This window comes from Triturus cristatus, chromosome 4_2 (assembly GCF_964204655.1).
Source record: "Triturus cristatus chromosome 4_2, aTriCri1.1, whole genome shotgun sequence".
Classification (NCBI taxonomy): domain Eukaryota; kingdom Metazoa; phylum Chordata; class Amphibia; order Caudata; family Salamandridae; genus Triturus; species Triturus cristatus.
This window is the reverse complement of record NC_140586.1, coordinates 842,358,264-842,502,442: the sequence shown is the minus strand read 5'-3', so window position 1 is coordinate 842,502,442 and position 144,179 is coordinate 842,358,264. Positions and strand designations below refer to the sequence as shown.

At 49.4% G+C, this 144,179-nt stretch overlaps 1 protein-coding gene across 1 annotated transcript; it reads right to left on the bottom strand.

Moving 5' to 3' along the window:
* Nucleotides 1-27,202: 27,202 nt before the first annotated feature.
* PTCH2 (patched 2) lies at nt 27,203-125,744 on the bottom strand. Its single transcript, XM_085602821.1, has 24 exons — nt 125,137-125,744; nt 117,866-118,058; nt 90,731-90,920; nt 88,393-88,462; nt 84,169-84,260; nt 77,050-77,245; nt 76,480-76,601; nt 66,333-66,480; nt 64,061-64,192; nt 63,266-63,421; nt 59,212-59,304; nt 58,394-58,519; nt 57,560-57,678; nt 55,835-56,231; nt 55,064-55,376; nt 51,727-51,869; nt 51,157-51,337; nt 50,688-50,968; nt 47,373-47,510; nt 46,486-46,628; nt 40,642-40,741; nt 39,588-39,872; nt 32,000-32,521; nt 27,203-29,851 (listed from the first exon to the last, which is right to left on the bottom strand). The coding sequence occupies exons 1-23, from the start codon at nt 125,290-125,292 to the stop codon at nt 32,000-32,002; spliced, it is 4,296 nt and encodes a 1,431-aa protein (XP_085458947.1). The 5' UTR covers nt 125,293-125,744; the 3' UTR covers nt 27,203-29,851.
* Between the last annotated feature and the right edge of the window lie 18,435 nt (nt 125,745-144,179).

Sequence of the window (144,179 nt, the reverse complement as noted above, 5' to 3'; positions counted from 1 at the left end):
GATCTGAGCTTGCTGTTGTAATACCATTGTAATCTTGAGATACTAAATTGAAAGATCACACAGATATTGTCTAGGTACATATAACATAGTTTATAATACTTAAGTCCTACTGGACTTAGTGGTTGTAGGTTGAAGGGAGTAACACACCCTGACTACAACTACTAGAGAGGTTTAGTAGAAACAACTAGTGTAGGTAGGTGCACACACCACACCCTCACTAGATCATGCCTCTGGGAGGAGATCAAGTAGATGCTCTCTCAGGAGGGGCAGGTCTGCAGAAGACCCCCTCTAGGTATGATACCTTAACATTCCAGGAGATGAGACAGTTGTGTACCTCCAGAGGAATAAAACAGGGTGCAAACCCTACCCTCCTTCAGTTAAAACAACTCCTAGAGGAGTATGATGCTCAGAGGGCATCTCAGGAAGGTGCCCTAGGCACAGAGGAGGGTCTACCCACCACAGAGGAGTCAGATGGGGCTTCAGATGGGGAGGTAGACAGCCAGAGCCAAGTAAGGAGACTTAGCCAGGCTAACTTAAGTTTACATGGGAGTTTGCATGGGGTCCCCCCATACAGACCCACAAGTAGGCATTCACAGAGAAGCAGGAGGGACAGATCCCCTTCAAGGGAATCCATCCACTCCCATGTCTCTAGCATCTCTAATGCTTCCTCTCACAGGGGAATGACTTCACCTGAGAGAAAGGAGCATAAAGCCAGAATGAGGGAAGCTAATCTGAGGATCCAGAGGGAAGAAATTGCCCTTGCCAAGGAGAAGCTTGCTCTGGCTAGAGAGCAAAAATTGTGTGGGTCAGAACCCACTGGTGGCAGCAACATCCCTAGAGATAGGGATAGGTCTTATGACCATAGAAACCTAAGCAAGATAGTCCCCCCATATCAGAATGGGGATGACATCCACAAATGGATGACTGCTTTGGAGAGGGCCTGCAAAGTACAGCAGGTACCCCAAAGTCAGTGGGCAGCTATCTTGTGGCTCTCCTTTTCTGACAAAGGTAGAGACAAGCTCCTCACAGTCAGTGATGAGGATGCAAACAATTACAAAGTCCTGAAGAGTGCTCTGATAGATGGGTTTGGCTTAACCACTGAGCAATATAGGTTGTTGTTCAGAGACACCCAGAAGACACAGACACAGGACTGGTCTGATTTTGTGGATTGTGCCACTAAGGCTTTGGAAGGTTGGTTAAATGGCAGCAAGGTGCAGGACTATACAGGATTGTACAACTTGATTATGAGGGAGCAGATCCTTAATAATTGTCAGAACCAGCTTCTCCATCAACACCTGGTAGACTCAGTTTGACCTCTCCCCAAGAATTGGGAAAGAGGGCAGATAAATGGGTCAGGACCAGGATTAGGCCTAAAAATCAGGGTGGTGACCAAAAGAAAGATACCACCAAGCCTCAAGAGAAGGGTGGGGATAAAGCAAAAGAGAAATCTTCCTCAGGGCCCCAAAACTCCACACAGGGTGGTGGGTCTCAAGCTCCCTCCTCTACCACAGTTAAAAAGCCCTACTGCCATGTGTGTAAAACACCTGGGCATTGGAAAACTGACAGCAGTTGTCCACAGGCTAAAAACAAAACTGTTCCTCCAACTACTCCTGTCACACCACCTATTACTGTCAGCAGTAATCCCCCAGGTGGTGGGAGTGCCCCCAAAAATTTGGTTGGGTTTTCTTGGGGAACACAGGGGGATCCTGGCTTAGCCAATTCCCCTGCAGCAGCTACTCTTGTCTGTGATGGTGGCATGGGGTTTGCCAACTTCACTGCCTGTCCCAACACTTTGGGTAGGTACAGACAGGAACCCTACATCAATGGTAGAAAAGCTGAGGCCTACAGAGACACTGGAGCTAGCATCACTATGGTGGCCCATAGGCTAGTTCCCTCTGAGCAGCTTTTGCCTGGTTTCGCATACCAGGTAACTAACATTGATGGCAAACAGAACAGTCATCCCATGGCAGAGGTATGTCTCAGCTGGGGAGGTGTCACTGGCCCTAAAAGGGTGGCAGTGTCTCCAACCTTGCCTGTGGACTGCTTGCTGGGGAATGACTTAGAACTCTCAGCTTGGGCTGGAGTTGAACAAGACACCCATTCTAAAATGGTAGGCCTTTCCAAAAAGGGTAGTGGGGTTGTGCCAGTCACAACCCCTGTCCAAGTAGCTTTCCTCCCTGAAAAGGTTGGAAGGGCAGTGGTAGCCACAGCCCAGGCACAGACAGACTTCCCTGTAGAAATTGGCAGAGCTGTGACAGTCACAGCTCAAACACAAACTGAGTGCCTTCCTGAAAAGGTTGGCAAGGCTGTAATGGTCTCAGCCCACACTCAGACTGATATAGGTGTAGTGAAGCCTGAAACTATGGATCACTCCACACAAACAGAGAGTAGTGGGGAGGAAGAAAAGTCTCCCTCTCCCCAGACATTAGGAAAAGGTCAGCCTCCTCAGGGATCTGACCTCACCCCTTGTGAAGGAACTGCCCCAGAGGTAGCCAGGCCTGGCCTGGCAGAGCCTCTGATGTCAGTGGCCCCTTCCAAGGTGGGACCCAGTCTGGTGCAGGTAGCCTGCCTCTCTCTACCCTGCCTCAGTCAGCCCAGGGCTGCAGAGGTCAGGGAGGCCAGTGGACCCCAAGAGGGCCCCTGTCCACAAGAACCCCCCAATCAAAAGAATGAGGATTGCCTGGCTAGTAGTCCTAGCCAGGTGATGGGTAAAAACATTCCTGAGGGATCCCCTTTACAGGTAGTTAGGGACCTCCCCCAGAGGGATTCTGTTGGGCACAGGCAAACCTGGGACCTTAGGGCCCCAAACCTGACCTGTCCCTCCAGTAAGCCCACAAAAGGGACCCAGCCTCCAGCTTTAGGTAGCCAGAGGCTGACCCTGAGAGCACAGTGCAACTCAGTTAGAGAAAGAAAGGCATCCATGGTGGAGGGTGATTGGAGGAAGCTGAGGCCTCACTTTGGGGACCCTCACTTCAGTACTCCATCTCAACACCAGCCTTTTACTTTGCAAAGACACACCAAAGGTAGAGATTCCCTATGGTGGAGACCCTATGATATCTTTAGGATGAGGGATTGCTTAGTGGACCATGAGACAGGGGATAACCATGCCAGTGCTGGTTCTTCCTTATATGGCCACTCAGGCAATAGAGGCTTACCTTGTCAAAGCCAGCCTTATCTCCTTTCGTTTGGGGGGGGGGGTTGTGTAGGAAGGTGGATATCTGACTATGGTTACCCCCAACTTTTTTGCCTAGTGTCTAGCTGGTTTTTCGACTTAGTTGGCCTGAGATCCTGCCATTCAGGGTCTCAGGCTGTCTGCTCTCTCTTTAAAATGGACTCCATGTACCCTAAGTACATAACCAATTGGTAAGGATCACCTTATTGGACCCTGTACAGTGTACCCTAGGTACCCAGGGCATAGGTGTACCCTAGGCCTCCCAGGGGCTGCAGCATGTATTATGCCACCCCTGGTCTGGCCTTCCAATCAGACACAACTGGCTGATCACTCAGCTGGGGCAAGGTCGTGTAATCACCCCTTGCTTAGATATAGTATGCCTATATCTACCCTTATATATAGACACATGTGTACCTATCAGTCACTCCTATGGCAGGCCTTAACAATCCTGGAGGCAGAGTGCTTGGTAACATGTGAGATGGTGCTCTAGCATGAGCTGAGCCTGTCTGCAGCTTTCGGAACCATGTCCTTATAGCTGTTCTATGATATAGCCTACCATATACTCTTAAAGTGCCTTATAATCTTAAACGGTTATGGTAACTATGGTTTGGCTTTATCACAACATGTCGTGTAAGGTGTCTAACACTTTGGAATAATACCCCCATACCATTTCTGGTGATGAGGATATTATTCCTCCCTTCTAGAGGGAGAGACATGTTAAAATCCTACTTTGCTGTTTATCTCTAACCAAAGCCTCAGCATCACAAAATGGATGCTGCTGCCACGACACAAGTCTGACCTCCTGCAGCTGGGAGTGATCCCAGCCAGGGAGGCCTGGACAATAGGTTTCCTGCTTGGGGAGGTGCTAGCACCTCCCCAGACAGCCTTTAGTGTATTGGGGCAGGGTGGGCTGAAAGGAATGAGACATGCCTGGGGCACACAAGGTGTTCCTTGCATAGTCCAGTTCAAACCGGCGCTGGGGCACTCCAGCCCCAGCTCTGGCGCGAAACTGGACAAAGGGAAGTGGGTGTAACCACCCCCTCCCAGGTCCCACCCATAAGGCGTGACCTAGCAGGTATCCCAGCCCCCCAGATTAGTATAAGAGTGGGAGTTGGGCCTCAAGACTTTAGATTATCCTGAACCTGCAAAACTGAACAGAAACTCTGGACCTTCGACATTCGACGAAAGAAGAAGACTGAAGAATCTCCCTTGTAGACAAGGAGTGGCTACCCTGTGCAAACAGGCACCATCAAGAGACTACCCTTTGCTTTGCGACCGTTCTACGAGGAACCGACTGCAGAGCCCGACCAGAGCCTTGACTTCCAGACTTCTCCGACCCTCATCCACATCTGCAGCAGAGCTGAGATCCGTGGAGGTGACGAGCGACGTGGGACCGGCTACCTGGGAAAAGTGGCTAGTAACTTACAGCGCAGCTTCTGAGGTACCCTCGAAGTTGTGCACCGGGGATTGAGAAGCCCCAACCCCAAGCACCAACTGCACCGAAGATCAGCCCCCCACACTCCACGAGTCCTGCGTGGGGCCCTTCAGCATTTTCCTGCTTGCCGCGTCTGTCCGGTTGCTTGCCCGCTGGCTAGTGGCCTCTGTGACGACGCTCCCTGAAATCTTCTGCACTGGTTTGGCTCCTCCAGACTGGCTCCCGCTTCTCTGCAAAGAAGAAGCACCCCAGACCTTCCTGGTCTGCACCAGAAGCAAGTCCCTTGTTCTTCGTGGGTTCCGCTTGCCAAGGCTTGGTGAGTCCTAGTCCAACTTCGACGCCGCCGACAGCAAGAGCCTTCGTGGGACAGCTCGCCTCCTGGTCCTGGTCGTCCTCGACGCTTCCTGGTCCTCCTGGCTGCAGCGACAAGCTTCACCTTCACCTGCAACTCTTCACGACATCGCCTGGTTCCTTCCTGGTTCCACGTGGTCACTGGCTAGTGACCTTGACTCTGTCACTTCTGCTTGCAGGTTTCTTCTCTTCTTGATCCCAGCCTTGGGATCCACCGGACACTCTTCACTGACTGCCTGTCAGCATCTTTCTTCAGGCATCCATAGGAGTCGACGACGAAAACGACGCATCTTCACCCCTATGCACCCGCAGCCTGTGGGCTAGGTAACTTGGGTACTCCGGTGCTCATCAGGATAGTGACTATCCTAGTGTCTAGTTTTCATGTCTCAACTTCCTAGCTACTCCGGAAGTGTCCTAAATCTATCTATTTCTAAACTGTAACATTGCTATTGACTTTTACGCATTACGCGTGAGTGTTTCCACTCTGCACACGAATCCCGTGGGCCTCCCACTTCCTAACTAACGCTAGTGTAGTGTAGCCCCAGCGATTCCCTAGGCCTAGGCCTATTCTATTTCCGTGACAGTGGTTCTTATACCACTTACTTAGTATATGGTTTGCGTGGCCCCTAGGGCCTAACTGTATTACTTACCTGTGTGACTTACTGTATGCATTAATAAGACTGTGTTGTACTTACCTCTAATCTCATAAAGAGTGCTGAGGGTTTGCTTAGAATAAATACACTTTATTTTATATATATATCTGTTGTGGTGTCCTTTCATTTGGTATTCAAGGGATTATATATGGTATCACAGCTGGCTTCACATGCCATTCAGAGTTTAGCCTAAGACTGCTCTTGTCCATGCTACCACTAGGATAGCTGGTCTATAAGGTTGACTTTACAACCAATCACCATAAGGGTATTTGGACTGATATAAGGTGTACACTATAACTAGTGACATCATACATCAGGCCAACTTCTCACAATCTGTAGTTACAGATTCCCAATCTTGTAGAAAATGGGTAAGCCGGCCCCCCACAGGACCAGCATGATCCAGAATGGCGGATCTAGGGCTGTTTTGCGGTGGTGGGAGGGGCTGAGGAAGAGGAAGAGGAGGAGGAGAGCTGACGGCCTCGTGTGCGACCCCTGATTCTTCCTCTGTAACCTCTCGATGAGGAAGGTGTAGTTTCTTACCTGTAACTCCAGTTCTGTAGTAGGGGTATCTCTGTTATAGTCATAATCTATGAATATTCCCGCCCATGTGCGGGGACCCCGGAGCAATCAAAATATCTCTTAAGCTGTCCTGCATTTGCAAACCTGCAAAGACACTTAAGAGACAGAAAAAATAATACAGCCTAAGAACAACATGGCTGCACTGGCCAGCACTTCCTCTGAAGTGAACACAAAAGCCAAAATAAAGTTTAAATGTCATTTTTATTCACATCTGACATGTTCCTTTATTGTATCACACTCCCTTCACCAAAATCCCTTTAAACAATAGAGAGGAAGGGGTGGACAGACAAGCCCTATAGGCTGTCATTATGTGTCTGCTAAAGGGATACCGTGCCTTTAAGAAACTCTCCAGAGACCCCCGGTATCCCAGGATGCACAGCCAAAGCAAGTTACTTTCAGTTCTTTTTGAAGGTGTATAACAACAGGCCTGATACTGCCAGAATTACTCCACCGGGGAGGAGGGAGGGTCGCTTATGACTATAACAGAGATACCCCTACTACAGAACTGGAGTTACAGGTAAGAAACTACTCCTTCTGTAGTAGGGGATCTCTGTGTATAGTCATAATCTATGAATAGAATGGCAAGCCCATCCCAACCAACAAACAGCGGTGGAGTAAGAACCAAACACCAACAAATCACTGTGCAAACAAATTCCTCAGCGAAGCCTGTCCAACCTGCGCATCTGCCCTAGCATCAGAGTCCAGGCAGTAATGCTTTGTAAACGTATGGACCGACTTCCAGGTGGCAGCCTTACAAATGTCAGCAATTGGAACATTCCTAAGCAAAGCTGTAGTAGCTGCTTTGCCCCTAGTTGAATGCGCTGTAGGCTTACCCCCTAACGTCTTATTAGCTTTCTGATAACAAAGCTGAATACAGGACACAATCCATCTAGAGATGGACTGTTTTGAGGTAGCTAGACCAGTTCTTACTGAACCATAATTTACAAATAGTTGATCCAACCTGCGGATGTCTTTTGTCATATCTAGATAGAATTTCAACACCCTACGCACATCTAGTGAATGCAGAGACCTCTCCGCCGGAGAGGAGGGATGCTGAAAAAATGTAGGCAAAGTTATCATTTGATTTACATGGAAATCAGATATCACTTTAGGCAAAAATTTAGGATGAGTACGCATCACTACTTTAGACGCATGGAATACAGTATATGGCTCTTGACAACACAGAGCCTGAATCTCACTTACCCTCCTGGCCGATGTAATGGCCACAAGAAAGGCAGCCTTCCAGGACAAATGCTGCAAAGAAGCCTTATGAATAGGCTCAAAAGGCTCCCTCATCAATCTGGACAACACCACGTTCAGTTCCCATGGTGGAGAAGGTCGTCTAACAGGGGAAACACCTTACGCAAACCCTCCAAAAAATCTTTAATCACAGGGATTTGGAAAAATGAGGTTTGGGAAGGGCCCTTTCTATACGCAGTCAAAGCTGCGAGATGAACTTTAATAGACTGAAAATTAAGCCCAGATTGAGCTAACTGCAGCAGATAAGGCAAAATAACATCTTCTTTACAGGATGTAGGGTCAATGTCCTTTGCCTTGCACCATAAGCAGAATCTCTTCCACTTATAGGCGTAAGAAGTCCCCGTAGACGGTCTCTTCGCCTCTTTCAAGATCTCCATACAGTCCTGAGGTAGGTTCAAGTGTCCATACTGTACTAGCTCAGGAGCCATGCTGCCAAACTCAAGGACGAGAGATTGGGGTGAACCATCTGTCCTCCGAACTTCGTGAGAAGGTCCGGCCGACACGGCAGGCGCCGGTGTGGCAGAACAGACCGGTGAAGAAGGTCGGTGAACCACCATTGCCTCGGCCACTCCGGAGCAATCAGGATCATCCTGGCTCTGGATTGCGACAGCTTGATCAGCACCGCCGGAATCAGGGGAATGGGTGGAAAGGCGTAGAGAAAGCTGTTGGACCAGCTGATCCATAGGGCATTCCCCAGTGTCCCTGGTTGGTAGTACCTGGACGCGAAGTCGCGGCATTTGCTGTTTTCTGCCGTAGCGAACAGATCGATATCCGGAGTGCCCCACTCTGCGAAGACGTCTCTGAGCACGTCGTCGTTTAGCACCCACTCGTGATTTTCTTGAACGAGCCTGCTGAGCGCATCGGCTTGGGCATTCTGCACTCCCGGCAGATGGGTTGCCGTGATCGTCAGGTTCCTGGCCACCAGCCAATTCCAGATCGTCTGTGCCTCCCGAGACAGCGTGCGTGAACGGGAGCCCCCCTGCTTGTTGAGGTAGTACATGGTAGTAGTATTGTCCGTCTGAACAAGCAGGGAGTTTGTCGTGAAGGAGGGATGGAACGCCTTCAGGGCCAAGTGTACTGCTCTGAGTTCCAAAAAGTTGATGTGGTAAGTCATCTCCGTCTGCGACCATATCCCCTGAATCTGAAGAGGGCCCGAATGCGCTCCCCAGCCCTGGAGAGACGCATCGGTCACTATGGTCTGGACCGGAATATCCTTGTGGAAAGGAGTCCCCTTGCAAACATTCTCTGAGGAGCACCACCATTTCAGAGATTGGAGAGCGTGTTGGGACAGATGAATCTTGTCCTCCCAAAGCCCCCGCCTCTGGTCCCATTGATCCTCCAGACATTCCTGCAGAGGCCTCATATGCAGACGTGCATTGGGGGTGAGAAAGATGCAGGAAGCCATCGACCCCAGTAAGGAGGACACCGTCCTCACTGTAGGAGAGTGGGGTGAGAGGAGGTGCAGGGCCTTCCCACGGATCGATAAGCGTCTCTCCTCCGAAGGACACACGCTTGCGTTCAAGGTATTGACTGAGGCCCCCAAGTACTGGAGACACTGCACAGGAATCGGCACTGATTTTGACATGTTGATGTGCAGCCCCAGGCGATGAAGCAAGGCAGCTGTCCTGTTGAAGTGACACTGTGCTTCCCAGAACGTGGAAGCCTTGATCAGCCAATCGTCCAGGTATGGATACACAAACACTTTGGTCTTCCGCAAGTGTGCTGCCACCACTGCCATGCACTTGGAGAACGTCCGTGGGGCAGACTTCAGACCAAACGTGAGTACTGTATACTGGTAATGGTTGTTGCCTACCAGAAACCTCAGGAACTTGCGATGCTTTGGTGCGATCGGCACATGAAAGTAAGCGTCCTGCAGATCTATGGCGCACAGCCAGTTTCCTCGATGCAACTGAGGGTAAATCTGATGCAGGGACAACATACGGAACTTTTCTCTGCGGATCCACTTGTTTGCTTGACGCAGATCTAGAATAGGCCTGAACTCGTTTTTGTCCTTTTTTCTGACGAGAAAGAACCTGGAGTAAAGGCCTGTTCCTCTTTGCCTCAAAGGAACAGCTTCTATCGCCTTCTTCCTTAACAGGACGTCCGCCTCCCCCTGGAGCTCCCGTACCATGAAGGGAGAGCGCACTGGTGGAATCTGAGGAGGCGGGCTGGTGAAACGAAGACTGTATCCATTGCAAACAATATTCAGCACCCACTTGTCCTGAGTTATTGTCCTCCACTCTGCCAGGTAGAACTGAATAGTTCCCCCCACCGGAGCGGGTAACGGACGAGGGGGAAGTGACCTTTCAGGGCTTCGACCCGGCCGGGCCTTTGTTCCCCGACGAGGATTGATGCTGGCCTCTGCCCCTCTGGCGCTTCTGAAAGGACTGCCTCGGGAACTGCTGTTGTTGCTGGTGCTGCTGTTGGTGACCAGACTGGCGCCCTTGACCGCGTTGCTTAGAATAACGCCTGCCATAGGAACGGAATGACTTCTTCTGCTCCTTGGGTCGCTCCAACCCCACGGCCTTCAGGGTTTCTGCTTCGGCCTTCATGCGTGCCATCTCGTCGTCCGCATGAGACCCGAACAGCGTCGAGCCAGAGAAAGGCAAGTTTGCGATCTTCTGCTGCGCTTCAGGCTTGAGAGAGGTAAGCCTCAGCCAGGAATGTCTCCTCATGTGCACTCCATGACAGTACCCATGGGCCGCCAGCAACGAGACATCCCCCGCCGCACTGATGATCTGGTTGGAGACCATCATGCCTTCGTTCAGCACCTCCTGGAAGTCCTCTCTTTTGTCCCTAGGCAGGAAGGCAGCAAACTGTTGCAGAGAGTCCCAAAGCGATCGGTCATAGCGACCCAGCAGGGCAGAGGCGCTAGCTGCCTTCATAGTCGTGGTCGACGTAGAGCACATTCTCCTCCCCAAGGAGTCCATCTTGCGGCTCTCCTTATCCGGAGGAGCCGTGGAAGAGGGCGTCGTGGAGTGTTGTTTACGAGCCGCCACCACAATGACAGAGTCCGGGGGAGGGTCCACCCTGAGGAAGGCCGGGTCCGAATCAGGGGCCCTGTACTTCTTCTGCAACCGTGAGGGAGCAGACTTCACCACCGCAGGAGTCAAGAAAACCTCCATGGCTGGTTCCTCCAAACCTGGAACCAAAGGAAGGAGGGGGCGTGAGAGGTGAGCTTTGTGCAATGTCTCAAAGATCACCGAAGTAGTGGGAACCGGGACTGCTACGGAGATCCCCAATTTCGCCGACCCCCTCATCAGCACATCCTGGAACGTGGCAATATCATCCACCGGCGAGATTCTAGTAGGCGGAGTCTCCGACAGTGAGGGGGAGAGCTGTCCATTGCCAGAAGAGTCCGTATACCACGTGCCTCTGGAACGAGATCTATACCTCCGTCGCCCATGTCTCGTGTGGGTGGACGACCTGCGTCTACTCCGTGACCTCCGGCGAGATCGAGAACGCGACCTCTGTCTGCGAGGAGCCTTAGGAGCCGCCGGTAGCCGAGGAGACTGTGGAAGCTGCGGCACTGGCGGTGGTGGAGGTGGAGTAGGCCGCTTAGGAGGAGGAGGAGGAGGAGGAGGAGGAGGAGGAGGAGGAGGCGGAGGAGGCGTTGGAGGCTTCCGAGGCAGCGGCTGGGGGAGAGGCTGCGGAGCCCCATCACTCCTTGCAAGGGAACCAGGACCAGCACTGTCCGGACTCCCGTCCACCCTTCTCTTCTTGGCGGGCCTATCCCGTGTTGAAGTAAACGAGGGGAAGCGCCGTCGCCTCCTAGATCCACGACTGGAGATTGTAATCACCGAAGACGTGTTCCCCGATGTCACCGACGTCGAACTGATCGTCGACCTCGACCGTCGTCTCCTCGTCGACCGGTGGCCCCTCGACGTCGACGGTAAACGACGTCTCCTCGACGCCGATCGTCTTCTTCTCGACGTCGATCTCCTTCGCCTCGACGTCGATCTCCTTCGCCTCGACGGCGAGCTGTGCCTCGACTGCGAGCTGTGCCTCGACGGCGATCTGTGCCTCGACGGCGATCTGTGCCTCGACGGCGATCTGTGCCTCGACGGCGATCTGTGCCTCGACGGCGATCTGTGCCTCGGCGTCGATGTCGTCGGCGTCGATCTATCACGGGGCTCGGTACGACGTCGATGGTGTGTCGACGACGACCGTGGAATCCTCAACGGCGACCTAGTCCTAGGTCGCTTTACCTCTCGCCGTCGTCGTCGTCGAACGCGATCTACCAGCCGGTAGGCGCCGTTTCTGCTGCTGTTTCTGCCCGGAGGTCCCTCCAGTGGCTGAAGCATGGGCAGAAGAAGGGGAATGGGATCCTCCATGCCCCGAAGTCCCACCTGTCCTCTGCTTCTCCTGTCCCTGGAGGCGAATCTTCTCCCTGTCCCTCAGGGTCCTCTTGGAGAAGGTCTTGCAGATGGCACACGTAGCAGGGACATGCGAGGAAGACAAGCAGAGGATACAGACATCATGTGGGTCCGTCTTGCCCTTCTTCCTCCCACACTCGGGGCATTTATCAAATAAAGCCATGCTAAGAGTGAGCAAACTGCACCAAAACTCAGGATGCAGTACAGAAAGGCTCTAGACGTCGAATGAACACACTATATAACCAAAAATCTAAGATTTAGTCCAAATAACCACCCAAAAGGGTAGAGCTCAAGCTCCAGGGTCCTGCTAGCAGGAGCCGGAAAAAAGAACTGAAAGTAACTTGCTTTGGCTGTGCATCCTGGGATACCGGGGGTCTCTGGAGAGTTTCTTAAAGGCACGGTGTCCCTTTAGCAGTCACATAATGACAGCCTATAGGGCTTGTCTGTCCACCCCTTCCTCTCTATTGTTTAAAGGGATTTTGGTGAAGGGAGTGTGATACAATAAAGGAACATGTCAGATGTGAATAAAAATGACATTTAAACTTTATTTTGGCTTTTCAGAGGAAGTGCTGGCCAGTGCAGCCATGTTGTTCTTAGGCTGTATTATTTTTGTATGTCTCTTAAGTGTCTTTGCAGGTTTGCAAATGCAGGACAGCTTAAGAGATATTTTGATTGCTCCGGGGTCCCCGCACATGGGCGGGACTATTCATAGATTATGACTATACACAGAGATCCCCTACTACAGAACCTTGCTGCTGCTGCTGTTGCTGCTGCTGAGTCTGCCTATAGGTTCGAAAAGATGTCCTTCCAAAACCTATGTACCTCTTAAAAGACCCTCTCGACTGAGACTGGAGTCCCAAAGATTTAGCAGTTGCCTTGCTCTCCTTGAATCTTTCCAGAGCAGCGTCTGCCTTTTTCCCAAACAGGCCAGACCCATCAAACGGTAGATCCAATAGGGTTGCTTGCACATCTTGAGAGAACTCCGAAGTTCTCAACCAAGCACTTCTTCTAGTTGCAACAGACGACCCCATGATCCTTGCAACAGAATCTGCAGTGTCCAGCCCACTTTGGATCACTTGCCGCGCAGCCGCCTGAGCATCAGCCAAGATGTCGTTAAAACCAGATCTATCCTCATCAGGCAGCTTTGGCACCAGTTTCTTAGCCGAATCCATCAGCGCATGTACATAGCGTCCCAAAAGACATGTGGCGTTAGTCGATTTCAAAGCCATGCTGGCTGATGAACACACCTTCTTTGCCGACTGGTCCAGCCTTTTTGCCTCTCTGTCCCCAGGGACCTGTGGAAAAGCTCCTTTAGACTTCCCCGAACAAGCCGCCTGAATTACCAAGCTCTCAGGCGATGGATGAGACGACAAAAATTCTGGATCCCCTGGGGCCGCTCTGTATCTCCTAGCGATAGTCTTAGACACCGCGTGAGCAGAAAAAGGTTTGCGCCACACCTCCAGCACAGGTTCTGCAATGGCCTCATTAAATGGAAGCAAAGGCTCTGATACCGCTGTGGGAGAATGCAAGACTTCAGTCAAGATGTTCGACCTAAACTCCGTTGTTGGAAGTTGGAGATCAAGTAACTCCGCAGCTCTCCTTATGACTGCATGGTAGGGTGCACCGTCCTTGGATGGCTCATCTGACGGCGGAGTAATCTCCCACTCAGGAGACAGGTCCAAGCCACTAGCTTCCTTAAGCTCGTCAAAAACCTCATCCGACTCCACCAATTCTCCATCTTCCGCTTCCTCCTGAAGGTATCTCTGCTCCTCAATAATCCTTTGAGTCTCCCTTCTGGAGCAAATTCGAATCCTCGGCGTCGGCGGCGCCGTAATCGACTCCGACGGCGCCGGTGCCGGCGTCGACCGTGGATCCGGCGGAGCCATCGGCGTCGAACGAGGTCGAGCCGGAGCCGGTGAGGATGGAAGCGGCGTCGACGTTCTCGGAGCCGGAGGATTCCAAGACGGCGTCGCTGGATAAAATGGATAGAAAGGGGCCTGAGGATACACTTGCGGCACCCCTAAGTTAAATGCCAAAGGACCCGTCGGACCCGCAGGTGCACCAGGGACATACATGGCACAAGCAAAAACCCCATACATCGCATTTAAGTAATGCGAGAGGTCCTGACCTGGCCCAGGGAAAGCAGGATACTGGCCAGGCCCCACCGGACTCGGGCCAACCGGCGCCGACGGTGGAATCAACGGCGTCGCAGGCTCACCCGGGGCTTGAAGATCTTCCGGGGCCGGAGATGGAGCCAGAGACGGAACCGGAGCCGGAGATGGAACCGGCATCGGAGTCCGGGCTGGAACTGGCGAAGCCGGAGACAAAGAGACCACCGGAGATGAAGGACCAGCAGGCAAACCCGGCACAGGAGAAGGAGAAACAGAGTCCCTTCGACACCGAGCAGGTGACTTCGGCTTCGGCGCCATGCTCTTATCTGAATGGTGCCGAGAGGAGTGTCTTCTCTTTTTCTTGTGCTTCTTAGCTCGAGAAGCATGCCCCGAAGTCGACTTCGACGCCGACCTCGACTTCGATCGAGACCTCAATCTCGATCTCGATCTCCTTCTCCCTCTCTTGTCCTTCTTCATTCTGGCAATAAAGAGCTTTGCCTCCCGTTCCTTAAGAGCCTTCGTGCTCATTTTTCGGCAGCTGGTACAGCCATCCACATCGTGGTCCGAGGATAAACACCACACACAGTCCTCATGTGGGTCAGTGATGGACATATGCTTGCCACACTCCCGGCAAGGCTTAAACCCAGACTTCTTTGTCGACATCTTCATAGAAGACAGGAAAAACAACGAAAATACACAAAGTATCAACGACGCTAACAACAGCGATTCCCGAAATCCGTTGGCTTCGACGGCGCGGAAAAAAGTGAACTGACGTCATCACGCCGACGAGGTCTTCTTATGGAGCCGGTGACGTCAGCGGAGTCGCGAGCGGAGCCGTGTCTCTGTGACGTCGTCGTCGACCTCATCGCCGTGGACTGCTACAAAAGTTTCCGAATGTTGCTGGCGCAGGGGATATTTACAAGGTGAGGAATCCACTGGCAGATGTATCCATCAGAAGATTACGTTATTGAAGAAAGGTTTAGGATTTTGTCCTAACTACAAAGGGAACGTTTGTGATACTATGATTGACTTGTTTTGATTTGTTAGACGTTTAAAATTGAAAAAATATTTTGCTAAGAATCAAAAACCTAATAAAGAGGCTGTATCACAAATATGCAATTCAGTGTCAAATGCATTGACAATCAGGGATATTCAGGACACTGTGACATTGCTTTCAATTACGGAATTGGAAGATCCAGTGATAGGGAGGGTATTGGAAGATTTGGATATTAGACCAGATCTTTCTATATCAAGTGGACTGAAAGAAAAATCTCGATGGTCTCCAAATCAAGCGAGTGGTAACAACATAGAAATCTTTCATACCTTGGTTACCAATGATTTGGATAACATCATAAGTAAAACAGGACCCTCTTTTAATAATTCAAGGGATAATTTAACGGTACACGAACGACAGGCACTAAGAACCTTAGCTGATGACCCTGATTTGATTATCAGAAAGGCTGATAAAGGGGGTAACCTTGTTGTGATGATTAAGATTGATTATGAGCAAGAAATATACTCTCAACTGAATAATGTACAATGTTATGAAAGAATTGCATATAATCCTATGTTCTCTCTTGTAACAAAGATTAATGGACTCCTGAGAAAATGGCATGACAATTGTCTCATAGATGATGATGAACTTTTATGTTTAAAAGTGAACCGCCCACGATACCCTTGTTTGTATACCTTACCAAAAATCCACAAAGACCTCCCGTTTCCACCAAGGAGGCCAATTGTGTCGGGGATTGGGGGACCTACGGAGCGTTTGTCCCAATTTGTAGACCTATTTTTACAGCCAATAGTGGTTAACCTACCTTCATATATTAAGGACACAAGGCACATCTTAAATATATTAGGAGATATTTCCAGGGAGACAGGTATGATGTTAGTAACACTCGATGTGGTATCATTATATACCAGTATACGTAATAAACTTGGTTTGAAAGCGGTTAACCATTTTCTATCTAAGAGACCGGCAAGTCAATGGGAACATACTCAAATGTTGTTGGCTATGATAGAACTGATATTATGTAATAACTTCTTTTTTTTTAAAGAGGAATGGTTTAAGCAAACTCAAGGAGTGGCTATGGGCTCCAGATTTTCACCGGCCTATGCCAATCTGTTCATGGGCTGGCTGGAGGAGATGGTGATATGGGGCCCATCAGGCAGCCGTTGGAATGATCATATCCTTTACTGGGGGCGTTATATAGACGACTGTCTTATGATCTGGACAGGTACAGAGGAAGTATTACAATATTTTATTAGTTATCTCAATAACAATGACATGAACATAAGATTTACATCATTTGCAAGCCCCACAAAAGTGGTATTTTTGGGTGTAGAATTGTATGTAAAAGATAACAAGATTCACAGTAATATGTATCGTAAACCTACGTCATGCAACGCCATTTTGCGTGCACATAGCGCACATCCCCGACACCAGATAAAAGCGATTCCATTTGGAGAAATGATGAGGGCGCGACGTAATTATAGTGAAGAGAGGCAATTTAAGGTATGCGTTGAGGATATGGAAAGAAGGTTCATCCAAAGGGTTTATTCAAAACAAGATATCTTTACAGCCAAACAAAGGGCTTTTAAGATAAAGCGTTTATCCACCTTGAAGCCGAGCCAAAATGTGACATTGAGTACACCACCCATCAGATTGATTACTGATTACACTCCTATTAGTAGGATTTTACACAAGAGCTTAAATAAGCATTGGCACAATTTGAAAGCAGATAGGACACTGCAAGAATTTTTAACTGATAAACCTCAGATCACATTTCGCAGAGGTAAGACAATGAGCACAATACTAAGTCCCAGTTACCCTTTAAATAAATAACAAGAGCCATGGTTGACGCAATTCAGTAAAGGCTTTTTCAAATGTGGTCATTGCGGCATGTGCAAGTATGCGAAAGACATAAACAATTTAAGGGCATTAAAGATCAAACGTACAACATCTTAACCAACATTAATTGCAGTACCAAATATGTTGTATCTGTTATCATGTGTAAATGTGAAAGAATCTACGTGAGTAGCACAATAAGGGCCTTAAAAGATCGTGTCAGTGAACATATCAGAGCAATAAAACATAATGACACGAGATACCCTATTGCAGAACATGTTTACAACTGTAAAGCACAAGGTCCAACCGAGTCATTCCGATTTTTAGGCATAGAACACGTTAAATTAGATCCACGGGGTGGAAATAGGGAGCTCAATATTTCCTAGGAGATTAAGCATTGAGGAGTTGCGAATCAAGCCTTCTAGTGCGATTATCAGTATGGCATCTTATGAAAAGACTACTCAATAGGTATTTGTATAGGGTAGCAAGTCAACATTAGATTTATGAACAATCTGACATTGTATAGGTGGCACATGTGGGCATATTAACTACAGATAACTTAATTGACCTTTTAGGTTATCAACTATACTGAAAATTGCGACATGGTTGATTCATAAACTCTATAACGAACACGTGTTTGAATGGACTTTTCAATCATGTAAAGTGGGTTACCTAATGCGATAAAAATAGCGCATTGACGCTATCGATTTTGATGGTTTTTTAACGGCATTTATAATTTTGTCTATAAGACCCTAACTCAGGCTGGCAATCTTAATAGATATATAGACTAGCCGAATGGAATAATTTTCTATTCTAGCTGGATTAATTTTATTATTTGCAATTCATCATATTTGTAATGATATACGAATTATCTGGACAGATATAATATCATCCGATTAAGGTGCGATTGTATACACTTCAATACCTTTCAAAGATGGCGCTCATTGACGTAAACTTAGGGTTAGTCACCTCTTCGATTTCTATGTCAATATTACATGGAGGCTGAACGACGGGTACCGCCTACGCGTACCTGTATCCGGGTGGTGGGAACGGTGAGAGGTAAGCTTAGTTATATACAGTGTTGATAGTTTAGTGGCCGAAAAACTTTGGCGGTTTAGTTTGAACAACTTTTTACTTTACTCATAGGTCCCCGTACTTCAGTGATCTTTGGAGGAATTAACTTTCTTTCCGTTGGAACGCTACTATAATACTGCTCGTGAGGAGCTCACTGAGGGGTAAGAGTTGTATCTAAACAGGTTTTTTGTCAATGACGGTGGATTATTGTTAGCCCAGTTTATTTTAACTTTTCTAGGTCGTCGAGACTGCAGGCCTGATAATTTCACGTTAATATTTGAATCTACTTATAAACGGATAACGTGGAAGTTTGAGGTGCTGGTTCACACATTGATATTTAACAAAGGTAAGAAGCGGTATATAATGGAACGAGTTGCATCAGATTAGTAACTGACTGCTGAGATGGCATATTTACTTTGTTAGGGTCTTACATCAGTATTTGTATCTGTTTGCGGATATTATGAACTTTGAGGGAATTTTGAACTGAAATAGAAGACATTAGGAGGTAAGATTTAGGAGGACTCGGGCTGTTTGACTAAATATCGAACAAATCGATAATACTATGCCTCATGTGCTTCGCAGTTACTAATACTATCATTACGATTTGAATTATTTTAGGCAATTTGAACCAAGGAGAAAAGGTACAGATTCATTAATTCTGGGTAGATTTACCGAGCATGCCTTTCACTAGGGCTGGTGAAAACGATAATGTTAGGTATATGGCAACTTGGCACTATATTGAGTCGGATTTACTTGGTAATGAGGATGTTTGGAATATGTACAATATAAATAGTTCTCAGTTATCACTGTATTTGGAGAAAGTTATTTCAGCAAAATGAAATGTTAATACATGCACAATCACTGAGCACATGTATAATGACTGCCTGATTTGTTAGGCACAAAGGTTTCCTCTGCACGAGGTTGTAATCTGGGCTTATTTATGTTATTGTGTGTACAAATATTATGTATTCCAATTTCGTTATTTGTGTTACTTCCAGCCCTGAGGAAGTCGTCTGGGTCAATCCCTATAGCGACGAAACGCGTTGGGAGTGGAAGACTTTATTGAGAATTAAAGAAGAATAGAAGCCCGAATGATTATTGTTCTTTTCTGATTCGTTGTCATACTGTGTTTCTAATAATTAGCATGTGCGTCAACATGAGTAAGTAGTTTAACTCAATCTTTTATTGAGCTTTTGGGGATTTGGGTGATATTCCCCGAGTTTGAAAGCACCGCAGGGTACGGCCAGTATTAGTAATATACGGTGTGGAATTTTGTTGGAGCGCTAGGTTTTTCCCTTACACCCAATCTGTATATTACTTTCTATATAGTGCATCACCGCCCTTCTGGCGTCCAGTGCGTGCAGCGCCCTTTCTGTGCTAGTGGTTGGTTTTTGGGAAAAACTAGGTATTTGGATTGTTTGGTTGTTGTGGAACCGTGACACCACCTTTGGCATGAAGTGTGTGTCCGTTCTCATTATAATCCTATCACTGTGAATCTGCAGGTAGGGCTCTTGAAGTGTTAGCGCCTGCAACTCACTTACTCTTCGTAGTGATGTGATAGCTACTAAGAAAGCCATCTTTAGCGTGAGCATGTGAAGTGTAGCCTTGTGAATTGGCTCAAATGGTGCCTTCATCAGTTGAGTTAGCACTACGTTGAGGTTCCATGCCGGTGCTGCCATTCTGTTTGGAGGTGTGATTCTCTTTGATCCTTCTAGAAATCTTTTTACTACTTGGGAGGTGAAGAAACTTTTCCCCATTTCTCCTCTTGTGTAAGCCACTAACACTGCTATGTGCACCCTTAGGGATGTGTAGCTTAGTTTACTTTGCAGTAGACGTGTTAAGTATTTTAGTACTGTTGACTCCTTTGTAATTTTCCTTTGAAGGTTCTCCCTAATGCACCATTCGGAGAACATTTTCCATTTTGTTACGTAGCATTTCCTTGTGGTAGGTCTTCTCGCTTCTCTGAGCACTGCCATTGTGCTCGCTGGTAGTTTGAGGTGTGCAATCTCTAGGCCCTCAGGAGCCATGCCGCTAGGCTGAGGCTCTCTGGCTCTGGGTGTAGCACCCTTCCGTTTTGCATTGTTAACAGGTCCCTTCTTTTTTGGAATCTGTGTGCTGGTGCATGCGCCACCTCTACTATTTGTGAGAACCATGACTTTCTGGCCCACTGAGGTGCTATTAGTATTAGCGACATGTTGCTGATTCTGCATTTGTTGAGTAGCGCATTCCCTTGTGACCGATGGTCTGGTTGCCTGGATGGGAAGTGTTGGCATTTTACATTTTGGTGTGTTGCAAATAGGTCTATTTGCGGTGTACCTCACTTCCGGAATACTCTCTGTATTTCCTGTTGGTTGATCTCCCATTCGAGGGATGCTGACGTCTGCCTGCTGAGTCTGTCTGCTTCCACATTGTCCTTCCCCGGGAGATGGATTGCTAGTAGGTCTATTTTTAGTGGAATGGCCCATGTCCATATTTCCTGTGCTAGCCCTGATAGTGCTAGTCATTGTGTTCCTCCTTGTTTGTTGAAGTAGAACATGGTCGTGGTGTTGTCTGTTTGAATCAACACCCTGTTTCTGTACAGCTCCTTCTGGAAGGCTTTTAAGGCTAGGAACACTGGGGCAGATTTATGAGGCCCGTTGCGCCATCGGAACGTCACTTTTTGTGACGTTCCGTGGCGCAGAAGCCTGCGTGATATTTATCAGGCAGCACTGAGCCACTTTTTGTGGCTTAATGCTGCCTCATAAATATCAGTCCCTTTAACGCAGTGTTCTGCGTTAAAGGGGCGTGCAATGGGTGTTGCTGGGGGCGTTCCCAGCAACACCCATGGCCTTTTGACACTGCCCCAGATTTACGAGAAATCGTAAATCTGAGGCAGCGCCAAAAGCTTCCGCCTCCCCAGGGGAGGCGTAAGGGAGGCGCAACGGGGAGAAATATCTTTATTTCTCCTCGTTTTTCCTTTTTCTATGTGTACTGCATTCTGCAGCACCCATACAGAGAGGAAAAACCTCTTGTGATTATTTTTGTACAGAAAGGTTTACCTTCCTGTACAAAAATATTCATCTCCGCAACGCAGGCACCCTTGCACCATGGTGCAGAGGTGCCTGCGTTGGCGCAGGCAGCCCATTGTGCGCCGGCGCAGGGGAAAAGGACAGGAATGCGCCGCATTTTATAGATACGGCGCATCCCTGCCCTTTTCTTTTGCCGTAGGGAAGCGCAGCAGGAAGGCCTGCTGCACTTCCCTACGTCAAAACCTCATAAATCTGCCCCACTGTCTTTAGTTCCAGGTAGTTGATGTGCTTGACCGCATCCTGCTGTGACCATAGCCCCCTCAACTTCAGCTTGTTCATGTACGCGCCCCACCCCATCTGGGAGGCGTCCGTTGTGATGGTCACTGTTGGAGTTGGTTGTGTGAATGGTTTCCCCTGTGATATGTTTTCTTTGTTCAACCACGCTATCTCTTGATGCACTGCGTGTGTGACAACCACTAGATCTCACCAACTCCCCGTTGCCTGTGACCATTGCTGCTGTATCCATTCCTGGAATGGTCTAATGTGTAGTCGAATATTTTGCACCAGGTGAATGCATGACGCTATCATTCCCATCAGCTTGCTCACCGTCCTCACTGTCAGAACTTGCCCCTTGCGGTAATGACGTGTTTCCTTCAGTATTGCCAATGTTCTCTTCCTGCTGGGGAACACTTTGGCCTGTATGGTGTTGATTTCCACCCCTAAGAATATTTTGATCTGCTCAGTTGACGATTTTTCCCAATGGATTGAGAAACCCAGTTGCGTCAGTGTTAGTATGACCTGCTGGATGTGTTGGTTGCATTGTCTGTACGAGCTTGCCTTTACGAGCCAGTCGTCGAGGTAGGGGTATACGTGTATTCCTTGCCTTCGTAGGTGCGCTGCGACAGCTGCTCGGCATTTTGTAAACACCCTTGGTGCGGATTTGAGTCCGAATGCCAGTACTGTGAACTGGTAGTGACTTTGGTTGATCACAAACCTTAGTAGATGTTTGTGTTTGTGGTTGATGGGGATGTGTAAGTAAGCGTCCTTTAAATCTATAGTTGCCATGTAATCTCCTCGTTGTATTTGTGGTATTACTTCTTGTAGGGAAGTCACTTTGAATCTTTGAGTTTTTATGAATTTGATCAAGAACCTCAGATCTAGGATAGGTCTTGGTGTTTCGTCTACCTTTGACACGATGAAATAGTTGAGTAGACTTCTTTGTTCCTCTGGCTGTCCGGCACTATCTCTATCGTCTCCTTGCTGAGTAGTTCTTGTGCCTCTAGTCTCAAGAGCGAGAGTTCCTTTGCTGAGAGTGCCTTGCTTCTTGGTTTTCTGTTTGGAGGTTGTTTCTCTAGCTCTATACAGTATCCGTATTGTATGATGTTCAGTATCCATTTGTCTGTTGCGACCTTCCTCCACTCCTAGATGAAGTTTCTTATTCTGCCCCCTACTGGTGTTGCATGTTCGAGGTACTGTTTGTCGTGGAACGTCCATTTGTTGATTTTTCTTATGTCTTTGTGCCCACCCCATGGTGTTGCTAGTGTGGGGGTTGGATTCATAGCGAAGTCACTTGGAGGGGGGCTGTTGGCCTCCTCTTTGTGTCTGCCCTCGTCTGTTTCCGCACCCTCGACAGGACTGGTCCCAGGGCTGGTACTGCCAGTTTTGCTGTCTCTGCTGCTGCTGGCCTTGGTTGTTTCCTTGGTAGCCCATTAGAAACGTTTGGTGCGATGTGGAAGGCACGTTGCCCCCCCTACCACCTGGTCTTCTTGTGGGTGTACCCCTCCTCATCCCCCTGAACTGCAGCGCTCCCATGGACCTTGCTGTCTCGTTGTCCTTCTTTAGCTGTGTTAACTTGTCGTCAACTGGTGCGCCAAACAGTTGCTCTCCGTTAAAAGGCGTGTTCAGGATGTTGCTTTGCACCTCTGGCTTGAATCCAGAAATTCTGAGCCATGCTTGTCTTCTCTCGGTCACTCCTATCATCATGAGTCTGCTGGACGTCTCTGCAGCATCCAAGGCCCATTTTAAGCATGTGTTTGCCATGCTTTTGCCCTCTTCTACCAGGTGAGCCGCTCTCTGTTGGTACTGGTCTGGTAGATGCTTTAGGAGTTGCCCCACTTCCTCCCAGTGCTGGTATGCGTGAGTGTTGATCAGGGCGTTGGAGTTTGCGATACGCCAATAGATTGCTGCATTTCTCTCCACCTTTCTCCCTGTGAGATTCATCCTCCTACTCTCCTTGTCCGGAGGTGGTCCGGCATCAGTGGGCACATTGACCCTCTTCCTAGCCTTTGCCGCAATTATGGAGTCGGCTGGTACTGACCCTTGGATGTATGCAGGGTCCTTAGATGAATGTTTATACTTTTTCTCCGTTCTTGGAGTCACAGCCTTGCATACTGCTGATTCCTTGAAGGCCTCTCTTCCTTGGTCCAGCACACTAGGGAGCATGGGCAGGAACTGGCTCCTAGTTTGTTGAGGCAGTAGAGTTTCCAGGAGAAAACATGCCTTGGGCTTCTCCTCTTCCATTTTCACTCCGTACGTCTGTGCAGCCTTTTGGACGACCATGTTGTAGATCCCTATGTTGTCTGGCGGCGAGGGCCTCGAAGGGTAAGTGTCTACCCCTTCTTCCGGCGATTCGGTATCGAGATACTGCCAGTCAAACTCTTGTGACCCCGAGGACGTCGAGTAGGGTTGCTGATCCTCGTCGCCTTCGCCCTCGAAATAATAGAGTTCGTTCTCCTGTTCCTTGACCGGTTCGGGAGTTTTTGGCGGTTCTGCGTCCTCTACGTCTCTTTCGACTTCGAACGCGGGTTTCGGCGGGATGGTGTATTGGCTCATCTTCTCGTCAAAGTCCCTTTTTCGTTGCAGGATGCTCGCCATTTCGGCCTTGAGCCTCCTCTTCTTCCTCTCCATCTCGGCGGCATGTTCGGCATCGAGGGTTGGAGCCCCTCGCTTCGAGGGCGTCGACGTCGATGCAGGCCCTTCTTTTCTCGGCGTCGAGGTGTCCTTTTCGGGGGCAACCTTCGACGACCTAGGGTTTTCAAGGGCTTTCGCTGATTGGGAGTCCTTTTCGAAGGATCCGCTCGGCTGACTGTCCTTGGTTGCAGTTGCCTTCATCGAATGTTTCGGCGGCAATGCTCCCTTCGAGGACTTGGCTTCACTCCTACGAGTGTCGCTCGGGGCTTTAGCTTCACCCTTTCAAGTGTCGCTCGAGTGTCTAGGGGTCGGCGACTCCCTTACCTCCTTCGACGGTTTCTTATGGACCTCGACGACCGTGCAGTCCTCTGGTCCTTCGACGATGTTGTCTTACTCTCCACAGGAGAGGCCCAAGTCCCGGAGCGATGGAAGGGGCCCTTGCCCCTGCATGGTGTGGTTCGCCATTCTCTGCCTCTCTCTTACTCTGAGTGTCTTGGGTGTAAACGCCGAGCACACGTTGCAGTCCTCGCTGTTGTGGTCGAGCGGCATGCAGAGGTTGCAGACTGGATGCTGGTCCTTCTGGATGTATTTGTGGTGGCAATTGGTGCAAAACTTGAAAGGTATCTTGTCCATTCCAGTGCTCAGGGAGCCCCCTGCGAACGCATTCTCCGTTGAACGTCGAGATCTTGGTCGAAACCTTCTCCCTCGTCATCCCGGTTACCTGACCTGAAGTGTGGTGTAGCTGAAAACTTTGATCTTCGTCAATTTTCTTCTCTTTTCCTTGATTTCTCTTCCAAAACTCTGGAACTCTTCCGTAACAATCCAGACCCAACGGCGGAAAAAAGAATCTGAAGATGGCGGCCAAAGGTGGGAGGTTCCGGAGGAAGCATGTCAATGTCATGAAGGACACCAAATTGTGGTATATCGACGCCCACCTGGGCCAAGAAAAAAAAAAAAGAAAAGAGAAAAAAAGACTACAATTCTGGACCCAACCACTAGATGGCAGAATAATGCACAGCATAGTGAATCCAGAAAGATTCATGCTGCAAAACTGCACATTTCCTCTTCTGGGCTCTCGTGTTGAGGTCGTTCCACGTATCCTCGAAGGTTTTGGAGTTTTTCCTCATCTTCAGGTATGTGTCCGTATTTCTCTGATTCTTCGCCTCAAGGTTCAGGTGTTGGAGGAGAGTCAAAAATACCTTCTTCTTCTCCCTCGACGTCTTCTGCCTCTTCAGCGTCGATGTTCTTTAGGTCGGTAGCTGGTGTCTTTGGGATTCGAAAATCCTTCAGTGTGGCGTTGAAGTCCTTTTGCCTTTGTAGGAGAGTTGCCATTTCCTACTCGGGTCTTTTCCTTTTTCTTTCGACCTCGAGGGCCCTCTCGGAGTCGGAGGCCGGAGATTTTCGTTTCTTCCCCATGTCGACGATAGTCTTATGCGGTGTTGTGCCCTTTTTTGCGGGTTCGTTGTCGACCCTTGGCTTCGGCGTTTTCTGCGATTTTCCCTCCTCTGTAACGTTCGGTTGGGTTCCGTGGGGTTCCTTTAATCGCGGCTGACCCACAATCGCCTTCTTGCTCGGCGTCAGGGCTGCCTTGTGCGCCTTATGTTTGTGGCCTTCGGTTCCGACGGATCTATATGATGTCTTACCTTCTCCGTCTTCTTTTTCGGATCCCTCCCCTTCTTCTCAGCGTAGATTTTTCAGTCTCCTTGTAGGATCTCGACATCCGATCCCTCGTGCGTCGACTCCGCTGGTGCTCCATGTTCTTCCTCGTCGCTAGAGAAACCCAGGTCTCTCAGGGAAGTTCTCTTTGTTGTCTGGGACATTGTGGCGTAGTGGGCCTGTCTTTGATTTCGGCGTATCCTCAGCGTCTTCGGCAAGAACGCTGCGCAGGCCTCACAGTCCTTGTCCTGATGATCTTCTGGCAGGCAAACGTTGCAAACGGCGTGTGGGTCGCGTTGAGTGTACTTGTGGTGGCACTTGGGGCAGAACCTGAAGGGGATATTCTCCATGACCCCTACATCGCCATTTGTGGACCGAAGTGGTCCTCTGGTGTTAAACTAAAGTGTTGCTCCTGCCTCTAGTTACGACGTCGATGATATTTCTTGGCAATCTTCTTCTTTCTCAAAGTTTTTGGGGAAAAAACCGAAAACTTTCTTTGGAGCTTCCCGTCTTGCTTCCAGACCCAACAGCAGGAAAAAAAATGTGAGATGGCCACCACGCACGTCGACCTCCAGGATACCGTCTGACGTCACACAGGGGACGTACTTGGCACCAAAGGGTGGTCGACAGTGACCAAAACAAGAAAAAACAAAAAACAAAGGCAATTACGGAATCCCAACCACTAGATGGCGGTATACTGCACAGCATGTGAATCCAGAAAAGGATTCACACTGCAAAACCTCACTTCGGTGGTCTACCGGTAGGCAGAGGTTGCAGACTGGATGTTGGTCCTTCTGGGCAAACTTATGCTGGTAGTTCTGGCAGAACTTGAACAGTGTTTTTTCCATTACTGCGTCCAGGGAGCCCTCTGCACGCGGATTGTTCTCCGGACATCTATGAGGTTGTTCCTTCCCCTCTCGGCGTTCTCCAGTACCTTGATCCGAAGTCCTGTTGATTTTTCTTGATTCTTTCCCGATTTTTCATCAATTCTTCTCTTCAAAATTTGGAGCTTCTTCCTTATCGATCAAGACTCAACAGAGGAAAAAGAGAATCTAAAGACAGCGACCAAAGGTGGGAGCTTCCAGAGGAAGCACAGCAACGTCACAAGGTGACACCAAATGGTGGTACATCGGATGCCCACCAACAGGGGGGAAAAAGGGGACACATACAACAATTCCGGACCCAACCACTAAATGGCGGAATAGTGCACAGCATGTGAATCCAGAAAAGATTCACGCTGCAAAACTCTGGGTTCCTGTGTTCTGGTATGAATTAACACTTGCACCAAAACACAACTCACACTAACACGTAACTTTCCTATTCGCAATCACCTGTGTACATGTATTAACACATACATTCTCAGCTCTTTCTCTACCTCTCAGCTGGTCAGATGCCTACAGTCAATTGCCTACAACACACAATCATGCTGTAATTTGAACTACAAGTGTTCAGAGTAAGACTATTGCATCCATATGGGCCCACCAACTTCTGCTTTGACTCCCCCGTTTCCTATTTCCCGTCCCTTTTTTCCCTTTGCCAACCTCCCCTCCAGCCCTTTGAAGAGAGATTGGACAGCATGGATTCTACAACTAACCAATGTTCTATCACTAAAACATTCCACACATGAGACCTGTGCATGCCACAAACCAAATCATGCACCAGAGTAAGAACCAGAAAAAATCTTGTAGGAACACACACACACACACGTATTGACACAAGACAGCCGCTTGATAAAATAAAGAAAAGAACAACAGCCAATGGTTGTAGGTATATATATAATATATATTTACTCTTTGAAAATAAACTCCAGTCAAATAGCTAGCATCTGTACAACTACAAAAATAAAACTTTGTTCTTTTAATATAAATAATTTATATGCCATTACAACAATTTGTATTAAGCTATAACCACTAAACAAACAAACAGACAAATGAAAACAAGCTGTATCATGGAAATTCACTTTTGTACTCATGGAAATATTTATATTTATATATATATTTATATATTTCTCTATACATAGAAAACATATAGATCTCATGTATCACCCCTATTTTTTTTATTTTAGTAGTAGCTACGATGTACAAGTTGGATTATTTTCCCTTTTCAACACAGATTTCTGGAACAGCGTTAAGGGTCTCTGCACATTTGTCTTTTATGCCATATTCTGCCTTAAAATTACGTCAGACATTGACATCCAGCTGCCATTTTCATAAGCAAAAGACACAAAAGACAATCTAATAAAACCTTTTGTATAAAACCAATAGCTCAGACTTATGACATTCCTATGCTTTTGCCCGTGTGGCAGTGATCTGACCTGCGCTGAAGGACTGTCACCGAGGGACTCGAAAAGGAAAGGCGCCAGGAACCACCCCTGAGACTGCAGCCCCCTCTGCTGAAGGAGAGGGAAGTGGCAGATTCCTGGTACCCAAAACAAAGAGACAAAGGGAAAGACAGCCAACACTACCATAGACACTGCTCCATCCCCAATGCTACAATTATTGTGTTTTTGTGTATTTATGCAGCTATTGGATGCTGTGAGCAATTTTAGGATTTTGTCCGGGTAAGGGGAGATGGCCCTGCTGCCTCAGCCGTAGGCTGGTGTTGCGTCACCCTGAAGAAGACTGCCCTCAACTCTTTTCCTCTCCCTCTGCCCTTTTAAGCCCGGGTAGGACTCCAAGCAGCAGGTAGTGCCAGGACTAGTGAAATTACCCCCACCCAAAGGAGAGTGAGAAAGGACTTTAGCTTATCTCTGATCTAGTCCTACACATTTCATGTGGGGTAGGAGGCAGGTCCAGGGCCTGGCGATTCCTGAATGGTCTTTTAAGTATTAGGGTCTGTTCCCCTTGGATACCCTCCTTGGCATCCTCCTGTAAACGTCTCTGAAGAAGGAATCATCTAATAGTGCTACAATGTCTGGCGCTAACAAAGATATGGCCCTGGGGGATGGGGAGAAGTGAGCGAGAAATGTGCACCCTGCACTAGAAACGCTTTCTGTAGAAACACAATAAAAAAATCAGACATGTTTCCTAACCAGAGCACGTTTTGCATAGATATGAAGGAATGTGGCATCTTTTTTAGTCACAAAAACAACAGGCAAAATCGATGTTACTTTGAGTCAACAACATGGTGGCAGACTACTGTGAGACCATTCACCTGCATTGCAGCAAGACTCAAGCCCTGTGTCAGGAGACTTGTCTGGGGTGCTGCAAGTCATGGACTTCCTTTGTGGAAGCCGACTATTCTTCTTGCAGCTAGGAAGAACCAGTTCCCCTCCAATGGCTGGGACTATTTAAAGTTGTCAATCTTAGAAAAATGCCCTCCTTGTCAACCACCTCATCTTACAGGTAGTCAACTTTCCCTTTCAGGCTGTGAAAATGATTAGCATGGTGGACTAGGCGTGGAGTAGAGAGCCAGTGAGTAACTGATGTGGTTGCCTTTGAAAGGAAGAGCTTTGGCCGTTCTGTGATGCTGGGAAGTGCATGTTCCGGCTCTCTCCAGAGATACAGAAGGCTGTGATTTGGAGGACAGAGGATATGCTGGAGCACTTCTGTTGTAGAAGCACAACTTTTTCATTTTTCTAGAGAAATTAGGATTCACTTGGCAACTGATCAGCTCCTCAGTGGGTGCATTCTGGTGGACAAACGTCTTCATTATCCAATCCCGTGGCTTTCACACACCAGGTGCAGAAGACCCGACAGCTCAAAGCCAAAGGCTGAACCACATTCTCACGCATGCCTAAGCCCAGTGGTTCCTGTTCTGTGCCAAGAGGCATCTGTTCCTGCTGCGGTCAGGTGGCATTACCCAGGGAAAAACTCAAGTACACTGCCTAATGTCGAATTCAACGAACCTTCAGAGAATAAAAGCTGAGAAGAAGGAAGCTGTCCAAATTTGGATCACATCGCCTGCCACTGGTTTTGTAATAAAAAGAGGCCACACCTTTATATAAATCTTTCAAAAATGTATCAAATTGTCAATGTCATACAGTCTGTTTTTGTAATGAAAGTATAGCAGCACAATATTTCAGAATATTGTCTTTCATTCTAAAAGATGTCCTGACGAGAGATCGCTCTCTTTTTTCTGTCCATGTCCAGCAGTCGGACTTATGCAGGAAGGTCCGGCAAGTCCATCACCGCACTCCCGGACATTAGCCAGGCACCTTCACATGAAAGCACACACCGAGTTATACAGTACACTTTTAAATAAATTTTAGTATTAAAATATATCTTAAAAGAGGTTCTCTAATACTTTATCTTGATTTATTTATAACTAATAATATTAATAATATTTAATGCTCTCTGGCAGTGATGAGGCTTTCTGTACAAAAGATGGGAGGGAGCTGCTTCTTGTAAGGCCTGTCTGGAGCTCAGCTCAAGCGTGGAGGGAGCTCTGGTGCTGTGTTACTGTTCTTTCACAGAAACCTGCAAGGAAAAAGAACAGATTAGAGTGCTTCCCACACAAAACATTGATTTCTTCCCTTTGCTATTTACAAGTTGACGTACAGACTGCATGATAAATTGAAATGTGATGCATATGAGGAACAGAGGCTCAAATAATTTACTTCCTAAACGTTTATTTCTTTTGGAAATATTTGCTTCCATCCTATATATCTATTTCCTTTCACACTGTCCATCCATTTCCTATATAAAAGTCAATGTAGTTGCTGGATGCTATTTACTTTTCATTTTCTAAGGTTAAAATTCCTTTTAAAATTGTAAATTTCCTTTATGACCTTAATCCCTTTCTAGCACCTCCATTTCCTTTCTAGGGACAAGTTTCTACCATAGGCAACTCTTCCCTTTTTGTCCTGTTTGAATATCTATTTTATTTCTGCATGGTCATTTAAATGCATATTTGCTTTAAATATGTTCATCCCTCTGCCACTTCATTTCTAATCTCTACCATTATCCTTTTCCCTAAAAGCCATTTCTTTTCAATGCCTATTTCCTTTCTGGGTGGCTATTTTCTTTAGTGATACCTTGTTATATATATCTGCCGTATGTATATTACCATGAGAGAAAATGCACAGTACTTAAAGAATGTGCGTGATGTGTTTTCTACTATTATGCCCCACAAATATAATTGTAAAATCTTGCTCTATTCTCTTTGATCAATATTTTCAATGTAATACTCCAGAAATGAAAGATGGCCTTTAGAAATACTATACATGGTAGTTTTTTTAAGATTTGGAAGGGTTCTGATTTCTACTAATAGCTGGAATGTATAAGGAGGAATTGATCAAGATTGTTACAGACCGTTTGCTGCAAGCACTGTGCTGCTAATTCTATCGGCTCTGGAAGACAGCGGGCTGTCATTCCCTCATTGTCTAGCAGTCTAATGCAGCAGGTGCACTAACACACTCATCTATCATATCTTACTGACTCGCATCCATAGACCCTCAACGGAAAGATCTCTTGAATACCAACCCAAGGCATTCTGAGAGTAGCTATGGCTGACCTCAATTCAACCTAAGTTCTAGAGTACAACAATTGTTAGATTGTGGTATGGTGCCTCTGCTCACATGGAGTCATCTGGTAGCATTTAAATACTTTAGAAATAATGGCACTCATGTTGTAATTGGAATTACATTTATATACCGCTTACTACCCCTGATGAGGCATCACGGGGCTTTTCGGCAAAGTAGCACGCTACTCCGGAGCCCAAAGATGATTAGGGGTGAATTAGTATAGGGAGATATGAAATTAATTTGAGTAGTGGACATGTAAGTTTGTTATTTGGATTGAAAAAGGATAGCGGAGGGATAGAACAGGGAAGGGTTTGCATTTATATAGCACTTGCTACCCCTGATGAAAGCGCTTTTCAGCGGGTAGCACACTATTCCGGAACCCAAACAGGATTAGTGGGGAATCAGTATAGGGGAATATGAAATTAATTTTAAAGGTGGACATATCAGTCTCTTAGTTGGATTGAAAAGGTTAGTGGAGGGATAGAAGAGGGCAGGGTCTAGAAAGTGCTTTTTGGAGATCATAGCAGTAGGAGGAGGTTTGGATTGAGTAGAGGGTGGAGAGTCAGAGGAAGGGTTTAGAAAGGCTTGTCTGGGAGATCTGAAGAGTAAAGGAGGTTTGAGATGATGCAAGGAGGGGTAGACGAGGGGATAATCTGGAAAGGGTTATTTTGGGAATTAAGGTAGTAAAATTGGGTTTGGGATGAATCAGAGTGTGGATGTAGAGGATATATTGAGAGAGGAGAGGGTGAGAAATAGGTTATGGCATTGGTGAGAGTAGTAGAATGAGGTTTGGGATGAGTCAGAGAGTAGAGGTAGAGGATATATTGACAGAGGTATAGGGTGAGATATAGGGTAGTGCATTGGAGATGCTGAATTAGAAGCAAACTAAAAAGACACGTAAGTACATGGAAGGTATATATGTATAAGGAAGGTAATATATTTAGGATGCTCAGTGTGTGAATATTTGAAGCATGTGCCTAGAGTGCCAACACAGCAGCGGCTGACTTGACTGAATCTACAAATGAATTTCAATGGAATACTGTCAAACTCAGAGAACAGCATGCAAAGGTTCAAGGCAGCACAGTCTGGAATAAATACTGACCTAGTGCCTCACAGAAGTGTCTTCCAGTCTTCTGTCATGGTCCAGGTCCTGTAACTCCAGTTCTTCGAGCTGCTGCTTCCCGTTCCTCCTGTTCTTGCGAATCATGTCAGGTGGGGGAGAAGAGTCTCTACAACAGTCTGGCTCAATGTCCACAAAGCCCTCATGGGCGTACCCTTGGACCGCCCCAGGCAGTCTAGGGTGCACAGCCACCGTCACCGAGGCAGTGGCAGTCACTGTGGTGCTGTAGGCTGGCAGTGCAGTCCGGGGGTGGTTGTGAGCAGTGTGGTTGGGCAGGGCCCGCGGTTGAGTCCTAGAACTCCCAATGTTAGGCCTGCCAGGCCTGTGCAGTCTGTGGCTGGGGGGCTGCGGCCTCCTCTCGCCGAGCTCCAGCTGCTGAAAATGTTTTAGATCCTGGCACACGATCTGCGATGCAAACGTGTTCACCTTGGGCTGAGGTTGCTGCTGTGCCAAAGGGTCCTTCTTGGGTGGCAGGTCCTCGTTTTCATTGCAAGACTTCACAACCTGGTGGACAAGAAGGACAGAGGCGTCATCCACTGAGCAACAAGCAAAAGGCACTTTATTTCAACCAAGAATTTTAGAGTCATCCACGCAGAATACCAGGAGCAGGGCATCTGCAGCAAAAGGTCAGTTTTTCATTCATGATCTGCATTTTTAAATCATGGATGCAGGGTACCTCAGAATATGTTTTTGGGAATTATTCAAAACAGCCACATTCCACCTGATGCACAGGGTTAGGAAGAAATAAAACATTGAATAGGCATGGAATGATAATCGAAAGCCGATTCATACTACAGAATCTGTTTAGGGCGATTCAGCAACTTAATATCAGAACAAATACGAGAACCAAGTGAAACACGCTAAGCCGCAGAGCATCTTCATCGTGCCACTTTCTTCATCCAAATTCTAACCTCAAGGAAAGCAAAATGAAGTCCTCACAAGAAGCAGTAACTGCAGAAACATGAGCACACTTGAAAGGCTGGGCAGCTACTGCCTGCCACCACCTTCAATGTGATAGTGACCTAGTTCAGCATGAAGAAGGAGTGGTATGGGCACAGACAAACATATTGAATATGCTACTTACCAGTATGCATCTGTTCTTGGCATGTAGGGCTGCTGACATTCATATCTGTGCATAGATCGCCGCCTAGTGTTGGGTCCGGATGTTTGCACGTTGTTGTCCTGGAAGAGTCTTCGAAGTATCCTTGGATAGGTGACTCCTCCCCTGGACTACAGTGCGCATGGGCATCCCCTCCATCCTCAGATTGTTTTTCGCCATTGTGGCAGTGATGGAGTAGATACAGAAAGTGATGACCATGCTTTACAGTAATTCTGAGAGCTGCAGCTGCGACAGGCGCCGGGGAGGAGGGAGGGCGATATGAATGTCAGCAGCCCTACATGCCAAGAACAGATGCATACTGGTAAGTAGCATATTCAGTTCGAGGCATGTGGGCTGCTGAATTCATATCTGTGCATAGAATGTATAGCAGTGCCCTCTATTAGCGGCGGCTACCCGTGCCAGCTGCAGCGGTCTGAAAAAGAGTTTTTAGAACAGCCTGTCCTACAGCTGCCTGCTGTTTTGACTGCACATCTACACAATAGTGTTTAGTAAAAGTGTGTGTAGTGGACCATGTGGCTGCTCTGCATAGATCATGCAGGGGAATATTTCCTAGAAAAGCCATGGAAGCCCCTAACTTACGTGTTGAGTGGGCTCGTGGTGGAATAGTTAATGTGCGTTTTGCCTTTTGATAACAGATTTGAATACACTTAACTATCCATCTGGCTATCCCCGCTTTGGAGATGGCGTTACCTTTGTGGTGCGGGGCAAAGGCAACGAACAGTTGTTTTGTCTTTCTGAAGGGTTTAGTCCTGTCGATGTAGTACATGAGGGCCCTTCGTACATCTAGTGTATGGAGTGCCCTTTCTGCGACAGTTTGCGGGTTTTGGAAGAAAACGGGCAGTTCGATAGTCTGATTCATGTGGAACTGCGATATTACTTTGGGCATGAATTTTGGGTTGGTACGTAGTACGACCCTGTTGGCATGAACTTGTATAAATGGCTCTTGAACGGTTAGTGCCTGGAGTTCACTAACTCTTCTTAAGGAAGTGATCGCTACCAGGAAAGCTACTTTCCAGGTGAGGAACTGAATCTCGCATGAGTGTAGAGGTTCAAAGGGTGGACCCATTAGGCGTGTGAGGACCAGGTTGAGGTTCCACATCGGAGCCGGTGGGTGACTAGGTGGAATGACTCGTTTGAGTCCTTCCAAGAATGCTTTGATGGCAGGCACTCTGAATAGAGAGAGGTGCTGCCTGGTTTGCAGATAGGCTGATATTGCGGTCAAATGGACACGTATAGAGGTGTACGCCAGATTGCATCGGTATAGGTGTAATAGGTAGCAGATGATGTTTTGGATGGATGCGTCCAGCGGGTTAATGTCATTATTACTGCAATAAATGACGAACCTTTTCCATTTGGCTGCATAGCAAGCTCTTGTAGTGGGTCTTCTGGCCTCCTTGATGATGTCCATACAGTCAGGTGGCAGGTTGAGATAGCCAAACTCTAGGACTTCAGGAGCCAGATTGCCAGGTTCAGCTGTTGCGGATCTGGGTGCTGAATCTCTCCATGGTTCTGCGTCAAATGAGCGGGTTTGATCCGCAGCCTTTGATGCGGCACCACGGAAAGTTCGAGGAAGGTGGTGTACCATGGCTGGCGTGCCCACGTAGGAGCAACTAGGACGAGTGTCAGGGAGTGTTGTCTGAGTTTGCGAGCCACCAGCGGTATCAATGGCGCTGGGGGAAAAGCGTACGCAAATCTGCCGGACCAGTTCATCCATATCGCATTGCCCTGCGACTGCGGATGTGGGAACCTGGCGGCAAAGCTTTGGCATTTTGCGTTTTCGCTTGTGGCGAACAGGTCTATCTCCGGATGACCCCACTGCTGGAAGTACGGCTGGAGTACTGATGGGTGTAACTCCCACTCGTGCATCTGGTGGCTGTGTCTGCTGAGCAGATCCGCCATCTGGTTGTCCTTGCCGGGGAGGTGTTCCGCCATGAGGAACATGTTCCTCTGAATGGCCCACTTCCACATGCTCTGAGCCAGATGAGACAACTGTGGAGAGTGCGTCCCTCCCTGCTTCTGTATGTAGTACATTGCGGTCATGTTGTCCGTCCGGATCAACACGACCTTGTTGCACAGATGTACTTTGAATGCCTTCATGGCTAGGAAGATTGCCATCAGTTCCAGAAGGTTGATGTGCATCTTCTTCTGTTGTGTCGTCCATAGTCCCTGCACTGTGTAGTGGAGTACATGAGCTCCCCATCCCTGGAGAGACGCGTCCGCTGTCAGTACTATTTGTGGAACAGGCTCTTGGAACGGTCGGCCCTTGCAAAGGTTTTGTGGAGTCCACCAATGCAGAGAGTTGTTTGCCCGACCGCTCACCAATACTAGGTCTTTTAGCTGTCCTTGAGCCTGGTTCCACTGACGTGCTAGGCACTCCTGAAGCGGGCGCATATGTAATCTCGCGTGTGGGACTATGAAGATGCAGGAGGCCATCATGCCTATCAACTGCATGAACACTCGCGCTTGAAGTGAGTGTTTGGGTTTGAACTTGGAGATCAGCAGTTGCATGCTGTTGATCCTCACTAAATTTGGCTGAGCTGTGGCCGCCAGAGTGTCTATAGTCGCACCTAGGTACTGTTGTACGTGTGCGGGCTGGAGATGTGACTTTGGGTAATTTAGTGAGAATCCCAGACTGTGAAGAAGGTGAATGGTGCGGGACATGTGGCTGGCACATTGCTGGGCTGACTTCGCTTGAACGAGCCAGTCGTCCAGGTAGGGGTAGACGTGTATGTGCTGCCTTCGTAGATGTGCTGCCACCGTAGCTAGGCACTTCGTGAAAACCCTGGGCGCTGTTGTCACGCCGAAGGGAAGGACTTTGAACTGGTAATGCTGACCCTGAACAGTAAACCTGAGGTATTTTTTGTGTGAGGGGTGAATGGGGATGTGGAAATACGCATCCTTGAGGTCCAGCGTGGCTAGGAAGTCTCCCTGCTTGAGAAGCGGAAGGACTTGCTGGAGAGTGAGCATGTGAAAGTGCTCTGAAAGAATGTACCGGTTCAGGGGTCTTAGGTCTAATATAGGTCTGAGTGACCCGTCCTTTTTTGGTATCAAGAAGTAGAGGGAGTACACTCCCGTGCCCTGCTCGTGGACGGGTACGACCTCTATAGCGCCTTTTAGAAGCATACTTTGCACCTCCTGCTGTAAGAGCGTTAAGTGCTCTGAGGACATAGGACGGTTTCTTGGCGGTATTATGGGTGGAGTGGAGGTTAACTCTAGACAGTAACCGTATTTGACAATATCTTTGACCCACCTGTCCGTGGTGATGGAGTTCCACGTGGACAGGAACCTTTGTAGCCTTCCCCCGACAGGTGTTATGTGGTCGGGAGGAAGGGAGAGGGCGTCACTGCTTGTTTTGGGGGGAGGACCTGGTGTTGCCGTAGCCGCGTCCTCTGCCCTTTGTACTGGAGCCACGATATCCACCTCGGGTGTTTTTATCGTAGGTGGTCTGTGTATTGCCTTTGTTATACGTTTGTTGTGACCCCTGTCCTCTACCTGCTCCCTTGTTTCCGGGGCGACGAAAGGAGCCGCTCCGAAAGGACTGAGTTTGGAGGGCGCCCATGGACTTTGCAGTGTCCGTGTCCTTTTTGATCTTTTCAAGGGTGGTGTCAACCTCCGGCCCAAATAAATAGTCGGGGTTGACAGGCTGGTTGAGTATATTATTTTGTACCTCAGGCTTGAATCCAGAGATTCGTAACCAGGCATGGCGTCGCAGCATGACGCTTGTGTTTATGGCCCTGGCAGCTGTGTCAGCGGCATCTAGTGCACACTTGAAGGAAGCATTTGTGAGTAGCTGTCCTTCTCTGATGAGAATTTCTGCGCCTTCCTTGAACTGGTCAGGGAGATGTTGGAATAGTTGCTCCAGTGTGTCATAGTGCGCTCTATCATAGCGAGCAAGGAGCGCTTGAGTGTTGGCTATGCGCCATATGTTGGCAGCTTGGGCGGCAACTCGCTTGCCAGAGGTCTCTAACACCTTGGACTCTTTGTCCGGGGGAGGAGCGTCACCTGTCGTTTGCGAGTGTGCCCCTTTGCGAGCATTCGCTACGACAATGGAGTCTAGTGGTAATTGGCCTCTGATGTAAGTAGGGTCCCCAGGTGCTGATCGGTATTTCTTATCAATCCTGGGGTTTATCACTCGTGCCCTGGTGGGTTCCTTGAAAATGTCCTTGGCTGGTTTGAGGACTCCTTTCAACATGGGCAGAGTCTTTACATGCCGTTCTGAGGATGCGAAAGTGTCCATAAGAAAGTCATCTTCGATGGTGTCAGAGTGAAGCTGCACCCCATGGTTATTGGCAGCACGTTCAATAAGAGCGTTGAAGGCTGCAGTATCCTCTGTGGGAGATGTTTTTGCCCCATAGAGTTGTGGGTCCTGTGCATCGAGAGGTGCACCTGGGTCCACTAGGTCGCCCCAAGTGTGATCAGGGTCCTGCTGGTCATCAGGGTCCATGTCTCCACGGTAGGGGATTTGGTCCTCCATGTAGTCCTCCAACGCATCCGTGTCGGAGTGTGTGGGAGAGAATAACTGTGGTTCCTGGTAGGATGAGTGGAAAGGTTCATAAAGGGCAGGTTCTGATTCTACAGGCAGCTTCCTTTTTAGTGGGATCCTGAAAGGGTCCAACGGTGGTTCCGAAGTTATTCTCCGCTCGTGGAGAATCATTCTGCCAGTGTTGGCGTCGATGACACGTGCCGGAGACGTCTCGGTAGGTGTACTCGTGGACTGGGTGACCCGTGTCCTGAGTTGGAATATTTTCGGGATAGTGGACGGAGGCAAGCCAAAGGTAATGTTGGCTGGCACCGAAGAGGCTGCCGGAGCGTCGATCGGTCCGGAACCCGACGGGTCCTGGAGGGCAGTCTTGGTTTTGCTGCTTTGTGCCGCAAAGGGTCGCGTTTGGAGCGCCTTTGAGGCTTTTGCACCGACCAGGTTCGTAGAGGCAGCCGTGGACTTTTTCTGCGCCGGTGGTTCATCGAGTCGAGGTGTGGAAATGACCGTCGACGTTTTCGATGCGTGAGGCTTTGGTGTTGTCGAGGGAGCGATGCGAGACGTAGCAGGCAGTGCGGTCCTCGGTGTCGGTGGCGTCGGCGCCGGGAGTTGAGCAGGTTTGTTGGCGCCGAAGGCCTTTTTCCGTACGTCGACTCCGACGTCGCCCGCTTCAAGTTCGGCACCGAAGTCTCTCTTGGGGCGCTCGGTGCCGACGCGTCTCACTGGCGTCGAAGGCGTGGGAGGCCTCGATCCGACTAGCGCCACTTTCGGTTTCGGTTGAACCGGTGCCGCTTTCGGTTTTGTAGAAGTGAAACCAGCCGGTTTAGGCAGTAATGGCTGCCGCTTAATGTCCGAGGCCGGGCCCGAGGGCGGGGCCGAAGAACTGCGGGATGGGTCTCGGGTAAGGCCCGAAGGCGATCCCTCGACCGGAGCCATAGACTGTGGCACTGGGCTTTCTTCGGTCTGAACAGGTAGGCCTTGTTCATCATTGGAGCTACTCTCTTCGGCCCCTAAGGCCTCCTCGTCGTCTCCTACCTCGGTGTCGTCTTCACCTCTGTGGAAGAGTGATTCGTCGACTTCGTCCGATCCGGAGTCGTGCTCGGAAACGGGACTGGAGGGTAGGACTTCCAATTCTTCGACATCTTCGGCCTCGTTGAAGATATCCGCTGGTGCCGGTGCCGCGTGCTGCGCTTCGAGTCTCGCCGCTCGTCGATTCCGTAGAGTCTTTTTGGAACGGAACCGGGCACAGGCCATGCATGTCGATTCGTCGTGGTCCGGCGAAAGGCATTTGTTGCACACCGGATGGACGTCGATGTGGGGGTACTTCGCATTGCACACCGGACACCTCTTGAATGGCGTCCTCGATTCCATCGTCGAAGTAGTCGATGGACAGGTAAATGCGAAAAAAGTCGGTCCTGAAAGTTAGTAAACTAACAAGGTGGTATCGAAAACCGATCGATAAACAGTACCGACGCGAACTAAAGGCCTTTTGGCCTCGACAAAATTTTTTCCTAACTTGAGCTAAGATAGCACATCCGAACCCAATGGCGGAAAAAAACAATCTGAGGATGGAGGGGATGCCCATGCGCACTGTAGTCCAGGGGAGGAGTCACCTATCCAAGGATACTTCGAAGACTCTTCCAGGACAACAACGTGCAAACATCCGGACCCAACACTAGGTGGCGATCTATGCACAGATATGAATTCAGCAGCCCACATGCCTCGAACACATGTTTACAGACAAAAGCAAGTTCACAGGGCTGCAAACATGGAGAACCACAGAATCATAATGCAAACATTGAAAACCATAGAATGATAAACTCGCAAACGTAGACATAGAGACATGCACACAAGCACAGGTGCCTAAGGACACATACAAGCACATTTACAAACATATTAATGCCCACGTACTTAATAACACACATACGCAAATAAATGCATTCCCTCTCTTTGTCTCTCCAATAGATACTTACAGTGATTTTGGGAAAGCTGGGGTCCTTGCTGTTCTCCAGCAGGATGTGCGAAGGGGGTGGTGGGATGATGTAGGGGCTGCGCTGCTCATACAAGTGCAGATCCTCGTCACCAGCCCCAGATGTGGCCGTGGTGGTGGTTTCCGAGTAGTACTCAGAGTCCGAGTCCATGAAAGAGCTGTGTCTGGCAGGAGGTGGCTGCATATACAAGCCGTGGTGATTGAGAGGTGGCGGGATGGGCTCTGGCGAAGGTGGTGGTAAGTGGTTGCGACTGTCTGCTGGAACCATCTGATGTTGTGGAAAGAGAAAGACCAATCCATACCTTAGTACAACACCATGCATGCTAACTAGCAAGCCACCCCTAGGGAGCAACTGGTGAAAACCTTAGGGCGTGACTCGTGCAAACCTTAGGTAGGGACAAACTTAGACCTTAAGGAGCCCCTTATATTGTAGGAAGCTACAAAAACATACATTAGTGACCTTCTAATGTTCATATAGGCAACAACTAAAACACCCTACCGAGAGCAGAAGCAAGAGACCCTCTAGAGCCTAGCATTACAAACACTAGTGTTCTTGAAGAGCGGCCTACCTTACCTGCACCGGCTGCTCCTGGTGGTCCTACAAAATCATAGCGAGCTTTCATCATAAAACCTAGTTGCCTTCTACAACAAACAATATGGAGCAACTAACACTGCTAAACAACCTCCTAGCAACAAACCCTACGTATTAGAAGAAACAATAGAGAACTAGGAGAACTGACAAACATTTTGCAGTTCCAAATATCTATCCACGAAAAAAATATACACAACCTTCAGAAATAAACATTTTAATAGCTATAAAATCAATCTTTAGGGGGGGGTTCACATTTTAACAAAGCTGTTGCAGATACTGGGCATGTTCTGATATGTTCAGATGAGAGAACTAGACTGCTGCGAGATGGTGGCTCTGCACTGAGCCATGGGCAGCCATCTTTAACAGAACCCAACCTGACTGGACTAATGAGCTATCTGAAAATCTTGTGAGGTACATGAAATGAAATGATGGCATCGTGCCTTACCTCTGCGGGGGGTCCGATTACAGACAGCAGGACAGGGAGCAGCACCAGTCCGTTCAGAAGGCCCAGAATGGTCAGAATTGTCAGGACTGCGAAGAAGTACCTGGAAAGAAAGAGTAGAGAGAATGAGATCCTTTCCCGCAGACTCCAGGTCCAACTGTCCACTGGACCTCAGGTGCAACCTGGCAATTTCCACAGGTTCCAAGGTGCAACCTGGCACTGTCCACTTGACCCAGGGCGCACCCTGGCACTGCTGGAAAATGAATCAAAGTGCAACCTGGCAATGTCCATCTGATCCACAGTTAAAACCAATCACTGCAGCACTACACCATACACAGGACCCAAGGAACAGCGCCCTACTTTCCAGTGAATCAAAGGACATGCTCCTTGACCTCAGCAGTAAACCTATTCATAACCTAGTTTTGTCAACAGGACCCATGAAATAGCCCCCACCCTCATGAGCGCCATGACACTTCCATAAGTCTCCAGAAAAAGGTACTCAAGAGTCAGCAGCCAGTTGGCATTTACCACAGGATCCATGAGACAGCCCCCGTCCTTAAGAGCGCCCCGATCCTTTCACAAGTCTCCAGAAAAAGGTCCTTAACACTCAGCAGCCGACTGCCATTTACTAAAGAATCCATGAGACAGCCCCCGCCCTCAAGAGCCCCCAGAACCTTCCAAAAGTCTCCAGAAAAGGTCATCAACCCTCAGCAGCCAGCTGGCATGTACCACAGGATCCCTGAGATAGCTCCCGCCCTCAAGAACCCCCAGAACCTTCCAAAAGTTTCTAGAAAAAGGTCCTCAATCCTCAGCATGCCGGCTGGCATTTTCCACAGGACCCATGAGCCCCTGCCCCCAAAGAGCCCAATGATCCTTCCATAAGCCTCCTGAAAAAGAACCTCAACACTCAGCAGCCGGCAGGCATTTACCACAGGATCCATGAGATAGCACCCGCCCTTAATAGCGCCCCGAACCTTCCATAAGTCTCCAGGAAAAGATCCTCACCCCTCAGCAGCTGGCTGGCATTTTCCACATGACCCTCTAGACAGCAGCAAAGCATGGATAAAAAGCCCAGTTCATTTGAATGGCATTAGGTGCAGGATTTTGCACAACTTTGACTGTCACCCTTCCAGAGAAGGCCTGAACATTTGTCCCAGCCACATTTTGAAGAGAAAACTGTCCATGTCTTCATATATTTAAAATGTGACAGGGCCACGGGCATGGCAAAGTGCCTGCCTGCTTCACTGCACATTTTGCAATATTCTCATGTACTTTTATACTTCCTGTTTTCGGTGCTAATTTCAAATGGAAAAGACCGGCTTTAATTGATTTCCCTCATTTTTTTACAGGCTTTCACATAAAAATGCCGATCACGTCAATAAAATCCTGCCAGAGGGAACCGAAACTCAAACTTTTCCACATGTTCTTCATAACACCCCAAGCAATGGGTGGGCCTTCCTTACCCAGCACAGGGCCTTTCCCTCTCGCCACTCACTGAGTGAGAGCGTGATGGAGCTGCAGGGGGCCGGAATGGGAGGGAGGATCTCCCCGGCACTCTCTCATCGCCCCTAATCCCAGGTTTTCTCTTAAACTGCAGAGACTTTGAGTAAAAGTTCAGGAAACTTCTCCCTTGAGATGCAACCCTCTAACCCCTGTCCCCCCTCCGATCTACCAGTGCGGCCCTGCCGCTTCCTGAAATGGCTGTTTATATTAGGGGCTGCATTCCCTGTCCTCCGAAAAAGAATTCAGAAGGTTTTCAGCTGCTCGGGGACTGGAGGGGGAGGGGTGAGAAGAGAAACACGCGAAGAGATGAGGAGAGGCTTGAGGTGAGTGGGAACAAACTAAAAGAAAAGGACAGATGAAGCAGGGCGGCACGGGGACAAAGGAAAATAACTAAAAGCCTCAATTTGGGAGGCCAAGCTTCATTTTCTGATTTTTAATGTACAGCGGGTGTTAGTTATGTGACTGCTGAGGTATGAAGGTTGTCAAAAGTCTTGCAAGGGAACTTTAGGGTGTGATCCTCATCTCAGCAGGAATCGAGGCTCATAATGGCAGCTCTGCAGAGGTGGGAGCGAACCGCAGCGACCCTGAGGGGGTAAAGGAAAGGTACTGATGGCAAAACGAGAGCTGGCACAGAATCACCGGAGGCCTGCTGGCAGAAGACAGACGGGGCATAGCGGGGATTGGGGCGGCAGGGAGAGAGTCAGGGACACCAAAGACCTTGGGAGACAGACGGTTGGGAGAGGACACCTTGGTGGGGGCAGAATACGTGAAGTAGCAGATCCCGGGCAAGAAGAGTCCGAGAGAAGACTGCAGGACTTGGAGTTATAAGAAGGGAGTCAGGGCAATCAGAGGCCATCGGACAGGAGACCTTGGGAGACAGATGCTTGGAAAGGAGACCTGGGGGCAGAATACGTGAAGTAGCAGGTCCCGGGCAAGAAGAGTCCGAGAGAAGACTGCAGGACTTGGAGTTATAAGAAGGGAGTCAGGGCAATCAGAGGCCATCGAACAGGAGACCTTGGGAGAAAGATGCTTGGAAAGCAGACCTAGGCGGGGAGAATACGTGAAGTAGCAGGTCCCGGGCAAGAAGAGTCCGAGAGAAGACTGCAGGACTTGGAGTTATAAGAAGGGAGTCAGGGCAATCAGAGGCCATCGAACAGGAGACCTTGGGAGAAAGATGCTTGGAAAGCAGACCTAGGCGGGGAGAATACGTGAAGTAGCAGGTCCCGGGCAAGAAGAGTCCGAGAGAAGACTGCAGGACTTGGAGTTATAAGAAGGGAGTCAGGGCAATCAGAGGCCATCGAACAGGAGACCTTGGGAGACAGACGGTTGGGAGAGGAGACCTTGGTGGGGGCAGAATACGTGAAGTAGCAGGTCCCGAGCAAGAAGAGTCCGAGAGAAGACTGCAGGACTTGGAGTTATAAGAAGGGAGTCAGGGCAATCAGAGGCCATCGAACAGGAGACCTTGGGAGACAGACGGTTGGGAGAGGAGACCTTGGTGGGGGCAGAATACGTGAAGTAGCAGGTCCCGAGCAAGAAGAGTCCGAGAGAAGACTGCAGGACTTGGAGTTATAAGAAGGGAGTCAGGGCAATCAGAGGCCATCGGACAGGAGACCTTGGGAGACAGATGCTTGGAAAGGAGACCTGGGGGCAGAATACGTGAAGTAGCAGGTCCCGGGCAAGAAGAGTCCGAGAGAAGACTGCAGGACTTGGAGTTATAAGAAGGGAGTCAGGGCAATCAGAGGCCATCGAACAGGAGACCTTGGGAGACAGATGCTTGGAAAGCAGACCTAGGCGGGGGAGAATACGTGAAGTAGCAGGTGGTGGGCCAAGAAGAGTCCGAGAGAAGACTGCAGGACTTGGAGTTATAAGAAGGGAGTCAGGGCAATCAGAGGCCATCGAACAGGAGACCTTGGGAGACAGATGCTTGGAAAGGAGACCTGGGGGCAGAATACGTGAAGTAGCAGGTCCCGGGCAAGAAGAGTCCGAGAGAAGACTGCAGGACTTGGAGTTATAAGAAGGGAGTCAGGGCAATCAGAGGCCATCGAACAGGAGACCTTGGGAGACAGATGCTTGGAAAGGAGACCTGGGGGCAGAATACGTGAAGTAGCAGGTCCCGGGCAAGAAGAGTCCGAGAGAAGACTGCAGGACTTGGAGTTATAAGAAGGGAGTCAGGGCAATCAGAGGCCATCGAAGAGGAGACCTTGGGAGACAGATGCTTGGAAAGGAGACCTAGATGGGGCAGCATGTGGCACCCTCACGTATGTGTTTGATGGTGGCTTGTTTCCTCTGAGGAAGCTAGCATTACCATGAGGGCCTGTGGAATGAGTATCTAACCGTAGGAAGGCGTAACGGTGAAGTGGTTGCCCTCAGTAAAGAATGTGACATCATCCTGCAGGTGACGACTAGATGGGCGATGGTACCTCTGGGCGCCAACGTTATGGAGTGGATGTCTCCTCCAGGACTGAGATGCTCCTGCACTGAACAGCCATGATCTCTGTCACAAGGTCAGCTGCGCACTAGCATGTAGGTTTGTGTCTCTTTCTTTCTTCTCACCGTGCACACCACGGATCTGGGCTGCCGCAGAGCTTCCTGCTCGGATCAGCGCAGGAGATCGAGTGGCCTGCAGGAATGCTGCGTGTTTATATACCAGAGGCCTTGTCATCTTTTCCACTCAGTGTTTAGTTTTGGGGGTGGGAAAGGAAGGGAGCCGGGAGAGCATGGAAGGAGGGGGAGGATCTCAAATGGCCGAGCTGCTTCAGCTGTTTATTCTACGCTTCGCTGAAGAGAAACATTGACATGAGCGATATTTATGCTGCTCCAGAGCCAGCCGGGCTCCCCCCTCCCCTGGCTAAACAAGACCTCCCAGGTTGAAGACGGCCTGGGGTTGGAGCCGGTTCAGCCCAGGCCTCTCCCCCAGCCCCGGCGCCATCTTTGTTTACCTCAGCCAGGCCAGAGCGCAGCAGCCTCCAGGGCAAGGCCGGGGACGGGCCCCCACCCTGGGAGGGAAGACAGGACGCTTCACTTTTCGTGTAATCACAGAGTTCTTCACTCCATAAATATTTATGCGCCGCTGTCTCCCGGGTCCGCGGCGCGGGTGGGATCCTGGTGGCGAGCTCTGCCCCGCAGGCTCGTCCCAGGCTTGGTGCCCGCAAGCAGCCTGGATGCAGCCAGGTCAATCAGCCAGGTCGGGCGAGCTGTGGGGTAAAATGATCTCAAAGGGGCCAGCACGTAGAGGAAGCGGTTTCCCTCTGAAAGTCAGCCCGACAAAAGGGCAGCCTCGCTCCCAAGGGGGAAAAAACTAACAAGCATTGGCAAAGCCACTACGGCTGGGTGTAATTTGCTACGGTATGCAGCATTGGCACATCCTCCATGGGAAGGAGCCAGCAGGAGCAGACAGTACTTGTAAAGCAGCCCCTCCAGCAGTTCAATGTAAGTACCGAGTGGAGACGGAAAGCTACAGCCAATAGCATGAGGTGAGAGATAAATACCAAGGCATGATTGACAAACTCTCAAGCCAATGGTTGAAAAAGGCTGGTTAAAAATAACCAATTGCGGCGAGGAGCAGATCCACAGTCCACTCTATGTAAAATGTAAGCAATAGGTCTGCTCGAGAGCAGCGCTGGCAATACCAAACCCTAAAAAGGATCTTTCCACGATTCCTGCGACCATCACTACACCAGCAAGCAATCCACGCACCAGGACGCCAATCTGGCTGCAGGGGTGCTCACCGAGGTGGGTCCAAGCCAAGAATGTGCATTTAATCCACAGGGCACATCTGGAGGCCATCCATGTGGGTAGCAGCGAGTCCAGTGCAGCCAAGATGCAATGCGGCCTGGATCATGCAGATGCTTTGCATCGCTCCATGCCACCCTCACCGTAGCAGGGCGCAGAACCTTTCTTATTTCATTCAGGTCTCGCTATCTTCTCCACAACTCTCCCAACACCCCCAGTTTCTGAAGATCTCACAGTGGGGGTCGCCATTTCTGTTCATCTCCTCGTGAAGGCACACACACCTCTCCACCCATCTCTATGGCCCCACAACCAAAAAACCATGACTGGCGCTTCCATCTTGGGCAATGTTTATTGCGCAAGACAGCCGCTTCCTAAGGAGATCTATGGTCTCCGTAAGATACATGCCAGAGGAACTATTTGGAACAAAAAAGGTGCAGCAGAGGATAAAGGAACACCCACAAAAAGACAGCATACAGGACCTAAAGAACCCTGGAGATGAGACTGAAGAAACAGCAGTTGAGAATGAGAGGCAAAGGAAAGAAGAGAGGGGAGTGGAGAAATGTCTGCGGAATAGAGAGAGAAGAATATTCCAAAAGTAGCACATGCTCGTACCTCAAGATGAAGTCAAATTCAGAGCCGGCCAGCATAAGCACTCCCAGGAGGGTGGAAATGGCACCATCCATCACTGGCGCAAACATGTGCTCGAGCGCCAGGGCAGATCGCAGGTTCCTGTTGCCAATAGCCGTAAGAAAGCCCTAAATCAGTAAAAAAAAACCAGCATGAACAACAAAAAAATCAATATTTTTACATTCCCTGTTCTATTCAACCTGTCGGAATATTACTGAACATATGTTTTTCTTTAAAACCTAGAAAGACTGGGATGGTTTTATATTTTTATTTCTAGTAAATGTCAAGAAAACACTTGACAGAACGTCAGCTAATGTCATACATTAACTGGCCACTGGGGGGAGACACCATCGCACCCACTATCTTCCAGCTTCCTTTCGTACCATAAACAAGCTCTCAACTCTGATCCACCACTGGGAGTCGCTATTAGGGGGTCACCTATCAAGCTCCTCCAGGACCTCAAGATAATGCCAAACCCAGACTGGCCACAAGGCGTCACTGCTGCATCACCCTTTCTTAACTCTAGGACATACAACATGCTAAGAGCAGTCAAGCTACTAGGTATCACTTCTTTGAGCACAAAGTGACTGGCTGCTAAGTAGGTGCTCCCTGCTCGGACTTCAGCCACCGCCCTGCTTTGCCTGCGCACAAGGCAGAACTGCAGCACAGGCACCTGCATGCTCCAAACCCCAAAGAGATTAGGAAGGTTTAAGCAACTCTGGGTTCAGAAAACTCAGAACCAGCAGGAAACAGCTATCGTCTAGCATTCATAGAGAGATATGGAAAACCAAAACCGTTTATGGAATCTACTCTGACTTTTTTCCATTTATTATATCCCAGTGTGTAATGGAGCCTGGCCGCAGGATACTTACCAGAGCCACATGGACAGTGAACTCTACTCCGATGCCCACAGAGGCGATGAGGATCACCACAGGGATGGCGCTGAGCTTGATGCCCATCAGTCCCATGATTCCAAAGAGCTCCACGGTCATCATGGCCAAGATAAAGACCTGGAGGGAAAGAGACCTCCGCGTTAAGCACCATTGTTCAAAACACAGCTTTAAGGACTTCACTGTCAGTTGCTGGCCTCCTGGACTTCTAGGGGACTGCTCTTATTTCCCACTCATGACCTCGCATACACCAGTGGAGTCTTGCTGAATGTGCCTCACTGGCCTCGACACTTCAACGGAGGATCCATTGTTCCACCTCTAAGGCCATGTACACTTCAACAGAGGTTCCCTCATTCCACCTCTAAGGCCATGTACACCTCAACAGAGGTTCCCTCATTCCACCTCTAAGGCCATGTACACCTCAACAGAGGTTCCCTCATTCCACCTCTAAGGCCATGTACACTTTAATGGAATCTCCCTCATTCCACCTCTAAGGCCACGTACACTTCAATGGAATCTCCCTCATTCCATCTCTAAGGCCATGTACACTTCAACGGAGGCTCCCTCATTCCACCTCTAAGGCCATGTACACTTCAACGAAGGCTCCCTCATTCCACCTCTAAGGCCACGTACACTTCAACAGAGGTTCCCTCATTCCACCTCTAAGGCCATGTACACCTCAACAGAGGTTCCCTCATTCCACCTCTAAGGCCATGTACACTTCAATGGAGGCTCCCTCAATCCACCTCTAAGGCCATGTACACTTCAACGGATGCTCCCTCATTCCACCTCTAAGGCCAAGTACACTTCAACGGAGGCTCCCTCATTCCAGCTCCTAAACCATGTACACTTCAACAGAGGCTCCCTCATTCCACCTCTAAGGCCATGTACACTTCAACGGAGGCTTCCTCATTCCATCTCTAAGGCCATGTACACTTCAATGGAAGCTCCCTCATTCCAGCTCCTAGGCCATGTACACTTCAACAGAGGTTCCTTCATTCCACCTCTAAGGCCATGTACACTTCAATGGAAGCTCCCTCATTCCATCTCTAAGGCCACGTACACTTCAACGGAGGCTCCCTCATTCCACCTGTAAGGCCATGTACACTTCAACAGAGGCTCCCTCATTCCACCTCTAAGGCCATGTACACTTCAATGGAAGCTCCCTCATTCCAGCTCCTAGGCCATGTACACTTCAACAGAGGTTCCTTCATTCCACCTCTAAGGCCATGTACACTTCAATGGAAGCTCTCTCATTCCACCTCTAAGGCCATGTACACTTCAATGGAAGCTTCCTCATTCCACCTCCAAGGCCATGTACACTTCAACAGAGGTTCCTTCATTCCACCTCTAAGGCCATGTACACTTCAATGGAAGCTCCCTCATTCCATCTCTAAGGCCATGTACACTTCAATGGAAGCTTCCTCATTCCACCTCCAAGGCCATGTACACTTCAACAGAGGTTCCTTCATTCCACCTCTAAGGCCATGTACACTTCAATGGAAGCTCCCTCATTCCATCTCTAAGGCCATGTACACTTCAATGGAAGCTCCCACATTCCAGCTCCTAGGCCATGTACACTTTAACAGAGACTCCCTCAATCCACTTCTAAGGCCATGTACTCTTCAACGGAGGCTCCCTCATTCCACCTTTAAGGCCACGTACACTTCAATGGAAGCTTCCTCATTCCACCTCTAAGGCCACGTACACTTCAATGGAAGCTTCCTCATTCCACCTCTAAGGCCACGTACACTTCAATGGAAGCTCCCACATTCTACCTCTAAGGCCACGTACACTTCAACTGAGGCTTCCTCATTCCACCTCTAAGGCCACGTACACTTCAATGGAAGCTCCCTCATTCCACCTCTAAGGCCATGTACACTTCAACAGAGGCTCCCTCATTCCACCTCCAAGGCCATGTACACTTCAACTGAGGCTCCCTCATTCCACCTCTAAGGCCATGTACACTTCAACAGAGGCTCCCTCATTCCACCTCCAAGGCCATGTACACTTCAAGGGAAGCTCCCTCATTCCACATCCATGGGCATGTACACTTCAATGGAGGCTCCCTCATTCCACCTCTAAACCCATGTACACTTCAACGCAGGGTTTCTCATTCCATCTCTAAGGCTACGTACACTTCAACGGAGGCTCCCTCGTTCCACCTCTAAGGCCATGTACACTTCAATGGAAGCTCCCTCATTCCAGCTCCAAGGCCATATACACTTCAACGGAGGCTCCCTCATTCTACCTCTAAAGCCATGTACACTTTAACGGAGGCTCCCTCATTCCACCTCTAAGGCCACGTATACTTCAACGGAGTCTCCCTCATTCCACCTGTAAGGCCATGTACACTTCAATGGAAGCTCTCTCATTCCACCTCTAAGGCCATGTACACTTCAATGGTTGCTCTCTCATTCCACCTCTAAGGCCATGTACACTTCAATGAAGGCTCTCTCATTCCACCTCTAAGGCCACGTACACTTCAATGGAAGCTCCCTCATTCCACCTTTAAAGCCATGTACCCTTCAATGGAGGCTCCCTCATTCCACCTTTAAGGCCACGTACACTTCAATGGATTCTCCCTCATTTAACCTCTAAGGCCACGCACACTTTAACGAAGGCTCCCTCATTCTACCTCTAACGCCATGTACACTTCAACGGAGGCTCCCTCATTCCACCTCTAAGGCCATGTACACTTCAATGGAGGCTCCCTCATTCCACCTCTAAGGCCATGTACACTTCAATGGAGGTTCCCTCATTCCACCTCTAAGGCCACGTACACTTCAACAGAGGCTCCCTCATTTCACCTCTAAGGCCATGTAGACTTCAAGGGAGGCTCCCTCATTCCACCTCTAAGGCCATGTACACTTCAATGGAGGTTCCCTCATTCCACCTCCTAGGCCACGTACACTTCAACAGAGGCTCCCTCATTTCACCTCTAAGGCCATGTAGACTTCAAGGGAGGCTCCCTCATTCCACCTCTAAGGCCATGGACACTTTAACGGAGGCTCCCTAATTCCACCTCTAAGGCCATGGACACTTCAACGGAGGCTCCCTCTTTCCACCTCTAAGACTATGTACACTTCAACTGAGCTCCCTCATTCCATCTCTAAGGCCATATACACTTCAACGGAGGCTCCCTCATTCCACCTCTAAGGCCATGTACACTTCAATGGACCCTCGCCTAGTCAACCATCACTGGCCCCACACAACTGTAGACTACCACACCCAAACACATACACCTTTCTGCATAGGCATCTGCACAAAATAGAGACCAGCCTGCTCTGTACTCACAATGATGCCTGCCGTCCAGGGATTGAGCAGCAAGATTGCACAGACCAGGAAGGTGCAAGCCAGAACAATGCTGATGGCCAAGAGGAACCAATGGCGCAGACCGATATACTGCTCCCAAAACAGGAAGGGGTAGCCGTTAGGGTAACTTAGAACGCCCCGGGCAGCAAACTCCTCGCAGATAGCACGAACACTCTCAATGGCTTCAATGAAGTCGGAAGTCTGGCGCAGGCCATTGAGGTAGAACGGAAACTGGGCAAACTCCAGAGGCTCTGCGGAGGGAACTGTAGAAACAAGCAGAGCGAGTGGTTAGTGGGGCTAGCCCTCCGTGTGCCACTCACCCATGTGCACTGTACACCCGGATGTTCCTGGGTTAGTTATATGTGCATGCCTTAAGCTCTGCGGAGAGCTGTAACACAAGAGGACCAGGCAGCAGCTGTTAGCAACGGGTGACATGCTGAAGGACACTTACTTCTTAAGTTCTCGCCCGTAGTGTCATACTTGTCATGGATCCACTCCGGAGGCTGAGGATAGAAGTTGGCCTGAGAGGCAGCGTACCCCAAGGGATCGTTGCTCACCCACACTGTCAGGAAGATGTAGAACGTGTCTGGATGAATGAGACCATTCTCGTCCAATAGGCGACGTGTGGTAAGCTGTTGAGGAGCACAATTGGGAGAGCAGATGTCAGCAAAGCCAATAAGATTTCAAAAGGAAGCCACAGGGCTTTCTTCCATTGCTAATGCAGCACCCCTGGAGTTTGTGTTTCTTCCATTCAGAGTGCTTAGGTGCCAACACACAGGGGGCCCTGCTCATTCCTTTCTTGGCATAATAGTGCCAGCCCCTAGGGATCCTCACTTCCTCCCTATATGGTGCTGCTGTGCCAGCTGATCTGGATCCCAACTTTTTTGCTACTTGGCCACAAATGTGGGTCTCTACTTATATTCTACTTAATGCCATGGTAGTAGACGGGAGGCATGTGTTGCAGGTGTGTGGACCCTCAGAGGTTCTTTTGTCTCTGGGGTACCTGTCCAAGGAAACTCACCTGGTTGTAGTCGAAGGGGACCTTCTTGTCTCCGGTCTGGATCAGCAGCTTGTAGGCAAGGACCCCGTTTTCTGTGCCATTGCGGTAGCTGTCACGAGTGATGCGTCCCGCCTCCCAGTCCTGATCAAACTTGGCTTGCAGATCTGGAGGAGAGGAAGACAGACAGGCAAGGCAGCATGGTGAGTCTCAGCTGGAATTAAAAGTCCTATCCCCACCCCCATTGCAACCATCCTCAAAGATGCCCCAGCAGAGATGGTACCAATATAGTCCCTGCATTACTGCCGCCATTCAAGTGTTTCTGTTGTGATCTCATTCCACCAGTCGGCCAACACTGCTGGTCTACATCAGCCTTTTTGCTACCAACAAATCTGAATGCCCCTGGCCCCAACAAGCGACGACGAGCCTTCATCTTACACTGGCAGCACCTTCACATTGGGTGTCTGCCTAGCTATCCCAGGCATGGCAGACATTCTTTGCCATCCAGTCTCAGTCCTGTTCCCAGGGTGAAGGTGCCCACTTCAGTAAAAAGGCAAGCTTGGAATGGCACAGAGGAGGGCTGATGGGCATGGGCTAGATGACCTTCATTTATTAATGCTCTCCTGCGGTGCGTCACCAGCATAGAATGATGCAGCGTCGGACCCTCCCCTGGACAACAGACTCTGCAAGTGGAACACCTGGGCATCAGAAGTCAGGAAGCATCTGTCAGCAGAGGATATCCACGCTGGAGGACCTTTGGTAACATCAGATCCTGCTAATGAGGCCTCTTACGTGAGCACAGGAGGCAGCCCTTGCTATGATCTAGAAGGGGACCCTCCCGTGGTAGCAGGACGTGTCAGTAAAACATCTGTTGGGGGGAACCCTTTGTCAGCAGAGGGCCCTCCGTAACTATTCTTCAGATGGGTACCCTCCAGGGGAAGTGGGGGCTGCCAGCAGATCAGGAGTGATGATCCTCTGGTGGGCAGCGGAGGCTGCCAGGGAAGACTTGAGGCAGACCAGAAAAGGATGATGGATGGCAGGCAGTAACCTAAGCCGGGAAGTGAGCTGCGCTGGCAGTGGTGCAGAGAGCTGGGCGGTGTGCTTTCCACTCGGGCAGGCTGTGTGTGGGCTGTGGGGAAGCTGAGCTTCCTGCCGGGGCCAACCAGGAGAAAGCTCCTATGTCCTCCCAACTAATCACAGCTTCCTGCAAGAGTTGCCTCCTCTGCTACACCTAACTTACTTGGAAGATAAGAGTGGCAACTTTTGTGGTACAGACCTAGACAGAGAGGCGCACAACCATGCAGAAAATTGTGGCAGAGTTCCTTCTCCCTCAGTTCATGGAGGACACATGTAACTTCAAGCTCTACGGAAAGTTCCCTCTCACCTCCTGTGTATGTATGACTTGGGGTACTGTAAGAGAGCGCCCTCTCACCTCCTGTGTATGTATGACTTGGGGTACTGTAAAAGAGCGCCCTTTCACCTCCTGTGTATGTATGACTTGGGGTACTGTAAGAAAGCGCCCTCTCACCTCCTGTGTATGTATGACTTTGGGTACTGTAAGAGAGCGCCCTCTCAACTCCTGTGTATGTATAACTTGGGGTACTGTAAGAGAGCGCCCTCTCAACTCCTGTGTATGTATGACTTGGGGTACTGTAAGTACGACACATGTAACTGCAAGCTGTGCATCGAGCTCCCCCTCCCCTCCTATGTATGTATGACGCTTGCAACTGTAAGCTCTGCAGAGCTGTACCTTTGTGATGTTGTGTTAACGTGAACTGTGCAGGGTGAGTCTTTGCATCTCCTGAATCTCCATGACTCTAGTTACTGTAAGCTCTGCGGAGAGCTCCCACGTACCTCCTGTACCGTTGTGATGTGTTGATGTGAGTTTTGCAGGGAGAGTCTTTGCACCTCCTGTGTCTCTATGACTCCTGTTACTGTAAGCTCTGCAGAGATCTCCCTCGTACCTCCTGTACCGTTGTGACTTGTGTAACTGTGAGCATTGCAGGGAGAGTCTCTGCACCTCCTGTATCTCTATGACTCTTGTTACTGTAAGCTCTGCAGAGAGCTCCCGCGTACCTCCTGTACCGTTGTGATGTGTTGATGTGAGTTTTGCAGGGAGAGCCTTTGCACCTCCTGTGTCTCTATGACTCCTGTTACTGTAAGCTCTGCAGAGATCTCCCTCGTACCTCCTGTACCGTTGTGACTTGTGTAACTGTGAGCATTGCAGGGAGAGTCTCTGCACCTCCTGTATCTCTATGACTCTTGGTACTGTAAGCTCTGGAGAGAGCTCCCTCGTACCTCCTGTACTGTTGTGACTTGTGTTACCTTGAGCTTTGTAGGGAGAGTCTCTGCATCTCCTGTATCTTAATGACTCCTGTTACTGTAAGCTCTGCGGAGTGCTCCCTCGTACCTCCTGAGTCTTGCGGTGCTTTAAGCTCTGGAGTCAACTCCATAACACCACCCTCACCCCAAGTGCCTCTAAAATGGGGATCCCCCATTCACTCAGTGTTTTTATGATATTACTGTACGATCTGTGGAGCAGGGATCTCCCTCGCTCTGTGTCTGTGTTGTACTGCTGTAATATCTGTGGAGCAAGGAGCTCCCTCACCCTATGTCTGTTTGGTATTATTACAAGATCTGTAGAGCTGGGAGTTCCGTTTTGCCTTTTGTCTGAATTGTACTATGGAAGATCTGCGGAGCAGGGAGTCCCCTTGTCCTGTGTCTGTGATGTATTACTCTAAGGTACGTGGAGCGGGGAGCTCTCTTGCTCACCCTTTGTCTGTATAGTACTCTGGAAGATCTGTGGAGCAGGGAGCTCCCTCGCCATGAGTCTGTGTTGTACTACTCTACGATCCGTGGAGAGGGGAGCTTTCTCTAAACCTTTGTGTGTATGGTACTCTTGTAAGATCCGTGGAGGCAGGAGCACTCTCTCACATTGTGTTTGTATAGTACTAATACAAGATCCGCGGAGCGGGGATTCATTTCTTACAACGTGTCAGTATGATGCTACTGTAAGATCTGTGGAGTAGGGAGAGCAGTAAACTCTGCAGGGCAGGCAGCCTACTCTCTGTCTCTAGAATGTAGGGTACTAAAACCTATATGGAGTACAGAGCTTACCCAACCCACACAAATCAGATACATACGTGTATATGTAAACAAACGTGTGTTTTTGAGAACAGTGCAGTGTATTAACTCACCACACACAGATAACAACAACATGCTTGTCTAACACCAGATGGTGATCTATGCTAACGCACATGATCTACAGCTCATATGCCTCGAACATATTGTTAACAAAAAGAGACCTTCCTCTGCGGGCAACTACAGAAACGATTAAGGGGCATGCTTCAACAAACCTCACCTCTGAGCCAGTCCTGGAAGTAGTGCAGCCACATCTTCGGCAAGGCCTTATCCTCGCCTCGCACCACAAATTTGATGGAGTTGAAGCTCTGGTGCAGTTCGTGCAGGGGCCTCTGTGCCCGGGGGTAATCAAAGCCACCCTTGGTGACAATGAACATGTTGTAGAAAGAGAAGTACTTGAACTGGGCCGAGATGAAGCCATATTCCTTGGTGTCACGGGGTACTATGTCGGTCAGGTAGAGCCCGTCGTGGACCTTGGTGGTGCCGTACAGGCTGAGGCCCAATAGAGCCATGAAGAGTACAACCACGATACCCTGAAACAAAGTGGTGGGATTAAAAACAATATAAGAAGTGTACCAACAATCGCACAGTGCCGCATCTCCCTCCCCTGTATCTATCTCATCCTGGACGATATTCTGATCTCCTCAGGTACCACAAATCCAACGTTTACCCAGAATTCCTACCATGTGATTACTATGAATCCAGATCTATATCATTCCAGGGCCCATTACACTGGTCCCTGTTCATGGACTGAGATAAAGTTACGTGCATTGAACTTTACATTAAACTTTGTATGCAGACACTGTTCAGAGTACTCATCTGCCTGAAAAACCCCAGAACCTGTCTCCAAAGCACAACGCCATTCTACAGTTTTGAGCTATACTCAAGTGTTTACCTACTGATTGTACAGATACACCAACAACCTATGTAAGGCAAGAGCTCCGCCAACCCGTCATACACAACACGCGGCAGGTAGTAGGCCGTTACGTACTTTGGTCTGTGTCTTCAGCAGCAGAGGGGCGTACTTCTCACGGGCAAAATCCGACAAGTTCCACTTGACAAAGGGCAGTGGTACACACTCTCGCCCCGCCTTCGTCTCGTCCACCTGTGCGAGAAGGTCCCGTGTGGAGCTGGAAGGGGTGAACACTTGAGATCCCAGGGGGTCCACAATGACAGAGGGTGAGGTACGGATCTGTGAGGTGGGCGGCAGGATGGTAACAATGTGCTGGCCAGAGGAGTCGCATTGCGTGAAGGCCTGCACCGTGGTGGTGATGTGGGTACTGGTGGTGATGGTGGGGCCACCATAGGAAGACGGGTGGTATGTGCAGTTGTCATTGGCGTCTGCATACTCCTGTGGCTGGATCTGAATAACACGATTTGAGCAAGGGCTGAAACGAGACCAAGGTAAAGGGATAATGTCACACACAATGGATGTAAGCACTTGTTTGTGGAACATGTGCGCAATGCAGACAAATACACACTCCAGAATTACAATGCATGGTGCTGAGTGTAGGTGGGTACACAGATGCAAACTGAAAACACTGCACTATCGCCATTATGTCAACAGAGCAGCAGTAAGCTAAGAAAGAGTAAATACTGCACTATACACTTCATGCAGGAAAAGGGATGGAACACTACAAGAGTTTTAACGCATGCTTAGGGGAAGCAAACACACATACACGAAGGAAGAAATGGTAAATCAAATCACTTCATGTTGTACTCAGCACTTCATGTTTTGTGAATTAGTACCCTAGTTTCATGGAGAAGACACTGCTTTAGGAATTAAAAGAAGGGACACTTTAATTCAAATATGCTATAGTGTGTTCAGGTTGTGAAGCCATGACACTGCTCTCTATCAAACAAGTTAAACCTTAACCAATGCTTTTACATACACCACAGTCTGGCCAGTGAGCATCAAATATTCAAATATTCACCTGGCAAAGAATGTAAAGGCGTGCTTACTCATCGACAGACTCGCGGGGTAATGTCGAGCGGGTTCGAGGGGGGGGGGGTTTGGGGAGACAGGTTGATGTAATTTCTTTTTAAACTTATCTTCCCGTGTCCCGCGCCGCCTCAACTCCTGGACGGATCCCGTTTTCCTGCTGCTTCCCTGAACAGGAAGCAGCCACAGGCAGCCTCCCTCCCCTTCCCTAAGCCAATCACAACGCTGCATTTGTAGCGTTGTGATTAGTGGGGACGGCACCCGGCCGGGCGCCTATGGGGAGGCCATTGCACATGACTGGTATGGTTGACCCCAGAAGGCCGACCAAACAGTCAGGGCCCACAGCTTTGGGCAAGCCATTCCTCCCTGACCCGCCCGCCCCCAACCAGGCATACTCTTCTGCTTTCTCGCAGTGCGAGAAGCAGAAACATAAAATGGTATTTAAAATACCATTTCATGTTTCTGCTTCTCGCACTGCGAGAAAGCAGTGGGGCGATGCTCCTCCGCCCTAATGGAGGAGCCGCCCCTGCATAGCGCTCACTAAATCTCTTCCAGTGGGAGGGCTGCCAAAGAACTGAAGTGCTTCAGAAGAAGGTATTTTGCCCTAACTTAAAGTTCAATACTTAAATTTCCTTGCCAGATGTGGAATTTTGCTTCCGGCCTGAACATATGGAGGCAGACGGCCCTGCTGAGGTGTTTGTGGCAGTCATACATTCCACGGAATGGTCTGCCTGCAGCACCATACACACACACAAAGCGCAGGCCGGCACTCACCTGTAGAAGCAGCAAAGGATGTCCAGCCTCTTGTCCTCACGCCGCTGAAGGTCCAGGCTCAGGATGGCAGGGAAGATGAGCAGCACCATTGCAAAATTAAACACCACTACGATGGCTGCCTGCCATGGTGAGAAAAAGAGAACAAAAGGGAAAAGACACATGTCACTTCAATCTCCAATTCCACAAAGAGAAGCCCAGCACAGGGAGAGCCCTTGGCAGCAGCAGTTCAGAGTGGGCTGCTCCAGGTGGTGGCAATGAGTTAGCAAGATTTTGGCTGCAGAACAGATGCAGGTAATGTACTCCCATGAGTAGTTTTCACCTTTTCAGGAACCCTCCTATCTAGAGGCAGTGCTTCCAGAGAACACATAGCAGTGCAGGTACTTACTGTTTAGAGTACCTGTTTGCTCCTGAGAAGGGCGGTACTCTCCCATTAAATGTATTGCAGCAGCGCTCAGCAGTGTAGGCACTCTGTTTCAAACTAAAGAAGTGCCGGTACTGAGTACCAGACAGTACCTACCCATCTAAAACACTGCCTAGATGGGAATTTCACATGGGCATAGCTAAAAGCACTTTGTGAATGATTACTCAAAGTCCCCTACTGAAGGCAGCATAACTACGGTACATTTATCGACGACATCGCCAAGCCCATCACCAGTGCCTTGCCCAGGGTGAGCTCCACCATCACTACAGTGCCTTGACCAGGGTCACCAGCACCACCAGTGCCTTGGCAAGGGTGATCCCCACCGACACCGCAGTGCCTTGACCAGGGTGACTCCCACCAGCAGCAGCTCTGCCTTGGTCGTGGCACCCACAACATTCACAGCACTTACTTACCTGGAGTGAGAACGCTCTTAGAGCAGGGATGGGCACCAGCGCTGCCATGAAGAATGCAATCATATTGTTGACGGAGGTCAGAGTGACACTGGTACCCGTGCGGCGAAGACACTCGCCCGTCCTTTCCTGGGGAAAGAAACACAGCAGGGAAGTTACAGAGGTAGTCCCGTTGCCCTTCTATCACATACCTTTCTATTTCCTTTCCTCCTTCTAGAGCTCTCTATCCCGTGTCCAGTTGACACTACAACCTACCATGGTGTTATCATCTTTTTAAAAAGGCCAGTTGACAGTGATGCTATTAGCATCACCAGCACCTGAAGGGTTGCGTACAAAACAACTCCCTGTAGTCAGGCCCCACGGGAGGCTTAAGTACTTTGCGTGAACTGTATAAGTCATTGTGGGACTTTAAGAAAAGGCACATTCCCGTAAGTCCAAATAAGGCCATCAATCTCTTTTCACTTCTTCCACAGACTGTGTCCTATTTTCCTTCATAGAGCAGTGTACGAATCTCGTTTCTGGAGTCCTGCATACATCTTTACTCTCCAAGTCCTGTGCCATCTTCTACTTCACAATACCTGCCATGTTTCTCCTACTTTGTTTCCTCTCTCACAGCATGGTGTACATTCCTCACTCCCTCCTCTTATGTCTCGTGTTCACCCAATTAGAGCCTAGTATTTGCGCCCTTCTCTCTTTAGGAGCGTAGGGTGTCACTCTTTACCCATTAATGGATATGGTATGTGTCTGATTTTCCATTTATCCTACTGGAGACCCGAAGAACTAGTTTAATCTCAACAGCTCATTACAAGCTGTATCCTCACCTTGAAAGGGGTGCTCAGTCCTGTTTCTGTGAAGGCGTGTGCCAGAAGAAACATGTCATCCACCCCAATTCCAAGTGCCAGAAAGGGCAACACCTGCCAGTGTACGGAAGACAGAATAAGAGAAGGACAAAATATATCAAAACAGTGAACACCCAAAGACAACATTCAATTGAAAACAGGAAAATAAATCTGCAAGAGCGATTGTCTACAGCTTGTCCTCTGAGGAGGTATGGTGTTTACTGCATGTTCAGCGCTGAGGTGTGCTGCTCACTGCATGTTCGGCACTGAGATGTGCTGCTCACTGCATGTTCGGTGCTGAGGTGTGGTGTTTACTGCATGTTAGGTGCTGACGTGTGGTGCTTACTGCATGTTCAGCGCTGAGGTGTGGTGTTTACTGCATGTTCAACGCTGAGGTGTGCTCCTCACTGCATGTACGGCGCTGAGATGTGCTGCTCACTGCATCTTCGGCGCTAAGGTGTGGTGTTTACTGCATGTTCAGCGCTGAGGTGTGCTCCTCACTGCATGTACGGCGCTGAGATGTGCTGCTCACTGCATGTTCGGCGCTGAGGTGTGGTGTTTACTGCATGTTCGGAGCTGAGGAGTGGTGCTCACTGCATGTTCGGCGCTAAGGTGTGGTGCTTACTGCATGTTCCGTGCTGAGGTGTGGTGCTTACTGCATGTTCGGCACTGAAGTGTGGTGCTTATTGCATGTCCGGCTCTGAGGTGTGGCGCTTACTGCATGTCCGCGCTGAGCTGTGGCGCTTACTGCATGTTCAGCACTGAGGTGTGCTGCTCACTGCATGTTTGGCGCTGAGGTGTGGTGTGTACTGCATATTCGGCGCTGACGTGTGGTGCTTACTGCATGTTCGGCGCTGAGGTGTGCTGCTCACTCCATTTTCGGCGCTGAGGTGTGGTGCTTACTGCATGTTTGGCGCTGACGTGTGGTGCTTACTGCATGTTAGGCGGTGACGTGTGTGCTTACTGCATGTTCGGCGCTGAGGTGTGCAGCTTACTGTATTTTTGGCGCTGAGGTGTGGTGCTTACTGCATGTTTTCGGCGCTGAGGTGGGGTGCTTTCTGCATGTTCGGCACTGACGTGTGCTTCTTACTGCATGTTCGGCGCTGAGGTGTGGTGCTTACTGCTTACTGCATGTTCAGCGCTGAAGTGTGGTGCTTATGGCATGTTCGGCACTGAGGTGTGGTGCTTACTGCATGTTCGTGCTGAGCTGTGGTGCGCTGAGGTGTGGTGCTTACTGTATGCCCAGCGCTGAAGCTTGGTGCTTACTGCATGTTCGGCGCTGAGGTGTGGTGCTTACTGCATGTTCGCGCTGTGCTGCTCACTGCATGTTTTCAGAGCTGAGGTGTGGTGCTTTCTGCATGTTCGGCGCTGACGTGGGGTGCTTACTGCATGTTCAGCGCTGAGGTGTGGTGCTTACTGCATGTTCAGCGCTGAAGTGTGGTGCTTACTGCATGTTCGGCGCTGAGGTGTGGTGCTAACTGCATGTTCGCGCTGAGCTATGCTGCTCACTGCATGTTCGGCGCTGAGGTGTGGTGTTTACTGCATGGTCGGCGCTGACATGTGGTGCTTACTGCATGTTCGGCGCTGAGGTGTGCTGCTTACTGCATGTTCAGCACTGAAATGTGGTGCTTACTGCATGTTCAGCGCTGAGGTGTGGTGCTTACTGTATGTTAGGCGCTGACGTGTGGTGCTTACTGCATGTTCGGCGCTGAGGTGTGCTGCTTACTGCATTTTTGGCGCTGAGGTGTGGTGCTTCCTGAATGTTCGGCGAAAAAGTGTGGTGCTTACTGCATGTTCGGCGCTGACGTGTGGTGCTTACTGTATGTTCGGCGCTGAGGTGTGCTGCTTACTGCATGTTCGCGCTGAGCTGTGCTGCTCACTGCATGTTGGGCGCTGACATGTGGTGCTTACTGCATGTTCAGCGCTGAGGTGTGGTGCTTACTGCATGTTCGCGCTGTGCTGCTCACTGCATGTTCGGCACTGACGTGTGGTGCTTACTGCATGTTCGGCGCTGAGGTGTGCTGCTCACTGCATTTTCGGCGCTGAGGTGTGGTGCTTACTGCATGTTAGGCGCTGACGTGTGGTGCTTACTGCATGTTCGGCACTGAGGTGTGCTGCTTACTGCATGTTTGGCGCTGAGGTGTGGAGCTTAATGCATGTTCGGCGCTGAGCTGTGCTGCTCACTGCATGTTCGGCGCTGAGGTTTGGTGTTTACTGCATGTTCGGCGCTGACGTGTGGTGCTTACTTCATGTACGGCGCTGAGGTGTGGTGCTTACTGCATGTTCGCGCTGAGCTGTGCTGCTCACTGCATTTTCGGCGCTGAAGTGTGGTGCTTACTGCATGTTCGTGCTGAGCTGTTCAATATCTACATGGCCCCCCTCGCCCACGTCGCACGACAACACAACCTCAACATCATCTCCTACGCCGATGACACCCAGCTGATCATATCCCTCATCGAAGATCCCCACACCGCCAAAGCTAACCTCCACAGAGGAATGAAGGCCGTAGCCGACTGGATGAAGGACAGCAGACTGTAGCTGAACTCAGACAAGACAGAGGTCCTCATTCTCGGACCCACCCCATCAGCCTGGGACGACTCTTGGTGGCCCACGTCACTAGGCACAGCCCCGGAACCCACGGACCACGCACGCAACCTGGGGGTCATCCCCGACTCCACTCACTCCATGACCAGGCAAGTCAACGCCGTCTCCGCGTCCTGCTTCAACACCCTCCGTATGCTCCGCAGGATCTTCAAATGGATCCCCCTCGACACGAGAAAAACCGTTACCCAGGCCCTCATCACCAACAGACTCGACTACGGGAAAGCCCTCTACTCAGGAACTACAAACAAGCTCCTGAGACGACTCCAACGCATCCAGAACGCCTCGGCCAGACTCATCCTCAACGTCCCCCGCCGCAGCCACATCACACTCCACCTGAGAGGCCTGCACTGGCTCCCCGTCAACAAAAGGATCACCTTCAAGCTCCTGATCCACGCACACAAAGCACTGCACAACACCGGACCCACCTACCTCAACAACCGACTCAGCTTCCACACCCCCACCCGAAGCCTCCGCTCAGCCAACCTCGCCCTTGCCACAGTCCCTCGCATCCGAAAAACCACCGCCGGCGGCAGATCCTTCTCCTACCTCACCGCCAAGACCTGGAACACTCTCCCCACCATCCTACGACAGACCCAGGACCTGCTGGCCTTCAGAAGACTCCTCAAGACCTGGCTCTTCGACCAGTAGCACCCCCCTCCATAGCGCCTTGAGACCCTCTTGGGTATGTAGCGCGCTTTACAAATGCAGTGATTGATTGATTGATTGAGCTGTGCTGCTCACTGCATGTTCGGCGCTGAAGTGTGGTGCTTACTGCATGTTCGGCGCTGAGCTGTGCTGCTTAGTGCATGTTCGGCGCTGAGGTGTGGTGCTTACTGCATGTTCGGCGCTGAAGTGTGGTGCTTACTGCATGTTTGCCGCTGAGTTGTGGGGTCTACGGCATGTGCTGTGCCAAAGAGTGGAGTCGTCTCCACGTCCTGTGCTGAGAAGTGTGGTCTACAGCACATTCCTTATGGAAGGGCAGAATTTACACATGTAAGATGAGAGAATCTACATGCATGTTCTGTCATGTTGTAGACATGTGGTCTACAACATGCTCTGTGTGTGGAGAAGAGTAGGCTTCTACAGCATACTCGGCCTTAAGAGGTGTGAGAGTATAATATGTTATGTGATGGATGGAATCCACAAACGTTCTGAAGTGCAGTAATTATCAAAGGTTCTGATACAGAGAAATATTACATGCATGTTCTGTGAGCGCGGAAATGTACAGACTTGTTGTGAGATGCAGGGAATCTATACTCGTGCTCTGAGAAAACAAACTGATCTCCCTGCATGTGAAGTGATACGGGGTTCTACCAATAAGGTCTGATATGGAAGCATGTTCTATGATACAGGGAGATCTATACGCATTTTATGCACTGGCTGTCATGTGTGCAGACCCAGGCAGTCTCAATCATGTTGCTCTTCAGCCTACCTGGGTGGTGGCCGCGTTAAAAGAGATGCCCAGCAAGGAGCACAGTCCGAGGCCAGATGCCACTGATAGGGCAACGAGCAGCACACCGGCCAGCCCCACAGCCCCTTGTGACTTGGAGCAATCCCAGCGCAGCATGGTCACGCAGGCGTAGGCAAGCTGCAAAAAGAGGTGAAGACAGCGTCAGACATCTTCCTCAAAAAGGGCCAATGAATACAGTTCTACACATGGAGACTTGGGTAAAGTTAAGCGAGTGATGAAGGAATGTGCAGTGTGAATCACAAGGCATCACGTGTGACAGACATTGCAAACTGAAGCCAGAGGCAGCAGGGTTAGGCATCACAGTCATGAAAGGGTCCAGGATAGCGGGATTATTTTTCAAGCCGCAGCATATTTTGTGCAGTGGCGAGGGTTTGACAGGATGCTCCATGATAGGTATCCATGTTTCATGGTGGACAGGGTGTACATGCATAGGCACATTTATGTGCACACGTGGGTGGAAGTAAGCGAGGCCCCAAACAAATCTGGTTTGGATGTGAGATGATGGTACATGGGCTGTCTGACAGACTGAAACAGCTCCTCACACACAGACCCTACAGAAGGGGAACTGGACTTGTGACTGGACTCATAGTACCCCTCTGAAAGAAGCCCACACCCAGGCCCAGGTGTCCACAGCTCTTTATAGGACTACAGACCCAACCTAACAGAGTGACTCATAGTACCCGGCCATGAAACGGAATGCTGCTAAAGCAAACACATGATATCAGCGGTGCACATGCAGAAAGGGGACATACGCACCATCAGGAGGTACCCGCCAGCTACACGGATCACGCTGACGTCGGAGAAAGACTTCATGATGTCATTGAGGGTGGTGGTGGAGAAGGCGTGGATGATCTGAGAGGAGTTTTCCGGAGCAGACTGTTGAGCCAGCTGCAAGGGTGGGAGACAGCACCATTTGTTAATAGTCATCATTGTTATTTACTTACTGATTGTTGCTGAGCCACGATGTACTACAGAAATAACACACTAGCAAAGATTAGAAGTAAGGCAGTAGAGGCTTGTTCGTACAATACTGCAACACACAAGCCCAAGAAGCAAATTAACAACATGGTCTTTCAGGCGGTGTCCTTGGGCCTGCGAAATACACAAACCCCGGACACCGTCCCTTAAGAGCTCCTCTTATAGAAAAAGAACATAAATGAACTCTAGGACACACATGACATTTGCAAAAACACCCAGAGGATAACAGATACTTTCCACTTCCCATATTGCCTTGTTGCCTTTCGAAAGGAGCGACCTGGTGGCTTTCTGAATCCAATCGTAGTGGCGAGGCCCAGCGCAATACTCTATAAGGGCCCAATCATGCACCTTTGACGTGCTCTCTAGCTAGGTGACCTCCAAAGACCATGTAGCATCGCAGAGTTACATGACCACACTTATGAAGCCTACATGTCCAAGGCCATCGCAAATCCAGTCTCAGGGACGGCCCAGAGGAACAGGAATACCATGGTCGATGAAGAACCAGCAGAGTCGACACTGCACAGGAGTGTCTGCATCGGCTAGAGCATGCTCTAGAAAGACCATCCATTCAATGGACGCCCTCCTCCGACTGTCGCTAACTCAGGCCATGCTGGAGAAGTTTAAGGAGCGTGAGGCTGGCCTCGGAAGGTTCTGGACAGACGGATGGACACACACACCAAACAAGCAGAGTGCTGCCATAGGAGTTCTCCGGCCAACTGCTTCCTCTTCTCGCCCCAGTAAAATGCCCAGGAGGCCGAAAGGAGGCAAGCTGCTTCTGCCGTTTCTTACAGAAAAAAATCTTTGCAAGTTTGACAACTGAGAATAATGCTTGCAGATGCTGAAGGGCAGAGGTCAGCTCAGGTCACCATATCCCTAGTGCCAGGACCAGTGAAGCCTATGCTTTTCCTAAAAAGAGCAGGGAGGGGTCAGGTGACAGGATGGTTCCTCTTCTAAATCTGCCTGCACTTCGCCCTGTGGAGTCTTACATGTATGGATACGTGACACCCGTCTGAGGAGACGTCCCGGTGGGCCCAGAGGTGTGGAACCAAAAATACTTCCATTTCCCTCACGGAAGGGCTGCTGGAACACAAATACACGACTTCTCCTCAGCAAAAGGCACGTGTCTTCAAAGCTAAGGGGCCTGGCTCCGGAGGGGCACAGGGGTCACATTTATTTAACAGAACAAAGGTGAAAGTCCATTGTGGTGGGTGATGAATGTAAGGGCCGGATTCGACTCTTAACTCCAAGGTATTTGTGCGCGTGGAAGAACCTGACTGGGCCTGCCTGCAGGCCTCTCCCACTCAGACTGCCGCTATCTCAGAAGCAGCCTGTTCCCTTCCCTCGCCATGTGCCAGCGATGCGAAGGCTGACCTTGTTTATATCCCACACCGAGGACAGATGGAACCCAGGAGACCTGGCGGCTACAAGCCGCTTCACAAAACAAAACAAATCTATCCAAAGAACGGCAAATTGAACGCTCAGCAAAGAAAATAATCCTTGCAGAGGCTGGGCTCGGACAGTAGTGAGAAACATCCCCATAAAAGTTAGGAAATATTCTTGCAGACAAGAACCGTCCACTTTTCCTTACTATGGGTGAATGCGGTGTTCTTTTCTGGAGATGTGGGATTTATAAAACAAAACCTCCCAAACGTTGCAATGCGTCCATGTAACTGTACCCGTACCAGGTGAGCATGTCCTTCTACTTTCTGTTTGTCTTTAGAACAAGAGAGCGTGCCAGTGTGGTTCATCTCTCAGCCAGTCTTGGGTGGTGTTACTGCTCTTCGAACATTCTCTCTCTCTCTCCTTCTGACAATCTTTCCAACTCTCTATTTTCCCCTCTGTGTCTCTTCCTGTCTGTCTTCCTGTGAGATGGCGAGTCATCTATGCCCATGGAAACCTTGGTCAATGGCACACGAGACATGCACGCTGAGGTCCCCGACTGCCAAGCGCCAATCACTCACTCAGCTTGGTGGCCATGGAGGGCTTCAATGCAGGACCCAGGATGACACAAAGTTAAAGTGTTCCGTCATTTATACCTATACCGAATTACCTCGACAAACTTCCTCTGCCACGTTTCCAAGATGGCCGCCGCCTTCTCCTCGGTCCAGTTGATGTCATGGATCTCGTAGTTATCCCTGAAATGCTCATAGAGCTGTCGGGCGCTCATGAGCAGGAACATCGTCTGGAGAGCTTCGGCGCTGCAAGGAGAGAGGGCAAAGTTCAGATCAAGAAGGTATAAACAGCTTACAGTACGCTGTACTGTGCAATATGCAAGGATGCATGCACAAAATGAGGTTTCCAACAGAGTACAAGTTCAGCTTGGAGCCTGTTGGATTTGAAGTCTCCTGCTAAGACAGTTAATAAAGCTTCAATAGAATTAACATTATTTCTCAGTCCAAAACCTTCATTCTTTCCAGAAATGCATAGAGGCTCCAGGGAAGGTCTAGTGAATTTGAAAGAATATGGAGAATGAAAAATAAATGAAAAATCATGTATATGGGGGCACCACAGACCGTTCATCCCACAGGGCAAACCCAATTCTGCATTTACAATCCATCTGCTTTCATAGTCGATCTGTGTGAGAAACATCCCCAGGCTGTACGCGGGCAGCATGTGACATCACCTAAGGACACCGTGGCTGTGAGGGAGAGGTTGGAATTAAAAAGGAGGGGGGCAAGACATACTTCATACCCTGCCTCAAGATTACTATGAGTGAAAAGGGACATAAGTGGATTCATCATTGATTTCCCTTTGAGTGAGGGTGACTTTAAGCCTATCCTGGTTATTATGCAACAGCTTACAGTGCTGAAACCACTAGGGTCGCTTCTGCATTATACGTACAACCCTACAAGTTCCAACTGTTCGCTGAAAGAACACAGCTGTAATGGCATGGCATCCGTTGTCTAACTTTCCCTGGTGCGAGGGGGATCTGAAAGTAGGTTACAGGACAGAGAGTGCCTTAGGGCCCAGCTAAGAGTAGGGTTCTGAACAGACAGTAGGCTTGGGTTGACAGCAGGCAACTGGGCTCGCAGTAGGTATTAGGACTGGCAGAAAACTGCAGTGTCGGTCATAGGCCTTTAGGCTGGTAGCAAGAATTAGGACTGGTGTACGGATTTAGGGGCTGGTCACAGGCCTCCTGGTTGGTAGTAAACGTCAGAGCTGGTAGCCAAAATGAGTTCATGTCACAGGCCTCCTGGTTTGCATTAGTCCTCACAGATGGGGAGCAGATATTAGAGGTGATCACAGGCCTTATGGTTGGTAGTAAACCTCAGAGCTGGTAGCCAAGATTACTTCTGGTCACAGGCCTCCTGGTTTGCATTAGGCCTCACAGATGGGGAGCAGGCATTAGAGCTGGTCCCGGGCCTCATGGTTGGTAGTGAGCCTCAGGCATGGTAACAGACACTGGCGTTGGGTAAGGTCCTCGTGTTTGGTAGCAGACCACTAGTTTGTGGCAGAAATAAAAGATGGTCAGAGGCCTCAGGGCTGGTAGAACACATTTTAACTGGTTGAAGGCCTTGTGGCTGGTAGAAGGCCTCAGGGTTGTTCGTAGAAATGAAAGCTGGTCACCACAGGCCTCATGGCTGGTAGTAGACCTCACTATTGTAGGAGATATTAGAGCTGGTCACAGGCCTCATGGTTGGTGGTAGGTCTCAGAGTTCGTAGCAGACACTGGAACTGTTTAAGGGCTGATGGTTGCTAAAAGGCCTCTGGACAGGTAGCAGAAATAAAAGCTGGGTCACCGGTCTCATGGCTGGTAAAAGGCCTTGGGTGAGTAGCAGATATTGGCGAAGGTTAAAGGTCTCATGGCTGGTAGTAGGCCTCGGGGTGAGTAGCAGATATTGGAGAAGGTTAAAGGTCTCATGGCTGGTACTAGGCCTCGGGGTGAGTAGCAGATATTGGAGAAGGTTAAAGGTCTCATGGCTGGTAGTAGGCCTCGGGGTGAGTAGCAGATATTGGCGAAGGCTAAAGGTCTCATGGCTGGTAGTAGGCCTCGGGGTGAGTAGCAGATATTGGAGAAGGTTAAAGGTCTCATGGCTGGTACTAGGCCTCGGGGTGAGTAGCAGATATTGGAGAAGGTTAAAGGTCTCATGGCTGGTAGTAGGCCTCCGGGTGAGTAGCAGATATTGGAGAAGGTTAAAGGTCTCATGGCTGGTACTAGGCCTCGGGGTGAGTAGCAGACATTGGCAAAGGTTAAAGGTCTCATGGCTGGTACTAGGCCTCCGGGTGAGTAGCAGACATTGGCGAAGGTTAAAGGTCTTGCGGCTAGTTGTAGGCCTCGGGGTGAGTAGCAGGCATTGGCGAAGGCTAAAGGTCTCATGGCTGGTACTAGGCCTCGGGGTGAGTAGCAGACATTGGCAAAGGTTAAAGGTCTCATGGCTGGTACTAGGCCTCCGGGTGAGTAGCAGACATTGGCGAAGGTTAAAGGTCTTGCGGCTAGTTGTAGGCCTCGGGGTGAGTAGCAGGCATTGGCGAAGGCTAAAGGTCTCATGGCTGGTACTAGGCATCGGGGTGAGTAGCAGACATTGGCGAAGGTTAAAGGTCTCATGGCTGGTACTAGGCATCGGGGTGAGTAGCAGACATTGGCGAAGGTTAAAGGTCTCATGGCTGGTACTAGGCCTCGGGTGAGTAGCAGACATTGGCGAAGGTTAAAGGTCTCGTGGCTAGTAGTAAGCCTCGGGGTGAGCAGCAGACATTGGCGAAGGTTAAAGGTCTCATGGCTGGGGTAGGCCTCGGGAGGGACGAGTAAAAGGCATTAGAGCTGGTCACAGGCCTCTGGGATAGTGGTGGGCCTCAGCGATGGTAGGTTAAAGGCCTCGTGGTCGGTAGTATACCTCTGGGCTGTGAGCAGAAATGAAAGCTGGTCATCACAGACCTGTGGGCCACTAGCAGTAACACTGGAGTTGGTTGTAGGCCTCATGGTTGGAAGAAGGTCCCAGGGCTTGTAGCAGAAGTTGAAGCTGGTCATTGCGGGCGTCATAGCGGATCGAAGGCCTCAGGGCTGGTAGCAGACACAGCAACTGTTTTAAGGCGTTGGTACTGGTAAAAGTCATTAATGCAAGTCACAGGCCTCCTGGAGGGATTGGGTCGGCAGCTCTTTGTACATACATTCGTTTGCGGGTCTAACTACACAGCCCGATGAAAGGGAAAGGAGGAAAGTTGGATAGGAGCAGGCGTGGGCGGCAACGACAAAAAGTAAATACTTCCAGGGATCACAATAAATTATATTGCAAAGCAATGCTCAGGGGATTTTTCTCTCCAGTTTAATGACTTGCTGGGAGGGGACTGGATCCTGCCATCCAAGGGTCAGGTTCTGGGCAGGGGACCAACTTCCTCACTCTGCTGCAGGTTCACAGTAGTTTCAGATTCAACCAGCGAATTCGGAATATTCGGAATGAAAGTCTAAGGGTGTCAGATTACCAGCTCCAGTTTTAGAAATCGCTGACTTTTTAAGGAAAGGTCAGAAGCGGCAAACTGGGGTCACAGCGCCCCCACATAACACCTTTCTGTTCACCTTAACAAACCCAGGGAAGCCCTCGAGAAGCACGTGCACCAAAGGGTGAAGTGTTCCCAGACATGACGGCCCTCGAGCATGAGGTAAAGGCGCGATGCTGCAACAGCACTGGAGTAGGAGGATGTAAGTGCTGCTGCGGGGGGAGTACTTGTATGAGGATAAATCAGCTGAGGGAGCGACACTAGAGGTAGGAGAATATAAAAGCTGCAGTAGGGGACGGAGGAAATAACACTCCTGCAGTAGAAGTGGTATAAGGATACACTGGCCGAGGTAGGGCAAGGGTACGAGGCTATAACCGCTGTGGTAGGACGAGTAAGGGTACGAAGATATAACAGCTGTGGTAGGACGAGTAAGGGTACAAAGATATAACAGTTTCACTCTCCCCTTTTCTCTCAGACGTCCTATGACCCAGGGGCCCGGGGAAGAGCCCTCCTCACTCTCCTCTGTTTCCTCAGATGCCCTGTGCCAAAGGGGCCTGGTACGAACCCTCTTCACTCTCCTCTGCTCCCTGTGATGCAGGGTCCAGGGGAAGGGCCCTCCTCTCTCCCCTGTTCCCTCAGATGCCCTGTGTCCCAGGGGCCGGGGAAGAGACCTCTTCACTCTCCCCTGCTCCCTCAGATGCCCTGTGACGCAGAGGCCGGGGAAGAGCCCTCTTCACTTTCCTCTGCTCCCTTAGATTCCTTGTGACGCAGGGGCCCGGGGAAAAGCACTCCTCACTCTCCCCTGCTCCCTCAGATACCATGACGCAGGGGCCCCGGGAAGAGCCCTCCTCTCTCTCCTCTGCTCCCTCAGATGCCTGTGACGCAGGGGCCCTGGGAAGAGCCCTCCTCTCTGTCCCCTGCTCCCTCAGATGCCCTGTGACGCAGGGGCCCTGGTACGAGCCCTCTTCACTCTCCTCTGCTCCCTGTGATGCAGGGTCCAGGGGAAGGGCCCTCCTCTCTCCCCTGTTCCCTCAGATGCCCTGTGATGCAGGGGCCCTGGGAAGAGCCCTCCTCTCTGTCCCCTGTTCCCTCAGATGCCATGTGATGCAGGGGCCCTGGGAAGAGCCCTCCTCTCTCTCCCCTGTTCCCTCAGATGCCTGTGACGCAGGGGCCCTGGGAAGATCCCTCCTCTCTGTCCCCTGTTCCCTCAGATGCCATGTGATGCAGGGGCCCTGGGAAGAGCCCTCCTCACTCTCCTCTGCTCCCTCAGATGCCCTGTGACGCAGGGGCCCGGGGAAGAACTCTCCTCTCTCTTCCCTGTTCCCTCAGATGCCATGTGATGCAGGGGCCCGGGGAAAAGCACTCCTCACTCTCCCCTGCTCCCTCAGATGCCATGTGATGCAGGGGCCCGGGGAAAAGCACTCCTCACTCTCCTCTGCTCCCTCAGATGCCCTGTGACGCAGGGGCTCGGGGAAGAGCCCACCTCACTCTCCTCTGTTCCCTCAGATGCCATGTGATGCAGGGGCCCGGGGAAAAGCACTCCTCACTCTCCTCTGCTCCCTCAGCCCTGTGACGCAGGGGCCCGGCGAAGAGCCCTCCTCACTCTCCCCTGCTCCCTCAGATGCCCTGTGACGCAGGGGCCCGGGGAAGAGCCCACCTCACTCTCCCCTGCTCCCTCAGATGCCATGTGATGCAGGGGCCCGGGGAAAAGCCCTCCTCACTCTCCCCTGCTCCCTCAGATGCCCTGTGACGCAGGGGCCCCGGGAAGAGCCCTCCTCTCTCTCCCCTGTTCCCTCAGATGCCCTGTGCCAAAGGGCCCTGGTACGAGCCCTCTTCACTCTCCTCTGCTCCCTGTGATGCAGGGTCCAGGGGGAGGGCCCTCCTCTCTCCCCTGTTCCTTCAGATGCCCTGTGTCCCAGGGGCCGGGGAAGAGACCTCTTCACTCTCCCCTGCTCCCTCAGATGCCCTGTGACGCAGGGGCCCTGGGAAGAGCCCTCCTCTCTGTCCCCTGTTCCCTCAGATGCCTGTGACGCAGGGGCCCTGGGAAGAGCCCTCCTCTCTGTCCCCTGTTCCCTCAGATGCCATGTGATGCAGGGGCCCTGGGAAGAGCCCTCCTCACTCTCCTCTGCTCCCTCAGATGCCCTGTGACGCAGGGGCCCGGGGAAGAACTCTCCTCTCTCTTCCCTGTTCCCTCAGATGCCATGTGATGCAGGGGCCCGGGGAAAAGCACTCCTCACTCTCCCCTGCTCCCTCAGATGCCATGTGATGCAGGGGCCCGGGGAAAAGCACTCCTCACTCTCCTCTGCTCCCTCAGATGCCCTGTGAGGCAGAGGCCGGGGAAGAGCCCTCTTCACTCTCCCCTGCTCCCTAGACGCCCTGTGACGCAGGGGCTCGGGGAAGAGCCCACCTCACTCTCCTCTGTTCCCTCAGATGCCATGTGATGCAGGGGCCCGGGAAAGAGCCGACCTCGCTCTCCTCTGCTCCCTCAGATGCCCTGTGAGGCAGAGGCCGGGGAAGAGCCCTCCTCACTCTCCCCTGTTCCCTCAGATGCCCTGTGCCAAAGGGGCCTGGTACGAACCCTCTTCACTCTCCTCTGCTCCCTGTGATGCAGGGTCCAGGGGAAGGGCCCTCCTCTCTCCCCTGTTCCCTCAGATGCCCTGTGTCCCAGGGGCCGGGGAAGAGACCTCTTCACTCTCCCCTGCTCCCTAGACGCCCTGTGACGCAGGGGCCCCGGGAAGAGCCCACCTCACTCTCCTCTGTTCCCTCAGATGCCATGTGATGCAGGGGCCCGGGGAAAAGCACTCCTCACTCTCCTCTGCTCCCTCAGATGCCCTGTGACGCAGGGGCCCGGGGAAAAGCACTCCTCACTCTCCTCTGCTCCCTCAGATGCCCTGTGAGGCAGAGGCCGGGGAAGAGCCCTCTTCACTCTCCCCTGCTCCCTAGACGCCCTGTGACGCAGGGGCCCCGGGAAGAGCCCACCCCACTCTCCTCTGCTCCCTCAGATGCCATGTGATGCAGGGGCCCGGGGAAAAGCACTCCTCACTCTCCTCTGCTCCCTCAGATGCCCTGTGAGGCAGAGGCCGGGGAAGAGCCCTCTTCACTTTCCTCTGCTCCCTTAGATGCCTTGTGACGCAGGGGCCCGGGGAAAAGCACTCCTCACTCTCCTCTGCTCCCTCAGCCCTGTGACGCAGGGGCCCGGCGAAGAGCCCTCTTCACTCTCCTCTGCTCCCTCAGATGCCCTGTGAGGCAGAGGCCGGGGAAGAGCCCTCTTCACTTTCCTCTGCTCCCTTAGATGCCTTGTGACGCAGGGGCCCGGGAAAAGCCCACCTCACTCTCCTCTGCTCCCTCAGATGCCATGTGATGCAGGGGCCCGGGGAAAAGCACTCCTCACTCTCCTCTGCTCCCTCAGATGCCCTGTGACGCAGGGGCCCCGGGAAGAGCCCTCCTCTCTCTCCCCTGTTCCCTCAGATGCCCTGTGAGGCAGAGGCCGGGGAAGAGCCCTCTTCACTTTCCTCTGCTCCCTTAGATGCCTTGTGACGCAGGGGCCCGGGAAAAGCACTCCTCACTCTCCCCTGCTCCCTCAGATGCCCTGTGACGCAGGGGCCGGGGAAGAGCCCTCTTCACTCTCCTCTGCTCCCTGTGATGCAGGGTCCAGGGGAAGGGCCCTCCTCTCTCCCCTGTTCCCTCAGATGCCATGTGATGCAGGGGCCCTGGGAAGAGCCCTCCTCTCTCTTCCCTGTTCCCTCACATGCCATGTGATGCAGGGGCCATGGACGCAGCCCTGGTTTGTTGTACTCTACCGCGGAGAAGCCAGGCAGCTCTAAGCGCTCTGATGCCCTCCGACAATGTTATTCGCGCTCAGCGCCGCCTTGGATTGATTTTGGCTCCATCAGGCCTTTGGCTCCAGGCCTAAAAAATAAAATAAAAAAAAGGCAGCTGCTCCTCTTGTGTGGGCCCAGGGTTGTTAACAGTCAGGGGATAACCATCTGCAGCAGTGACAGAGAGGGGCAGGAGCCCATTACAGATCTCCATCAGTGGGGCAATAAAGAGATCAGGCCTCCTGCTGCATCACACCCAGCCCGGGAACACAGGCCTCTGTCTGGATCGCCCGGCCAGGTCTCAGCACGGGAAGGCTGGGCAGCTCGAACACCAGGCCTCTAACCCTCCCAGGCCTCAGACCTCTCCACCAGGCTCTAGACCCCGTCCCGGTCAATCAGGCCTAGACGATCACCTCACACTGGGGGCCAGGTCTCAAACTGTAACTCCAAGCCCCTCGAACCTTCCAGGCACAGACCACACCCCCTCTCCACCAAGGTCGATCAGACCTAGACTCTTCCAGGCAGCCAGACCCCCCCCCCCCCCCCACCATCCCCCAAGGTCGATCAGGCCTAGCCTATCACCTCAGACTGGTAGCCAGGTCTTAAACTGTTACTCCAAGCCCCTCGAACCTTCCAGGCAGACAGGCCCACTCCCGCTCCATGATGGTTGATCAGGCCTAGACTATCACCTCACACTGGGGGCCAGGTCTTAAACTGTTACTCCAAGCCCCTCGGACCTTCCAGGCACAGACCACACACCGTCTCCACCAAGGTCGATCAGACCTAGACTCTTCCAGGCAGCCAGACCCACCCCCTACCCCCCAAGGTCGATCAGGCCTGGACTCTTCCAGGCAGCCAGACCACCCCCCCTCCACCAAGGTCGATCAGACCTAGATGATCACCTCACACTGGTAGCAAGGTCTCAAACTGTAACTCCAAGCCCCTCGAACCTTCCAGGCACCGACCACACCCCTGCTCCACCAAGGTCGATCAGACCTAGACTCTTTCAGGCAGCTATCAGGCAGCCAGACCACCGCTCTCCTCCACCAAGGTCGAACAGGCCTAGACTCTTCTTTCCTGGGAGCCAGACCACAACCCCACCTCCCGCTCCACCAAGGTTGATCAGGCCTAGACTATCACCTCACACTGAGGGCAAAGTCTTAAACTGTTACTCCAAGCCCCTCGAACCTTCCAGGCAGCCAGACCAAAGCACCGCTCCACCAAGGTCGATCAGGCCTAGACTATTACCTCACACTGGGGGCCAGGTCTCAAACTGTTACTTCAAGCCCCTCGAACCTTCCAGGCAGCCAGACCACACCCCTGCTCCACCAAGGTCGATCGGACCTAGACTCTTCCAGGCAGCCAGACCACACCCACCCCCCCTCCACCAAGGTCGATCAGGCCTAGACTATCACCTCAGACTGGTAGCCAGGTCTTAAACTGTTACTCCAAGCCCCTCGAACCTTCCAGGCAGACAGGCCCACTCCCGCTCCATGATGGTTGATCAGGCCTAGACTATCACCTCACACTGGGGGCCAGGTCTCAAACTGTAACTCCAAGCTCCTAAATCCTTCTGAGCAGTTAGGCCCCACTCAAGTGAGGCATAGCCTATCACCACACCCTGGGCATTAACCCCCCCCCCCGTTTTGTCCTAGACAGCTAAGCACAGGCACTACTCCTACCTCAACACAAACAATTTTTTGGGTCTATAATTGCTAAGTGAACATTTTGCAATTGTAGACCCAAGGAATTGTTTGTGTTGATTCTGTACTTTCTGGGGTTAGTTTCCTTGCAGGTCTTTAAATATTTTCCCTTGGATTCCCCTCCCAAAATGTGTGTTATACACTACTACCTCACCCAGGACAGGCTGGCCCAACATCCTACCCCCAAGCATCAAAGTCTACATTCCCCAGCTTAACCACCCGAGATGGCTAAACACCACCCTCATCTCTACTACTAAGTTTCGCGTCCTACCCCGGGCAGCAAGGCCTACCTCACAGTAAGTGCAATCTTTACCAGTTCAACTAGAAAAACCTACTTACATCTCACAAGGTAACGCAGCACTAAAGGGCTAAGGCTGTCTCAGCCCAAAAACAAGACAATACTTTACAATCACCATCACATGGGCATTAAAGAGATATGAACAAGCTTGTTTCTTACCCACTCTGCCCCCGCCAAGGAAGGGGGAGGGGCAGAGCTTGTGCCAGTTCAGAGCTATCTGTGACTGTGGAGACCCATGGAGAGCAGTGCTTGCAGAGATGGTGACTCCTCACACTCATGGTTAGATCTGCTGAGCCCCTTATAAGTGGACTCACAGACTGCAGAGGGACTTTGCATGCATACTAGAATAGATGTGTGCTTAACTAAAGATTAACATCCATTGTAGCTATCAAAGATCGGTGTCAATTGCTATAGTAGGCACGCAGCTCTACTTCAACAGCCCCTGGCCCAGCAAAAAGTCCTTCATCGGACCTGTTTCCCCATCATCTCTCCTCGCGCCCCACTCTGACCACTCCACCCGCCCTCCTTCCTTATCTGGGCGTCGTCCTTTTTCAGCCTTCCTAGATTTCCCCTCAGAAGCTCACACTCACTGCAGCTGTACAAGCCTTTCAAGAAACCCGACTCTCTGCAACTTTGCAACTCCTTTTGCTTGCAACATTTCTGATTGGTTCTTAGCCTCTCTGACGATCCTGCCACATTTAGTGGTCTAGTAATGATTTTCTCAATAAATTCACTCGAAGTACCTAATATGACTTAGGGGCATCCCAAACCCCTACCCCACTGAAAATGGAGGCCCATCTATCCTCCTTCATATGGTGGAGGTCATGTGTATACTCCCCAGCATCCTTCCCCATCTGATAAGTGATATGCCCCCTCCCACACCAAATTCCTAAGCTCTCCAGGTTTATTAGAAGGCAAAGGCCACCCTCCCCCTCTCAGCCTTACCTCAGCAGTCTGTCCTGGGAGTCCCTCAGGGTGCCACCAAGGATCAGCTCCTCCTGCCAGTGCATGAACCTCTTGGAGAAGCCGTAGCAGCCCCCAGCCAGCTCCTGGGGGATGTTGGGAACCTGGGGAAGGGAATAATGAAGCAGGTCATGAGGGTCGGCGGCCTGCCCTGGGGCAGTGGGACATCCCTGTACATATCATACAGGCCAGTTAGACTTTAACATATTTGTAAATAGATACAATTTATTTCACCAAACCCTGTAGGCTTTCTGTAGAAGATAAAGGGATTCTGAGGGAAAATAAAGACTGCAAAACTGTGCTAAAAATTGCTTCGCCACACACAGGCAGACAATGCTGTGCAAAACGGCCCCGCTACTACCTTTGCCCTCAACACCCAAAATGAACTCATACAACAAGCGTGTCTGGTAAAATCAGTCCTCAAAATAAGCACTTTAGACAAGTAGTACAATTAGCCCCCAGAATGAGCACATGCAGAGTGCGATAAAAGCCGTCCTAGAAATGTCCAAAAGGTAGTACAATCAGTCCTCTATCAACCTCTGGTAAACTCACCCGTCTCTTGTGCTTGTTGGGTGCGCTCTCTGGGCACTGGGGGTCCATGGGATCGAGGCACGGCCGCTCCATGTATGCCTGGCCCACGTCCGCCTTGTCCAGCATCTCCTTAAAGCCATCCACGGAGGTGAACTGCCCAAGCTCTTCCATCAGCTGCATAGGGTTTAGGTTTTTCCACTGGATTTCGGGCCTCCCACTGCCAAAAAAATACAAAAGCTTTGTTACAAATAGAAAACATGAAGTATTGCTGCGAGCCCCTCCTGCCCCCGTGTGAAGCCGATGTGACTTCCAGTGACGTCCAACATCATGGACACTCCACCTGGCAGAGTGAACCTGGCTTCAATGAACAGCTCATCCAGACTCGAGAGCAGACTCAGGAAAGGGAGGATGCGTATCCTTGGGGTGCACTGTGAGTAAGTTATTTCATGGGGGAAAAAGTGGAAACGAGGACAGAGACGCCAGGCTGCGAGAGATCGGCTAGGCCAGAAGACTTGGGCAAGGGTGCAGTGTGGGACTTCTGGTGTGGAATGTGCTAACAGAGTCATGAACAGGTAAGCTGTGCAGGTGGGGAAGACTGTCTCAGTGAGAAGGCAAAATGACCCAGGGGAGGCCTCGGAGCAGTCAGGACCTGCAGCAACAGGAGATCTCGAGCAGGGAAAGACTTGCAAGACTCAGTAAGGAGCCAAACAACGGAGGTGCAAGCACGCCAAAGGGGTAGTAGGCCACAATTAAGCATGCCCTGGAACAAGCAGACTTGGGAAGGGATAGTGAGCTCGACAGGTACAAAGTAGGCTTGGAAGTGGTTCACGAGGCTGGCTCAGAATAAACCTGTCTGTTTTTGCTATTGATCCGCGTGGTGACTCCGAGGAGAGAGCTGGCTAGGGTGCACGTAGAGACACTTCCGTACAGCTACGTTGCACGCAGTGACCCGTCCTCTCTGTTCGGGTCTCTCGAGCACCCCCTCAGAGCAGCGTTCCAGGACAGATGCACGGTAACCTGGCGTGCATGATCCTGTTACAGAGGCAAACAAAGCGGGAGAAGAAGCCCTAGGACGCCTCGGCGGCTTCCACCCCCCGACGCCGTGCAGCGCGTCAGGACAATTAATGGCAGCTCGGTTACATCTTGATACACTGAAGGCAGGGGAACCAGAGTCCCGGGGAGCCAGAGGGGCACAGCCAGGACACGAATAAGGCGAGGGCAGAGGAGCAGCAGGCATAGGAGCAGCAGGCAGGTGGAGGACAGGCAGAGGAGCGACAAGCAGGTGGAGGACAGGCAGAGGAGCGACAAGCAGGTGGAGGACAGGCAGAGGAGCGGCAGGCAGGTGGAGGACAGGCAGAGGAGCGACAAGCAGGTGGAGGACAGGCAGAGGAGCGGCAGGCAGGTGGAGGACAGGCAGAGGAGCGGCAGGCAGGTGGAGGACAGGCAGAGGAGCGGCAGGCAGGTGGAGGACAGGCAGAGGAGCGACAAGCAGGTGGAGGACAGGCAGAGGAGCGGCAGGCAGGTGGAGGACAGGCAGAGGAGCGACAAGCAGGTGGAGGACAGGCAGAGGAGCGGCAGGCAGGTGGAGGACAGGCAGAGGAGCGACAAGCAGGTGGAGGACGGCAGGACGTCAGAGGAGTGGCAGGCAGGTGGAGGACAGGCAGAGGAGCAGGAGGCCGGTGGAGGACGAGCAGAGGAGCGGCAGGTAGGTGGAGGACAGGCAGAGGAGCAGCAGGCAGGCGGAGGACAGGTTGAGGATCAGCAGGTAGGTACATTTCTTTTACATAAAACAAAAAAGTGATTGTTTACATTGTATGAGTATTTTTATTCGTGCTATTTGGGGTGTTTCAGAACTGTTAAACTATCATGATGGATTAATTGATTGGTTAAAACCTTACTCCAGCATCACACACTAAGCAATTGTTTGACCCAACAGCATCTGCTGTGGATTATTTATAGTGGCCGGCGAGTCAGCACACAGGCACAAGGCAGGATGCGGGGCTACTGCCAGCCTAATAGCAGGCAGAGGGGCAGAAGCCAAACATATAGTGGATGGAGGGGCAGCACAAAGTCACAAGGCAAGCAATAGGGATACAGCTAGCCTTATAGAGGGCAGAAGCCAGACACAGACACAGGGCAGGCAGACAGGCTTTGGGTAGAGGGGAAGAGCACAGTGCAAAAAGCGGGGCTACGGCCACCCTTATAGTGAGCAGAGGCTGCAGCTAGACATAAGGCAGATGAAGAGGCAGCGCACAGACACATGGCGAGCACATTGGCTACTGTCAAGCCTCATAGGCAGAAGTCAGGGAGTGCTTCGTCATCTCTATCAGTGGGCACAACTTTATTACAATTTAAAGCATTTGACACAGAATCCACCTAGAAGGCCATTGTCTTTGAAGGTGTGAAAAGTCAGTCAAATAGAAATCTGTTCTCTGGAATCTTAAGTTACGAGGGACAACCACAAAGGACTATGATGCTTGTTTAGCCGTAGCCAAGCTTTTCACACCACCGTCATCCCAAAGAACAAAAGAAAATGGTTGGGACAGGAGAATGAGGGAGGCGCATCACTTATTTTATTTCTTTTTGCTGGTGGGTGGAAATGACAGGAGGTTCTGGGCAGTAAGATTCAGCCATATACTACCAGCTCCACTGGCCAGATCACCATAGCACGGAACAGTAATCCAAGGAGCAAATATCTACCAATACCACCCCTGCTACAAGCCCACCCAAAAGAGCACCACTGCGGCGACCCACATACAACCTTCCAAATAAGCCTCCATTGAAACAGGACAGTGCAGGCTGCACACTGGTTCGAGACAGTCTTGAGCACAACTGCTCCACTGTCTCTCTACCAGGCCTCTTTGTTTGCTGCTTTTGGTACCACTTCAGCTTGGAGCATTATGTGACCACTGTATTTTCAGATGCTGCTTTAAGCCACCTTCACACCCAGCCTTTGCCCCTGCCAGCACTCCTGATTTCAACAAGTCTCCCACTTTTGAAGGTCATTATCTGAAGTGTGATGATTTGGTGGAAGCGACAAGTCTCTTGCTGTTCAGTTGTGCAGCCGGTGAAAGCTGGCAGCGCTTTACGCCGAGTGCCCGCGGCATACATTCACACTGCAAAGATTCGAGCTCCCCACGAGCCACCGAGAGGAAGTGGAGCCTAGAAAGCGAGGCGGGTCCCTCAGCGTCTCGGGGCTGTGGCACTGGGTGATCCTGAGTGCATGAGTCTTGTTCTGTGCCTGGAGGGAAAGCAGTGCCTCTGCCTTCCAAGAGCACCAGTGATTCATGGGGGCAGCTTCACACATACCAAGCGTCCCCCTTTAGCGCTCTTTTCTTGCTTCACTGCGCCAAGTCTGCTGCCTTTTGTTTTTCAAGCAGATTGCAGCCTTTTGTTGTCCACGTTGTCTCTACTGTTCTCTGGCTCCCGTTCTTTCACTCTCTCTCCCTCACAGACACACTCTTTCTCCCTCTAGTCCCATGTCAAAGAGGAGCCGCAAACCTTCCGCTAAGGTGACCAGGCAGTGCTTAGAAGCTGCTATCCCTGAGACTCGGCTTGTAAGCGCTGGGGCTACCCCCACTGCACGTGCAGCGTGCCAGCACTGCCTTTTTAAAGGGAGTACAGAGCCTCCGCCACAACGTGCACTTTTAGAAACTGCATGAGTGCCTCGTGAAACATGTCATTATCTCTCGCTGCTTCATAGTCTCTTCGCAGCCCTCCCTCCGATGCTGTCCCTTCTGCCTCAGTCTCATTTCCATCGGTATCTTTGTCCCGACCTCTTTGTCTCCCTCTCTGGTGCCTTCTCTTCCGTTTTGTGAGTCTCTTTCTGGTTCCATACCTCCCTCCCTCCCTCCCTCTCTCTCTCTCCCGCTGCCCCTCACTCGCCCCACTCGGGCCTGGCCGGCTTTAGAAGTACAAGGCCCCTCAGCTCGACTGCCATCATTAGCATGAGAATGAGGGCAGTTACCCATTGCTGACAGAGCACAGCCCCCCGGGCCCCTCAGGGACAAACACACTTGTAAACAGAGAGGCTACTGCCTATTGTGGAGCCGCTTCCAAAGCTGCAGCCTGCCCTCCCTCTGCTGCAGGCGCACTCCCCTCCCTCCAGACACCCACCCGGCCGGCGCCCCCTACACATCCTGATAGAAATATAATGAGAGGATGAGGGCTGCAGGGACAGGCCGGTGCTCGCCGCCCCCACCATGCCCCCTCCACCGCCTCCAAGGACCTGCAGCTCAAGCCACCATGGTGTACTGTACCTCCCGTGGAGGCCGCTGCCCGCAGGTGCCCACAGTACCACCTGTGGAGGCCGCTCACCGCACGTGCCCACAGTACCACCTGTGGAGGCCGCTCACAACAGATGCCCACAGTACCACCTGTGGAGGCTGCTCCCCACAGGTGCCCACAGTACCACCTGTGGAGGCCGCTCACCGCAGGTGCCCACAGTACCACCTTTGGAGGCCGCTCACAACAGATGCCCACAGTACCACCTGTGGAGGCTGCTCCCCACAGGTGCCCACGGTACCACCTGTGGAGGCCGCTCACCGCACGTGCCCACAGTACCACCTGGGGAGGCCGCTCACCACAGGTGCCCACAGTACCACTTGTGGGAGCCGCTCACCACAGATGCCCACAGTACAACCTGTGCCCACAGTACCACCTGTGGAGGCCGTTCACGACAGGTGCCCACAGTACCACCTATGGGGACCGCTCACCACAGATCCCACAGTACCACCTGTGCCCACAGTACCACATGTGGAGGCCGCTCACCGTGGCCTCCATAGATGGTAATCTATGGAGGCCGCTCCCGACAGGTGCCCACAGTACCACCTGTGGAGGTCGCTCACCGCAGGTGCCCACAGTGCTACCTGTGCAGCCGCTCACTAAAGGTGCCCCCAGTACCACCTGTGGGGGCCGCTCACAACAGATGCCCACAGTACCACCTGTGGAGGCTGCCCCCCACAGATGCCCACGGTACCACCTGTGGAGGCCGCTCACCACAGGTGTCCAGAGTACCACTTGTGGAGGCCTCTCACCACAGGTGCCCACAGTGCCATTTGTGGAGGCTGCTCCTCACAGGTGCCCACAGTACCACCTGTGGAGGCCGCTCACTGCAGGTGCCCACAGTACCATCTGTGGAGGCCGCTCACCGCAGGTGGCCACAGTACCACCTGTGGAGGCCACTCCTCACAGGTGCCCACAGTACCACTTGTGCAGCCGCTCACTGCAGGCGCCCACAGTGCTACCTGTGCAGCCGCTCACTACAGGTGCCCACAGTGCTACATGTGCAGCCTCTCACTACAGGTGCCCACAGTGCTACTTGTGCAGCCGCTCACTAAAAGTGTCCACAGTGCTACATGTGAAGCCGCTCACTACAGGTGCCCACAGTGCTACTTGTGCAGCCGCTCACTAAAAGTGTCCACAGTGCTACATGTGAAGCCGCTCACTACAGGGGCCCACAGGGCTACATGTGCAGCCGCTCACTACAGGTTCCCACAGTGCTACATGTGCAGCCGCTCACTAAAGGTGTCGACAGTGCTACATGTGCAGCCGCTCACTAAAGGTGTCGACAGTGTTACATGTGCAGCCGATCACTACAGGTGCCCACAGTGCTACCTTTGCAGCCACTTACTGAGAGGTGTCCACAGTGCTACCTGTGCAGCCGCTCACTACAGGTGCCCACAGTGTTACTTGTGCAGCCGCTCACTAAAGGTGTCCACAGTGCTACATGTGAAGCCGCTCACTACAGGTGCCCACAGTGCTACTTGTGCAGCCACTCACTAAAGGTGTCCACAGTGTTACATGTGCAGCCGATCACTACAGGTGCCCACAGTGCTACTTGTGCAGCCGCTCACTAAAGGTGTCCACAGTGCTACATGTGAAGCCGCTCACTACAGGTGCCCACAGTGCTACATGTGCAACCGCTCACTACAGGTGCCCACAGTGCTACTTGTGCAGCCGCTCACTAAAGGTGTCCACAGTGCTACATGTGCAACCGCTCACTACAGGTGCTCGCAGTACTATCTGCGCAGCCGCTCCCCACATTTGCTCACCGTGCTACCTGTGCAGGCCGTTTACTGCAGCAGTGCCACCTGTGCAGGTCACTCCCTTTTAGAATAGACAGCCCCACCTGTGCAGGTCACTCAACTCTAGAATAGACAGCGCCACCTGTGCAGGTCACTCAACTCTAGAATAGACAGCGCCACCTGTGCAGGTCACTCAACTCTAGAATAGACAGCGCCACCTGTGCAGGCCGCTTACCACAGGTGCCTAGACTGCTATGTGTGGAGGCCGCTCACCACCAATGCTGACAGTGCCACCTAAGCAGATACCAGTGCCAAACAGCCTCACCTGGGCAGCCTGCTCCTAAAAGGTGCCTAAAGACCCTCCTATAAATGCCACTCTTCACAGTGTCACTTCACTAGCTCCATCACTTTATACAGCGGCATGCGGTGATGCAGGAGCTGCGAGTCGCCACGCAGCACTTGGACCCGCCTGAATTATGGCTAGGTCTGGCTGCAGTATCTGCTAGCAACCATGCCATGGACTCCGCGCCCAGGGCATCCCTGTAACACCATCCTCTCTCTGGCCAATAAAGGTCCCAGAATCAAACTAGCCTCCTGGACAGTCTACAGAAACTGAACTGCTTCATTGCCATGAACGCTACGGACAATCTCAAAGTGTACAGACTTTGACTTTTGTTTATTATTTTGAGTTCTCAGACTTACAAGTTACAGAGGTTTTTGAGGGAGTTTTAAAGGTTGCTTGTTTAACATCATATTTGGAGTTCAGTAGTTAAGAGTTATTTGGTGTCCCTATAAGAAGGCTTTGGAAAGCTACAGTTTTACCTGACCAAGACTCGGAGTGGCTCAATCGATCTCCACAATAACACACAACAACATTTTAGGAACAATTATGCATCACTATAACACTGAGGCTCCATCACACGTCTTACTGGATCCCAAATAAATAATGTCATGGGCGAAAGGAGGAGTGGTACTGAAATTGGGTTGTTTCTTCACTGCCGAGACTGCCATTGGTCACTGACTGTGGCATGACTACAGGAAGACTCTCAATAGGCAGAACACTCATCCCGTTACCTGGCATTGAGAGGTGAAAACTGAGGCTGGTGGTACTCACGGAAGGTAGGCAGAGCCGCCCTGCAGCAGGGAGCCTTCCCAGAAACAGTCCAAGGGAGTGACGATGAGGCACGGAAAGAGCTTCTCAATCATCTGTAGAGACAACAAAGATGCGGGTTAGAAGCTGGCTCAAACGTCCATCATAGAGTTCTCCCAGACCACCTCCATCCCTCCTTCCCTCTCCAAAAACACACAGCCATTGCTAAGAGAGTAATTGGCCCCATTGTACTCCTCAGCCAGTGCACTCCACTAATGTTCTCCAGGACCCTCTACTGGTCTAGCTGTGGACTCAATCACCTTGCTTGGTCAGCGCATCTCAACCCTGCCATAATTCCACCACTGGGCTCCATCGCTCCACTGTCAGTCACTCTCATCCCAGCCCTCCAGGATCCTTTGCTATTCCACCTCTGGGCTCCATCGCTCCACTGTCAGTGACTCTCATCCCTGACCTCCAGAATCCTTTGCTATTCCACCTCTGGGCTCCATCGCTCCACTGTCGGTGACTCTCATCCCTGACCTCCAGAATCCTTTGCTATTCCACCTCTGGGCTCCATCGCTCCACTGTCGGTGACTCTCATCCCTGCCCTCCAGAATCCTTTGCTATTCCACCTCTGGGCTTCATCGCTCCACTGTCAGTCACTCTCATCCCTGCCCTCCAGGATCCTTTGCTATTCCACCTCTGTGCTCCATCGCTCCACTGTCAGTGACTCTCATCCCTGCCCTCCAGGATCCTTTGCTATTCCACCTCTGGGCTTCATCGCTCCACTGTCAGTCACTCTCATCCCTGCCCTCCAGGATCCTTTGCTATTCCACCTCTGGGCTTCATCGCTCCACTGTCAGTCACTCTCATCCATGCCCTCCAGGATCCTTTGCTATTCCACCTCTGGGCTCCATCGCTCCACTGTCGGTCACTGTCATCCCTGACCTCCAGGATCCTTTGCTATTCCACCTCTGGGCTCCATCGCTCCACTGTCAGTGACTCTCATCCCTGCCCTCCAGGATCCTTTGCTATTCCACCTCTGGGCTTCATCGCTCCACTGTCAGTCACTCTCATTCCCTGCCCTCCAGGATCCTTTGCTATTCCACCTCTGGGACTCCCTGCTCCACTGTCAGTGACTCTCATCCCTGCCCTTCAGGATCCTTTGCTATTCCACCTCTGGGCTCCATCGCTCCACTGTCGGTGACTCTCATCTCTGACCTCCAGGATCCTTTGCTATTCCACCTCTGGGCTCCATCGCTCCACTGTCAGTCACTCTCATCCCTGACCGCCAGGATCCTTTGCTATTCCACCTCTGGGCTCCATCGCTCCACTGTCAGTGACTCTCATCCCTGGCCTCCAGGATCCTTTGCTATTCCACCTCTGGGACTCACTGCTCCACTGTCATTGACTCTCATCCCTGACCTCCAGGCTCCTTTGCTATTCCACCTCTGGGCTCCATCGCTCCACTGTCGGTGACTCTCATCCCTGACCTCCAGGATCCTTTGCTATTCCACCTCTGGGCTCCATCGCTCCACTGTCAGTGACTCTCATCCCTGACCGCCAGAATCCTTTGCTATTCCACCTCTGGGCTCCATCGCTCCACTGTCAGTGACTCTCATCCCTGACCGCCAGGATCCTTTGCTATTCCACCTCTGGGCTCCATCGCTCCACTGTCAGTGACTCTCATCCCTGCCCTTCAGGATCCTTTGCTATTCCACCTCTGGGCTCCATCGCTCCACTGTCGGTGACTCTCATCCCTGACCTCCAGGATCCTTTGCTATTCCACCTCTGGGCTCCACCACTCCACTGTCAGTGACTCTCATCCCTGACCTCCAGGATCCTTTGCTATTCCAGCTCTGGGCTCCATCGCTCCACTGTCAGTGACTCTCATCCCTGACCTCCAGGATCCTTTGCTATTCCACCTCTGGGCTCCATTGCTCCACTCTGTCAGTGACTCTCATCCCTGACCTCCAGGATCCTTTGCTATTCCACCTCTGGGCTCCATCGCTCCACTCTGTCAGTGACTCTCATCCCTGACCTCCAGGATCCTTTGCTATTCCGCCTCTGGGCTCCATCGCTCCACTGTCAGTGACTCTCATCCCTGCACTCCAGGATCCTTTGCTATTCCACCTCTGGGCTCCATCGCTCCACTGTCGGTGATTGTCATCCCTGCCCTTCAGGATCCTTTGCTATTCCACCTCTGGGCTCCATCGCTCCACTGTCAGTGACTCCCATCCCTGCCCTTCAGGATCCTTTGCTATTCCACCTCTGGGCTCCATCGCTCCACTGTCGGTGACTCTCATCCCTGACCTCCAGAATCCTTTGCTATTCCACCTCTGGGCTCCATCGCTTCACTGTCAGTGACTCTCATCCCTGACCGCCAGGATCCTTTGCTATTCCACCTCTGGGCTCCATCGCTCCACTGTCAGTGACTCTCATCCCTGCCCTTCAGGATCCTTTGCTATTCCACCTCTGGGCTCCATCGCTCCACTGTCGGTGACTCTCATCCCTGACCTCCAGGATCCTTTGCTATTCCACCTCTGGGCTCCACCACTCCACTGTCAGTGATTCTCATCCCTGCCCTTCAGGATCCTTTGCTATTCCACCTCTGGGCTCCACCACTCCACTGTCAGTGATTCTCATCCCTGCCCTTCAGGATCCTTTGCTATTCCACCTCTGGGCTCCATCGCTCCACTGTCAGTGACTCTCATCCCTGACCGCCAGGATCCTTTGCTATTCCACCTCTGGGCTCCATCGCTCCACTGTCAGTGACTCTCATCCCTGACCGCCAGGATCCTTTGCTATTCCACCTCTGGGCTCCATCGCTCCACTGTCAGTGATTCTCATCCCTGCTCTTCAGGATCCTTTGCTATTCCACCTCTGGGCTCCATCGCTCCACTGTCAGTGACTCTCATCCCTGCCCTCCAGGATCCTTTGCTATTCCACCTCTGGGCTCCACCACTCCACTGTCAGTGACTCTCATCCCTGCCCTTCAGGATCCTTTGCTATTCCACCTCTGGGCTCCATCGCTCCACTGTCGGTGACTCTCATCCCTGACCTCCAGGATCCTTTGCTATTCCACCTCTGGGCTCCACCACTCCACTGTCAGTGATTCTCATCCCTGCCCTTCAGGATCCTTTGCTATTCCACCTCTGGGCTCCACCACTCCACTGTCAGTGATTCTCATCCCTGCCCTTCAGGATCCTTTGCTATTCCACCACTGGGCTCCATCGCTCCACTGTCAGTGACTCTCACCCCTGACCGCCAGGATCCTTTGCTATTCCACCTCTGGGCTCCATCGCTCCACTGTCAGTGATTCTCATCCCTTCCCTTCAGGATCCTTTGCTATTCCACCTCTGGGCTCCATCGCTCCACTGTCAGTCACTCTCATCCCTGCCCTCCAGGATCCTTTGCTATTCCACCTCTGGGCTCCATCGCTCCACTGTCAGTGACTCTCATCCCTGACCGCCAGGATCCTTTGCTATTCCACCTCTGGGCTCCATCGCTCCACTGTCAGTGACTCTCATCCCTGCCCTCCAGGATCCTTTGCTATTCCACCTCTGGGCTCCATTGCTCCACTCTGTCAGTGACTCTCATCCCTGACCTCCAGGATCCTTTGCTATTCCACCTCTGGGCCCCATCGCTCCACTGTCAGTGACTCTCATCCCTGCACTCCAGGATCCTTTGCTATTCCACCTCTGGGCTCCATCGCTCCACTGTCGGTGATTGTCATCCCTGCCCTTCAGGATCCTTTGCTATTCCACCTCTGGGCTCCATCGCTCCACTGTCAGTGACTCTCATCCCTGCCCTTCAGGATCCTTTGCTATTCCACCTCTGGGCTCCATCGCTCCACTGTCAGTGACTCTCATCCCTGACCTCCAGGATCCTTTGCTATTCCACCTCTGGGCTCCATTGCTCCACTCTGTCAGTGAATATCAATCCTGAGCTATGGGATATTTTGTTGTTCCAACCCTAGGCTCCATCACACAGCCTTTACTCAGATGCGCCCAAATAATGTCTGGCGGCTTGAAGATTTCACACAAGGTCTGTCCACCCTGGACGCACAGGCACACATAAGAGTACAGAATCCAGGGCTGAGTTGTAAATCTCCGCTGTACATAAGAATGTTGTTTGCAAGGGCTAGAATGACCAGTTATGTGTCATCCCCATGCACAGATTAATGCCGAGCTGCTCAAGTAATAACTTATCAGTTGGTCTAAACTGACCTGTAGCAAAGACACTCACCCGTTCTACCATTGCGTTCTCGATGATGGGAACTCCAGACTTATAGCAGAGCTTGTTCAAATCCCAAGACCTTTGGAGAGAAAGGAAAGCATGTGTGACAAGCTGTGCAGGTGTGCCGTGAGAGGGAAGTGAAGTCATAAGCATTTAATGAACAGGTGTATTGTGGTTTCCACGCATCTGTTTATGAACGAGCACTTACACTAACACACAAACATTCAAAGATTTCATTTGAAGGCAGCATGGGTGCAAGAATTCTCTCACTCAGAAGGGCGAGTGCAGCAAAGCAAGATCCCTCAACAGAGACATAGATCAGATCACTTCTCACCCCGATGGAGCAAAGCACTTCCTTCCACTCACACACACATGGATAACGAAGCATCTCCTCTGACACAGATGGACAGCAGAGCCTCTTCTCTCACAAGCAGATGAACAGCAGAGCACTTCCCCTCGCACACAGATTTACAGTAGAGCACCTCTTCTCACTGACACCCCCATACAGAGGTACAGCAGAGCATTTCCTCACACACAGATGGGCAGTAAAGTACAACCTTTCACACACACGTACAGCACAGAGATGTACAGCAGAGCCTCCTCTCAGACAGACAACAGAGCTCCACCTCTTATACTGACAGTGGTCTAGCGGGGCCCTTCCGGTCACACACGGTTTAGAGCAGAGCCCTTCTTCTCACACCGATGGACAGGAGAGCACTTCCTCTCACACAGAGATGAACAGCAGAGCCCTTCCGTTCACAATCTGGTGGGCAGCAGAACACCTCCTCTCACACACGGATGTACCGCAGAGACCCTCTTGTCATACACAGATGAACAGCAGAATACTTATCATACACAGATGTGCAGCAGAGTTCCCCCTCTTACACAGATGGACTGCAGAGCCCCATCTCTCACACACATGTACAGCAGAGCCCCCTCATACAGATGTACAGCAGAGCAACTCCTCTCACACATGCATGTACAGCAGAGACGTTCTTGTCACACAGAGGTACACCGGATCACCTCTCACACACAGATGTGCAGCAGAGTCCACACACAGATGCACAGTACAGCCCCTCCTGTCACAGAGATGTACAGCAGTGTCCCTCCTCTCACACACGGATGTGCAGCAGAGCCCCTCCTCTCACACACATATGTGCAGCAGAGCCCTCCTTACACACGGATGTACAGCAGAGCCCCTCCTCTCACACACGGATGTGCAGCAGATCCCTCCTCACACACAGATGTACGGCAGAGCCCCTCTTCTGACACAGATGTGCAGCAGATCCCCACCTCTTACACTCAGATGTAACAGCAGAGCCCTTCCTCACAGATGTGCAGCAGAGCCCCATGTCTAACACACAGATGTTCAGCAGAGCCCCTCCTCTCACACAGATGTGCAGCAGAGCCCCATCTCTCACAAAGATGTACAGCAGAGCCCTTCCTCACAGATGTGCAGCAGAGCCCCTCCTCTCACACATATGTGCAGCAGAGCCCCTCCTCTCACACATATGTGCAGCAGAACCCTCCTCACACCCAGATCTGCAGCAGAGCCCTCCTCACACACGGATGTACAGCAGAGCCCCTTCTCTCCCACAAATGTGCAGTTGAGCCCCATCTCTCGCATACAGATGTACAGCAGAGCCCCCTCATACAGCTGCACAGCAGAGCACCTCCTCTCACACAGATGTGCAGCAGAGCCCCTCCACTCACATATATGTGCAGCAGAACCCTCCTCACACCCAGATCTGCAGCAGAGCCCTCCTCACACACAGATGAACAGCAAAGCCCTCCTCACACACAGATGTGCAGCAGAGCCCCCTCTCACACACAGATGTTCAGCAGAGCCCATCTCGCACACGGATGTGCAGCAGAGCCCCATCTCACACACACACACACAGATGTGCAGCAGAGCCCCATCTCTTAAACAGATGTGCAGCAGAGCCCCTCCTCACACACAGATGTACAGCAGAGCCCCATCTCACACACACAGAGCAGAGCCCCATCTCACACAGGTGTACAGCAGAGCCCTCCTTTCACACAGATGTGCAGCAGAGCCCCTCCTCTCACAGACGAGGGTAAAGTAGAGCCTCTCCTGACACAGATGGAGCACTGCAAGGCCTCCACAGGGGGATGATACACATGAAAGAAAACACATCACTCGCTAAAAAAGGACAGAAGAACATACCTCGCTCGTGCACACAAAGCTACAGAGAGCAGGCCCTACTCACATCCAAGGCCTCTAGACACCCAGGAGCAGCAGCGAGGACAGCACCACATGCTGCACTGCTCCACTCACACATCCTCCCTGGCCGCATCAGCCTCTCTTTGCATGTCTCTGACTTACTTTCCATAGAGTGACACCTGCACCTTGCTGGCGGCCAGGGCTGCCTTGAGGTGGAGCAGGAGGGCGCTTTGGCTCAGGACATTCTCGCCCGTCACACGGGGGGTCTGGATCATCATCTGCGATGTGTACACCGCCTCCTCGCCCAGCTTTTCCTTCGTGTAGCGCAGTTCATGGCTAACGCGGCTGCCCGCTGCAGGGAGACAGAAGAGAAGGGCAGGTGAGAAGGGCTCATGAACTGCATGCCGGGACTTGCTGTGAAGTTCCTAAGGCTACTTCATACACAATCTAAACAATAATATAATAATAAACGTAGTGACGCTGGAGATAGAAAAATACAAAATTATTCATTACAATGTATGTTTTTTTTTATATATAGGCATTTTTATAAAAACATATAAATGACAAAACATGAGCTGTAATACATTCTAACTATGATCATTCAGCCAAATAATCGTACTTCATACTCTAATTCTTGTGATATGTATGAAAGAATGTCAGCATCCTAAATTCATTAGATGTCTGACAACCATAGACAAAGGGGATGATTACAGCACTAAATCTCATGGATTTATATATCTGAAGGGTGGTTTCCAAGATGTCTCAATGCGCGTTTCCGCAGATAAACTGCCTTCCTCAGGAGAGCCACCTCCAAAATACTTCTTCAAGATCCAAGATGATCAAAGGTCTAGCCAGGTTTGGGTGCCAGACTCCCTGGATGGCATGTATAAGAATTGCAGTCCTATTGAGTGGATGCAAAGAGCGTATCAGTGCAGGGATTGCTGACTCCAACAACCGCAGGACTTAAGGGGAAATTAAGAAGCAGGATAAATCAGCAATAATCTCTTCCTCACCAGCCACTGCGGTCTTCTAGATGCCCTCAAGCGTGGGCCCTGGCTGACACGGACATACGAGATCACTTGGCCGTGTTCACGCAGGTCTCCCCCAAAGCACATTCAACCACTAGTATAGAGTCAGCATCTCTGCACCCCTTTCGCTGGGGCCGGCACACTGACGGAAGGTGGGGAAGAGCAGCAGCTAACTGCTGTGCCGAGGGCACGTGCAGGCTCTGAGGCCCGAAAGCCAATGAATAAATGACAACCGTTACCCCAGCCAACTAAACGTTGCAGTTGGGACTGACATACCAGGCAGCCTCATCCCAGTCACGACACAGCCATAAGCGCTGTCCGAAAGAAGCAGCCATGGGGCAATGTCGGACCCAGGTCTTTGGCGGCAGAAACTTTCCAATCTGAGGTTCCACGCAGACAGTGCAAATACTGTGCTGATAAAATATAGACTTTTTGTACAGAGAGAGAAGAGAATTGTGGCAGGAAAAAACAGAGGTGTAAGAAGAATAAAAGGAGATCTAGGAAATATAGAGGGGGGAATACATACACAGGATGGAGGACTAGAAACAGGGGGAGGCAGGGGGAAGGAATAGCACTGCTGGATCTTCAAGACTGAAAGAGACAGTTAGAGATAAATAGTGGAAATAAATGGACAAAAGGAGTAGCAGCAAGTAAGAGATTGAGAGAGGAAAATGTAGATAAGTGAGATAAGACAGAGCTAAGATGATGGGATAGATGAGCGGAAAGGCGAGGGGAGCGAGATGGGCCCAGGGGAACCACACAGAAAAGATTTGGAGGACCATACAGAGGAGGAAAGAATCCTTAGACGAAGAGAACAGCATAGGCCTACTAAGACTTCAAATCGTATTGAGGAAGAGCTCATTCCTGAACCCTAATTAAAATGCAATGATGGTGAACCAATCTCAGCTGGGGAGGCCCAACTCCACCTCAAAGTGGGCCTCCCTTCCCAAGCCCTGCATTGCAAAGGCACGCCGTAGAGTGAGTGAGTAGGTGCATTGATGGCGCACTCTGGTACAGAGGGGACTGCCTACTGACTCCTAGACATCGTGGCGGGAGAAGACCTCAGCACCTATAGACATGCAGGCCAGAACCACACGGTGCTGCCTTTAAATAAGGATTCTTCCTGACATCACTGCCGCATGGGTTTCGGCAGAGAGGAGGCATAATCCACACTAGGAGTTCATTTTTATGAAATAGGGAAGATTTCCTAATATGCCAGGGCCTTGAAAAGGCTGAGAAGGCCTGTGGCACAGTCAGTCACATCTGTGTACACGTATCTCTGAGAAAAATCCTCAGCAACCAAGAAAGCACAAGCTAAACTGGCCCAGCCGTCCCTTGAGCCCCTTAGATTTATCACTGAAAAAGGTTTTTGAGACAGTTTTGCCAACAGAGGCCCCATCCCTGCTCCTTCTGGCAATCCACTGGTCAACTCCGTTTCAAGCACAAACTTCATTTCCCTGGACCCTATATTCCTGTTTATGTGTTTATGACTGTACTTCATGCTTATGACCGTTGATGGCTTCTCTGAAATCAAGCACACCGTATACATGAATCTCTCTCTCACATAAGCTAATTTTCTCAAGCTGGGCCTTAATTCTTGTGAGACAATATTGCGGTAGATCCCACAACGCTGATTTAAATACCGTCGTTCATAGGTGTTTTCCAGGAACTAAGACATGCGCATTTATGACAGATCATCGTCCCAAGCGCACATATAGTGATTCTCTCAAGAGTGTATACGTGTGATGAGCTCAAGTAAACATAAGAAACACTGAAGTCCGCTTATCGATGATAGCCTGTTTGGCTCAACCACACAAACGAGTAATCAATTTACATCCAACTACAAGTGATCATCTAAATCACACATAAGCCTAATAACATTCAAATCAACATGCGAGTGACTGACTGAAGTATACATGAATAGTCAGTTCAGGCACACACATGAATAGTGTTCTCACACAACACAAGTGATCTGCTCAAAAGCACGCGAGTGATCGGCTCATGCGCCTATGATTTCACTGCAAGCATTTAATATGAATTATTTTACCATCCATGTTTCTCATGGGGTAACTTCATCTAAAAGTGAACTTAAAGTTACTCGATTAGGTTAATAGATTCCTTTTCATCCACTTCAAAATCACCTAAGATGCTGCATCCTCTTTCTATTTGTTTTAAATGCCACTACTCAAGTTTTGCCAAAAGACCTGCTGGCATTCAGAACTGAGAACCGGTTCTTTTAAGGGAAATAAACACGTTCTTAGTTACTATTCAGGTGTTCAATCGATGGTTCCATTCAACAGCTTTCATTTTAAACTATGTCAAACATTTTCAATCCCTTTATTTACCTAACACAATTCCCACACCATTTTCTATGCAGCTTTTCACCTACTGGTGCACGTATTTGTCAAATACACTGCACTGATTGTGTGAACATTGTTTTCTATATTTTTTAAATAGCTTTAAGTTTTTAAAAGTTTTTTTTGGCAAAACGTTATCATTCTCTAAAAGGGAGATACCCCTACACCCTGAAACCTGGTCCCAATGTTTATACAGCTTCACCACTAAAACAGGCTTTATTTGTGCCAAACACTACATTGGTTCTACAATGTTTTTTTCATTCTTAGAGACTTTTTTAGGTGATTTAGTTTTTAGACACACAGTAATTTCTAATTCGATAAATGTAAGCATTACATTTCTTGCAGCGCTCTGGCACCGTATGAGAATGGGCTGCACCGGCTCAGTACATGGGCCCCGGAGGCTTCCAGTTATGTTTCCTGCCTCCCTCCAACTCAACAGAATCAGTGGCATGACTGCAACATTTCAGTTTTGGGTGCACACAGGTCACGACATTCTCTCACAAAGTGTAACACCACAAACAACAGTGTGATAAATAATTCCACGTACATAACAGTATCAGTTAACTGTTCAATCCACCTAAGATACAGCCTAATTATTTATATCTATTTAACAATTTATGGTTGCATTATGTGTTCAGGTGTTCGGGTCCACTCGGAATTCCAATCTACCCAGACTACACAGGTGAAATCTCCTGTACCCCTAAGTGGTGGTCCCCGACCTCTGCCCAATCAAACACCTGCTGTGGACCCACTCCTTCTCACCACCAGGTAACAAGAGGGATGCCTCAAGAGTTGAGTCTACACCCCCAAGCCGGTGTGAAATGTTCTTGTGGAACACGGCCTGTCTGACCACCTTGGGCGGTTCGAAAGGGAATTTTAAAGAAGTGACCTATCCTTAAAACGTAGTTATTACTGCGGCCTGCTACAGTGCCACCTACTCAGGGTATGGGTATTTGAGCGGGAACCGCCTGTCCTAGTTGCATCGGGTTCTGTGGTCGCTGTAGCAAATAGGGCATGCGCAAGACAGCACCAAGTAACACAGCGACTCCTGCGACAGAAGGATCAACAGTGATGGGAATATTGACACACCTCTTTCGTTCCACCCAAATCACGCATGAGGCGGGTGCCAGGAAAGGTTTCACTGCCCACATCTGTGAGCTCTCTGTAGACCATGCCCTGGGCCTGAGTTGTGAGAACAGGGGAGGGGTAAAGACCCACAGGTGCGTTCAGAGCCAAGCACCTGTTTTTATGCACCCGCAGTGTCTTAAGTGATTCAACTCATCATTTCTCCAAGTGAGGCCTTAATTTTCAACATCACAACTTGGAAACAGTGAGCAGAGTTTGCCTCTTTTTATTTCTGAGCTGTGTTGTCTAAAATAGTGCAATAAACTGCAGTAGGGTTAAATTAATTCACTTTGTACACGCCAGGTGCATAAAAACAAGCACTCGGCTTACTACTGAGGCAGCGCTGCCCCTCATGATAGAGCACTGTGGGCTAATGAGTGACCACACCCTAGCACAAGCAAGACTGCATAAGCATCATGATATGGCTGGCTGCCCTGACTCAAAGCGAAGTGACCGTTTTGTATTCACCTGCAATCAAAGTTAGGATTTATTTTCAGACAGTACAGCTCTGAAACAGTGAGAGGGTTTTCCCTCTTTCCGTTTCTGAGCTATATATCTAAAATAATGCACTGACTCAGAGAAATATCGGGTTCAATGAATTCACTTTAGCCACTGCTGGTGCATAAAAACAGGTGCTCAGCTCAGTGCCGAGCCAGCGTACTGGCGCACAGGCCTCAAATACATGAATGGCTTGAGAAACACCCTGGGGGAGTCGTGCTAATCTGTAAGGAGGATGGGGGGGCGGGTATTCATATGGATTCACACAATTCTCTTAAACATGTCAGTAGCACTATGACAGTAAAGGCACATGAGCACAGATATGCCATAGCAGCATGGGCACAATGTCTATTGGTTTTATGATGTCTATTTCAAATGTCAATAAAGATGTATGAAAAAAAAGAAAAAAGCACTGCACTCTTATCAGCACAGACTGACATGACCACCAGTGCAGCCCACACTTCAGCTGCTTGTCACTGTCTCCCTCCCACGAGCCATATGATTCTCTCGCTTCCCAGCCATGTAAACGTGCACAAGCTTCAAACATGCACAAGCTTGGGCTTCCATAAACAGCCCTCAGCATCCACGTTCTGCACAAGAATGGATCTTCCACAAACAATGCTCAGCAGCCAATATCTGGGCTCTGCACAATCTGGAGCTTCTACAGTCATGGGCATACAAGAGCCACGTTCTACACAATTTGGAGCTTCTACAGTCCGGGGCAGCCATGTTCTTCACAATCTGGAGCTTCCACAGTCCTCAGAATCCAAGAGTCACGGTCTGCACAATCTGGAGCTTCTACAGTCTGGGACATCCAAGCAGCCACGTAATTCACAATCTGGAGCATCAACAGTTCTCAGCATCCAAGAGCCACATTCTGCACAATCTGGAGATTCCACAGTCCTAGGCATTCAAGAGCCACATTCTACACAATCCGGAGCTTCCACAGTCAGGGGCGTCCAAATAGCCATGTCCGGTAAAATTGGAGCTTCTACAGTCTTCAGCACCAAAGAGCCACATTCTTCATAATCTGGAGCTGCCACAGTCGGAGTCCTCCAAGCAGCCATGTTCTTCAAAAGCTGGAGCTTCCACAGTCCTGTGAATCCAAGAGCCACGCTCTGCACAATCTGGAGCTTCGACAGTCCTGGGCATCCAAGAAGCCAAACTTTGCATAAATTAAAGCTTGCTCAGAGGCTGCTCAGCATCCATGCGGCCATGTTCTGGACAAGATAGAACTCCCACCAACACTACTCAGCATCCAAAGCATCCTAGCAGTTACCTTCTGCCAAAGCTATCCAATAGGTGCGCTCTGGACAAACTGGAGCTTCCACAAACACTGCTAAGCATCTAAACACCACATCAGTGGAGCATCCAGAGACAGCCTTAGCATCCAAGCTGCCACTTTCTTCACAAGCTGGAGCACCCACAGACAATCCTCAGCATCTAAGCCGCCATATTCTGCACAACTTGGAGCCCTCTCTGATTGTCCTCAGCATCTAAGCAGCCATGTTCTGCACAAGCTGGAGCACTCACAGATAGTCCTCAGCATCTAAGCAGCCATGTTCTGCACAAGCTGGAGCACCCACAGACAGTCCTCAGCATCTAAGCAGCCATGTTCTGCACAAGCTGGAGCACCCACAGACAATCCTCCGCTTCTACGCTGCTATATTCTGCACAATCTGGAGCTATCACGGATTGTCCTTAACATCTAAGCAGCCATGTTCTGAAAAACTGTAGCATCCTCAGCATCTAAGCCGCTATATTCTGCACAAGCTGGAGCCCTCTTGGATAGTCCTCAGCATCTAAGCCGCCATATTCTGCACAAGTTGGAGCCCTCTCGGATAGTCCTCAGCATTTAAGCAGCCACGTTCTGCACAAGTTGGAGCACTCTCTGATAGTCCTCAGCATCTACGCCGCCATATTCTGCACAAACTGGAGCACTCTCGGATAGATCTCAGCATCTATGCAGCCACGTTCTGCACAAACTGGAGAACTCTCTGACAGTCCTCAGCATCTAAGCCACCATATTCTGTACAAGCTGGAGCCCTGTGGGATAGTTCTCAGCATCTACACAGCCACAGTCTGCACAAGCTGGAGCACCCACAGACAATCCTCATCATGTAAGAAGCCATGTTCTGCACAAGCTGGAGCATATACAATCTTCAGCTTTTAAGCTGCCATATTCTGCACAAGCTGGGGACCCACAGACAATCCTCAGAATCTAAGCAGCCATGTTCTGTACAAGTTGGAGCACCCACAGACAATCTTCAGCTTCTAAACCGCCATATTCTGCACAGGCTGGAGCCCTCTCAGATAGTCCTTAACATCTAAGCAGCCGTGTTCTGAACAAGCTGGAGCACCCACAGGCAGTCCACAGCACCTAAGCAGCCATGTTCTGCACAAGTTGGAGCACCCACAGACAATCCTCAGCATCTAAGATGCCATTTTCTGCACAAGCTGGGGACCCACAGACAATCCTCAGAATCTAAGCAGCCATGTTCTGTACAAGTTGGAGCACCCACAGACAATCTTCAGCTTCTAAACCGCCATATTCTGCACAGGCTGGAGCCCTCACAGATAGTCCTGAACATCTAAGCAGCTACGCTCTGCACAAGCTGGAGCACCCACAGGCAGACCTCAGCACCTAAGCAGCCACGCTCTGCACAAACTAGAGCACCTACAGACAATCCTCAGCATCTAAGCCGGCCTAAGCCGCCGTATTCTGTCCCAATCCACGCAGCCACGCTGTGCGCAAACTGGAGCACCAATAGACAATCCTCAGCATCTAAGCCGCGTATTCTGCACAAACTGGAGCCCTCTCGGATAGTTCTCAGCATCTAAACCACCATATTCTGCACAAGCTGGAGCACTCTTGGATAGTCCTCAGCATCTACGCAGCCACTTTCTGCACAAGCTGGGGTGTGAAAAGTTGCATCTCAGAATTTAAGGAGCCACTTTTGTTAACAATATGACACTTACATTGTCCCAGTACTTTTGAAACTCCAGCAGCCAAAAGCTATTAAATATGCAGTTGGAATACAACAAACCGCAAATACTCCTCAGAAGAGTGTCAAAACTGAAGAACAGGAAAAACTCCCAAAAAATGCCGATTAAAACAACTATCCAGTCTTCCCCGGCCTTTGTTATGGCATCTTCAGAAAACAAGTTATTGAGAGTTTCTTACTTGGTATCCCCTATCTTCCACTGTTCCTACTTCGTATATGTCAAAGTAACACAACTTTGAGTATATATATTTGAGAACCTATTTGAAACTGTTTCTTTATTATTTACTAGTGTTTCAGCATGCTAACTGGTAGCATACCTAATATGCGTGGTTATGTGAGGGGAAGAAGGGGTTTCTTGTGCGTTTATTAAATTGTAATACAATTTATTATAAAAATAAGAAAAAGGTCAACTTTCTACAAGACATTATTTATGCATAATAATGTCTTCTGAACATATACTTATTTATAATATGAATAACAATAGATACATATATATATATCTATAGTGTGTGTAATTATCATTGCAGCTTCCTCTACATATTGATGGCCACACTATCAAAAGGTGGGAAGTAGGGCCTTTGCCAGGAGGACGGAGCAGAAAAGCGATAGAGGCATTCGGAAGGAGGGGGGAAAAATGAAAAGTGACAGTGAAATTTCCTCGCCCGTCCTCCGGCGGACAGCCCCTGTGCCCGAAGCAGCCCCCTGCGCCGAGGGGCCACCTTACAGATTGTTGTGACCTCGGATTAGCTGGATTAGGGAACCCATCAAAGGACTCCTGCTGCTTCGGAGGAAGTCGGACCCTGCACAATCTAAAAAAAGAGCCGCTTTTTACCTGTTCCCGGATATTGGCTGTAAGCCCGGGTGGCAGAATTTCATGCTCTTTATTTAGGCTTTTTGCCGAAGCATCTAAAAAGAGTGGCTAAATGGCCAGAAATGTCTGGAAGGCACTACATTTTTGGGGAAAACAAGGGTCACTTTGTTATGGTATTTTAAGACACAACCAAGCTCTGCCTACAACCCTGGTTGCTATACCCTACTGCCGATCTGAATGCTAAAGACATTTTGAGAGATATTTGCGGGAAAAGTGGGCTTAATATAAATCATGACGTGAAGTTACAAAACATAAAACACTAATAATTTAGGGCCTAGTTGACTGGAATCGGTATCATTGTTCACTCTCATTACCCAGTCCACATCTGTTCTTACATTACACCTGTTGAGTATTTACTAAATCTCCTTTCCTATAATGTGAAATATATGACTCTTGAAGAAAAATACATTACACCACAAAGTGGTCCTTAAAACAGCACAAGTCTAATATGTTTCCGTATGTCTGACTTAAGAAGTGATTTTGCTCATTAGAAAACGATTAAGCATTGGTAAGAATACGGAGGTGGCCACTGCAAAATCGATGTTATGTAATTTATATCGTCTTCTATGCTCACTTCAATTTTAGTCGAAGCTTATGTACCATAAAAATGCCCATTATGATACAAGATCATCCCTGGGGCTTCTGAAACCTGGACTGCCAGTAGGGGCAGAAATACACCCCTTTCATGTAGTCGAGGGTTTTGAGGCCATCTGCCCTGGGTACGAGGCCGTGGCATTTTGAGGTGCACATCTTGAGTGAAGGGTCCTCAGATTTTCGAGTCTTGTCATTTTTAGGGTGCATATCTTGGGTGGAGGGTCTCAGATTTTGGCTGGGCATAACATGCCTCCTGGAAGGTTTGCATGGTGTCATTCTTTTGGGGTTCAGAGGGATGTACTCTGATGTGGGAAGACCAAATGGGGCGCTTGGTGGACTCTTTAGTGGGGCCCTTGGAGGAAGCTCACTGCCTAAGGTGGCCATTGCACTAGTTAGGTGGATTATGTATTGGTGGGACCCAATGTATTTGGTAGGCGACCTTAAATTGCGGGCGGAGGGGGGGGCAGATAGAAGACCACAGTAGATGCTGCGACCAATGTGGATGAAAACATGCAATTAAAATGTCTTTCAGTCCCACTCCCCCTCCTCACACCACACCCCTAGCTGTGCAGCAGATGGGTGTCCCCATGATACGGAAGGCAGTCCAACACTGGCCAAATACAGCTCTTTTGTCCTGCCTCGAAGAATGCCTGCGAGTGTGTGTTCCCCAACAAACACCCTTAAGAGGAGGGGTAGAAAAAAAACGCTTCACAAAAGCAGAGCTCCTACCCCTGACATAAACAAGGCAGACAGAGCGGGCTCTCTTTTTTCTGTTACAGAAATAAAGGAGCGAGAGCCTGAGAGAATGAGTGAGAAAGAGAGGACTGGACCAGGGCCTAGCCCTTCCATACTCCTCAACCCTACCCAAGCCTTGTATACCCCACTTTGTTCCGGCCCCCATAACACATCTCTATTGCGCGGAATCGACCCTCTTGCCTAAAAAGCTCACTCTCAGAGCCGCCACCTGTCTGCTCGATTCTTTGGCAACAGGATTCCCTGTTTTTCCTGCGGCTGCATGGATCACTTGCGCATCAGTGGTGTTTTTAAGACCCACTGCTTCAAAATGTCTGCCTCAGGCCTGGTAAGGGCCCTCAAAATAAAAAGATGCCAACATCGCAAAAACATACTAACATGCGGGAAAAGCTCCACACGCTTGGGGATAGGTTAGAAGCACCCACCCGTCCGTTCCACAACCACCCCCCAAAAAGGGGGGGTGTTGAAAAATTCCGTTAGGAGCGCCCATTCACGGCCAAGACTCCTTCCTGACAGCACTGACATAAATTTGCACTGGTGTTGACATTTAAGCACTTGCTATTTCCATATGTATGGCCCAGCCCGGCCTAATTATGGTAATCATCCTCTCTGTTGGCTGCTCTGGGAAATGGACACATTAGTCAGTCCACTGCCCGCTAATGTGTCTTAATATGTGAGTGAAACATGCATTCAGGCGGCCCTGAATGCACGAATCTTTCCACATTGCTGCTTTCATTCAGGCACGAAATGATTTTTTTGGCGGCTCGGGAAACACTGTTCCTCGCCAAAAAAAGTAAAACTCTTTTTTTCTTTTAAAGTAAATGGAGATTCTGTATCTCGCCTCTCGTTTTTTCTATACATATTTTTATTTTTTTATTGCTATGATGCGTTCTTTCATCGGCTGAGCCCCCTGCCCCCTCCCTTGCCCCTACGTTCTCGCAATACCTAGCAGAATACCCGACTGGTTTACAAATGCTGCACTGGGCACCACACAGTGAGCTCTGCCCTTGCAAAGACCAGTGCTAGCATTTTGCAGGATTCACACTCAGAAAAGTACCAATATAAAATACCACTACGTTCATCGAAGGTGGTGTGGAAGTGACAGCAGCAAGAGCAAAAACGCTGGTAGTTTAATAGATTTAAAAAATCATCCTAAGAAAGTGAAAATGTATTTGCAATAGAGAGATAATAGGGAAAGTAGTTAGGGAAAGAAAGGGTCAAGCGGAAAAAAAAATAGCTGCAATGCACAAATGACTTAGGTCTTACAGTGTTTCTTCAAGCTGTCAATCACGGTTGAAAACATTTGCTGTGCATACCGATATTACGGGGAGTCAAAAAAAGAGCATACAGAAGCTTAACTACCCACAGCTGAACAGAAGTGATAATACTACAAACACAGCACCAATGTTTCAGGTGGTTATGTTATTGTATTGTCTACGGCTATAACCCAAGGCGGGGCTTCAATGTGTGATTGTGCATGTCTCAGTTAAATATATGTGGAAATATAACAGCTCTAACTTCATTTTTCATCCACCAAATATAAATAAGGACAAATATCGGTACGCTAAGAATAAAAGTACATGTAAAGATTAAGGTGGACAGGTAAAAAAAATCCATGAAACTAGGATATCTAAAAATAAGCCAAGATAGGAGGATCACAATTAGAGGTGGATGTGGCAGCAGTGATAGAGCTACAATCCTCTAAGGATCATTGCAGACACAGGAGAAATTCAAGCAGAAACTCCCAAGGTGTGCATACGTGGATTCATGAGAGACACAAGGTTATACATTTGCATACTTTGGGTGAAACTAGAAGGGGGATATGACAAAAACATTGAAATACCCCTTTGTCAGTAGGAGAACACAGGTGAAAGGGAAGTATGAAGTTGTGACGTTTGTTTTCCTCCACAAACTTGGTGAAGTTTCCTAATTGCTTTGCAGGCTTTGCAAGCTACCTAAAGATTGAGAAGATTAGATTGCAAGAAAGAAGATGTCCTCGAGTCAAAGCTAATTTTTTAAGGAACAAAATCTCACCAAAAATGTGTTTTTGGTGACAGTATTTTCTTGCACAAAAAGTGTCTTTGAAAGAAAAGTCATAGCATAACTATTTTGGGAAGAATGTTTGTTCATAAATAAAGATTTGGAGAGTTACCTAACTGTGCAACCATTGTTAAGTTTGTAATGTTTGCAAAACTATGCAAGCAAAATGCAAAATTCGGGTGAAGTTTTTGCTGGTAGCTGTGGACCTGGCAGTCCCTACCGGTAACGGGATTATCCAGAAGTAATCACTTGACACAACGTTTCTTGAAGCCAAGTTAATGCCACTGAGGTCAGGCATGTCAGAAAGTGATTGAAAAGCTGGCTGGCAGTTGTATACATCTACTGATGGAGAAAAGAGAGAAGGTAACGTAAGGTTTGTGACTCCAGGTATGAGGAAACTGAAAGAAAATAAACAATATTTGAAATGGTAATGTGTCATAGTTTGAAGAGCCACGTAAATTGTGATAATGTATGGTTGGCATTAAATTATCAATATGTCTGACTTTTCTGCGAGTGTTTTATTAATTACTATACTGTAAAGTGTATAGAACATACGGAGAAAGGGTGTCATGGATGTCATGAAACGGACAGAAAGAGAAGAAAGGGGTGAAGGAAACTAGAAAGAAGGGGCTGTGATCTTAGGGAAGAAAAATCTAACTTGTCTTCCCCGCGCACCAAAATCTGGATGCCAGCAAACATCCCCAAATCCCAGTAATGATGATAAGCCAAATTTCACTGTACCAAGATTAATCTCGGTCACAACATTTGGCTTTGAATGTTTTACAAGCAGTGCCTTTTCAGTCGGTCATATCATAAGCAATGCATACAAACCAGGGTAGATCCGACTCATACTGGTGGCAACACTGTTGTCTATCAAAAATGGCTGCTCAGGAGTCTTGGTGAGACTGGAAGCCCACAAGACCAGAAACAAGTCTAAATCCATGACTCTGAATATGGTTTTTAACTCTACAGATAAGCACTGGAGGAAGAATTAAGAACGGATAGCAGGTTCGGCAAGGATCCTCCCTGAGGCCGACCCTCTTCAACGCATACATGTTCCCTCTCGCCAGCATCATCTGCTCTCACAACTTCAACATCTCCTCTTCTATGCGACGACACACAACTTATTCTCTCCCCAATAGACAAGGTACCTCGTACCCAGATTAAGTTCAATGCCTGCATGACTGAAATTGCCACTGGATCAAGACAAACTGTCTAAAGCTGAACAGAGACAAACACAAATTAATGATCTTTAGGAAAAGCACGAGGTACTCCACCAGGTGGCCAACAAAGCTAGGACAGACACAAACGCCCACCACCCACGCCAAAAACCCTTGGGTCGTCACTGACCACAAACTTGACATCACCATTCAAGTCAACGCATTCCTCAACTCATGGTTCCATATCCTGAAGATGTCAAGAAAGATTTTCAAATGACTTCCGAGCAGCACCTGGAAAACTGTCATGCACACTCTGGTCACAAGCAAGCTGGACTACAGGAACAGCCTCAATGGGGGATCAACAAAAAACTCACCGGAAGGCAAACATAATTTAGAACTCGGCAGCCAGAATCACTCTCAACCTCCCATGCCGCACTTACATCATGCCACACCTGAAGGAGCTCCACTGGCTTCCTGTACACAAAAGAACACAATTTAAACTCCTAACCCACACTTTCAAATGGACTACATAACAGTGTCCCTGCATACCTCAACAATTGCATCTGCTTTCTCAAACCTTCCAGACACCTCTGCTTGTCCAGACTCCTACTTGCACAAAACCCATGTATATGGAAAAACAGATTCAGCGGTCAAGCCATCTCAAACATCGCTCCTAAAGCGTGAAATTACCCGGCCCTACACATAAGAACCTCCTCCTCATTTCTTGAATTATGCAAGAAGCTGAAGACCTGGCTTTCTAAGCAGTTCCACCACTACATGAATTTGGGCAGGCTCACACCAGCTCAGCACCAGACTACCCTCCCAGATGATAGTGCGCCCTACAAATTTACATAACATAACCAGCACGGTCCCTATAATTCCATTTATCATATCATGCTCAATTCCACTTTACAGCTGTTTGCAAGAAAAGTGTTGGATATTCGTGTGAGCATGATTACAGAAGCTCAGGCTTTCTTTCTTAAATACCTCTACAAAAAACTTTCAGTGGGGTGAAAAATAATTTTTTGATAGAATTTGACCTCTGGGCTACTGCGCACTATGCTGATTCTCAAACAAATCCTCAATTCCATACACTATTTAATTTAGTGCATTTACAGTCAACACGCTCTGGGCAGAGCATGGGGGCACACATTATATGCAATACTCCCTGTATGCTCTCAGCAGCAGTAGCTCACAAAGGCTATCTATGATATGCTGAGGAGTGCAGGCAATTATCGAAGGACTGTCTACAATGCCTGCTTTTTTGTCTGTACCAAAAATCTTGCTGTGTTATGCATTGTCTAAGAACAGTTCTATTCATAACATTCAGACTAGCCCTGGCATGAGATATCCAGGTCAGACAGCTTTCTTAAAATCTTGCCATCTATTTGGTTCAACAGGGCATCTGGCCACAACGTAACATTTGCTAAACATGGATAGTGCATCACAAGTACGACCCTAACAGGAAGGCAACTTTCACAAAACTGGATAACATCAATAGGGAAGATGTGATGGAAATTTAAGAAGCTATTGAAGCTGGGCCTCGCTATGCCTTCACTAGTGATTATTCATTGTATTCCAGGATCTTTGGCTGCAATGAGTCCTAGAGTGTATGGCACACTCTATAAAAGTCGCACAATATGAAGCATCATACGTGTAAACAATCCACATAGATTTTTAAAATAATCTTCTGCAGGCTCTATACATTGAGGATCACTTTCCAGATTAGAGCTGCTGCCTGTGTAAGTTCATACTCTTGAAGTTGTTCTATGAAAAACTTTCACAAAGCTTCTGTAGATTTTTCACAGTAGAGAAAAATGAGTAGGAATTGCTCCTTGCAGCCATTTTCATAAATAATTTATGGCAGCTGCTGTAATGCTACAGAGAACACCTGGAATTCATGACGTGTGCTGTATAAACGACTCATGGTCACAGAGGTCCAACTGGAAATACCCACCGACAACAGTGCTTTGAGGCTCAGATGTACCCAGCAACCAGACAACAATGTTCTTTCAATTCAGTTTACATCACTATAGTGCCTAGACACCCCAGGGTAGTAGAGCGCTCTATACATTTAATTTTCATTTAATTTACTAATTAAGGTCTCATTTGGGGTATTGTGCCCAGTTCCACAACTGAAAATGCACAAACAGGCCCAGGTCTGTAGCATACATAAAGCAGGAACCTAAAGAGACAACACCTAAGTTTTGTGTCATTTCCTAATACCTGGCCTTAAGTATTGTGTCGATTTTGAGACACCTCATTCATCAGGACTGATGTGCCCAGTTCTGGAGACCACACATGTAACCACTTCTGAGGCCTCACCTGCTGTTTTGTGCAATTCTTGTACGCCCTGCGTGGGGTACGGAGCCAAGTTCTCTAAACTTAAACTGAAACACGGAGTCCAGTCTGCAATCCAAATTCCCATGCACAGAGCCATCCATATATTTACACCAAATAAAGGTGTGCAAATGCCCTATGACACGTTTTCCAATGTAAACAGATGTACGCTGAAGAAAACCGGGCCTGTGTGAGGCACAAGAAAGATATTCTCATTCTTAATAAAATAAAAACCAAAAGAAGGCTCTTTCAGCCGTTTGACGCTAAAAAGTGGTGTGGCGACAATTACAATTACATACGTTCTCACAAGGAGAGTGAAAACACCTCTCAGCCGGAACGATGGAGACAAATAGTAAATTAATTAAAAAAAAAAGCCTCGGCTAGAGAGGATCAACAGTACGATGTGCGGCTGGGTAAAGATGGACGCCACGTACGTACAGTATCCGTGTCGAGAAATGACATGAATTTAGGCTCTAATCTATGGGCCTGCCACTGGCTTAAGATAAGAACCAGTGGTTCCTATGCACCGTCCGTAGATCACGGTGCAGCCCCGAGTGTGAAATTCCGCACAGAACTGCACCCGCGCCGGTTCCGTCTGGGCACACCCGGGGCGTGCGGCCAAGCGCTTTAGCACACGCCCTGTCTTGTCTCGCTGCTTGCACAGCAGATGTGAATTTCACACAGCACCTCCAGCTCTGTCATCAGGGCTTCCAAACTGCGATTGCCTTCTTCTGAAACTTCCTCCCCCCAGAACCGGGACCCCAACGCCAACCACACTCACAAACACAGCTGCTTTCCATCTCGCCCCTCCACCTAAACACTTTGTTGCGTGCCAGTATTCGTAAGACCACCCACAAATCCAGGCATGGCCACCCAGTAGGTCTTCACCACCACTTTAGCACCACCTCCTGGCCTCCCCTCCCCAGCCACAGCTGCCCTGCCCATCTAAAATACGTGTCTGCTCTGGCTGGGGTACACGTTCCCCTTGCCCACACACCCCGCCTCACACAGCTAGTTTGTTTATATAGTCGAGTACACTGCTCTCTGTATATTTATACTTCTCCTTCCCCTCCCGGGAAGGGCTCTCCGCCCACAGCCTGTATATTTATACAGCTCCTTTCTCTGCCTGTGTGTGCTGTGCTGAGAGAAGCTCAGTGTATTTGTACAGCTCGCCTCCCTATATGCGTGCAGAACCTCCGGAGTATGTCCATGTGTAAATCTCCTTTCCGTGAAGCGCTCTTGCTAAATGAGAACCCTAAAACAGCCACACTAAAGACAACGGGCTATGGGGCATATTATCAAGGGCCGGCGATAAATATCGCAAAGCGCGCTTACCGCTTGCATATTTATCGCCGGCTATCTCTGGAATTTATCGCCCGGTTAGCGCGTTATCAACAACGCGCATCGCCGAGGCGATAAAAAGTCCAGAGTTAGCTGTCGAATGTGCAATTATAGCTGAAAATCCAGCGATAATCGCATAACGATTGGCGATATGTTGTTGATAGGGCAGGACAGACATAGCCATTATATCCACCTTCCATTGGATACAATGGCTAAGTCAACCTGAAAGCAGGCGTAAGGAAAGTAGCGATAACCGCGGGTAGCGCTACTTTTCTTATCGCTCTGCAGGTTAGCGTTCACATTGTTGATAGGAGAAATGTCGGTTAGCGACATTTCTCACATCATTAGAGATGCAAAGCTGGGCGTTAAGGGAAAGGGAGCTGCGGCAAGGATTCGCTTGATAGCGTGACCTTGCTAATAGTGCGATAAAATTATCGCCACTTTTGGCACGAAAACGGACACTAAAGTGGCGATAATTTTATCTTGGGACCTTGATGATATGCCCCCATAGTATCAAGCCCAATATCGCCGAAAGCGTCCGAAAAGCGGCAATTAAAATATCTCACTATTATCAAGGATAAGCTAATGCGTGTTTCCTTGAGTTGGCAGCCGTTTTTACTCCACTTTGCATGTCAGCGATTATTATCGCTAAAAACATGCAAAGTGGGCGTTCCTTGCAATGTCTGCATGATAGACAATGCAAACACAACATGGCACTATTTACAATGCGGCCCCAGCGATAAGAAAAGCCGTGCTAACCGCGGTTATCGCCGGATTGTAAAGCCTGCTTTCAACTTTACTTAGCTATCTTCCCAATGGGAGGTGAATTGACAGCTTGAATGCACACTCCCCTATTAGCAACCTTCTCCGGCATTATCGCTAGATTTCCCTCGGTAATCTGATTATCGCCGTCTGTCCCTGTGTTTTACTTCGCCTAAGTGCTAAGCGTTACTGATATGCCGCTAACACGGCGAAGTAAAACAGCAATAGGCGGCGATATTTAAAAACGCGCTATGTGCGTTTAGCGATAATTATCGCTTGTCCTTGTTAATATGCCCCAACATATATAAACATCTCCTGGCCTAGGACCATCTGAGCAGTGTGTGTTGGGATCCCGGGCACTTGAACGCTGGTTATGCTTGATAACTCCACAGAAATGTATTGAATCCAGTTTAAAAGGTTTGCCCGTTGGGCAACTGATTTATTCATAGAAAATTAAAGTAAAAAGGGATTTAGGCCTTTAAAATGGGGACGACTTGAGAAAGTCCCAGTGTACAAAGCTGCCGAGTTATCTAATGCCACAAGTAGCAAATTGTAACCAGCCCAGGCCCTATGGACAACATAAGTGTGATTACCATTCTGTGACTTGTGTTTCGGCTGCCATCATACAAATCGGCTTATATCTCATGGAACTCAAAGTATTAGTGGCATGGTTCCACCTGACTTTTTGCTGTTCTTTTATTTAAAGCCCCCTCCCCACTCCTAGTATTCACAATTATCCACCCAGGCCCTGCACATGAATCTCTTTGCGGCGGGCAATCTCCCCAGATGCAGCGCCCATTCCCTCCAAGGCCAGTGCCCTCACAGCACCCTTCGCACAAGAGTAGATGGCCTCAAAACACCCTCTACTGGGCAGTGTCAACACCGTCACACCATTAACAATCTGCCCAGGGGCAATCAGTGGCTCACAGCACCATCCTTAAACAGTGTACGTGGCTGGCTTCAGCAAACCTTTTGGGTGACCCGATCCCTTTACCTGCCCTCACTTCATCTCACACCATTGCCCTTAACAGTACACTTCATCCATCTCCCAGAGTGCCATTTCCTGAAAACTAGAATGCAACAGCCCGCACAAAAAAGACAACATTCCACCACCAGGCGTGAACGCGTAGTTATCTCAAGGCTCCCTACATCCTCAGACTCCTGCCCTCTACTTTCACTACACCTGCCGCCAAACAAAGCTTTACTTGCCCTACCCCTCACTAACTGTGTCCCTCCCATTATTTTTAGCCCCGCTTTTCACACTCTAGTCGTTCTCTTGTTTACTCTTCTCACTCTTGCTTTTAATTTTCATATTGTAATTTCCATTGTCAGTTTTTTTACGGTGACTCCCTCAGTGTCACACTATCGTTTCAATTATTTTTTTCTACCGTTTACTTCACCAAGGGCCCTTCTCTCACCGCCTCTTGCACTTTGACTCCTCGTCTACCTCTTTAGTTTTCCAATACCTGACCCACTTCCCTCGGCGTTTAATACCCTGTCCCCCACATCGTGTTCTCTTCCCCATACCCTACACCCCCCCCCCCCCCCCCCCAACGTGAACCCCGGCGTCTCCTTCTTATCCCACCCCCTCTCATTTCTAGGTCACCTCAGGCGTTTCCCGGGTCCCTGCAAGGCGTTTTTACGAGACCCGGGTCTGAAAGCGGCCCTCAGAAAAGGGAGCTCTTTATAGAGGAAAGAATGTCCCTCTCTCCGGAGCCTGGCGGCTCACCTCTGAAAGGCCCAGCAGCCTCGATTGTTTGTGTTAAAAATTAAACCAGCCTCCCTACTATAAATCCGTCAACTGGCCTGCCCGGAATAGCTTTTACTTTCATACAAACTCTGGCTGGATTCCTTAGCCCCCCTCAGGTCATGCAAGGCCTGGTCAGGTGGTTGAAGCACGGCGGAAGGGCCCTGCCCGAGTCTGGCCACATGCAAACCTGCTGCGGGCAAATGTTTCTGCTCTGAAATTCAGGCTGGAGCAGGCCGGAGTGGCACAGGGGCCGAAAGCGGCACCCCAGGTCTCTGGGACGGCGGGTACCAGCGGCGGAAGTCGTTGATACAGGCCGTTAGCTGCTAACACAGAGGGCGAATCCCAAACAGGCGAAGACCACGCGGCCGTGACGCACGAGGCCCGGCGAGAGCGTGACGTAATGACGCAAAAGAGGCTTGCACACAGCGGCTGACAAGTCTATTTTGTCTGACGCAGATTCGCAGCGGGTTCAAAGGGTGACCGGATAGGCATTCAAATGAGGGGGCGAGGGGGGTGCATTGTTTACACTGCTTCCGAACCACCTCACGCATTAATGGGACTCCTGGCCGTGTGTTGGACGCCCCACTCCTAGGCAATGTTAGGAAAGCAACACCCAACAATCACGGACACCTACGTTTGACCAATATTGGGGACAATCGGTGATTCGGACCTACGCCGGGCAGCAAATGAACCCAATCTGTGGTACAGACAACCTGCAAAGCCACTTCATAGTCCAGACAGCAGCATGGCGACTACTGAGCAATATCGGTTACCGGGAGTCAGAAAGTCCTGGCCACATCAGTGACCCAGACTGAGGCCTGAAAGCCACTAAACAAAACCAGTGTACCAGACTAAGGCCTGGCTGCCTCTTCACGCAATCAGCGGCCTGGACTAAGGATTTACAGCCACTGAACGCAATTTGTGGAAAAGACTGAGGTATGAGAACCAGTGAACAACATCAGTGGCCCAGACTGAGCCTTAACGGGCATTGAAGACAAGGAGGCCTGACAGCCATTAGAAACAGTCTTTGACTAGCAGCCATTGAACACAATCAGTGCTCCAGACAACCACCGAACACCATCAGTGGCCTTTGCCCAGACAAGAGAGTAATGCTCATTCTCCACTGCACCAGCATTGCCAGTCCACGTTTTAGCTCCTGTCCGTCTATGCCTCACTGCATATATCAGTTTTGCATTCAAACAGTTTGAATTTCAAAGCATTTTCTTAGATCTCACTGATTACCATTTGCATCTCACTGCAACTGTTCCTTTTCTTTGCACAACTTATCCACGCTGTACACTAAGACCTAGATTTACTAATGATTTATGCAGGGTTTTTTCCCACAAAAAGTAACCCTATTGCAAAGTGTTGGGGTGGGATTTACTATACAACACAAACCAGTATTTGCATTTCAAAGTTCCCCAAAGTAAAGCAAAGTTGTGCTATGCACTACTAAGTGTCAACAGGGTATTCCCATGCAACCACCCAAATTCCCTATGCTAACTTAGTAAATATCTCCCAGTTTATTCTCTCTCTCTCCCCTTGCAGCAAGGCGCTCAGTGTAGCTGTGGTTGCTGCGCTGCACTGTATTGCATCAAATGATGGTAAATCTGCTCCTAAGTCTCACTTCATGTATTTATGTTCAGATGCCGTTACTCATTATGGCAAATTATTGAAACTGAGGAAATTCGAACTATTTTCAGTTATTAATACTTTTGACAAGCAGGTTAACAATAATTGAAAACAAAACATTAAAAAGTTCGAGTGGTGTATCCAGTGATGTTGCACCTTTATAAATATCAATAGGGAAATGACATCATATAAATTATTTGATTTTATATTAGCAGCTAGATGCTGCCTGTTGAAGCTTACTTGTGTGGTCTCAACCAAAGTAGTTAGGAAACTTTGCTTTCACACTGATTCTAGTTTGTTTCTTGACACCCGGGGTGGCCTGGATTGATAATAGGTGTTTGTACAGCTGACAATCTTGAAAAAGATCCGTCTGTTTATTGAAACCCTATATCACGTTCTTATCCAGTTCAGTCTAGACTTGATTACACCAACTCAATATATCTGTTGTTCCCAGAGAGAAACTTAAAACATTTTTAACTATGTCCCCCCTCTTTACTAGCTAAGTCTAAACTCTGACATTTTTAAAGACTTATGAAAGCCCGTTTTTTTCATTAATCTTTCCTCAACACTTGTCTTTGGTTTGCATTGCCAGGTTTCAACTTTTATCTGTGTGCTAACTTTAGTAGTGATTTAGTCAGCAACAAGAAACTCACCAAACATGCACTTACATTGCAATTCTGCACTCTATTAATACATGGACATAACATAACGATGAAGATTTCTAGCGAGATCTGAGTTTACAGAGGACCTCACAGTGCAACAACCCCTGATGGCATAGCTTTCTATATAGGCTAGCATATCACAATGCATTGATTAATGTCGTCTGAGTTGTATTAATGAAGTTGAACATCACAATGAACTAAACAATGATAGCACTGCTTTAATAACTAATATCACAATACAAAGACCAATCGTGATAAGCTTGAATGATGAGCTATTACATCATGACCCAACTTTAAAAACAAGTCTTGACATCACAAAGCACGAACCAATGGCAGAGCTTTAATAATTCACCTAGACATCACAATGCACAAATCAACAGTGACTGAGCTTAAAAAAAATTAAACGGGACACAACAAAGTACTAATCAACGAGAGCAGTGTTTAACAATATTCTTTCACATAATAATGCATTCATTAGCCAATGATGACTTACCTTTAATAGTTAGCCACACTGATGGTTTAGGTTTAAAACAAGCCTTGACACAGATTTTAACAGTGACCCCACACGCGTTTCTATCGCCACTACATGAGCCCATCGTTACCACCAGAGGTCAAATGCATTGATAAGTGCAAAAAAGTGAACATGCTGCAATCCAACCCACGTGTACCTAAACATCCCACAAGAGCAAAGATACCCACCCGCACATGGCATTTCTGCAATGACATACTTCCGCAGGTCATTAAGTTGAACAAAAATCTTGGTAATCCAACCCCATGAAAGCCCACCAGTGAATGTAGGCACATGTATGTAATCAATCCTCATGTGTCACAAAAAGGACCTCCAGTCCACGTCCCCTCTCGACCACCATCACTAATGCCGGAAATACCTGAGTAGCGGCGGAAGAGGAAGTGGAAGTTTGCAGGAAGGAAATAAAGAAAGTGCAGGATGGTAGAAGGACACAGAGGGGGAGAGAGAGGGGAGACTAAGGCAAGACACGACGTTGCTGTTATGAACGACGAACTCACAGTGGAAAAGCTCAGCTCGGAGAAACAGGGGAAACATGCACCGAAGTAGACAGGAATTATACTAAAAAAAGCGAAATGTACTGTCCAGAAAAGAAGGCAAAAAGCATTGTGTTATTACTACCATCAAAGCTATCCTTATTTAAACATCAACAACATTAGCCTGTCTATCATCAAAATTGTAAAATTTAAACTGACCAGGAAAATAATGGGGGGCGTAAAGTTTGAAAAACGACAAACAGACTGATAAAGCTACTCTTGGAAAAATGAAGTAGTGGCAAGAAGGTTGAGAGAGAAATAACCAAAAGGAAAAACAGATTGGATAAGAAACAGTAGAAGAAAAAGAAGTTGAGATAGATACTAGGAAAGAAAAAGAACTAATGAGATAAAGGACCAAACATTATGAATACTAGATTAAAAATAGAATGCTTGATAAATGGAAAGAGAAATATTTTGTGAAAATTAGAAAAAATGCACAAATATTGAAATAGGAAACTACAAAAGAAACATAGCATAAACACTATAGTCAAATAGAAACGGGAAAATAAAGAAATACGAGTGATAGCAAAAGAAAAAGAGTGAGAAAAAAATGAAACTTTTAGTAAGAGAATTGCCAAGTGAGAGAACGAGCTAAAGAGAGAAATGAAAAACAGACGTGGGAAACTAGAGAAATACAATATGTGTGAGAGTAAATAAACAGCAAAGAGATACAAACCCTAAAGGGAAAAGAAAGGAAAACAGGAATGCGCCAGTTCTTTGGAGCACCATCCGCCCCACACTGCCAAGTGACAGCCCTGCTCCGGCTCACAACATGGCAACTAAGGACAGGACCGGGGGTCTGAGGTAAGAGGGGGGTCTCGGAATCCTGTTTGTATTTTCCTTTTCAGCTGCTCTGACTCCTTTACTGTGTGAAACAGGTGGGTAAACTTTGCAGCATTCATGTCTGTGCGGGGGTGGGGGCTGAGTTTTTAGTTCGGGGGTGAGGGCAAAGTCTCATCTATTGTTGAAGGAAATCCAAGAGCAGTTTGGGAAATTGGGACCACACAGGGAGGGGAAGGGGTGGCGGGCTGGGGGATGGGCCTTGGAGCACATCTGCTCCTAAAAAGCCCGGGCCTGCTTCGGGGCGGGGGAGGGGCCAGGAATGCATCAAGGGTGTGAAAATTAAAAACAACCTGGCATCCCCTGCACAGCCCTAGAAGCTGATCCCAAGCACTGGAGGGGTACGGCACAGGGCACGTTTCTCGGGCTTCAAGATGGGAATGGGGAAAAAAACGCTCGGTAAAGTGTTCCCACATGAAAGGTCGACAGCCAGGGAGAGGAGGGGGAAACATGCTGAATCTATTAATAGCAGAGAAATCATTTTTCAGAAAAAGGTTTCGACGAGGAAATGGCAATTTGCTCCTGTCTGACCTGGGAAGAGCTCTGTCACCACGGTCACGGCTCTTCTAAAATTTACAGAGGGTGAAGGGAGCTGACACCTGGCAGCTTCTGCCCCAGCCCTACTGGCCTGCCAAGAACACCCCCTTTCCCTAGGTTTTGTAACACTCGCCCCCTCCTATGGGCCCCATTCAGTCAATTCAAAGTAAGTGGTACCAAATCAGATGCACTCTGTCATGTAAAGGAAGGGTCCGTACAGGGTACCAAGTCAAATACACAGTCATTTAAAGCAAAGGTCTATGGAGAGGCAGCAAGTCAGATACATAGGTTTTTAAAATAGGAGTCCATTCAGTGGTAACTTTTCTGACACACACTGTTATTTAAAGTAAGGAAGCCTTGCAGGACAGCAAGTCAGAAACACACTGTCATTTAAAGTAAGACGCCTTGCAGGGCAACAAGTCAAATACACACTGTCACTATAAAGTGAGAGCTCCCTACAGTGGTAACAAGTCAGACACACACTGTCATTTAAAGTGAGATCTTCCTACAGTGGTAACAAGTCAGATACTCACTGTCATTTAAAGTAAGACGCCTTGCAGGGCAACAAGTCAGATACACACTGTCATTTGAAGTGAGAGCTCCCTACAGTGGTAACAAGTCATATACTCATTGTCGTTTAAAGTGAGAGCTAGTCCTACAGTGGTACAAGTCAGACACACACTGTCATTTAAAGTGAGAGCTCCCTACAGTGGTAACAAGTCAGATACAAACTGTCGTTTAAAGTGAGAGCTCCCTACAGTGGTAACAAGTCAGATACACACTGTGGCTTAGAGTGAGAGCTCCATACGGTGGTAACAAATCAGGTACACACTGTCATTTCAAGTGAGAGCTCCATACAGCGGTAACAAGTCATATACATGCTGTCGTTTAGAGTGAGAGCTCCATACAGTGATAACAAGTCAGATACACACTTTCATTTAGAGTGAGAGCTCCATACATCAGTAACAAGTCAGATACACACTGTCGTTTAGAGTGAGAGCTCCATACAGCAGTAACAAGTCAGATACACACTGTCGTTTAGAGTGAGAGCTCCATACAGCGGTAACAAGTCAGATATACACTTTCATTTAAAGTGAGAGCTCCATATGGAAGTCACAAGTCAGATACACACTGTTGTTTAAAGTGAGAGCTCCACACAGCGGTAACAAATCAGATACACACTGTCATTTAAAGTGAGAGCTCCATACGGTGGTAACAAGTCAGATACACACTGTCATTTAGAGTGAGAGCTCCATACGGTGGTAACAAGTCAGATACACACTTTCATTTAGAGTGAGAGCTCCATACGGTGGTAACAAGTCAGATAAAAACTGTCATTTAGAGTGACCCATACGGTGGTAACAAGTCAGATACAAACAGTTGTTTCAAGTGAGAGCTCCATATGGTGGTAACAAGTCAAATACACACTTTCATTTAGAGTGAGAGCTCCATACTGTGGTAACAAGTCAGATACAAACTGTCATTTAGAGTGAGAGCTCCATACGGTGGTAACAAGTCAGATACAAACAGTTGTTTCGAGTGAGAGCTCCACACAGCGGTAACAAATCAGATACACACTGTCATTTAAAGTGAGAGCTCCATATGGAAGTCACAAGTCAGATACACAGTAATTTAGATTGAGAGCTCCATACAGCGGTAACAAGTCAGATACCAACTGTCATTTAGAGTGAGAGCTCCATACGGAGGTCACAAGTCAGATACACACTGTCGTTTCGATTGAGAGCTCCATATGGTGGTAACAAGTCAGATACACACTTTCATTTAGAGTGAGAGCTCCATACGGTGGTAACAAGTCAGATACAAACTGTCATTTAGAGTGAGAGCTCCATACGGTGGTAACAAGTCAGATACAAACAGTCGTTTCGAGTGGTAACAAGTCAGATACACACTTTCATTTAGAGTGAGAGCTCCATACGGTGGTAACAAGTCAGATACAAACTGTCATTTAGAGTGAGAGCTCCACACGGTGGTAACAAGTCAGATACAAACTGTCATTTAGAGTGAGAGCTCCATACGGTGGTAACAAGTCAGATACAAACTGTCATTTAGAGTGAGAGCTCCATACGGTGGTAACAAGTCAGATACACTCAGTCATTTAAGCCGATGACCCACACAGGATAGTAAGTCGGATATAGGCAGTCATTAAAGGTGAGTTGTTTTTTTTTTGGGGGGGGGGGGGGCTGAAGTTATCTTTAACCGAATATGCCTCGTTATCCCGCAGTCTTTTTCCTCGCAGGGAATTACAACGCGGTTGTTACAACGACCGCGTTGTAATTCCGCATACCATTACTCCGCAAGTCAGTTATGCTGGGGGTGGCGAGAATCCCACAGACAGCTCAATATATGTTGATGAGGGTCCTATCACTTTGCATCACGCCGTTATCTCTCCCTTAGTGGTGTCTTTGTTTCCAGTTGACCCGGATGACTGCCTCTAGCCCTCTATGCTTCAGTACGGCACTAGGCCATCCCCGGTGGAGTTACCAGAGGTGTTGTATCCATCCAGACGGAGGTGTGCTGATACCAAAGATGGATGCTTTTAAAGACATGTCCTACACTGAGAGGCTTAAGAATAGACAGATGAGCACACTGGAGGCAATGGGGGAAGGAAAAGGAATCTAGGTCCCCAAAGGATATAAAAGCAGTGCAGGAAACCACATTTACCGGTGGAAGTTTCAGGTCAGGGGTTGAGACTAGGAAGAGAACTCAGGGGGACTGAGAAGTACTGGTAGACACTGCTCCTTTGAAAGCGTGCTCATTGCCTTTACCTACTGTTCACATTTGCACTTTGCCATACTTTGAAAGTTTGCTCCACTTGTTCACTGTACATATGACCATCAACCATCACTAAGCATCTACATTGCCTTGTACCTATAAATCCACAATGCAGGCATTGGTTCATGGGGTGCATAGGGGCCTTACCTTCCACCCAGAGCTGCTCGATGTCCGTTTCGATTGATGCCACCCGCAGCCCAACGGCCATAGCGCCGAAGACTAGTAAGCCGATGAAGAGCACCTTGCCACAGTGTCGCTGAATCCGGCAGCCCAGGGAGAAGAGCAGCGCCTGGAAGCGGGCCCGGAGCCACAGAGGGGCCTTCTGACCCGCTGCTTTCCCCTTAGAAAGGAAGACAAGACAAGGATGAGGAGGGAGGTAGGGAAAGAGGGGTTAGATCAAACAGGCAAGAAACAAATGTCAGCCTCTCAGCGCTTCATCAGTAGAGTTGGTTTTCATTCAGGCACGTGGGAGGGTCAGCCGACTTTAGAGGATCGCCCTGCTTTCAGAGTGTGTAGGGGCACAGGATGGGCCTGGGACACAGACATTTGTGGAAACCCAAGACCTATACCTAGGTAACCACTTGGTCACAGTTCAGTAGACAAAATGCTTCATGTCGGTGGGGAGGGGGGTGGACTCCCAATCAGTCCTCTTTTTTTTTAGAAAAAAACATTAAGCATGCTTAACCTGAAGATCCTTAGTTAGACTGGAAAAGTAAAACTACAAATTCCAGCATACTTTTTAAATATATTGAGCTTAGGTATCACTTGTAGCATGCATGTTAAAGAAGGGACAAAACCGAAGAATTACAAAGGAGGGGTTTACCTATAGAGCCGACGGAATGTGATGTTGGTGTGGTGATATACAACTTTTACAGTACACACTAGAATAAAGGATGTGATACTTAAGAGTAGATTTATAACTGTGCAAAGCTGGGTGAGGCCTTGAGAGGCGGCCCTGTCTCAAAGTCACTCTCAGAAGCCAGGGCTGGCTCTGAAACCCTAAAAACATGAGTGCCTCAAAGGCGCCCTCAAACGCTAGGGCCAGAGGCTCAGTAACCCTAAAAAAATGTGTATCTAAGTCACTCTCAGACCCAGAGGCTCAGTAACCTTTAAAAAATGAGTGTTTCTAAGTCACCTTCAGACCCAGAGGCTCAGTAACTTTAAAAAATTACTATCTCTAAGTCACCCTCAGACCCAGACGCTCAGTAACCCTAAAAACATGATTGTCTCAAAGTTACCCTCAGACGCCAGGGCCAGAGGCTCAGTAACCCTAAAAACATAAGTGTCTGAAAGTCAACCTCAGACCCTGAGGCTCAGTAACCTTAAAATCATGAGTGTCTGAATGTCACCCTCAGACCCTGAGGCTCAGTAACCTTAAAAACATGAGTGTCTGAAAGTCACCCTCAGACCCTGAGGCTCAGTAACCTTAAAAACATGAGTGTCTGAAAGTCACCCTGAGGCTCAGTAACCTTAAAAACATGAGTGTCTGAAGTCACCCTCAGACCCTGAGGCTCAGTAACCCTAAAGAAATGATTGTCTCAAAGGCGCCCTCAAACGCTAGGGCCAGAGGCTCAGTAATCCTAAAAAAAAATGAGTGCCTCAAAGTCACCCTTAGACGCCAGAGGCTTAGTAACCCTAAAAACAAGAGTGTCTTAAAGTCACCCAGATGCTCAGTAAACCTCAAAACATGAGTGCCTCAAAGTCACCCTTAGACGCCAGAAGCCAATAACCCTATAAACATAAGTGTCTCACAGTTACGCTCAGTGTACCTCAAAGTCACCCTCAGAAACTAGGGCTGGCTCAACATCACTCTAATTTCAAAGAGCTAATTGACAGCTATTTACTAGTCGGTGGAGTAGATCTGCTAGACATCTGACCCAACGCCATGGACTGAATCATGTGTTGTTCTTTACACAGCACTCAGTGCGGGCTGAACCCTTTGGAGGAGACGAGGCACAGAGCACCCAAGGTCACCGTGATTCATTTCCCCACCACCCACCAAGCAACAAGAACACAACTGCTGTCGCGAGCCACACCCTGTGCCATTAGTATGACCACACTTCATGACACAACTGCACTGCCTGTCACACAATTATACCAAAGGCCTCGCAGGGTCTAGCCTGTACCTGTCAGCAGATAAAACCTAGTAGGCAAATGTTAATAAAAAAATGGCGCAGAAGATGTGACAGATTTCCACAAAGTCTGGAGCTCTCAGAAAGCAGAATTGGCACAGGCATGGAAACCCAGAGAGCAGCTAATACATCTTGGAATTGGGGGCAGGGGAAGACAGTGCCTGGCGACAGCCTGGGTGTTCTTCACATCACTTTCTCCAAATCTGCACTTCTGAGTATCCCAAGGCGCATGCCGGTAGGTCATGGCGCCGTGGACCCAGAGATACTCGATGCTCTGGCTTAGCATGTCTCTAATACCAATTTTAGTGTTGTACGAATGCTGCCTGTATCTCATTTCTCCAAGAAGCGCCCACAACACGTTAGTGCAATACAAAAACCCAAACCTATGACCATTCCGCATTGCAAAGCTCACATCTCCTCCCAGGACACCTCAAACTTTATCCTCAAAGCAGGCTTTCTGCAAGACCGCCTCAAGCCACAAGGCCATGTCTACACCACCAAACAAAAATGCTATGAATAGTAAAACAAGTTAGAAACCCCAAATACAACAACGTGTGCATAAAATATACACAAATGGCCAAACAGTCGATGCAATCCAATTTAGGACCAATTAGCTGCTGCCTATATGGACAATTCGATCCAAGATGCGTGACTGTGCACTCGGTATATGACACTGGCCAACTGTACACACAATCCAATTTACGAATGGTTAGCAGCCCTCTGTATGCACAATCCAATAATCTAAGATGTGTTCTGTATACACTGTACACTCAAGGCATGACATTGGCCAACCGTACACACAATCTACCTTAAGAATAGTTATCAGCTGACTGTAAGTACAATCCCACCTGTGGCTGTACCCTCAAGATGTGATACTGGACAACCGTACACACAATCCGACTTGCTGCTGTACTCTCAAGACGTGATATTGGTCAACCGGACACACAATCCGACCTGCTGCTGTACCCTCAAGACGTGATAGTCAACTGAGCACACAATTCCACCTATGGCTATACCTTCAAGACGTAATATTGGCCAATCATGCACATAAGCAAATTTAAGAATGGTTAGCAGCTGTTTGTAAAATTTGATATAAGGCACGTAGCTGCACAAACAGTACACACAATTCAATGTAAGAATTATGCAGAATCTGGCCAGTGGATGTACACTTTAACATGTAATATTGCACAACAGAACACAAAATATAATTTAAGAATATTTATAAGCTAACTGTATCTTGGCTGATGAGGGCTGAAAGCCCAAAACCGGTCCTAGGATGCTTGTTCCCAGGCCAGGGAGGACCTGGCCTGGCAGTTCGGGCTGGATTGTTCCCATTGGGCGTAGGGTCAAGACTGATTAGCATATGGCTGGGTCCAAACTGGAATGGCATGGTGAGCACAAAAGGGATTGATTTAGGCCCAGATCTCTGTACTGGGGTGACTGTATGACATTGTTTTGCATTCTGTCCATCAATTGTTGTTTTTGCTTAAGCTAACTATATGTACAATCTGATCTAATACATGTCACTCTTGAACTGCACACACTATCCATCTAAGATGCTTCATTGGCAGAATGTATTCATAATCCAATATTAACGTAGGTAGCAGCCAAATGTGTGCGCAAACCTATCTGAGGCAGGTTACTGGCCACGTGCAAGACCCACAGTATGCACAAACCAATTAGACATGTTACTGGCCAGGACAGACTCAGACCCTCGTCGTTTAAGGTCTGTGATTGTTTGCAACACTTTTTATCACTGCCCAGAGTCTGACAACTTAGTCGTGGGTGGACCGCCCATTCTCGTTACATTTCACCACGTACCCGGTTTTAAAAAGGGCAGCCTGTATCCTTTCATTTGCATGACCCACTGGGTACAGAAGTGCTAGAAGTAAATATATGGATCCTGCCTAACCTGACGCCCAGAGAGGGGATCACAAAAGTTTTTCATCAAAGCTTTAGCTGCTTGCCTTGACGCTACACTCTTGCCACTGCCTCTTACCGGGCACATAATCACTGGTAACCCACTGGAAGTGCGATTCTAGGGGCGTGATTGGCAGCCTTGGAGAAAGAGTAGGTGGGCCATGGATGGGCCTTATACACCACCAAATTCCAGGGCAACCCCTCCATCGCCACCCACCCAGAAATGGAAGAAGGCTCACTGCAAGACCACAGAAGCAGAGGAGCCGAACCCCAAGCACCAAAGACTGGATCCACTTGGCCTCACCCACAGAAGTATTAGCTTCTGGCACGACATGCTTGTGTGATGGCCCCTTCCCACTTCCTCACAGAGCCTGTGGGCCAAGATGGACGTTAGCTCGTGGCAAATAATGGCAGCCATAGCCCACTCAGCCTCCCACTCTGCTAGCTGGAGCATGACCTGTGCAATGATTGACTTCTTTGTGAGTGACAGATGTCTTGGACGCACTCTTTGACAACAGACAACCAGAAGACACAGTGAGAACTCATCTTCTCCTTCCCAGATTAACTTTCTTAATAGCAAGGGGGCCCCTACTACAACCCAGGGACTGGACTCCCACTCGCACCCATGGGACCTCCACTCCTCACCAAGTGACACCTTCTCCACACTCAGAAGAATGGCTAACCCAAAGGGTCTCTCGTTTGCAGCTACAGAACTTCTGCTAGTATTTAAAGTGCTCCAAATCAGTAATACCTACACCAGCCTTCCGCTTGCCCCCATTGGGCTCCCACTGGCAACTACCAGCTACTGTTTCAAATCAGGGGGTCTTAACCACACACAAGGACTCTGCCGCCCACCCCGAGACCTGCCACTATCACCTCTGCAGCTCGGCTCCTTATCACAGAACCTGTAAACCACAGTCACGTCCATCAAGCAGGTATCTTCTTGACAGCCAAGGGACACCTTCTGGACACCCTTGGCATGTGCAGCCCTCAAAGGAAAACCACTGTCGACCAGAGCCGAGCAAGCCTACCAGACACGAGTGACAACCGGGCAATGACACGAAGAAAGGCTGAGAAGATGTCCGCCTCTACCCCATCTCCACCTAGAATCCTCATGTCACCAGCTCCTAAGAGCAATCCGTTACTGGGCGTGGCACTCACACGAGTCACTCATTGGGCAAGCGCCTCACGCTTGACAGCAGTGCTAATCACTAGGGATGACCCTCACGCGAGTGCACCATCACTCTTCTCACACCTGAGCACTGCTAATCACTGGGCAGGATTTAAAAGCCTCAAATCTCCCTTTTGTCTAGTGAACTTTCTGTTCTGGTTTGCACCCACTCACCTCTAGAATTTCCCATGTACATAAACTCGCCGAAGCCACGTGCCCCTTCTTATGAGGAAAAACAACGTGTTTTACTATTTCTCCCTCAACCATGTAAAATGTGCATTATTTACGAAGAGGACTAGCACTTGTTGAGGCCCTGGAGAGCGAAGTCTCGGTTTCCCCAGTTGAGCAAGTTGTGTGATTTGGACCAAACAGACTTGCAGCTCTGCACACCGGTTGTCGTGGTAAAACGGGGTGCGCTTGCAAACGAGGTACATCAGTAACATTTATCCATGCTAAAATACCGTCTCGGTCACATCGGTTGTTTTATTCCATTCTTTGGTCCATAACATGACTACACTGAGTTGCGCTCAGGTTGATGAACACCCTGGGGCAGATTTACAAGCCCCTTGAGCCACTTTTGCGTCACTTTTCCCATGTTAAAAATGACGCATAAGTGGCGCAAGGGCCTTGTAAATAAGCCCCCCGGTATTTACAGCGGCGCAAAGCTGCCCACATTGCCAGGGAATGCTATACGAAGCTACCTCGGCGCCTGTCTGTGTTGCCCAAGTTTACACTTCCATGTGCCTTACCACTTTCCCCCTCACCCTCCACCTTAGCCATCCGTATTTCACTGACTTGCCTGAGCTACGAAGGAAAAAGCACGCACCATGAAGTCCAGAGAAAATAAAACCCACCTCGCCCTCTAAACCAAACATGCAAGAGAGAGCTAAGGGGCGGAGGAAGACCCCCGCAGCCCCCAGCTGCAGTGCTCAAGGGAGAGCACCACGAAAGGAGGGCGGTGTCCCCTCCACAGCCTCTGACACCACCCAGGACCGCTAGTGGTGGAGGGGATGGGGACCACAGACCGGGGCTAATGGTTAGTAGCCCTGTGACCACCAGCTGGGATCCGAGGCGCTGGAGGGTGTCTGCTGCAAGCATGGCTCTCCTCCTGTCACCCACCCGCAGGCAGGCCGTGTGTGTGTGTGTGTGGGGGGGGGTGGGGTAGGCTGCTCTCGGAGGTGAGAAGTTAGCAGGCACGTCATCTGTGAGACACACAACACGGCCTCTTCCTCAGCAGACAGAGGCCCCCCGGATCCCAGGCACGTCTCCTGAGAGAGACACAACACGGCCGCTTCCTCAGCAGACAGAGGCCCCCGGATCCCAGGCACGTCTCCTGAGAGACACACAACACGGCCGCTTCCTCAGCAGACAGAGGCCCCCCGGATCCCAGGCACGTCTCCTGTGGTTGTGTTTTCTGGCTGGCCTTCTTTCACTCTACACTGAAGCAGAAGGTGGGGTGGCAGGGGCGGGACATTAGGAGCGGATACTGCTGACTTTACCACCTAACCTCCGAGGCTCGGATGAGGTAAAATGAGGTGTGTTTTATTCTCACATTTGCACCCTCCACCCGAACAGTGACTTTAACCTCTGCAAAGTCGCCCAGGAGTGTAACACGCGTGGACACTGGTGGCGGCCGGCAGCAGCAACCCCGACCCCGTGTTTACATAGAGGGTGGTCGTCTCGGCCGTCTCCGTGCACCCACTTCTGTTTTGGCAGAGTTAGCGGAACCCGGACCCATTCCGCGTCCCTCTCCCACAATGTGTGAGCCTAATGCGGGCACCCCTTTTGTTGCCACATAAGAGGCACCATGCCCCTGCTCGCCTGTGAGGCTGCCAGTGGTCCCCACACCCGGCTCTGCTCGCGGCGTCCTTATTGGCTCTTTAAATCACTAACATCTCTTTTTACTCAAGCAACGGCAAGCCCTCTACCTCCCAATCACGCACACCATCTTCACCAGGACCAAGCCCCCGAGCGGCGCTCCGGGCTGTCACCCACTGCTGACCCCGCGCCCCCTCACGTTCTCGAGTCTTTTTTTTTTTTAAAGGAGCGCCTCTTCTAATGCAAGGAGACGGGACTCTCTCTCTCGCTTCCGTTCGAGGATGCCGAGCTCCAGATGGTTTGAAAGACAACTTCCAGCACCTTGAAAAGTGGGTCACTCTCACCACACACTACCCCCCCACAGGGCACCCCCTTACCTTGGAGAGCTGCTTCAGGGCATAGGCAGCGTGGCAGTAGCCGGGTCTCCTCTGCAGGTCCGGGTTGACAGTCGGCGGTGCGGGGGCGCTGTACCCGGGGGGCTGCCCCCCAAACCCTCCTGGGGGCGCAGGGGGGGCCCGGAGATCCGATGCCATAGGGGATCCAAGCACAAGGGGGGAGCTGGTGGTGGTGGCGAGGAGAGGAAAACAAAATCACCAGCAGCAACAAAACGAAAGAAAATGACCCAAAGACACAACCAGAAAGAAAGTCAGCCGCAGGCGGTCAGGACAGATAATCCATGGAGGAAGGGGGCGCCAGGCAAAGGGGGCATCACGGAGGAGACCCCTCGCAGACCCACATTTTCGTCATCCCAGATCCTCGGAGACGCTCTGTTCCTTTTCCTCGTGATCGGTGCAAATTTCAAAAGTCGTAGAAGGAGCGGCGAAAACAACACCAATAGAAAATCAAAATTCAAAACCTGCACACACTCCAAGGAGGGGTCAGCTGCAACAAAAATATAAAAACCAAACCCCGGCCAGACATCGAAAATCAAGAGTGGAGAGAAAAAGGGCCGCTCTGGGGGTCTCGGAGCTCCTCTTCACAGGCAGTCGCACCAACATTTGGTGAGAAGCTGCCTCCAAGCAGATCTTGAAAAGAAGCGAGAGGGGGGAGGGAGGGGGCCGGCTGGGTGGGTGGGAGGTTTGGGATGGAAAAGGGCTCTGCCTCCCCCCATTGGCTGAGGAAGAGGCAAATTACCCCACAAGCATCTCCTATTATTAGCTGCTAAGCAACCGGAGGGAGAGACGAGACCACCCAAGCAGCCCCAGCCCTCCCTCCCGCCTGCCCGGGCTCTGCCGCCTCTCTCTCCCTCTGTCCTCAGATCAATATGGGGGGGGGGGGGGAGTTGGGGCGACGGGAAGGGGGGGGGGGGGCGGTAAACTGAGGGCTGGATTGAGAGGCTGAGGTGTTGGTGCGCTTCTGGTGTGAGGCAATGCTGTATAACATAGCACTATAGGAATGTAGCATAATAACATTTACGCATGATACACAATCATATCTCTCGTATCCCCCCCCACACAGCTAGCCCCGCGCAACCCATACTCATTTAATAACAGCGCAGCGCTGCAAACACACCCGCACTCAGGACTGCGCAGCGCTACACACCACGGAGAGCACTGCACATTCACCAGATACACACTACACAATCACACTGCACAATCATCAGACACACACATTTATGTATAAGTAACTTGAACTATGCTTGGACCAGCACAGACCACCAGGGTTGCACAGACATTTACAAACACACACGCCGTGAGCCAAGCACCACATACAAAATCACCACTACACATTGCCAGTACTATATAAACTGTCACTCCACCCACCCAGCAGCGCCCCACCTACATCACCAGCACAAAACATGCCTACAAGACCACACGCATTACGAGCAGCACAAACATCTGCGCACACAGCACGACAGACACCCAGCCATCACCACACCCAAGCGCGCAAACACACCCACTGGGTAATTAACACACAAAGCGCAATTCTAGCAGAAGAGTACTTCACCATAGACACAAACTCCACTGCACACACCTCTTACACACGCACATACAGAACACACACACCACTTACACCATAAGCACCCACACGCTCGGGATAAAACACGATAGCACTGCGCTTACCAGCGCAATGCACACACACACACAACGAGAAAACATAAACTACTCACAGCACCAGTGCAGTGTTTCAACATCAGCAGCTCCAGACTCACAAGCGTGCACCATTACACGCGCGCTGCAAACACCGCATACACTCGGTCACAACGACAACGCGCATATCATGCGCACATAAAAAGAGAAAACATAAACTACTCACAGCACCAGTGCAGTGTTTCAACATCAGCAGCTCCAGACTCACAAGCGTGCACCACTACACGCGCGCTGCAAACACAGCATACATTCGGTCATAACGACAACGCGCATATCATGCGCACATAAAAAGAGAAAACATAAACTACTCACAGCACCAGTGCAGTGTTTCAACATCAGCAGCTCCAGACTCACAAGCATGCACCATTACACGCGCGCTGCAAACACCGCATACATTCGGTCACAACGATAACGCGCATATCATGCGCACATAAAAAGAGAAAACATAAACTACTCACAGCACCAGTGCAGTGTTTCAACATCAGCAGCTCCAGACTCACAAGCATGCACCATTACACGCGCGCTGCAAACACCGCATACATTCGGTCACAACGATAACGCGCATATCATGCGCACATAAAAAGAGAAAACATAAACTACTCACAGCACCAGTGCAGTGTTTCAACATCAGCAGCTCCAGACTCACAAGCATGCACCATTACACGCGCGCTGCAAACACGGCATGCATTCGGTCATAACGATAACGCGCATATCATGCGCACATAAAAAGAGAAAACATGCCCACAGCATTCACGGCGGACACAAACCGAAGACGCAGCACACAAACAACTACACATCACCCCACGCACATATATTACCAGTTAAATGAACACAGCAGTCGCCTGTATCACCCATGCGCACGCGTGCACAGCAGACAACGCATCAACAACTGCGCACATATTACACACGCAAGCAGCACTACAGCAACAACGCACACCATACATAAGGAAACGCACAGCACATCGCCATCCCCATACACACACACACAGGCGAACCCAGACGCATATCCTAACAGCGCCTCATGCACAGCGTCACACATCACCGGCACCACACACACACACTGTTTATTATCCCAGCCTGACATGGCATTTATTGGGACAGCTGCAGAACTGGTATTTTTTCATTTATGTTGTTTTTATTGGAGAGACAGGGAACACAAACACATCTCCTGCCTCAATCCCAGACAAAGGGGGAGGACAGAGTGTTCCAGATGTGCCCTTCTGCATATTCCCCGGCCCCAACCACGCTTTTGTGCCACGCGTTATTTTCACAAATTGTGCTTTTGAGGGGTTGAGATATTTCACAGTGGGGTCTAGCACTAAGTAACCAGGGATTCTGAAAAACGTGGTTCTGGGCTCTTGACAATCCCGCTACACACAGGGTAACGTGCACAGGCTCGACAAGCCCCTCAGGAATGTTGTCATCCTTAAATCCAGGGGAGAGAGAACTCCCCAGCTCACGAGTCTTCACTTCAGTACTACCGTGTGCATAGGACTTCGTATGGATGTGACTTCGTATGGATGTGACTTCGTATGAATGTGACTTCGTATGGTTGTGACTTCGTATGGATGTGACTTCGTATGGTTGTGACTTCGTATGGATGTGACTTCGTATGGATGTGACTTCGTGTGGATGTTACTTCGTATGGATGTGACCTCGTGTGGATGTGACTTTGTGTGGATGTTACTTCGTATGGATGTGACTTCGTATGGATGTGACTTCGTATGGTTGTGACTTCGTATGGTTGTGACTTCGTATGGATGTGACTTCGTATGGATGTGACTTCGTGTGGATGTTACTTCGTATGGATGTGACCTCGTGTGGATGTGACTTTGTGTGGATGTTACTTCGTATGGATGTGACTTCGTATGAATGTGACTTCGTATGGATGTGACTTCGTATGGATGTGACTTCGTATGAAGTCTCGTATGGATGTGACTTCTTATGAATGTGACTTCGTATGGATGTGACTTCGTGTGGATGTGACTTCGTGTGGATGTTACTTCGTATGGATGTGACTTCGTGTGGATGTAACTTCGTATGGATGTGACTTCGTGTGGATGTGACTTTGTGTGGATGTTACTTCGTATGGATGTGACTTCGTATGGATGTGACTTCGTATGGTTGTGACTTCGTATGGATGTGACTTCGTATGGATGTGACTTTGTATGAATGTGACTTCGTGTGGATGTTACTTCGTATGGATGTGACTTCGTGTGGATGTGACTTTGTGTGGATGTTACTTCGTATGGATGTGACTTCGTATGAATGTGACTTCGTATGGATGTGACTTCGTATGGATGTGACTTCGTATGAAGTCTCGTATGGATGTGACTTCGTATGAATGTGACTTCGTATGGATGTGACTTCGTGTGGATGTGACTTCGTGTGGATGTTACTTCGTATGGATGTGACTTCGTGTGGATGTTACTTCGTATGGATGTGACTTCGTGTGGATGTGACTTTGTGTGGATGTTACTTCGTATGGATGTGACTTCGTATGAATGTGACTTCATTTGGATGTGACTTCGTATGGATGTGACTTCGTATGGATGTGACTTCGTATGAAGTCTCGTATGGATGTGACTTTGTATGAATGTGACTTCGTATGGATGTGACTTCGTGTGGATGTGACTTCGTGTGGATGTTACTTCGTATGGATGTGACTTCGTATGAATGTGACTTCATATGGATGTGACTTCGTATGAATGTGACTTCGTGTGGATGTTACTTCGTATGGATGTGACTTCGTGTGGATGTGACTTCGTATGGATGTGACTTCGTATGGATGTGACTTCGTGTGGATGTTACTTCGTATGGATGTGACTTCGTATGAATGTGACTTCGTATGGATGTGACTTCGTATGGATGTGACTTCGTGTGGATGTTACTTCGTATGGATGGGACTTCGTATGAATGTGACTTCGTATGGATGTGACTTCGTATGGGTGTGACTTCGTATGGTTGTGACTTCGTATGGATGTGACTTCGTATGGAGTATGAATGTGACTTCGTATGGATGTGACTTCGTATGGATGTGACTTCGTATGAATGTGACTTCGTATGGATGTGACTTCGTATGAATGTGACTTCGTGTGGATGTGACTTCGTATGGATGTGACTTCGTATGGATGTGACTTCGTATGAATGTGACTTCGTATGAATGTGACTTCGTATGGATGTGTCTTCGTATGGTTGTGACTTCATATGGATGTGACTTCGTATGGATGTGACTTCGTATGGAGTATGAATGTGACTTCGTATGGATGTGACTTCGTATGGAGTATGAATGTGACTTCGTATGGATGTGACTTCGTATGGATGTGACTTCGTATGGATGTGACTTCGTATGGAGTATGAATGTGACTTCGTATGGATGTGACTTTGTGTGGATGTTACTTCGTATGGATGTGACTTCGTATGAATGTGACTTCGTATGGATGTGACTTCGTATGGAGTATGAATGTGACTTCGTATGGATGTGACTTCGTATGGATGTGACTTCGTGTGGATGTGACTTCGTGTGGATGTTACTTCGTATGGATGTGACTTCGTATGGAGTATGAATGTGACTTCGTATGGATGTGACTTCGTATGGATGTGACTTCGTGTGGATGTGACTTCGTGTGGATGTTACTTCGTATGGATGTGACTTCGTATGGAGTATGAATGTGACTTCGTATGGATGTGACTTCGTATGGATGTGACTTCGTATGGATGTGACTTCGTATGGATGTGACTTCGTGTGGATGTGACTTCGTGTGGATGTTACTTCGTATGGATGTGACTTCGTATGGGTGTGACTTCGTATGGATGTGTTCTGTAGGAACAATGAAGGCTGGGCACGAGGCTGGTTCCCCTACACGGTGAGGTTCTTCACCTTGTGGAGTGACCCCCAGCACGCTGCTGTCCACACCAGTTTCGTGGGGGGCTGGTGGGGTACACATCTACATTATTGACACTAGAAAACCTGCCCTTAAACAGTAGCTGGGCCCCCTCCTTCTTCACGGTCCCCACAGGAGCCAAGAGGCCAGCGCCAGGACGGAGTGATTTCCCTCAGACCAGTAGACATGGCCTCATCAGCTCGTTCAAGTTCCACCCCTAACCTCGCCAAAGGGCCAGAAGGAAGTGTGTGCAGAGGCAGTCTCCCCTGACTGAAGGGAGTTTATCATTAAAGGGAGGTTGGCCTTTCCGCTAGTGCCCTCGAAGATGAATGAATACTGTCCCCTGCATCCAGCCAGTGACGTGTATGTGGCTTAAACCTGGAGAGGGAACTCTGTGCACCAGCCCAGGAGTTGCAATGCTTCTCAAGGCCAGGCATAGGTCTCCAGGAATTGTACTGCTGCTGCCACCTGCCCGAGCGCCAGAGGGCGCTGTGCTGCCCTGTGAGGAGCAAGGCACAGGTGACTGTCTCATCTGAAGGGAGTTATTCATTCCATTCACTGAAAAAAGAGTCTAGAGTTCGATGTAGGGACAGGATTAAAGGACTGCAAGTGTCATCGCCAAAGCACCACATAACACCTCTTCCTATGTCAGAGCCCATATTTGCCCATTTCCAACCAGGCTTGTCTCCTTGTCACAGTAGGCCTTAGGGTAGCATACTGTTGGTGGAAACAGGTAGTCTTGAATCTCTCAGAATCATTCTCTTAGCGCATATATTTTGTAGTTATCTTGTCTTACCAAATCCTCAACACTAATTCCCAACCACAACTGGCTTGTTGCAAGGTATCGGCCCCTGAAATGTTGGTATTTTCATTGGGTGTGCTATGGATATATGCAAAAATCCAGCAGCCTGCCTGCATTAGCCCTGAACATAAGATCTGTTTGGCCGATAATTGGCATTCTCTAAAATGTGCCCGGTGCCCACGCACTGACTATAGGGTCCCCAGTAGCCCCATTAAATGAGGTCATATTCTCTTGAACCTCTGGCAGCTACCAATGCCATCCTAAAATATAATTTCATGACTTGGGTGGGACCACTGTTAACTTTGGGTGGTGAGGAAATGAGTGATTTCATTTTTAGGACAGTTTTGTAGATTATCAGACACCTTTGGCTTGTGCTAATCAGCTCAGCTGTGTCGGCCTGATCCCCCAGGGTCGGCATGGATGTCGATTCACCACAATGCCAGGGGGTAGCGGAAGAGACATCATATACCCTTTGGCCTTAATGATATCATAGGAAGTGACATCATATCACTTTTGACTTCGTTTTTTTTTCCTCAGGAAATCGTTTAACATGATATTTACCTCAATGACATTATAATAATTGACACTGATTACGTGTCATCATTATTTCATGATTACTGTACCATAAAAACACAGACAAATGTCTATTCAAGATGCCTATTTCAGATTAAACCTACATTTTGGATCTTGCTTGATCTGCCACAGTTCTGGGGCATAACACGTGCCCTGAAATGTAGCAAGCGAGCAAAGCGAGTATGCCGAACCTCTTGAAAAGAAAGGGATCTAGTAGTACATTTAAAGCATCATTTTAATATAAAGTTGATAAAATGCTATGTTATTTACATTTATTATAGCGTACAACTCACCCATGGGCATGTCGGCGCTGTAGCAGTATCAGCAAGTGTCAGCAGAATGTGGAATAAAAGAATTTCGAATAAATGGGCTTCCAACAATTTCCTGAATTTGCAGTAGTTCGCACAAGTGCGTATATACAGAGAAAGCTCTTCCCCTGCATCTCGTTAAATGGATGCAGTGGACACACAATAGGGCTATAGTCTTTGAACGGACATTGATGAAATAATATTTCATTCCTTTTATATTGTGACAAGCCATTTAAACCTGACGCTCCCCAGATGTTGACCCCAATTTCCAATGTGTTCTATGGATAGATGCCCTCATATTTCAAAAATACCTCCATTATGCCACAGCCTACATTTTGTCATGGGTGCCCCATATGCCCTGGGTGCCCCCAATGTACAGGTGCCATCATTTTGCCATTTATGCTGTTCACATACTATAGGTGACCATTATTAAAAAAAAAAATGACCTCTGTAGGCCATGGTGACAATGTTGTCAAGGTTGGCACACTCCTGTATGTCAGACTGCCCTCCTTTATGCCAGGAATTACCTCCAACGTGCTAGTACCAGCATTTGCCAGGGGTGCCCCCATGCGAAAAATTTTATCACGTATGCCAGCATTTTCCACTGATGCCCCATATGCAATAATTACCTCTGATATGCCAGTACCAGTATTTTACCATGCGTGCCCATTATGCCAAGAATGACTGCCAGTGCCAGTATTTTGTCACAGGTGTTTGTCATGTTAAGAATTGCCCCAAGTATGCCAGCGCCAGTATTTTGCCATGGGTGTTTCAGTAAGACAGGTATTATAAGTATTCCAAGGCCAACGATAGACTCACAAGCACAACACCACATTTTATTGTATTGTAATTGCATTTATATAGCGCTTACTACCCCAAAGCGCTTTTTCTGCGAGTAGCATGCTACTCTCGGACTCATAAAGGATTAGTGTTGAATTAGTATGGTGAAATATGAAAGTAATTAAAGTGGTAGATCGTTTAGTCAGTTATTTGGATTTGGAAGGATAGCGGAAGGATAGAAGAGGAAAAAAGGTTTGTATTTATATAGCGCTTGTTACCCCTAATGGGGTGTTAAAGTGCCTTTTTTGTTTTGTTTGGGGCAGTAGCACACTACTCCGGAAACCCATAAAGGATTAGTGGGGAATTAGTATGGTGAAATATGAAAGTAATTTGAGTGGTGGATATCAGTCAGTTATTTGGAGTGAGAAGGATAGCGGAGGGATAGAAGGGGTAGAAAGGTTTGCATTCCTATAGAGCTTGTTATCCCATAAGTGGTGTTGATGCGCTTTTCTGGCGTGTAGCACGCTACTCCGTAACCCATAAAGGATTAGTGTTGAAAATTAGTATAGTGAAATATAAAGTAATTTGAGTGGTGGATATGTTATTCATTTATTTGGATAGAGAAGGGTAGCGGCAGGATAGAAGAGGGAAAGATGTTTGTAATCATATAGCGCTTACTACCCCTGATGGGGTATGAAGCGCTTTTTTGGTGAGTAGCACGCTACTCCGGAACCCATAACGGATTAGTGTTGAATTAGTATAGTGAAATATGAAAGTAATTTGAGTGGTGGATATTTTAGTCAGTTATTTGGATTGAGAAGGGTTCAGGAGGGTTAGAAAAGGGAAATGGTTTGTATTTATATAGCGCTTGTAACCCTGATGGGGTGTTGAAGCGCTTTATTGGCGAGTAGCACCCTACTCCGGAACCCATAAAGGATTAGTGTTGAAAATTAGTATAGTGAAATATGAAAGTAGTTTGAGTGGTGGATGTGTTATTCGGTTGGATAGAGAAAGGTAGCGGAGGGATAGAAGAGGGAAAAAGGGAAAAAGGTTTGCATTTATATAATGCTTGCTTACCTCTGATGAGGTGTTGAAGCGCTTTTTAGGCGGGTAGCACAGTACTCTGGAACCCATAAAGGATTAGTGGTGAGTTAGTATAGTGGAATATGGAATTTGAGAAGTGAACATGTTAGTCTGTTATTTTGATTGAAAAGGATAGTGGAGGGATAGGAGAGTGAAGGATTTTGATTATTTTATTTTTTGGAGGTCATAGCAGTAGGAGGAGGCTTTTGGATGTGTAAAAAGGGGTTGTGCAGGGGAAGAGTCAGGGAAGAGTTTAGAAAGGTTTGTTTTGGGAATCGGTATAGTAAAAGAGGTGTCAGATAATGCAAGGAGGGGTAGAGTAAGGGAGAGTCTAGAAAGGGTTATTTTGGTGATCATAGTAGTGGTATGGGGTTTGGTATAAAGGAGTGAGTGGGTGTAGAGGATATATTGATAGATGTATAGGGTGAGAAACAGGGTAGTGCATTGGAAAGAAGGTAGAAAGAAGATCGAGATGAGTCAGAAAAGTTGGGTCAGAAGATATATTGAGAGAAATATAGGGTGAAAAATAGGGTAGTGCATTGGATATGCTGAATTAGAAGAAAGTGATAAATATATATATCTATGAGTACATTGAAAGTATATAGATGCATAAAGGAGGTAGGTATATGTAGATTAAAGATATTGATAGAGGTACAGGATGAGAAATAGGGTAGTGCATTGGATATGCTTTTCAGGAGGAAAGTAACAAACACACAGATCAAAGTACATTGAAGGTACATAGATGTACAATGAAAGAAGTACATGTAGACCAACGATGCACCAGATAAACTCCGGTTTTCAAGTGTTATTGTACTTTATTATTATTGTTTTCAACATAATTATTCCACATGTTTATAAAAAAAAATATACAAAAATAGGTACATCTCTATAGTAAAAATAAATGATTATATACAGAGGGATATGCTGTTAATTTCTCTTTGCGAATGGTGCTTATGTGGGGAAGAGCCAATTCTTGAGCAGTTTTCTGAGGATAAGGTGGCTGTCTGTGGATCTAATGTTGGTGGGTAAAGAGTTCCATAGTTTGGCTGCTTGAACAGAGAAGGATGTGCCACCCATGGTTTTTTCTTGTATCTTGGTCTTTTGAGGCGAGGTGCCATTTTAGAACGGAGGTTCCTTTGTTGAATGTGTTTGGTGATTTTATTCCTGATGAAGAGCTGTCCCATTCCATGTATTGCTTTGTGGGTGATACAAAGCAGCTTGAACGTGGATCTTCTGGCAACTGGTAACCAATGTAGGGCTTTCAAGGCAGGTGAGATGTGGTCTCGTGGTTTGATATGCAAGAGTAGTCCGGCAGCCAAGTTCTGAATCCGTTGTAGTCTTTTCATCGTCGTTAAAGGTGATCCGTGGTAGAGGCTATTGGCGTAATCGAGTTTGGACAGAACAAGGGTGATGGTAGCTTGGACCTTGTGTGGAAATCCCAAATGAGGGAAAATTTGTCGCTGCGTTTTTATAGTGACAAAGCTTCATCTTGCTTGTTTATCCACTTGGGCATTCATCAATAGCTTGGAGTCCATGGTCATTCCGAATTTTCTTACTTCCTTCGATATTTTAGGTGGTGATCCCAGTCTATCAGGCCAGGCGGCAAGCGGGTCATAATGTTTCCAATCGCCGCATGTGAGTATTTCCGTTTTGGAAGCATTCAATTTAAGGTGGCTCCAAGTCATCCACTGGTTGACAGCTCTGAGTCAACTGAAAATTGGGGAGTTTCCAATGTCTTTGGGGCATTCCAGTTGAAGGAGTATTTGTGTGTCATCTGCATGGTTATAGCACGTGAGGTGAAATTGATTGATCAGTACCGGTAGTGACTTCACGTAGATGTTGAAAAGCATGGGCAAGATGATAGATCCTTGAGGGACCCCTGCTTTTGTGGAGTATGGTTTGGATGAGAAAGGTGGGGTATGGATGACATTAGTTCTGTTTCGAAGGTAGGACGCAATCCAGTCTAGAGCAGTTCCTTCTATGCCGGCTTCATAGAGTCTTTGTTTCAGAGTGTCATGGCCAACCGTGTCAAAGGCAGCCGAGAGGTCCAAAGGAGAAGCGTAGCAACCCCGTTGCGGTCTACTGTGTTCTTCAGGTCATCCCAGAGGGCAAGGAGGGCAGATTATGTGCCTCTTCCCGGACGGAAACCTGTTTGGAAGTCTGAAAGTATGTCATTCTCTTCAATGAATTGTGACATCTGGGCAAACTCTGCTCTTTCTATCAGTTTGCCCAGGGAAGGTCCATTTGTAATGGGTCTGTAGTTGTCAGGGTCAGCGGGTCCAAGTCTGTTTTCTTCAGTAAAGGGCGAATGTATGACTTTTTGAGTTATTCTGGAAATATTCCGGTTGTTCAGGAATCATTGATGATTCTTCTTACTGAAGTGGCAGCAGAGGTTGTTAAAAGAATAGTCTTGAAAGTTTGTGGTGGACAGGAGTCAAAAGGGCTGCCGGCTGGCCTGCTTCCTTTGACCAGGTCCATAAATTAATCGTATGAGATGTGTTGGAAGGAACGGAGAGGCTGGGTTAGAGTATTCTTGGATTGTTGTTTTGTCAAAGGGTTAGTGCTGGTGCTTTGTCTCTGTTTTAAGTATGAGTCCATCGTGGCTGCTTTGTCAGTGTAATGATTTGCCAGTTTGTCTGTGAAATCTTGAGTAACAGGATGATTTTCTTCTGGGCAATTTGATTTTACGAAATTCATTGAGTATTTTATAGAATTCTTTATTTGCACATTTAGCATTTTGAAATTTGTCTGAATAGTGCCTTTTCTTAGCTTTTTTGATAGCTGACTTGTATAATCTGTTACTTTTCTGTGGGTGAAGTTTGTCTTGTTTGGCGTTTGTTTTGAGCCATGAACATTGCAGCTTTCTAATTTGTTTTTTTATGTCTTTTATCTCTATGTTTCTCCAAGGCGCTTTTTTACTTTTGTTCTGTTGTGTGGTTTTGAGTGGTATCAGGATGTCAACGGCTTCCTGTAGCCTCCCATATTATTTTTTAACAAAAATGATTGTTTCCAGATTTGTACTGGATGTTAGTTGTTTTTCTAAGTGTTCCAAATTGAGTTTGTTCCACGGTCGATAGGTGGATTGACGTAAGGTAGTTTTAGGTGAGTCGCTTAGTGTTGTTTTATGTTGGAAAGCAAGCAAGTGGTGGTGTGACCATTTGACTGGAGTTCTATTTTGAAAGGTAACTAGTTCAGTATTAGCAAAAATGACATCTAGGATATGTCCAGCGATGTGTGTGGGTTTGTGGACAATATGATGCAGGTTTAGTGCGTCTAGGCCAGTGATTATTGTTTTTGGATGGGTCATATTGGGTTTGTGAAACCAAATGTTGAGGTCACCCAGAACGCATAGTTTGGAGTGTATTGTTATCATTGAAAGTGCGTCTGGGAATGTCGCCTTGCTAGGTGGAGGTCTGTAGAGGAGCAGGAAGTTACAGGAGGAAGACGGTGTAGGATTGTATCTGGTGAGAAGCGCCTCACAATTCTTTATGGTGATGTCGTCAACTTTAGTGATATGTAATGTTTGCCTGAACACAACAGCTAGACCACCTCCTCTTTTGCCTATACGATTTTGGGTGATCATTTGATAGCCTAGAGGAACAGCTTCATGCAGGACTGGAGCCATATTATCTCCCAACCATGGTTCAGTTACTGTTGGACCCGGCCTCGTAGGATGGCCCTCCGTGCCCCCGCACCACCGAAACCTGGTGCCTGCAGCCCTAGCACGCGGCCCAGCCGACCTTTCCCACCAGGACACCTGCGCCAACTCCGGACATCCCCGTCCATGGCCTCTCTCCTTTCGGCCACCCCGGGCCCGCGTGCCCACTCCCTGCAACAAGATGGCCGCCCGGCCCCAGCGCGACCCGGGCCTAGAGGCGCCACTCCGGCTGGAGGACATCACGCTTCCAGGGGATGAGAGAGGGAGGAGCAGTTTCTATCGCACCTCTGAACTCCCCTGGGATGATGGGTTTCGATCGGCCCTCCGGCCTCCCTGCGGGCTGGCTCCGTGCCTGCTGGGTGTCTGGGACTCCTCCCGACCCGGCCCTGAAAGGATCAAAAGACAATAGCAGGAAACCCCGACAAGCGGCCCCCAGGTGACAAGACCCCTGCCTGCGCAGACTCCGGACATCAAAGCAGGGTCGACCTATAACAAGGGGTGCTCTGAGACTGTCCGGCAGATTCGACGCTGGAACAACGAGAGCCTGCTGACGTGGTCGCGGCTCCTGGAACTGAAACCTGCCTGAGCCCTGCTGAGTGACTCGCGGCTCCCTGAAGATCGTAAGACCTCCGAACTTGTACCTGAGCCCTGCTGAGTGACTCGCGGCTCCCTGAAGATCGTAAGACCTCCGAACGTGTACCTGAGCCCTGCTGAGTGACTCGCGGCTCCCTGAAGATCGTAAGACCTCCGAACTTGTACCTGAGCCCTGCTGAGTGACTCGCGGCTCCCCCAGACTCTCACGGTCCCGCCGGACCCCGACTCCGACCACCTATCCCCCAGCTCAAGGATTGTGAGCTGTGCGCCGGATACGTCCCTGCTGTGAACCGTTACCAAAGACTGTCCCGCTACCCCCTACCTTTCCGAGACTCTTGAGCCCGTGCTCACCTTGTACATATTTGCAGTGATACCTATTTGATAAAGCTTGTTTCTGAGAATACCCAGTGTGGTCTCTCTGTATCGTGTGGTGCCAGAAGTACGATCCTAGTTACGAGATTCCTTCCCCTGGGGAATCTCTCGCCAGTGCCCGGCTACGATACAACACGGGTGGGACTCAGGGAAGTCAGGACCCCCTTTCCGGGCTCCTCTGGGGTCACCGTCTAACAGTTACGAATTGTGTAGGAGAGTACGATCTGCTTCTTATAGTTACCCCCACTTTTTGCTGATGTTTCACTGTTTTCGACTTAGTCTTGCTGGAATCCTGCTATCCAGGACCCAAGCCTAGCTGCTTTCTCCTCTAAACTGATTGCATGTACTTTAGGTGCACCACAGATTGGATTCTGGGATACACTTAGAAGTCCCCAGTATATGGTATACTATATACCTAGGGCATATGTACCCAAGAGGCCTCTCAGGGGCTGCAGCGTGTATTATGCCATCCCTGGGAGACCATTCAAAATGACACAACAGGTCTGCTACAGCAGCCTGTGTAATGTGGTGCATGCACCCTGTACTTAGATATAGGTTCATTATATCTACTCCATATCACTGCACATATAAACCTATCAGTGACCCCTATGGCAGGCCTTATCTATCCTGAAGGCAGGGTGCTGGGTTTTATGTGAAAGGGTGCACCTGCATGAGCAGAGCCCCTCTGCAGCCTTCGGAACCTCTATTCCGGGGTTGTTTGTGATGCTGCCAACCATATACTCTTAAGTGCATTATAAACTCGCGGTAAATGCTAACTTTAAAACAGCTGCATGGTAACATGTTGTGTTTGGTGTCAAACACCTTGGAATCATACCTCCACACCAGTAACTGGTGTGGAAGGTATGATTTCACCCTCCTAGATGGAGAAATATGACAACACCTGTACATCCGGTACCAGCTTTACAAATCCTGGCATTACAAAATGGATGCTGCCAGCCACAGACACGAGTCTTCCCTCCTGCTGCTGAACGAAACTCCGGCAGGGGACAGCTGGACAATAAGTTTCCTGTCACTGGGAGGTGTGACCACCTCCCAGACAGGCTTTAATGTATTGGGGCTGGGTGGGTTCACTCTGAGAGTGCTTTGATGTCTGCACTGGGGGCACATTTAATGTCCCTGTGCATAGTCCAGCTCAAACCGGTTGCAGGAGCCATTTGCTCCTGCTCTGGCGCGAAACTGGACAAAGTGTTAAATGGTAGCGGCAGTTTCAGTCGATAACCTTTCAAGGATTTGCCCGGCGGTAATCGCCTCTCATACCACTCGATGATTTACCAATAAAAGAGGCAGGCGCCGGAGACTGGAAGGCAGGAAACAAAGTTTTATTCCGTCGGAGCAGAACACATCAGATCAGACAGCAAGGTATCGTCACGAGGTGCTCTAACCGCATCTCTGAGACCTGGTCTCTTATACACCGGTTTATTGCTTTATTACATATAGTACATTCTTGAGATTCTCTTGATGCCTGAAAGAACATCCCCTGAAGCCCCGGCTCAGATCCGATCCCACACATAGTTACAGTAGAGGTTCCCACCCTACCCGCAGTGGGAGATGGCTATCGCGCAGCAGGGAATTCCGCTAATTCCCGGGGGTATGTGCAACCGGCCGGGTCTCAGGGGGTAGGGGCTTTGATCTACTGTAATCCCTTTGATGCGGGGTGTTTCCCTTACAGTAGGGGCAATAAACTGCATCCGCAGGGCTAGGTGATGGCCTGGGACCAGTTCGGACAATGGGGCGCAGAGGAAGGGGGTTATCAAAGGAGAGGCATGACCATGTATGGGTTGTCGGTCGGAAGTGGTTCCGTAGCAGGGTCGCGCAGAAGGAGAGGGTTTATGGCCTGTATGAGAGAGCGGGGGTGGCCGGCGCGCGGGGGATGCTCGCAGCGCCGGGGGAAAGCGCTGGCGATCGAGAGTGAGCGGGGAGAGAGAGAGGGGTGCCTAAAATGGCGACCGTGCATTTGCTATGCGTGGCGCTGGGGAGAGGCAAGATGGCGCAGATAATGTTCAGTTTGCACGCTAAATTTCCACAGTCCTCCCTTTTAACATGTCTCGCCAGCTTGCCTAGTTCGGATCTATCCCCATAATACCCCGTACCTCCACCTCATTCAGAGCTTTCATCCGCTCTGTTTCAAAGTCCAAAGTCTTAGGGCAGATGCAGTTCATAAAAAGCGAACATAAAGGCGGCAGACACTGAATCCCCCAAGCAACATCCACATAGTATCACGATTGGTATGAGGATAAATGAAAACAGCCTCCATCCCCAACCTTTAATAGTGTCCCAAAACCAACTCCCCAGTGACCATTCTTCTTGCTCTTGATGGACCTCTGTGGACAGTCTATGGAGGTGTTCAATTGCTTTGTAGACTGAGGGTGAGTTGTCTGGTACGTAGGTGCAACAGCTGGACCCAATGATGCGGCATGCTCCTCCACGATCAGCCAGAACCACATCTAGAACGAGGCGGTTCTGAAGGGCCACTAAGCGGACGGCCTGGAGCTCGGCGGTGTTGTTGGCGAGGGCGCCAGCCGTAATGTTCATTGCCGTTTCGACTGCCTGGGTTAAGCGGATGGCACGGCTGTTTGCCATTGGGCCCCAGAGTGGAACAAGGCCTTTGACTGCGTCCATGAACTGTGCTCCGGTGGAGTCGGCCTGCACAATGTCTTTGGCCCGTTTCTGTCGGTGATGGTTTGCTGGAGCCACATACGTTGGAGGAAGGACAAAGGCGATGTAGCAGGTGCCTCCCCAACCTTTCGGGAGCCAGGTGTAGGCCTTAGTACCACAGACGAAGTACATATTCGGGGAGGCAACAAAGGAGGGTGGGTCAACTGAGTCCAATGTTCGGGTGATGAGGCAGGAGCTGTGGCCCACCAGCTGTGTCCCCAGGCCTTCGAGGCATACAGATCCAGTGATGTTGATGACGGACAGGGCCACTGTTAGGGTGGCGGCTGTCCGTTTTCGGAGGTAAGAGAAGGTGGGTCTGGCTGGATTGTTGAACACTTGCATTTCAACTCGTTCTTTGGCAGGGATGTCCATGTGAAAGGAAGTGTTCGATCTCAGAGGGCAGAAGAGGGCGGAGGTTCTACCAGTTTTGTTCAGCCAGAACCCATGGTAGAAGTGTGACATGGTTCTGCCGGAAGTGGCATTGTCCTTGTAGCTCTCCTGCAGAAGGATCAGCCAGGCGAGGCAGGAACCATGGACAGAAAAAGGTGAAGGGATGAAAGGGATTGAGTGCCCAGTGGCATGTGGTAGCAATCCACAGATTCAGCAGTTAGTGGCGTTGGTGGCAAGATTGTGTTGGTGGAGCAACTGCACAAAAGAGTTATTCCAGAACTCCTTACGCCTTTCTCGGAGTTGAGGTGAAAGTGAGATCAGATGGTGCTCCTTCGTGGTGGTAAGTTGAACGGTGGTCAGCAATGTCTTATGAGCGGGTGTGTTCTCCTCCATGATCCAGAAGGTGACCATGAGGAGAAGGCAAAAGAGAAGGGTAATAAAAAGTGTTATAGTCTTAAAGCTGTGCATTCGGTCAGTCTTTGGGTTTCTGTAGGGGATCTTCGGACGTCCGGTTGCTTCCATCACCTTCATGTCGGGCGCTTCCATCACCTTCGAGAGACTCGGTAGCGGGCAGAACCACGGACTTTGCTTAGTTTCTCTCCTGGTGGCCTTTGAAGTGACTAGGCTACCGCTCTGAGATTTCCACTTAGCCTGTGGTCTGCTTAGCCGAAGTTCTCTCCTTTCGTCGCAAGTTATACCCTTCTTTGGATGGCACAGTGGGATCGGGATATTCAATCAATTCAAGTGTCTCTGTATCCGGGCAGCGGCTCAGGGATGGTCGGTCTTTGTTCAGGAGTTCCTCTTGGGCGGTGACGTTGTCCGTGGTTGTCAGGGTCGGTGATATCTTCTTGCAGTGGTGTGCATGCAGCCAATTGCGTTTCCCCTCCACTCGAAGAGCTGTTCGGGTGGTGATCAGGACTTGCAGGGGGCCCGTCCACCGGGGCTCCAGACTCTTGGTGCGCTGGAAGTTACGCACTAAGACGAAGTCACCGGGTTGGATGTCGTGTCCCGGGCCCCTGGAAACATCGGGAATGGCGTGCAGCACCTGCTGATGGATAACAGACAACGTCTTAGTTAGGTTATACAAATAGTCAGACATGAGGACGTCCGGGACGTCGTGGATGGATGTTGGTTTTGGTGCAGTCCAAAGGTTCATGGGCCGCCCAAAGACGACCTCGTAGGGGGTTAAGTGGTGTTTGGTGGGGGTGGAACGCATTGATAGCAATGCTAGTGGGAGAGCGTCTGGCCATCTTAGTCCTGTGGTGGCGACTATTTTTGCTATCTTAAGCTTCAATGTGGCATTGTGTCGCTCAACCAGGCCTGCAGATTGGGGATGGAAGACCGCATGGAACTTCTGTTTTACACCCAACCCTTTTAAGATGAGTTGGATAACTTCGGCTACGAAGTGGGGGCCGTTGTCGCTCCACAAAATTCGACAAAGGCCGTATCGGGGGAAGAATTCCTTCAGCAGTACTTTTGCGGTAGTCATAGCGGTGTTGTCATGGGTTGGGTAGGCTTCCACCCACTTGCTGAAGGCACACACAACGACAAGTACATACTTTAAACCTTGGCACCTTTCTAGCTGGACATAGTCCATTTGTAGGACTTCAAAGGGGTGATTGGGGACCCCAAACACTCCCCGGGGTACAGCAGTTCCTTTCCCAGGGTTGTGTTGGAGGCATACTAGGCATTGTTGGACCAGACGTTTGGCTGAGTCTGGTATTCTGTCGTTGTGCCAGACTTTGGAGATGAGTTCGATCATGGGGGCAGACCCTATGTGTGCGGGGGAGTGTGCCATGGTCAGCATGGGGATCAAGTATGAGTCGGGTAGCAACCATTTGTTCGAGTCTTTAGTTCGCCAACAACCGTCATCGTCCTTCAATCCCACCCGGGCCCATTCAGTTAATTCGTGTGGTGTGCTGGCTAGTTGGATATCCCTAATCGTTTCCCTAGCATCCTTCCATTTCTCAGTTTGTGACCTGGTCACGTACATGCGGGTCGTGGACCTATTCTCGGCTGTGGTTCGGGCAGTAATGTCAGCTAGTGCATTTCCCTGACCTATAATGTCTGTCACTTTCTTGTGTGCCTGGCATTTGATCACAGCTAACCGTGTGGGGAGGAGGACTGCTTCGGTCAGGGCAGAGACTAGATCTCCATGCAGAATTGGTGTGCCATGAGAAGTCAAGAATCCCCTCTCTTTCCATAAGAGC

Bases quoted from the DNA above. Each gene is read 5' to 3' on its own strand.
- PTCH2 (XM_085602821.1), bottom strand. From the start codon at position 125,292: ATGGCATCGGATCTCCGGGCCCCCCCTGCGCCCCCAGGAGGGTTTGGG. The intron at 51,870-55,063 runs GTGAGGTTTGTT...CCTCTCCTCCAG, and splicing joins CTTCCAGGACTGGCTCAGAG to ATCTGCAAGCCAAGTTTGAT. The intron at 50,969-51,156 runs GTAAGTGTCCTT...TTGTTTCTACAG, and splicing joins TACGGGCGAGAACTTAAGAA to TTCCCTCCGCAGAGCCTCTG.